The sequence below is a fragment of the Macaca nemestrina genome, chromosome 15 (genome assembly GCF_043159975.1).
Source record: "Macaca nemestrina isolate mMacNem1 chromosome 15, mMacNem.hap1, whole genome shotgun sequence".
Lineage (NCBI taxonomy): Eukaryota > Metazoa > Chordata > Mammalia > Primates > Cercopithecidae > Macaca > Macaca nemestrina.
Window position 1 is genome coordinate 109,659,405 of NC_092139.1, and position 105,114 is coordinate 109,764,518.

Consider the following 105,114-nt stretch of genomic DNA (forward strand, 5'->3'; position numbering starts at 1 on the left):
AGGCAGGGGAATTGCTTGAACCCGGGAGGTAGAGGTTGCAGTGAGCCGAGCTTGCGCCATTGCACTCCAGCCTGGCAAACAGAGCGAGACTCTGTCTCAAAACAAAACAAAACAAACCCTCTGTGAACTCACAGTCACACCCCTCGTCCCACATATGCTGGAAAGGACCCGTCATACCTGAAGAGCCCCTAGATGGCCCCAGAGGTGTCTGTGGTGGGGGACCTAGGTCCTGAAGCAACCTCACCCAGATCCTTTCTCCCTGCCCATCCCCAGGTTTCTGGGAATGGATTCCCTAGGGAGGTGGTTCCTGGAAGCCTCTTCCCAGCCATGCCCCATGGGCCCTGGGGGGCTGCTGTCTCCTCCTGAGACAATAGCCCTGAACACGAGGCAGACACCTTATCTATGGCATAGGGAGAGGGGGAGGATCCACACTTGGGAAGGTGGACCCCACCCCCTACGTCAGCCCCTGGCTTTGAACTCCAGCTCAGTCACTGAGAAGCTGAGGGCTCTGGGAGAAGGAGAAGGCCAGCAGTTTCACCTCTCTGCCTCATCACAAAATGGGGTCTCAACACCAATCCAGCTGGGAGGACTGCAGGAAGTGATGTGTGGGGCCAGCTGGCAGATGGGAGTGCTCAATGCCTGTGCTAGCTGTACACCAGCCAGGGGTGCTGTGGGCTGTACACCAGCCAGGGGTGCTGTGGGGTAAATGAGGCAGAGAATGGGGAGGGGCAGCCATTTGCGAGGGTCCTGAAAGCCAGGCTAGGGCTCCGACCCTGGCATTGCTACTTTCTTGCTGTGTGACCATGAATGAGAAATGAGTTAATATAATCAAAGTGTTAAAAACAGTGTCTGGTGCATAGGAAATGTTACATTGAGCCAGTGTGTCTGAACTCTCAGACTCAGTCTTGGTTCTTCCTTCTATAACATATGACCCCCTTGGGCTCTACTAGTCACTGATTCTGTGTCCCCACGCACTTGCCAGTTACCCCAGTCTCTCCCTGCTTCCCAAATGGCAAACCATCAAACCCTTAGAGTTATCAGCCGTGGTCCTCTGCTCTCTAGGCCCACCAGGCTTGGGGTGCTGCAGCCTGCTGGGTGACTCGCCCTCCCTGCACTCCCCCAATCCTGCCGCCCTGTCATCTGCTGTACCACGTGCACAGTACCAGGGATCCAGAAGAGAAGGCTGGTTGCCAGGGCAACGGAAGATAAAGCCCTTGCTCTGCCAGGCTGCTGATTGGTTGAGACAGGTCCCACCTCCTGCCATCCTGAGAGTGGGGGCTAGGGTGAAGGGTCTCTGATGGGCCGGGAGAGGTACCAGGATGCTGAGCCAGTCCAGGACTGCCCCCTCCTGGCCCACTCAGAGCCCCCGGGTGTGAGAAGCTCCATCTCCCGTGGGTGGCATTGGCCTTGCCCTATCTCTGCCTCCAGCACCCAGGGCAGCTGCAGCTAGCGGTGTCTCTGGGGACAGCAGCTGTGAATGAGTCCACGGGCTGACGCTGAGCTGCTCAGGCTGAGGCGGTGTGCTCAGCGCAGAGCCCCCGGAACTGGCATCTGCAGGGCGTGAGGTGGGTCTTTGGGCACACGGAGGGCACCGAGTGGTGCCAATGGCTTGGGAGGTAGGGAGAGGGGCTCTGCAAACTCACACTGTCTCAGGCAGGACTTTGGCTGAAATGAGGCTGGAAAATTCCATATAGATCATCTGGTAACCCCATCCCCACCCCGTCACTGTGCACAGGGGACCCTGAGGCCCAGAGAGGGTGAAGAAGGGGCCAAGGTCACACAAGAGGCCAGTGTGTGTGTTGCTTTTCCACCTAGGTCAGTTCCCTGAGAAATCAGGAAGAGACCACGGGGTCCTCAGTCAGCCTCAGAATACCTGGGATTTTGTGCACAGGGCTGGAAAGGCTGGGGGGCCTTGATCTCTATTCCATACCTCCCAGCATCGCGGCTGAAATGGCTTCTGTTCTGCCCCAGCTCCCCATTCGCATGTTTAAGCTGGAAGGAAACTGGGGGCCTGGCTGGGCCTGGGCAGGGGGCGTGAGTGACCTTGGACACAGTCAAGTCACACAGGGAGCAGCCTCCCTGCCTGGGGTGCTCCTTCCCTACCTTCGCCAACTCTGGCAGCACCAGGCAATCCTGCATTCTCTCCCGCTCCCCAGAAAGGCAGCTGGGTAAGAGGTGCTGGGTCCTACACGCTCCCCTGCCCTGGCTGCGCTAGTTACTTTGGACAATCAGTGCACTTTTCATTTTGTTCCTCCACCAATAGGGCGCTTTAAGACAATGTCGGTGCCTCAGAACAGCCAGTGAGGACCTTGGGGGTAGGAGAGGGGCTCCAGATGGATGCAGGACCAGGAAGCAGCATCTTTCCCTCCCCTGGGGCCCCAGCTCCCCTCACAGGCCCACCTGGGAGTAGAGAGACAAGAGGAACTGGAGTTTGGAGACGGAGGTCAGAGGAGTGAGGGCTTCCCTCTGACTTACCTGGAGTTCTCTCCATCCATCCCCCTGCTTCCCTCCCCAGAAGCAAGGTGGGCATCAGCTCATTTCATCCTGCTCCAGTGCCTTTCCCTCCCCTGGAGGACGCAAGCGTCAGAGCATCGCTGGGGTTTGGCATCTAGCTCTGCCACTTTCCAGTTGGGTAAGCCAGGGCAAGTTAGTGAGCCTGTCTGGGCCTCAGTTTCTTCATCTGTAAAATGCAGATAGTGACACTTGCCCCATAGGCCTGTTGTGAGGTTTGTGGAAGAACTCAAACAGTGCTCTACCTGCCGGGCAGGCAGAGGTGGGCTCCTCACGTCACCCCTTTCTTATAACTAGGGAAGGTTGGGGGTGGGTTCAGTAGGCCCTGCATCATCCTATCCCTGGAGGAGATGATCTGTGATCTGTGTGTTTTTTTGTTTTTTGTTCTCTGTTTTGAGACGGAGTCTCCCTCTGTCGCCCAGGCTGGAGTGCAGTGGCACAATCTCGGCTCACTGCAAGCTCTGCCTCCTGGGTTCACACCATTCTCCTGCCTCAGCCTCCCAAGTAGCTGGGACTACAGGCCCCCACCACCATGCCTGGCTAATTTTTTGTATTTTTAGTAGAGACGGGGTTTCACTGTGTTAGCCAGGATGGTCTCGATCTTCTGATCTTGTGATCCACCTATCCCGGCCTCCTGAAGTGTTTTTTTTTGTTTTTGTTTTTGTTTTTTTAACAGCCTCGCTCTGTTGCCCATGCTAGATTACAATGGCACCATCTCGGCTCACTGCAACCTCTGCCTCACAGGCTCAAGCAATTCTCCTGCCTCAGCCTCTCGAGTAGCTGGGATCACAGGTGCCTGCCACCACCCCTGGCTAATTTTTGTACTTTTAGAAGAGACGAGGTTTCTCCATGTTGGCTAGGCTGGTCTTGAACTCCTGGCCTTATCCACCTGCCTCAGCCTCCCAAAATGCTGGAATTACAGGCGTGACCCACCACAGCCAGACTGTGATCTGGCTTTTGAAGTATGAGTAGGAATTTGCCAAGTGAACAAGAATGCAAAGAACATTCTAGAGAAAATGAAAGCATATGCAAAGATGAGGACTGCATAATGTGTAGGCGCATGTAGGTGACAGACAGGCAGTTCCATGTGACTGCACATAGTGGGCCATGTGAGGAGGGGGAGGTTGGCAGGGAGCAGATGGGCACCTTTGGGCCATTCTAAAGAGTCTGGGTGGGCCGAACACAGTGGCTCATGCCTGTAATCCCAGCACTTTGGGAGTCCGAGGTGGGCAGATCACTTGAGGTCAGAAGTTTGAGACCAGCCTGGCTAACATGGCAAAACCCCGTCTCTACTAAAAAACACAAGAACTACCTGGGCGTGGTGGCAGGTGCCTGTAATCCCAGCTACTCACAAGGGAGGCTGAGGCAGGAGATCGCTTGAAGGCGGAGTTTGTGGGGAGCCAAGATCATGCCATTGCACTCCAGCCTAGGCAACAGAACGAGACTCTGTCTAAAAAAAAAAAAAAAAAAAAAAAAAAAAAAAAAAAAAAAACTAATAAAAAAAAGAGTCTGGATGTATATAAGGTTTGCAACTCACCTTACACCTGCTTTCACTTTCCTGCCTTCTCCGCCTCTGGTTCAGTGGAAATAACAATAGCTGATATTGACCGAGTGCTGATTCTGTGCCAGGCAGAATGGTGCAAAATGCTTTTTTATTTTAATTATTTCTTTTTTTTGAGACAGAGTTTCACTCTTGTTGCCCAGGCTGGAGTGCAATGACACAATTGTGGCTCACTGTAACCTCTGCCTCCTGGGTTCAAGCAATTCTCCTGCCTCAGCCTGCCGAGTAGTTGGGATTACAAGCACGGGCCACCACACCTGGCTAATTTTGTACTTTTTGTAGAGACGGGGTTTCACCATGTTGGTCAGGCTGGTCTTGAACTTCTGACCTCAGGTGACCTGCCCGCCTTGGCCTCCCAAAGTGCTGGGATTACAGGCATGAGCCATCATGCCCAGCCACAAAATGCTCTTTAGGCATTGTCTTGTTAAAAATTTGAAGTATGCTTAGGACGTGGGTGCTATTTCTATCCACATTGTACAGATAAGGAAACTGAGGCTCAGAGAATAAGAACAAACTTACTGTGTGGCACTTGTTATGTGCCAGGCACTAGTTCTGAATATTTTACATAAATTAACTCATTCAGCAGACATAAAAGCCCTATCACCTGGGTACTTGTTACCATTCCCTTTTTCTTTTCTTTCTCTTTTTCTTTACTTTTTCTTTTCTTTTTTTCTTTTTTTTTTTTTTTTTTTGAGATTGGATCTTGCTCCAGGCTGCCAGGCTGGAGTGCAGTGGCACCATCACAGCTCACTGCAGCCTTGATCTCCCAGACTTAGGTGATCATTCCACCTCAGCCTCCTGGGTAGCTGGGATTACAGGAGTGTGCCACCATGCCCAGCTAATTTTTTGAATTTTTAGTAAAGACGGGGTTTTGCCATGTTGCCCAGGCTGGTCTCAAACTCCTGGTCTCAAGCAATCCACCCTCCTCGGCCTCCCAAAGTGCTGGGATTACAGGCATGAGCCACCACATCCAGCCTCATTTTCATTTTATAGATGTAGAAACCAAAGCTCTGAATATCTTGCCCAAATGTTTTGGTGCTAGGGGCCATGCCCTTATAACTATGAAACTGGGCTTGTGTAGAATCCATTGATATCAACCAGGTCTCCTTCAATGGGTGTTTGTTCACTACACTTTCACCAGGCCACACTTGGCTAGGGCATGCAGGTGGCTGGGAGATCCACTCATCTCAGGGGCAGGTGCTGGCAACTGGCAGCCATGGCAGCTGCAGTCAGGGCTGGGTCTCAGGGCTCAGGGGCGCAGGGAGACCAGAGGAGGCATCGCCCAATCTGTCCTTTACTGAGTGCCCTGCACAGGCCCTATCCAGGGATCAGTGAATCCTCACTAGGACCAGTGTAGAGGTGTTATCCCTTTCCCCTTCCGTAGGGGAGGAAGCTGAGGCCCAGCGAGGTTAGGCAACTTGCCCAAGGGCACACATCCTGGCAAGAGACTCAATCAGAACTGCCTGTGGCTAAGTCGCTGTGTTGCCCAGGCTGGAGTGCAGTGGCGCGATCTCAACTCACTCCACCTCCCAGGTTCAAGCGATTCTCCTGTCTCAAGTAGCTGGGATTACAGGCGCGTGCCATCACACCTGGCTAATTTTCGTATTTTTGGTAGAGATGGGGTTTCACCATATTGGCCAGGCTGGTCTTGAACTCCTGACCTCAGGTGATCTGCCCACCTCGGCCTCCCAATGTGCTGGGATTACAGGCGTGAGCCACCACGCCCAGCGTAAGTCTCCTTAAAGGGTGAATAGGAGCTGGGTGTCCCCATGGCGTGGCGACAGCTTTGTGCTTGCCCAGGAGGCCTGGGCTGCTGAGTCACCACGTGGTCTTGATCAGCCGCTTCTCCGCCCTTGCTCAAATGGACCTCAGTCTTCCCATTTGTAAAGTGATGCTTGGGCCTCCGGCTCTGTGAAGCCTGAAGGTCTCCCTCTGGATGGGCGGGACAAGGGGCACCTCTGCTGGCCTTCACTACCCTGTGTCTCCGCAGCCAAGGCCGCCGCGATGCCGCACTTCCTGGACTGGTTCGTGCCGGTCTACCTGGTCATCTCCGTCCTCATTCTGGTGGGCTTCGGCGCCTGCATCTACTACTTCGAGCCGGGCCTGCAGGAGGCGCACAAGTGGCGCATGCAGCGCCCCCTGGTGGACCGCGACCTCCGCAAGACGCTAATGGTGCGCGACAACCTGGCCTTCGGCGGCCCCGAGGTCTGAGCTGACTTGCGAAGGGGATGGGCGGGCGGCACCGGGCGCCCTCCCCCAGCCTGCCCAGCCCGGAGACCCCCAAAGCAGAGGGAGGCCGGTCTTTTGGCCCTCCGCGCTATCCCTCTGTAGCCTGGGCTCTCCCGACAGAGGCCCCAGGTGCGCTGGCAGTGGAGGTCGGGGAGCTAGGTGCCTGGCTGGCCCAGGGCTTGCTCTCCGTGTCAAGCTGAGTCACCCAGAGCCCACTCTCCCAAGCTCAGGAGCATCCTCCGCTGGGCCCCAGTGCCTTTGTGCTGCGCAGCACTCTGCCCCTCCACTGGAGTCAGGCATGGCTACGGCTGCCTGTCCTGAGCTTCCCGAGCCCTCATTTCTTCGTGAAATCCTGTTTCCCCACTCAGCTCCCCCGCCTCCACTCAGTGGCACCGGCCCTGCAGCTTCAGGCGGCAGGCGTCAAAGGCAACCCAAGGAAAGAACCTAAGAACCTCGTTTGGAGGGATGTCAGCTTGGGCCAGCCCAGCCGCACCCCGCAGGGCTCAGGTTTGGAACTGGTGAGGGTGTGTGGTGGGGGTGTGCAGAAGGGTAAGACCGAGGTAGAGGGTTGGGGAGGGGAGAGAGAGAAAGTCTGGGGGGAGCGGGAAAGCTTGGGGAGATGAGGAGATGTGTACATGTGAGAGAGAGCGTGGGGGCCCCAGGCAGGGCAGGAGGTGGTGGAAACGGGATGAACTCCGTGGGCTGTGTGAGGACTGTCCATAGTGGGTCCCAACCCCCTCTCTCTGCTGGAGTTTCCTAGCCCTTCCCCCCCGCTCCAAGACTGAGGCAGCAGGCAGGAGCCCCTACCTTCCCTCCCTGTCCTGTGCCACACTTCTGGGGCCAAGCCCAGCCCCCTTGAGCCAGGCCCCGCCAGACTCCAAGCCCACCCTAGAACCCTCCTCCTGTGTGGAGACTCTGTTGCCCCACTTTGGACACAGATTGGCAACCTGCCTCACCCCGCCCCCCTTCGCTGGGGATTCCATCTTAATTTATTCTCAATAATAAAGACTTCATGATGATCTCTGCAGGAATGTGTCTTTTCCTGAAAGGAGGATCATGTCTGTCAACTCACTGGGTCCTCATGAAAAATATGACAGCTCCATAGTCCCCATTTTAGGGATGGGAACACTAAATCTCAGGGAAGGTAGGCCAGGGCTTCCCAAGAGCTGCAGTACTGACATTCTGGACTGGATCACTCTTGGTTGTAGGGGGCTGTCCTGCCCATTGTAGGATGTTTAGCAACCTTGGTTTCTACCCAATAGATGCCAGTTGCTTGCCCCCTCTTCTGTTAGGACAATCAAAAATGTTAACGGGGCTGGGCTCGGTGGCTCACGCTTGTAATCCCAGCACTTTGGGAGTCCGAGGCGGGCAGATCACAACGTCAGGAGATCGAGACCATCCTAGTGAACACGGTGAAACCCCGTCTCTACTAAAAAAAATACAAAAAATTAGCTGGGCATGGTGGCGGGCACCTGTAGTCCCAGCTACTTGGGAGGCTGAGGCAGGAGAATGGCGTGAACCCAGGAGGCGGAGCTTACAGTGAGCTGAGATCGTGCCACTGCACTCCAGCCTGGACAACAGAGCCAGACTCTGTCTCAAAAAAAAAAACACAAAAAAACCCAGAAAACTCTTTCCCAGCCATGGTCAGAGGTGGGACTGAAAAGGGCCCAAGCCAATCTAGTTAGGAGTGATCATTGCAAGGTACAGAAACCCGACTCTCCTAGCTTGGCCAAGAAGGCCAGATATCATGAGGACACTGGGGTGTTCAAGTAGTGGGCTTAGGACAACTAGAGCCAGGCATGCAGACCCTCTTAGGATCTTTTCTCTTATTAGTCACCACTGTCACACCCTCAGCATGGAAAACACAGCAGCCAGCTGCTGGCAAGTTCTGTACCTCACAGCTCCAGCCCCTGGAGCTACCAGTCCCTCCCTCTGCCCCCAGCGCAAATATCTCTGGGGTAGGATTCGTTGCCTCATTTTAGGTCAAGTGTCCATGTTAGGCCAGTCACCCAAGGCTGGGGCAGTGTCCTGGGGGTGAAAGTCTGTGGGTTCAGCGTGGGTCATCTCAGAACAAGGCAGATCCCCTGGGATGTAGGGAGAGGAAAAGGCAGGTTTCAGGAGAAATGATGTAAACTTCCCCACCCCACCTCCATCACAACAAACAGACTCTTTTGGAGGTAGATTAGGCTCGACTGGCTGAGCACTGGCTCAGGGAGGGAGGGCCTCCAGGCGTGATCTGGCCTGCAGCCAAGTTTGATTTGTCCCACATAGTGTTTTGAAAAAATGCAAATTAGTTGCCAATATTCACCAGTCAGGAGATTTCACACTAGAATCTCTTTTTCTGACTCCTCCTTAAAAATAAAAATTCTAGCCACAGAGAGTCTGAAGTGTAAATGTGTTCATGGTCACGAGCTTCACAGCCTGGGCAGGGAGGGTGCTGACTGTGACCCTGCGGAGGCCTCAAGGTGGCCAGTCCTTCTCTTAGGAGAGCTGCCTCCGTTCAAGGGCTGTACCAAGATTTTTCACCCTAGGCTGCCATCAAAGGGAGGGTGAGAGATTCATCCAAGCACTCTGCTCTTCAACCTGGATCCTTTCCCAGACTTCTCCCCTGGGCTCATTACATAAATGTTTATTTACACCTGTTCTTCCCCTAAAAGATTCAAGAAGGTTTCAGCTGAAGGAGCCACATAACATAGGAGTAAGGAGGAAATATTTTAACTCTGACTCCTACTGTAATGCTGTTATTATTACTTGTCTCTAAGCCTCCTGGCAGCGAGAGGGAAAGGGGAAACACAAAGAGGTCTTTATGTGTTTATTTATTTTATTTATTTATTTATTTTGAGATGGAGTTTTGTTCTTGTTGTGCAGGCTGGAATGCAATGGTGCAGTCTCAGCTCACTGCAACCTCCGCCTCCTGGGTTTAAGCAATTCTCCTGCCTCAGCCTCCCAAGCAGCTGGGATTACAGGCATGCACCACCATGCCCAGCTAATTTTGTATTTTTAGTAGAGATGGGGTTTCTCCATGTTGGTCAGCCTGGTCTCGAACTCCCGACCTCAGGCTATCCACCTGCCTCAGCCTCCCAAAGTGCTGGGATTACAGGCGTGAGCCAGCATGCCCAGACTTTTTATTTCTTTTTTAGAAATGGGTTCTTGCTATGTTGCCCAGGCTGGTCTTGAACTCCTGGGCTCAAGCAATCCTCCCACCTCTCAAAGTGCTGGGATTATAGGCGTGAGCCACCACACCTGGCCCATCTTTTTATTGTTATGTGATAGAAGGGAGAGATTCACTCTTCATGAAAGACAAATTATTATTATTATTATTATTATTTTTTGAGACAGAGTTTCGCTCTTGTTGCGCAGGCTGGAGTGCAATGCGCGATCTCGGCTCACTGCAACCTCTATCTCCCGGGTTCAAGCGATTCTTCTGCCGGTAGCTGGGATAACAGGCACGTGCCACCATGGTCAGCTAATTTTGCATTTTTAGTAGAGACGGGGTTTCACCATGTTGGTCAGGCTGATCTTGAACTCGTGACCTCAAGTGGTCCACCCGCCTTGGCCTCCCAAACTGCTGGGATTCCAGGAGTGAGCCATGGCACCCAACCTTTTTCTGGTTCTAAATAGGAAAAAGAAATGCTTCAGATGGGATAGTAAAAGCAACACAGTGAAGGGGAGGGAAGGTTTGACCCAGATGGCAGAGTCTACAGAAACAGGCCATTGCCCGTGGAGGCAGAATGTTTCTTCCATCTGCCAGGGGATGTCAGAGGACTGGACTAGGAGCGATTCGAGGTCAAGACTTGATAATAGTAAATCCTATAAAACCATTGATTTAAATTGCACATCCTCGGGCAAGTTTCCTGAGCTCTCAGAAACACAACCACACATTTTTGTGTCAGGTACTGAGAATCACAGATGATTAAAGCCCACATAAATGTCCCCTGCCGGTGTCTGGCATTGTGCTCAGCTCCTGTCAGGTTCTCCATACAGACCTGTTCACTTCTTTTTTTTTTTTTTTTTCCTTTTTTTTTTTTGAGACGGAGTCTCACTCTGTCGCCAGGCTGGAGTGCATTGGCACGATCTCGGCTCACTGCAACCTCCGCCTCCCAGGTTGGAGCAATTTTCCTGCCTCAGCCTCCTGAGTAGCTGGGACTACAGGCGTGTGCCACCACACCCAGCTAATTTTTGCATTTTTAGTAGAAACAAGGTTTCACCATGTTGGCCAGGATGGTCTCAATCTCTTGACCTTGTGATCTGCCCACCTCAGCCTCCTAAAGTGCTGGGATTACAGGCATGAGCCACCATGCCCATCTGAGCCCTGTTCATTTTCATATCACTCCTGCCCTACCTCCCTCACTGGGTGATGGCAGATGTCGAAAGAGATAGTGGGGAAGAAAGCACTGTATAAAAGCCGTGTATCACATAGCTACCCTCTTTTTTTTTTTTTTTCTTTCTTTCTTTTTTTTCGAGAAGGAGTCTCGCTCTATCACTAGGCTGGAGGGCAGTGGCACGGTCTTGGCTCACTGCAACCTCTGCCTCCTGGGTTCAAGCCATTCTTCTGCCTCAGCCTCCCAAGTAGCTGGGATTACAGGCATGTGCCACCATGCCCAGCTAATTTTTGTATTTTTAGTAGAGATGGGGTTTCACCATGTTAGCCAGGCAGGTCTTGAACTTCTGACCTCATGATCCACCCGCCTCAGCCTCCCAAAGTGCTGGGATTACAGGCATGAGCCACTGCGCCTGGCCCATAGCTATCCTCTTGAACTCTACAGAGGCACGTTGCATACCTAGGCCTGGCACCAAGAATGTAATGGAGAAGAGGATATCCCTGCATCAGAAGAGCTCACAAACTGGAGGGTACAGAGGTATAAACAGACAAATTATTATTATTAGTAGTAGTGTTTTCTTTTTTTTGAGATAGAGTCTCACTCTGTTGCCCAGGCTGGAGTACAGTGGCACAATCTCGGCTCACTGCAACCTCGGTCTCCCGGATTCAAGCGATTCTCCTGCCTCAACCTCCTGAATAGCTGGGACTACAGGCAAGTGCCACCATGCCCAGCTAATTTAGTAGTAGTATTTTTTGTGAGGGAGTGTTACTCTGTTGCCTAGGCTGGAGTACAGTGGTGTGATCTCAGCTCACTGCAACCTCCGCCTCCCAGGTTCAAGCAATCCTCCTGCTTCAGCCTGCCAAGTATCTGGGACTACAAGTGCACGTCACCATGCTAGGGTAATTTTTGTATTTTTAGTAGAGACTGGGTTTTGTCATGTTGGTCAGGCTGGTCTCGAACTCCTGACCTCAAGTGATCCGCCCACCTTGGCCTCCCAAAGTTCTGGGATTACAGGTGTGAGCCATTGTGCCCGGCCAACAGACAAATTATAAAACTGTACCTGCCGCAAGAGAAGTATGTGTGCAGAACTAAAAACAGAACTGAAGAAGTGTCTAATTCTTGGGGAAGGGGGTTGTCAAGGAAGGCGTCCCGGAGGATATGACTAGTAATCTGGGTTCTGGAGGTGGAATAAGAGTTTTCCCTGCAAAGGGAAAAGAAGGCTGCAAGTATTAAGCCACGGACTCCGGAGAGAACCTAGTCCTTTCTGAAGACTGTGAGTGGTGTGGCCAAAACACAGAATGCGAGTGAGCCAGTGGCAGGAGAGCAGGGGGATTAAGCATCCAGAAAGTGGCTTTTCAAGGAAGGCTTAGACCCGGACAGAGAACCCGATGACCTTCCCATTACCACCTACTCGAGGAAGCCTTCCCTGGCCCTACCAGCGGCTTTCCACAATGCTAATCTTGTGTCGTGATTTTGTTCACGTCAGTGGAGAGCAGTGACCGCATCTTCTCATCTTGGCTTGCAGCCTGCCTGGCACTGGGCAGGGCCTCCTTGAAAGCTTGCCTGTGGCAAGAATGGGGCTAGTTTCTTTGGAATTCCTGCCAGGGGTTGCCTGTTTGCTTAGAAACCAAGATTTCAGAAGGGTTTGGAGGTTTCCTGGGCGTCACGCTGTGTGCAGGTTTTTAAAATGCTTTGAGAGGTTTTGCAGAGTCCTGGGAGCTTTCCCATCATCTGAGAGCTGTCAGGATGGGGAAGGGCAGGTGTGTCAGGGTTCAACTCAGAACAGGAGGACAGGAGGCGGGAATGTACAGGGTCCCTGAGTAAGAATGGCTGCAATGTTCAGATTCCAGCCCTGGAGGGTGGCACAGGCTCCTCATTGTTCCGCCCCCACAGTTCTCCACACTGGCTGAGTAGGAAGGGCTTGGGAAGGCTGAGAGACCAGCTTTGGGAGAAGAGCAAAGGCTACAGGCTCTCTCAAAAGACTATCACAGTCCCAGTCAACCACCCTTTCAGAGAACCCCTGGTAGGCAGAGCTTTTTTCTCCTTCCCTCATAAGGTACAAAGGGCTCAGTATTTGGAGCCTGGAGACCTGGGTGTCCAGCTACTGATTCACTGTGTGAACCTTGGCAGCTCCATTTCCCTCTATTTCTGCAGCTATAAACAGCTGGAACTGATGAGAAAGTCAGAGCAAATCATGGAAGGATACATAAAAATCATACCTAAAAAAGGAAATCAGAGTGCCAAGGCAACAATTTGAATGGATAACATGGACTGAGCTCATGGACTAGCAATTGCCCGTTGCAGTTTTTTGTTTGTTTGCTTCGAGGCAGAGTTTCACTCTTTCGCCCAGACTGGAGTGAAGTGGTACAATCTCAGCTCATTGCAACCTCTGCCCCTTGGGTTCAAGTGATTCTCCTGCCTCAGCCTCCCGAGTAGCTGGGATTATAGGTGCCCACCATGACGCCCAGCTAATTTTTGTATTTTTAGTTGAGATGGGGTTTTGCCATGTTGGCCAGGCTGGTCTTGAACTCCTCACCTCAGGTGATCTGCCCGCCTCAGCCTCCCAAAGTGCTGGGATTACAGGTGTGAGCCACCGTACCTGGCCCCCATTGCATTTTTTTTTTTTTGGTGAGACAGAATTTCGCTCTTGTCACTCAGCTGGAGTGCAATGGTGTGATCTAGGCTCACTGCAACCTCTGCCTCCCGGGTTCAAGAGATTCTCCTGCCTCAGCCTCCCAAAGTAGCTGGGATTACAGGCGCCCACCACCACGCCCAGCTAATATTTTTGTATTTTTAGTAGAGACAGGGTTTCACCATGTTGGCCAGGCTGATCTTGAACTCCTGACCTCGTGATCTGCCCGCCTCGGCCTCCCAAAGTGTTGGGATTACAGGCATGAGCCACCGTGCCTGGCCCCCATTGCATTCTTATAGCAACCATGCAAGTGGGTCCTCACTGCTGTTCACCAAAGGTTTCTGACTCTCCAGCTGTCAGCATATGGTAGGATTAAATTTCCCTGCCTCCTTGTGATGAGTGGGGCCATATGACTAGTTTTGACCAATTAGTTGTAATTAGAAGTGAGTACAGGCTGAAGCATCTAATGGCTAGTCCACAATTTGTCACTCCCTCCTTTCCTCTGCCACATGACTAACAATGCACTAGAAGGCAGCCTGGGTCCCAGAGGGAAGAGGGCACAGAGCAGAGCCTTAGTGGACCCAAATTACTGTGGACATGAGACATGGATGAGAAATCAATGTATCATCGCGGCCAGGTGTGGTGGCTCAGGCCTATAATCCCAGTACTTTGGGAGGCTGAGGTAGGAGGATCACTTGAGGCCAGGAGTTTTAGACCAGCCTGGGCAACATGGCAAAACCCTGTCTCTATAAAAATTAGAAAAATTAGACTGGGTGCGGCTCATGCCTATAATCCCAGGACTTTGGGAGGCTGAGAAGAGTGGATCACTTGAGGTCAGAAGTTTGAGACCAGCCTAATCAACATGGTGAAACCTTGCCTCCACTAAAAATACAAAATTAGTTGGGTGTGGTGGCCCACACCTGTAATCCCAGCTACTTGGGAGGCTAAGGCAGGAGAATTGCTTGAAACTGGCAGGCAGAGTTTGCAGTGAGCCGAGATCATGCACTCCAGCCTGGGCAACAAGAGCAAAACTCCATCTCAAAAAAAAAAAAAAAAAAAAAAAAGGAAAATTAGCTGGGTGTGGTGGCACATGCCTGTAGTCCCAGCTACATGGGAGATTGAGGTGGGAGGATCACCTAAGCCTGGGTAGGTCGAGGCTACAGTGAGCTGTGATTGCACCACTGCACTCCAGCTTGGGCAACAGAGTGAGACCCTGTCTCAAAAAAAAATAAATAAAAATAAAAAATAAATAAATAAATAAATAAATAAATAAATAAATATGTTATCAGCCACTGGGATTTGGGAATGGTTGTTACTGCAGCATAACTTGACTCGTCCTGACTAATATAATCTTCATTTTACAGATGAGATGGGAGCTCAAGGGGATTGACTTGTTTGGAAATCACATAGTTTAACAAACCCAGGCTTGAAGGACTCCAGAGCCTATGCCACTTGTCTGGGAGGTCACCAAGATGGTTTTGTGATTGAGTGGAGGCCTCTGTTCTCTGAGGCCACTTCCAGGCCTATGGATCTTTTCTTTGATGGGAAAGCATCATATGTATAGATAGGAGTGGGCCATTGTCACTTTGGGCCCCTAGAGGGCAGCTGAACCTTGGCCTGTAATTATTGGGCAGGCAGTGTCCTCTAAGCCTCTAAGCAGGGCAGATGGGCAGGAGGATGTGGAGATGAACAAGACTCAGGCCTTGCTCTCAAAGCCCTAACAGCCTGGCAGGGAGCAAGATGGAGGAATTGTAGCTCTTGAAGTAGAAGAGACCGACCACATGAGGGCATCTGATCCCTATTTTAAAAGGCAACTGAGTCCCAGAAGCACAAGTTAATCTGACAGACGTTGCCTGGTGAATCGTTGGCCAAAGTGGGGAGAGAACCCAGGGCCCCTGATTTCAGCTCTAGGCTGCTTATCTCACAGAGATCATGTAATCCAATGGGGCTGGACCCAGGAAAGTCTCCATTGCTCCAGTCTGTCCCGGCAGAGCTGTGCCCTCTCCTTCCCAGCACCCTCTGTTCTTCCTTAAGTCAGGCTGGTCCTGAGGGCCTCAAAGCAAGGAAGCACCAGATAGCTCCCCTCCCCCATCCACTGGGATCCCAGCAGGTTGCCCTGGTAACCAGAGCCCAGCCAAGTTTGAGAACCTAAAGCTGTAAGGGGAGAGAAAGGATAAGAAGAGGGATGGGGGCCGGGTGTGGTGGCTCACACTTTTAATCTCAGTACTTTGGGAGGCTGAGGTGGGCAGATCACGAGGTCAGGAGATCAAGATCATCCTGGCTAACATGGTGAAACCCTGTCTCTACTAAAAATACAAAAAAATTAGCTGGGCATGGTGGCAGATGCCTGTAATCCCAGCTACTCAGGAGGCTGAGGCAGGAGAATGGTGTGAACCCGGGAGGCAGAGCTTGCAGTGAGCTGAGATGGCGCCACTGTACTCCAGCCTCGGCAACAGAGCGAGACTCCGTCTCAAAAAAAAAAAAAAAGAAAAAAAAAGAAGAGGGATGGGTGCTAGGCCCACACAATCACCATTCAATCATAATTAATTCATTTATTATTTCTTTCTAAAGAAACTTACTGGTCGGATATGGTGGCTCATGCATGTAATCTCGGCACTTTGGGAGGCTGAGGCAGATGGATCACTTGAGGTCAGAAGTTCGAGACCGGCCTGGCCAACATGTTGAAACCCCATCTCTACTAAAAATATGAAAATTAACCAGGTATGGTGGCATATGCCTGTAATCTCAGCTACTTGGGAGACTGAAGTAGGATTATCCTGAGGCTTGAACCTGGGAGGTGGAGGTTGCAGTGAGCCGAGATCCCGCCACTGCAGTCCAGCCTGGGTGACAGATTGAGACTCTTAAGAAAAATAAACTTACCGAAGCCAATTCTTGTCAGGCCGTGGGGCCCAGAGAAGATCCAGGCCCTTCAGAACTGAGCTGTCGGCCGTGCATGGTGGCTTATGACTGTAATCCCAGCACTTTGGGAGGTGGAGGTAGGAGTATTGCTTGAGCTCAGAAGTTTGAGACCAGCCTGAGCAACACAGGGAGACCCCCATCTCTACAAAAAATAAAAAATTAGCTGGGCGTGGTGGTGCATGCCTGTGGTCCCAGCTACTCTGGAGGCAGAAGCGGGAGGATCGCTTGTGCCCAAGAGGCTGCAGTGAGCCATGATTGCGCCACTGTCTTCCAGCCTGGGCGACAGAGTGAAACCCTGTTCAAAAAAACTAACAACAACAACAACAAATGAAACAGAGCTGAGCTAATATGGTAGCCACAAATTAAAGTAAAAAATCCAGTTCCTTGGTCACTATAGCCACATTTTAAGTGATCGGTAGCCATCTGTGGCTAGTGGCTACTGTACTGGACAGCGCAGACATAGAACATTTCCATTATCACCGAAAGTTCTATTGCCCAGTGCAGCTCCAGAAGCTTACTTGCTAAAGAGAGACACACAGGAGAGCAGACCAGACAACGCAGTGTTGTGTGGGCTGCAATGTCCTCCTCGGCAAAAAGCAGGTGATGAGGCGGAGATTAAAGGAGATGCCAGGAGAATGTTTAGCCTAGTTCCTGACTCAGGGTGAGTGCTCAGAGGACATCTGCCATCACTGTAAAGGATAGTACTATAGGATCTGTTTACATACCCATCTTCCTAGCAGACTGTGAGCTCCGCCCAGCCCTGGCATGGTGCCGGGCACAGAGCAAGTGCTCAGGAAATAGTAGCTGTTATCAGCACCATCGTTGTTATCACCATTGCTATGACAGAGGCAGCCAGGGGCTGTGGGAACACAGAAGAGGGCTCCCATCCCGGCCCCAGGGCCAGGGGCTGCTGAGAGTCTCCATTGCCAGAGCCAGACTGGGTGCCTTTGTGGTCCCCTCAGGGGCAGGCCTAGGGGCCTCTTCACACCCTTAGGGTCTGGGTACAGGGTCCAGCTGGAGCAAGCTGGGGCTCAGGAAATAGTTGTTGAAGGAGCTCTAGCCTCTGGGAACTCCAGCCCCCTTGAGGAAAGACCAGGTGAGTGGGCAAGATGGCCTGAGGGTTGCAGAGCTGAACAGGGCATGAAGGGCACAGAGGGAGAGCCTGAGGGAGATTGGCGCTGGGACCATGGGAGTATAGCCATATTTGGAGTATCCCTGTTTTTACTGCATACTCCCCAGGCATCAGAGTCTGTGGGAGACAGAGCAGATTTGGGGAGGGCAGGCTGCAGGGAACCACCCCGCAGGTGGCCGTGAGTGCCAGCCTGGCCATTACCAGCCTCCCATGCCTCTTCAGGATTCCAGAGGCTCAGAGCAGCCATTCACAGCCGCCCACTCCTAGAAAGCCAGCTCCTCCCTGCACCAGAGCCCAGTCCAGCCCAGTCTCCGCGGGATGTAGCTGGTGGGACAGTTAGCAGAGGGCTGGGCCCTGTGCCTGGGGACTGTGGCCCGGAGGCTGAGCAGGAGCCCATGAGGGGACCAGATGGACAAGGCCCCTCAGCTGGCCACCATGGCCAGACTCTGGGTAAAGGGGAGGTGAGGGGCCTGCGTGTGCCTTATCTTCCACTGGATCCTTCTTGTCCTCTGATCAAGGTAGGTGTGTGTGTGGGGGGGTTGGGGGGTGGGGGGGGAAAGGACCAAGCAATCCATGGAAGATGGGAGTGCTGTGAGGTGATGGGGGTCGGGTGACGCCCTCGGACAACCTGTCCTCTGGCCTGCTCTCTGTGTGTGGGTGTGCACACTGAGGGGAGCTGTTTGTGGCTAAGTGCAGGGTAAACGTGTGTGCCCAAGTGTATGTGGTTGTGTAGGAGCAGGCAGGAGATTAGGGCTGCAGCGATAGGCCAGGTGGGAAAGGGTTGGAGGCCAGGGCAGTCTTGGATACAAATATATGACAGAAGAGGGATGTGGGGCTGGGGGCACCATTGTGAGGGGTGATGCCTTCCCCGTCTGGTGTCCTGCCTTCCCCCTCCCTGCTCCAGACCTCAAGGACCTGGCTACATGATCACTCCCCTCCCCATGAACCCTCTGGAACTGACTCCTCCCACCAGCCCTGGCCTTCTCCCCCAGCTGCAGGTCCCAGCCTGCTGTGTTAAAAGCAGCGAAACCAACTTTGTTCCAGAGGGTGAGTTACTTGGAGTCCAGAGTGGCAGGGAGTGGCCATCTACTAAGACCATAGCCAGAGTCCTGAGCTTCATCCTTGACACCCCTTTGTGCCTACTCCCTAGCCCGGGCAGTCCTGCTGCTTCTACCCCTGTGCAATGCAGCCTCCTCCAGCCCCAGCCCTAGCCCTGCCCCTTCCACAGCCCAGGGAGCAGAGAGTTTCAACTATGTCCTCATGGGATCCTTGCTTCAATCCTCTCCCCTCGGATCCCTCCGTCACACTGCCCCTGAGTGCCATTCCTACCTGCAGATCTGAATGGGTCACATTCCCTGGCCTGAGCATTGCTGTAGCCTGGGCTGGACCCCAGCTCACCCGCAGCCTTTGCTCTCCCCTCCCTGCTAGATGCAGCCTAGGAGCCCCATGCTGGATTTTCAGAAAGATGCCACACTTTCTCACCTTTGGGCCTTCTGTAGGAATAGCCCCAGCTCAGGTCTAGCCTCCCGCCTTTTTACCCCTAATGCTTAGCTTGGCGGAGCCCTGCCTACTTCCTTCCCTGGCATCCCTGGACACGGCAGGCTCTCCAAGGGCAGGGACCATGGCTTGTTCACCAGATAAGCTCCTTCTGTGAACACTCACTGCCTCTCCATTTCCCAACCTCACCTTCTGCAGGGCTGGCTTTGTTTCCGACTCCAGCACTAGGCCAGCTCAGGGCTCTTCCTTGGTTCTGGGGCTCCAAGCCAAATTGGTCCTCTCTCATCCTTCTACCTGGACACCTGAGCTCCTATGTTGGCTGCTGTGGGTGGGAACCCACAACCCTTTGGTTCTTTCTGGAACAGAAAGGGAGAGAGATCTCCAGTAAGCACTGCCCTCCTCTGGAGTCCCTGAACATGTATATGACCTCCATAGACCTGTCCACAGAGACGGGGGCCACACTCAGGCTCAGGCAAAGGGAGATATAAGCCCGGCCTGAGTTCCCCCATGCTGGAGGCAGACTGCTCACTAGACATGCCCACCCTACTGTGTGATAGCTGGCCAGGGGTGGGGTGGGTATGAGGTACAGGTCGGTCTGCAGCAGGTAGGAGCCATAGGGGGACTGAAGGAAGTTACATGTGCCCTCCACTAAGGACTGGACAGTCCCCAGAACCAGGCCCCTTCAGACCTGGCATGCTCAGCTGCTGGTCAGGAAGGGGAGGGCTGAGACCTCCAGGCCTGAGTTCCTCACCCCTGCCTGGCCTCTTCTCTCTGTTGATTGCCTCAGGGGAAGACAAACAACCTGGATGGACCACGACTTGGTGCCTTCTCCTCCAGAGATGCAGTCGCACGGAGCTCCAGGCCCGGGAACCTCCTTCTCCCACAGCCATGTGCTGGGGCGCCCTACCCGCCCCTCGAGACTCCCTGGAGGAGGGTCCCCCCTCACCCCCGTCCTCAGGAAGACCATCCATTTGGATACCTTCCCCCAAAGCCATATCCCACAGACCTCCAGTCGGCTGGGCCTTGGAGCCAGGACCCGGAGTGTGCCCCCACAGGAGATGGGCATTGCTCTGGGGGCTTCCTTGAGCCCCCTGCCCACCAGCAGCCTTGTACCCAGGAAGCTCAGCTCTATCTCCTTGACTCTCCGTCAGAACATCCAGGCACGGTCCCTGGATCGCCCACTTTCTCACTGGGAAGAGTTGCCTACCCCAGGAAAGAAGGCTGCTCCCCATGAAGGAGAGAGGGTGTCCTCGCCAGGCTCACCACCTGTGACCCTAGTGCCAGGGGGCAGGGTCCACTCTGAGGGCCCACGGAATTCAGGTCTGACCAAATCCAGCAGGATGCTTGCCACAGAGAAGCCCCTGGTGAGTTCCTACCTGGCCTTACCTTTCCAATCCCGGTTAGCCCAGAGTGCACCAGTCCTTGCAGAGCCAGGCTCAGTAGGCCAGGGGCACCTTGTCTCAGTGACTGACCACACACCTACCAGAGCTTCTCCAGGAAAAGGCAAACCCCGGGCCAGGGGGATCCCCAGACCCCGGGGGCGTCTCTAAAGGGCCAACGCGGCTGTGAATTTGACTGCTATGGATACAAGGACAGACACAGCCAGACATTTAGCCACAATGGCCACCAAGAGACCTAGCTTGGCTATCAATTTAGCCACACCAAATACATCCGGACTGGACACAGGCACAGAGTTCCCCGCTGTGGATATCAAGCTGGGCACAGCCAGAGACTTATCTTTGGTAGGGACAGTCAAGTCAGGCAAAACCACGAACTTGGCTACAGCAGGCACAATCAAGCCGGGCACAGCCATGAATCTGACTACAGTAGGGACAACCAAGCCAGGGATGGTCATGGATTTGATAGCCTCAGACCCAGAGAAGCTGGGCAAAGCCATGGCTACAAGAAGCACAGCCAACCCAGATATGACCACAAAGGGCACAGCCATGGATTCAGCAACATCAGACCCAGTCAAGCTGGACACAATCACAGCTACAGTGGGCACCACCAGGTTGGAAACAGCCATGGCTTTGGCCAGAGTAAACAGAGCCAAGCTGGGCACGGCTATGAATTCTCTTGCTTTGGACACAAGTAGGATGGGTACAGCTCTGGGTTCAGTTGTGCCAGTAACCCCAGACCTAGCCACTGGGAAGATCACACTGGGGAGTGTTAATAACCTAACCATATCAGACGTTGCTACATGCCTGCTAATGCCAATCAGATCCACAGACCCAGCCCTAGACCACACTAATGCTGCCACGGATGGAGCCACAGAGCCTGCCTCCCTGGACCTGGCCACAGAATCCAAAGGTAAATGCAGAAACTTGGTTGGGGATGGACTAGGCTGCCGGCGGAGGTGGAAGTGGGTGAGCTTGGAGATGAATCATGCTTGCATGGGTTGGGAAAGGGAGGAAGGACTCTTAAGGTCAGAGTTGAATGGGTTGGGAGAAAAGGAAATGGGGGTTGTAGGGCCAGACATAGGGACTGTACCCTGAGCTGGGTTATAACCTGCCAGTCTGAGGTCAGGCTGAGGGAAACTATCAGAAAGAAGGTTGTGGCCAGGTGTGGTGGCTCATACCTGTAATCCCAGCACTCTGGGAGGCTGAGATGGGAGGATTGGTTGAGGGCAGGACTTCAAGACCAGCCTGAGCAACATGGTGAGACTATCTCTATAAAAATAAAAAAATAAGGGTTGGGCGCAATGGCTCACACCTGTAATCCCAACACGTTGGAAGGCCAAGGTGGGCGGATCACTTGAGGTCAGGAGTTCAAGACCAGCCTGGCCAACATGGTGATACCTCGTCTGTACTAAAAATGCAAAAATTAGCTAGGTGTGGTGGCACATGCCTATAGTCCCAGCTACTTGGAAGGCTGAGGCACGAGAAGCTCTTGAACCTGGCAGGCAGAGGCTGCAGTGAGCCGAGATCGTACCACTGCACTCCAGCCTAGTGACAGAGTAAGACTCTGTCTCAAAAAATAAAATAAGACAAAATAAAATAAAAAATTAGCAGGGCATGGTGGCATGCATCTGTGGTCCCAGCTAATGGGGAGGCTGAGGTGGGAAGATTGCTTGAGCCCAGGAGGTCGGGGCTGCAGTGAGCCATGATTGTGCCACTGCACTCTCGCCGCCTGGGTGACAGAGCAAGACCTTGTCTCAAAAAAAAAAAAAAAAAAAAAAAAAGAAGAAAAAGGAAAAGAAAGGTTAACAGGGGTAACTTGTGGAGGAGCAATTATGGTGAGTCCTCCTTTTAGCATCTCCTGGGGTTGTTTCTTTGTTCCCTGAAGAGGTGGAATAATCTGGTGATCAATAGGTGTGTCCAGCTTTAAAAGCAGTGGCTCACAGCTGTAATCCCAGCACTTTGGCAGGCTGAGGCAGGTGGATCACGAGGTCAGGAGTTCAAGACTAGCCTGGCCAAGGTGATGAAACCCCATCTCTACTAAAAATATAAAAAATTAGCCAGGTGTGGCCGGGCACGGTGGCTCATGCCTATAATCCCAGCACTTTGGGAGGCTGAGATGGGCAGATCACGAGGTCAGGAGATTGAGACCATCCTGGCTAACACGGTGAAACCCCGTCTCTACTAAAAAATACAAAAATACAAAAAACTAGCCGGGTGAGGTGGCGGGCGCCTGTAGTCCCAGCTACTTGGGAGGCTGAGGCAGAAGTATGGCATAAACCTGGGAGGCGGAGCTTGCAGCGAGCTGAGATCCGGCCACTGCACTCCAGCCTGGGCGACAGAGCGAGACTCCGTCTCAAAAAAAAAAAAAAAAAAAAAAAATTAGCCAAGTGTGGTGGCGGGCGCCTGTAGTCCCAGCTACTTGGGAGCCTGAGGCAGAAGAATGGCGGGAACCCAGGAGGCGGAGTTTCAATGAGCCTAGATGGTGCCACTGCACTCTAGCCTGGGTGACAGAGCGAGACTCCGTCTCAAAAAAAAAAAAAAAATTAGCTAGGTGTGTAGGCTGAGGCAGAGAAATGCTTGAACCCAGGAGGCGGAGGTTGCAGTGAGCCAAGATTGTGCCACTGTACTCCAGCCTGGGCAATGGAATCTCAAAAAAAAAAAAAAAAAAAAAAAAGCAAGCCTCCTACCTCCTATGTGAAAATACTAGCACTTCAGGAAGTTGTGATTTGTCTAATAGGTAGTCTCTGCAGCCTCCTCTGGATGTGAGATAATGACCTCACCTGAAACTTTCCAAATCCATTTACACTCACCTTTGCTGCTTAAAAGGTGCCTTACCTGGATGTCTCTTTCTTGATCCCCCACCCCCAGCCCTTTAATCCTGAAAGGTAAGTTGGAGCCATGTATATATGGAAGTCCTACACAGAACTCTAAATAGGTCAACACAAGGGCTGGACATTCAGTTGGTCTTAGAAAGCCTGTGACATGCCTAAAGTCACACCAAAGCTGGCTGGTGGCAGTAAGCTGACTGGAATCCAGATTGTTGAAATTTCTACTTTGGGCAGCCTCATTCCCAACATTTCAAGGGCTCAGAGTTTCTGGGTCTGGAAAGGTGCCTCGAAGGCATCCAGTCTAACACCTGAATTGAGTCTTTAGATTGTCAGACCCCTTTCCCTCCACCCCGCACACTCAGTCTGGGCACCTCACCTAAATTCTGGTCTTCACTTCTCCCTACCAGACCTCAGTTCTCCCTCCTTCTGCAGCCCAGCCCTGTCTCCTGAAGTGCAGATGTGGGCAGCCAGCAGCTAGCTGGTTTATCTACCAGACATTCCGGATGTCTCCCGGACATGTCCAGAGGTAGCCCTTTTCTTCTTGAACTGACTCCTGCCTCCCTGATCTCACTCTCTCAGCTGTAGGCATCGCCTAACCTTCTATCAGGTACCTAGAAACCTGGGTATCCTCTTCTTCCTCATCTCTCTCTTGCCATCTCTTCCAGACTATTTCCCACTTTGTTGATTTATCTCTTCAGTACTCAACTATCTGGCTGGCTGTCCTCTCCTCTCCATCCTTCTGCCCCTGTGAGGCCACCTCCCACCCACTGGCTTGTTCCCTGTCCACACACAACTGCTGCAACGACTTATATATTGAATGGCAGCACTTTCAGCTTAATATTCGTCAGTGATTCACCATTACCTTCCATTAAAGTCCAGCTTCCAAGGCTGCGTGTGGACTTCTCCAGCCTCTTATTTAGCTCTGCACACCTGTCTGGAATTTTCTCTGCTTCAGCGACACCAAGGACTCTGGGCTGTCCACCAGCACCATGCAGCTCTCACCTCTGGCCCCCCTCACCTCCGCTGTCTTCTCTTTGCAGAATGCCTCTCCCTTTCCATTCTTCCCTTCCACTCCCATTTGCCTTTCCATCTGGCCCTCATCTCCTCCAAGAAGTCTTCCAAGCCCCCTCTCCCCAGGGTGCCCACCTGCCTGCACCCTCAGTCCCCTGTGTGCACCGCAGCCCCTGCATTAGGACATTCCATCTTCCTGTTTCCTCCACTAGACCCAGAACCTTCAAGGGGAGGGATGGTTGTCCTCACCCCTGTGCTCCCAGGGCCTGGCAATATGCTGTCCATTAGTATCCACTGAATGCATGACATTTTTTTCTAATGGGCAAATTGAGGCTCAGGGAAGTTCCTGGCTGGCTTAAGATTATTGGTTCATCATCCCCGAGCAGGGCCTGGAACCCGGGCCCCTGACTCAGGGCTCTACAGGCACCCGCGCAACACCCCAGCCCCCGCGTGACTCACGCGCGCTCACGGCCGCCCGCAGTTGCCACTGGTCCCCTGCTCCCACCGCCCCTCCCTGCCGCAGCCTAGCGGGTAAGGGGCTGCGAGCGGATCCAGGGGGACAGATGGGACTGGGACGCAGGCACCTTTCCGGCCCGGGCACCTGGAGCCCGCGGGTACGGCTCCTGGGCCGCCCGCAGCCTGGACCCGGGGCCCGTTCCCGCGTGCGGGCGCGGGCGCCGCGGGAAGGGGAGGGGCCCTCGGCGGGGCCGACGGGCGCGCGGTCACGTGGTGCGGGTGGCAGCGGCGGCGGCTGGCGGCGGCGGCAACGGTGCGCGCGGACAGGGGCGGCGCGGCGCCGAGCGAGCAGAGGCGAGGTCCCGGGCGGGTGCGGCGGCGCGGGGCGCAGGGGCGGCGCGGCGGGGCCGCGGGCCGGGCGGGTGGGAGGACAGCGCGAAGGGGCGAGGCCCGGCTGCAGGGGCCGCTCGGCCCGGGGGAGCCCGCGCCCCGCTCAGCCTTGCAGCCCCGCGCCCGGAGCATCTCCCTGGAGGAACCGAGACAAAGGAGGATTCATGTCCAAAGGTAGGGCGGCCGGCCGGGCCACCAGCACCCGCCAGGAGGAGGCTGCGGCCCCGACCAGCGCGGCCGGAGGCGCTCCCGGGGGAGGGTTTCCGCGCCGAGGAGCCCACGCGCGGTGACAGATGCGCGGACACACGCACACACGGTGGCACCCACCTCGAGGGAGACAGTCTCGCAGAGGGGCAGACACAGGACGCGGGGAGACGCAGGAACCCACGGACACGCAAGCAGGGACCCCGATGCGCACAGAAAGCCCCACGCTGGAGTACACCAAGACACGCACACGCACACACACCATGCACAGGTGCCAGGGCCATGCCAGCCGGATGAGAGACCTGTGCACTGATACATACGTCCCCTCTCCCCCAGCCCCCACAGGCACACGCTGAGACAGGCACCAGCTGGTGATCTCCAAGGGAACCCGTTGGCCTCCGGAGGACTGGGATGGGGGAAGGGGTGTCCCAGGGCCCTCCACTCCTGCGAATGAGAAAGGACCGAGAGAGCTTTCGGTGATTCCTTTTCCCAGAGCCTAGGGCTGGAGCTGGGGTGGGCTGGAATTGCCTCTGTTGGGGGTGGTGGGGTCTTGAAGGCTGCTAGGGGCTGAGGAAGATCCCCCTTCAGGCTGGAAGGAAGAGGGGGGCCTGCACTAAGCAGGTGCTATTTTGGAAAGGTCCCCTCCCCCAGCTGCCACCTTCCCACAGAGGGGTGGTGTCCCTGGGCCAGACAAAGCCAAAACCATTCATTTGCCCGTAAAAGGAAGTGCCAGGGTCTTTGCTTAGCATGGGAATGGAGGGGCTGTTTCTGTGGGGGACTTGGCTGCGCCCAGTCAGGTGGATGGTGCCTCTCCCTGGAGCACTGATGGGGCAGGTAGCTTCTGGCAGAGGGTGCTGCAGGCAGATCCGCCTTCTCTAGGGGCCCTGGGAGAGCCAGGAGCTGAGGGGGGCCCCAAGGACCGTCTAGCCTGGATGGCAGACTTGAGCTGCACCCTGCTGTGAGCCCGACCTGAGCTCTTCCCCATCCTTGGGGAGCCCCCCTCCAATCCTTGTTGCAGAGGAGGGAGGAGGTCTCAACAATTCTACTCTCTTGACTGTGGCCAAGACAACAGCCATTGCTCACTGGGGGTCAGCTGCTCTGCACGGGGAGAAGCATCTGAGGGAAGAGAAAGGTGATGTCTCTGATACCTGCCTCACTCTGAAGCTCTCATTCACTATCATTCATTCATTCATTTGTTGAGGAGTGCCTGTGGTATGCTAGGTAGACTGGGGCACAGAGATCAATAAGACATGGCCCTGCCCTAAAGAAGGGTGAGAACTAGTATGTATTTGTGCCATATAATTTACATCCTTCGGCCGGGCGCGGTGGCTCACGCCTGTAATCCCAGCACTTTGGGAGGCCGAGGCGGGCGGATCACAAGGTCAGGAGATCGAGACCACGGTGAAACCCCGTCTCTACTAAAAATACAAAAAATTAGCCGGGCGCGGTGGCGGGCGCCTGTAGTCCCAGCTACTCGGGAGGCTGAGGCAGGAGAATGGCGTGAACCCGGGAGGCGGAGCTTGCAGTGAGCCGAGATCGCGCCACTGCACTCCAGCCTGGGCGACAGAGCGAGACTCCGTCTCAAAAAAAAAAAAAAAAAAAAAAAAAAAAAAATTTACATCCTTCATTCTATATAACCTTCATAGCAACCCAGCAAGGTAGGTTCTATCTCCAGTTTTCTGAGCAGAGAGTGAGGCTCACAAGGGTCACCCAGCCAGGATTCAAGCCTGGGTCACCTGCCCATCTGAGGTTGACATGGTGGGAACAGGGGAGCTGTAGGGGCAGAGGATGGAGCTACAGAATCCAGCTCCAGAGCAGCATTGGTTCTGTGCCCCAGAGATCTTTGTTTATTTGTCAGGCACCCTTACCAGCCAGTGGGTCCTTGAGGGCAACAACCTTGTCTGGGGTACATAAGTGTCCTTGGAATTTAGCCTAGGGCTTCGCTGGTGTAGACCCCCATTTGACAGCATATGAAATGGCCTGCATGGGATGGAATGAATGAATGAATGAATGTGATGAGTACCAGAATACCTGCAGCGGGTACAGAAGAGGGCCATTCACATCAGATGGCAAAGCAGAGGCTTTCCTGTGAGTAGCAGTGGGGCTGAATGCTGGAGGAGGAGGAGGAGGAGGAGGAGGAGGGAGCCAGGGGTTGGAGGGGGAACAGGATCTTCCAGCAAAGCTTGTGGCACTGTGACCTGCACATATTTTCTGTACTTGGGGCTGATGGGTGGCTTGTTAGCATGTGACTGGCATGTCATGGGCATGCGGTGGGGAGGCTGACTTGGCAGCAGGCACTCTGTACAGTGCACACAATGGGTGCTCATATGTGCTTGCTGGAGGGAATGAAAGTGAGATCTACCAGGTCCTGGTCCTGCAGCGGGCCTGTGGTAGCCCCTAGACGCTGCTTGGGAATCTGGTAGGACCCTCTCTCCATCAGGGTCTATCTTTTGGGAGTGCTCCTTTAGGATGCTGCAGTTGGCAGGCCAGGGCTGAGCAGGCCATGGTGAGAACAAACACTTTATAGGAATCTTTACACAACCTCTCATAGTAAATACAAGGCATACTTTCCAAGTATGTAAAATGGGGATAAGATCTCATCCCCCCCCAAAACCACGTGGCTCTATCTTATAACACAGGTTGAGACCAAATGGGCTCAGCTGCAGAGGCATAAGGGGCAAAAGAAAGGCCCAGCTTGTGTGAGCAGCTGGGCAGGAAAAATGGGGCATTGGTCCCAGTGCAGGTGTGCTGAGTGGGGCCTGTGAGCCACGTGCAAGAGTGGAGGAGAAGGGCCAGGCTGCTGAGAGTCAGCTGCTGCAGGGCTGAGCCAATCTTGCTGCCATGTGGAGCTGCCTGGCTGGGAACAGCTTCCTGGGAAGCAAGAGAGGGCCATGCCAGGCCCTGGGGAGGTCCTGAGGCTTTGGCAGATTTGGCTGTGCCTGGGAGTGACAGAAGAAAGGACAGTTTCCCATTGGGAGAGAGGGTCTTGCCAGTACTAGTGGAAGGACCAGGTGGAGAGAGATGAGAGTAGACTCCTGGCTGGGTTTAGGGGCAGGAAGGGAACACTCCTGTCCCCTCTCCCTCTCCTCCATCTGCTGCTCCATCAGGCCTCCCTGTAAGGTTGAGACTCTGCAGGGTGTTAGTCATGAAACATAGGATTCTAGAACGGCAGAGCTGGAAGGTGTCCTCAAGAGCACATGGAGTCCAATAACCATGCTTGTGTAACTGGCATCTGGGGACACCTTCCTTTAACCAATGCTTTCACATGTACTGTTTCATTTCCCCTACAGACCTGAAAGGGGCTGGGGCAAAAGGGTCTGGAACCTATTGCTCAATGCCTCTTCTTTTTTTTGAGACAGAGTTCCACTCTTTCGCCCAGGCTAGAGTGCAGTGGCACAATCTCGGCTCACCGCAACTCCGTCTTCCAATTTCAAGCAATTCTCCTGCCTTAGCCTCCCCAGTAGCTAGGATTACAGGCGTCCGCCACCACGCCCAGCTAATTTTTGTATTTTTAATAGAGATGGGGTTTCGCTATGTTGATCAGGCTGGTCTCGAACTCCTGACCTCGTGATCCGCCTGCCTCAGCCTCCCAAAGTGCTGGGATTACAGGCGTGAGCCACTGCACCCGGCCATTGCTCAGTGCTTCTAAGCATTATGTCTCATGTTTTGTTTTGTTTTGTTTTTGAGACGGAGTCTCGCTGTGTCGCCCAGGCTGGAGTGCAGTGGCCGGATCTCAGCTCACTGCAAGCTCTGACTCCCGGGTTCATGCCATTCTCCTCCCTCAGCCTCCCGAGTAGCTGGGACTACAGGCGCCCGCCACCACGCCCAGCTAATTTTTGTATTTTTAATAGAGATGGGGTTTCGCTATGTTGATCAGGCTGGTTTCGAACTTCTGACCTCGTGATCCGCCTGCCTCTGCCTCCCAAAGTGCTGGGATTACAGGCGTGAGCCACCGCGCCTGGCCATTGCTCAGTGCTTCTAAGCATTATGTCTCATTTTTTTTTTTTTTTTTTTTTGAGACGGAGTCTCGGTCTGTCGCCCAGACTGGAGTGCAGTGGCCGGATCTCAGCTCACCGCAAGCTCCGCCTCCCGGGTTTACGCCATTCTCCCGCCTCAGCCTCCCGAGTAGCTGGGACTACAGGCGCCCGCCACCATGCCCGGCTAATATTTTGTATTTTTTAGTAGAGACGGGGTTTCACCGTGTTAGCCAGGATGGTCTTGATCTCCTGACCTCGTGATCCGCCCATCTCGGCCTCCCAAAGTGCTGGGATTACAGGCTTGAGCCACCGCGCCCGGCCGTATTATGTCTCATGAATGCTCACCACAGTCTTAGTGATGATCCTACCATTTTATAGAGGGGGATGCAGGCTCATAGTGGGGAGGTGGTCTTCCCAAGTCCACAAAGCTGAGAAGTAGCAGAGCCAGGCTCTTTCCACTTCACCCCACACCCCAATCGTATGGATGGGGAAATGGAACTGCTCTATTCTAGAACCTGCCCTGGTGGCCAGTGGCCTGATAAGGAAACCCAAAAATTTCTCCTGTGTGTGAACACACCCATGATCCACTAAACCCAGGGAGATGTTTGCCCTTCCTCACTAGGGAGGGGCTGGTTCCTCAGCCTCCTCTTTCATCTGCCATCCACCACTCCAAGAGCACACTGTGTCGTCTTAGGCAAGTGATGCCCTTATCTGGTTCTCATCCCCTCCCCACTGGTCCCACAGATTCAGAACAATGGCTGGGAGGGTGTCTGGGCTCCTCCAGGCACAGACCCCCCTACTCTGCAGTGGTGCTCATGGTACAGAGAGGACATCGAGGCTGGGAGACGAGAGTGATGGCTACTTTTCAGAGAAGGGTAGCCCTGTTTGCTTCTAAAAGATGAAGCAGCCGAGGTCAGTGACAGTTAACAGATGTTAGTGCAAGATCCTAAAACATCTTTGCCCGTTATTCAGGGAGGGAGGCACAACTCAGGTCTGAATAACCCCACACATTTTCTAGACCAGTGGTTCTCAGCCAGGGCAATGGTGCCTCCCAGGGGACATTTGGTACCGTCTAGAGACATTTTGGGTTGTCACAACCTGGGGGGCTACTAAGGTCAGGGGTGCCACTAATCATCCTGTAATGCACGTGACAGCCTCCCACAATAAAGAATTACTCAAATGTCATTAGTGCCAAGATGGAGAAGCCCCTGGGTTAGACGCACAGATGTGGGCTTCAGAGCGTGAGGTACATTTGAAAGTGCCCAGCAACCAGAGAACCTGGCACTGGCCCAGATTTTGCCTCTGACCTGCTCTGTGTTCTTAGTTGAGTTCTTTCTCCTCCAGGCCTCAGTCTCTTTGTCTATGAAATGAGGGACCTGGACTGGATGATATTAAGATCCTTTCCAGGCTCAACTTTGTATGATTCTGTAGCAAGAGAAAAATACCATGGTTTCCATGTGACTTCTGCTGTCCTCCTGATCACCCCTCCAACCTCTCCCACCTTGGCTCTGCAGGGCTCCCAGAGACCAGGACGGACGCAGCCATGTCAGAGCTGGTGCCTGAGCCCAGGCCTAAGCCAGCGGTGCCCATGAAGCCCGTGAGCATCAACTCCAACCTGCTGGGCTACATCGGCATTGACACCATCATCGAGCAGATGCGCAAGAAGACCATGAAGACCGGTTTCGACTTCAACATCATGGTCGTCGGTACGGAAGGCTGTGGGACTGCTGCAGGCCTGGTGGCGGGCAGCACCAAGGATCCCATTTCTTTCCCCTGAATGGCTGTGACCCTGGCTCTTCTAAGATGAGCTGTTTATAGAAGGGAGAATTTCACCATGCTGATCACAAAGGCCTGACCCCTGTCTCCCCTTAAGACTAGCTGACCTAGGGGTAGGAGCTTCGGGTGGATGCCAGGCCGGCCCCATCACCAGCTGGGTGTACACAGGCAGCCCCTTCACCACTCTGAGCCTGCTTTCGGGTTTGTGACATGAGAGAATCAGCAATGTCCTTCCTTAGCTCTAAGATGTGGTGGGAGGATTGGATGAAGGGTGGTCTTATTTCTACTCTTTTGTAGTGCTTTAAAACTTTGAGAGAAGGCCGGGCATGGTGGCTCACACCTGTAATCCCAGCACTTTGGGAGGCTAAGGCGGGCAGACCACCTGAAGTCAGGAGTTCAAGACCAGCCTGACCAACATGGAGAAATCTCATCTGTACTAAAAATACAAAATCAGCCAGGTGTGATGGTGCATGCCCGTAATCCCAGCTACTCGGGAGACTGAAGCAGGAGAATCATTTGAACCCGGGAGGTGGAGGTTGCGGTGAGCCGAGATCGCACCATTGCACTCCAGCCTGGGCAACAGAAGTGAAACTCTGTCTCCAAAAAAACAAAAAAACAAAAACAAAAAAACTTTGAGAGAATTTCCAGGGATTTGGTTACTGAGTAGCATCACTGCATCACAGAATGTAAGAGTAGGAAGGGGCGGCCGGGCGCGGTGGCTCCAGCCTGTAATCCCAGCACTTTGGGAGGCCGAGATGGGCAGATCACGAGGTCAGGAGATCGAGACCATCCTGGCTAACACGGTGAAACCCCGTCTCTACTAAAAAATACAAAAAACTAGCCGGGCGAGGTGGTGGGCGCCTGTAGTCCCAGCTACTCGGGAGGCTGAGGCAGGAGAATGGCGTAAACCCGGGAGGCAGAGCTTGCAGTGAGCTGAGATCTGGTCACTGTACTCCAGCCTGGGTGACAGAGCGAGACTCCGTCTCAAAACAAAATAAAAGAGTAAGAAGGGGCTGGGCGTGGTGGCTCACGCCTATAATCCCAGCACTTTGGGACGCTGAGGTGGGTGGATCACCTGAGGACAGGAGTTTGAGATTAGCCTGACCAACATGGTGAAACCCTGTCTCTATTAAAAATACAAAAAAATTAGCTGGGCATGGTGGTGCATGCTTGTAATCCCAGCTACTCAGGAGGCTGAGGCAGGAGAATCACTTGAAGCCTGGAGGCGGAGGTTGCAGTGAGCCAAGATGGTGCCATTGGACTCCAGCCTGCAGCCTGGGCAACAAGAGTGAAACTCTGTCTCAAAAAAAAAAAAAAAAAGTGGGAAAGGACCTCTGCCCCATCTCAGTGAGATGGCCAGTCAGTGCTGAAAAAGGAATCTGGCCTCATCCTTCTGTACTGTTCCTCCTTCGTCCCCCAATCAGTCATCCAGTTCTGTCCATTTTACCTCACAAATACCTCTTACGTCTGCCCACTTCTCTCCTCTCTCCTGCTGCCACCCTATACTGAGCTAGGTCTCTCACCTGGCTTGCCGTGGCCACCTGACTCTGTGCTGTCAAAGTGCTGACCTGCAGCAAGATAAGCTCAGCTGGGGCTTGGGCCAGAGTATAAATCATCTGGAAAATCTTGCTATAAAAAACCTCCGCTGAGCTAAACAGTGTGCTCAGTGACAAGGTAGATTTCTCTCCTGAGGCAGACTTCTTATCTCAAGAACTGTTAGCAAATGGTTCAGGGACCCTGGCAGCTGGGCCACTATGGGCCACACTCGGAGTGGCACCAACCCTCCTAGCTCTCTGTCTCCTTTCCTCTCCAATCCCCTGTCCACCAGTGACCAAATAATCTTCCCACCTTGCGAAACTTATCAAGTCACCCAACTTACTTAAAACTCTGTAATAACTCTCCTTTAACCTCAGGATAAGTTTAAACTCCTAGACTGCCCTGATGCTACCTCTCCAACTCATCTCTGACCACTTCCCATCTAACATTCTACTCCTCACTCATAAGAGGCAGTGCTCGTCCACGTGCCATGCTCTCTCCTACCCTAGAGCTTTCGTGTCTGCTGTTCCCTCTGGCTAGAACTCATGACTTTTTTGAAATCAACCTTCCGGTTTCAGCTTAGTTGCATTTCTCCAGAAGTCTTCCTTAGTCCCAGAGAGACTGGGTTGGATTCCCTTGGCAATGCTGCTTCAATACCCTGCGGTTATTCTCTTTCATACTGGTTATTGCAACATACTATAATTGTCTGCTTATGTTTTGGTCTCTCTCACACTAAAGAGCTCCTTGAGGGTAAGGATGATGTTTTGTTCACTATAGTACCTCCAAATTTTAGGACAACATTTGGCACCTAAGAATAATGAATGAATGAATGCTCTTAGAAAACATCTCAGAGCAAGCATGGCAAATCCAAGACCTGTGAGCCACTTCTCTCCCCAGTGGTGCGCATGGCAGACTGCTGGTCAGTCATGGCACGTGTTCAGTGCTGAGGCCAGACATAGCCTTTTTAACATAATGATCTAGGTGGCTACTACCAGATAATCAGCAGGAATGAGAAATACACCTTATTTACCATCCCTGGTCTTGTCCAATATCCTCTCTCCTCACCGTCTTATCAGTAAAGAAACCAAGGCATGACTAATCCAAAGGCATTCAGGGAAAACAATGCAGGCGGGTCTGGAACTCTAGGCCCTTGTCCCCCAGCATGGTTCTTTTTCTAATATAATCACAAGAATGCACTAGCCCAGTATTTCTTTTTTTTTTTTTTTTTTTTTTTTGAGACGGAGTCTCGCTCTGTCGCCCAGGCTGGAGTGCAGTGGCAGGATCTCAGCTCACTGCAAGCTCCGCCTCCCGGGTTCACGCCATTCTCCTGCCTCAGCCTCCCGAGTAGCTGGGACTACAGGCGCCCGCCACCTCGCCTGGCTAGTTTTTTGTATTTTTTAGTAGAGACGGGGTTTCACTGGATTAGCCAGGATGGTCTCGATCTTCTGACCTTGTGATCCGCCCGTCTCGGCCTCCCAAAGTGCTGGGATTACAGGCTTGAGCCACCGCGCCCGGCCATAGCCCAGTATTTCTTAGATCTTACTGTCTATAGGACTCTTCTGGAAGCCCAGTTAAAATGGAGATTTGGAATCATAGGTCTGGGGTGGGGCCTGAGACTGCATTTCCTACTAGTGTCTAGACAATGCCAAGGCTGCTTGTCAACTGCAAGTCTTTCTTGTGGGATTCTTGTACATGTTGAAGTTTGAGAAGCACCAGTGGGTTTCTCTCTTTTGAAATAGAGTCTCGCTGTGTTGCCCAGGCTGGAGTACAGTTGCATGATCCCAGCTCACTACAACCTCCACCTCCTGAGTTCAGATGATCCTCAGCCTCCTGAGTAGCTGGGACTACAGGCATGTGCCACCATGCCTGGCTAATTTTTGTATTTTTAGTGGAGACAGGGTTTTGCCATGTTGGCCAGGCTGGTCTCAAATTCCTGGCCTCAAGTGATGTGCCCGCCTCGGCCTTCCAAAGTGCTGGGACTACAGGCATGAGACACTGTGCCTGGCCTGACCAGTGGTGTTTTTTTTTTTTTGAGACGGAGTCTCGCTCTGTCGCCCAGGCTGGAGTGCAGTGGCCGGGTCTCAGCTCACTGCAAGCTCCGCCTCCCGGGTTCACGCCATTCTCCTGCCTCAGCCTCCGGAGTAGCTGGGACTACAGGCGCCCGCCACCTCGCCCGGCTAGTTTTTTTTTTGTATTTTTAGTAGAGACGGGGTTTCACCATGTTAGCCAGGATGGTCTCGATCTCCTGACCTTGTGATCCGCCCGTCTCGGCCTCCCAAAGTGCTGGGATTACAGGCTTGAGCCACCGCGCCCGGCCTTTTTTTTTTTGAGACGGATTCTCTCTCTGTCGCCCAGGCTGGAATGCAGTGGTGTGATCTCAGCTCACTGCAAGCTCCGCCTCCCAGGTTCATGCCATTCTCCTGCCTCAGCCTCCCGAGTAGCTGGTATTATAGGCACACCTGCCACCACACCCGGCTAATTTTTTGTATTTTTTTTTAGAAGAGACAGAGTTTCACCATGTTAGCCTGGATGGACTCGATCTGCCCCTGACCTTGTGATCTACCCACCTCGGCCTCCCAAAGTGCTGGGATTACAGGCATGAACCACTGCACCTGGCCTGACCAGTGGTTTTCAAATGCTCTGTAGCTGTGAAACTTTTTCTTGAAATGAAATCTTTTGCAGATATGCATCTGGAAAACAGGTGAAAGGGAGCCATAGCGAAGGAAGTGGAGGCAGAGGCCCTGCCTGCCCAGCCTCCTCCTCCTCTCACAGTGCCCTCTCTGACATGTATCTTCACAGGACACTAAGGCTTCTGGGAGCACAATCTAAAAACCACTACAGTAGAATGAAGAGTGGATATAGAGACAAGATGTTCTTTGGGTTCGAGTTCCTGGTCTTGCATGTATTAGTTTATGTTGCTCTGCACATATTTTGTTAGAAGAGGATTCATCTCTCTAGGACTATCTCGACTGAGGATAAAGATAGTTCTGCTTCAGGATCCACAGGGCTGATACAAAGATTTGTGTAACAAATGTGAATGTACAATATGCACCGTGAGGCAGTATCAGGATGCAAAGTCCTTCTATTTTTCCTTTTAGTATCATTAAAAAGTGAAAACCTAAGCAAAAAACCGAATCACAACAAAACAGACAACCACGACACTAGACGTATGCAGAGGTTGTCCCTTTTCCCAGTGGTCCTGGGACTCTGGGAAGGAGAGAATATGGAATCCAAGTGATGTTTCCCCAAGGCCCCCTGCAGTAAGCAGGAAACCATTCCCACCTGCCTACCATCCCCCAGTGAGTAGTCAGACAAGGTGTTGGCCTGGATCATGGCTCTAGAATTCTGTAAGCTTATGGGGAAGTATTAGGCTCAGAAGGTGGATGCGGAGTCTCCCTACCTCCTCCTCCTGCTTTGCTGTAGGCCAGAGTGGACTGGGCAAATCAACGCTGGTCAACACGCTCTTCAAATCCCAAGTGAGCCGCAAAGCCTCCAGCTGGAACCGGGAGGAGAAGATCCCCAAGACAGTGGAGATCAAAGCTATCGGGCATGGTGAGGACCAGGCAGGGACCCCTATGGGCTTTGTTCAGTGAGTGCCTCTGCTGGAAAGGGGAAAGAATGGGGCTTATTGAGGAATAAGACCAATAAAAGGCAACCTTAAGACAGAACACACTTGAGTACTGCACTCTGAAGCAAACCCCTTAGACTGCTGGTTCAGGGAAGAGAGAGCAGGGAGCTCAAATGGAAGGAGGGGGGATTTGAGGTGGATGATAAAGTACAGGATTTGGACAGGTAGAAAGAGGTAAGGAGAGGGCAGGTGTGGTGGCTCATGCCTGTAATCCCAGCACTTCGGGAGGCCAAAGTGGGAGGATCGCTTGAGTCATGGAGTTCGAGACCATCTTGGTCAACACAGTGAAACCCTGTCTCTCTTTTTGTTTGTTTGTTTGTTTGTTTTTGGTTTTGTTTTTTGAGATGAAGTCTCGCTCTGTCGCCCAAGCTGGAGTGCAGTGGCGCGATCTCGGCTCACTGCAAGCTCCACCTTCTGGGTTCACGCCATTCTTCTGCCTCAGCCTCCTGAGCAGCTGGGACTACAGACGCCCGCCACCACACCCGGCTAATGTTTTTTATATTTTTAGTAGAGATGGGGTTTCACCATATCAGCCAGGATGGTCTTCATCTCCTGACCTCGTGATCTGCCTGCCTTAGCCTCCCAAAGTGCTGGGATAGAGCCACCGTGAGCGGCCTGAAACCCTGTCTCTTAAAAAAAAATTAGCTGGGTAAAATGGTGCATACGTGTAGTCCTAGCTATTGGGGAGGCTGAAGCAAGAGGCTCACTTGAGCTGGGTAGTTTGAGGCTACAGTGAGCAGTGATCGCACCACTGCACTCTAGCCTGGCTGACCGAGTGAGACCCTGTCTCTTAAAAAAAATAAAAGAAGAAGGAAAAAAGAAATGAGTAGAGAGGGGTTTCCAGGTACAGGGAACAGCATGAGCCATGATTATCGAGATGGAGAAGACCCTAAATTTGACTTTTCCAATAACTGATCCTGAAGAAGAGGCCTGGGTCTCCCTAGCTAGTAGGCTGCCAGGTACCCGGGGTCAGCTGTAGGACTGACCTCTCTGGTACATTTTCTTTTCACCCCCAGTGATAGAGGAAGGTGGTGTTAAAATGAAGCTGACCGTCATCGACACCCCGGGCTTTGGAGACCAAATCAACAATGAAAACTGGTATCTGTCTGCCTCTGAGATCTTTGCCCTAAAGACTCTGCTGGGAAGATACTTACTATGGTGCAGATTCATTTACGTTGAGAACCATCTGCACCCTCCATGCTCCGCAGTTCCTGACAGCCCAGGCAGAGGCCAGGGTCCCTGGGGAGCTCCACCCCTGCTAACTAACCATCCAGGAAAGCCATCGATGCGGGGGCTGAGGGGGAATCCAGCAGCAAGTATTCTAGGCCCACCAGGGAATGAGATGGATGTAAGGAGATTGCTACCAGACCATGCCTAAACTGAGCCCTAGGTCTTCTTCTTCTGATGCATCTATCTACTTTCCCCCCCATCAGCTGGGAGCCCATTGAGAAGTACATCAATGAGCAGTACGAGAAATTCCTGAAGGAGGAGGTGAACATCGCCAGGAAGAAACGCATCCCTGACACTCGTGTCCACTGCTGCCTTTACTTCATCTCCCCCACAGGACACTCGTATGTACCAACCCCGCCCCTATTGCCAGGCCCGGTCTGGTTCACATCATCTGTGTCCATTCTGGATCGGATGATCCATCCGTTGACTCAGCTAGGGAGGGCCAGATGGGCTGGAATATAGTCATGGCCCGTGACCTTGCTATTCCTCAGACTTTCCATGAGGAAGTCTGACTTCCTTGCTAGGAGGTTAAAACTGTCCAACATCAGCCACCAGTATCTGCCCACTGGTGTCCCAGCAGCACAGCACAACTGTATCAGCAAAGAGGACTTGGTGTGTGTGAGCAGAGGGCACTTCATTTATTCACCAAATACCTGCTTTGGAAAATAATTGGAGTTGGGGGGAGCAGCAAGAAGGGTGAAATAGGGCAGGGCTCCCGCATTGGGGCTGGTGTTTGGAGGGTGGGGACCCAGCTGTAGGCATTTGGAAGGTACCAGCCTGGAGTGAGGCATCATGTGTCCAGAGATGAAGGCCAACCCTTATAATGAAGTACTGTCTGATAGGCAGAATAAGACACACACAAGCGTGTTGGGAACTCTGATTGTGAGTGACGGGTGGACCCCATGAAGGAAGTGCTGGGAACAGGCAGAGAATGGAGATCCCAGGGGGCAGGCCAGCAACCTTCCTGCAGAGATTGGGGGAGGGGGTCCCATAATGTTACTAAGCCCAGATGCTGGGCCAGAGTTAAGCTCTTCAGAGAATGGCACAAGCAAGTTAGGCCCCAAATTTTGTAGGAACCAAGCAGTGATGGTAGGGGGAGGAGAGAGATGAAACAAGACTCCTGGGAACTCAACAGAAGGCTGGTTTTATCCCTCCCTAGGCTTCGACCCCCCCAGTCAGAATGAACCATCAGACAACCTGACTTAATGAGTCCCCGAGGTTGCAAAACAGAGCCAAGTTGGGGTCTCAGAGCCTGAGGTAGGATGGGGGCATAGACTGTCAGATTGTGGGAAGGGCAGGGCCCCTAGCTTGGCCCTGCAGAACTAACTCTGGGGGCTAGGAGGAGACCTGTCAAGAAGTAGTCTGATAGGCAGAACAAGGCATACACACTAGGCATGGTGGCTCTCGCCTATAATCCCAGCACTTTGGGAAGCCAAGGCAGGAAGACTGCTTGAGCCCAGGAGTTCGAGACCAGCCTGGGCAACATGGCAAGACATTGTCTCTACACAAAATTTAAAAATTAGCCAGACATGGTGGTGTGCACCTGTGGTCCCAGCTCCTCTGGAGGTGGTAAGATTGCTTGAACCCTGGAGGTCAAGGCTACCATAAGCCAATGACTATACCACTGCACTCCAGCCTGGGCGACAAAGCAAGACCCTGTCTCAAAAAAAAAAAAAAAAAAAAACAAAAAACCCACACACACAGTGTCATTTTTTGTTGTTGTTGTTGTTGTTGTTTGTTTTTTATTTTTAGGACAGACAAAAAAGGAAAAAAGGCACACACCCACAAAGACATATGAGTAGAGACAACAGTCCACAGATGCTCCAAGGAGAAAGAAATCCCTGAGTCAGAAAAGATGTCATGAAGTGGTGGTTTGAGGGGGGGCTTACAGACAGGCAGGATCTGCATGGGGACTGAAGAAGAAAAAGGCAGGTGTTGAGGCTGCTCTGCAGATGGCAGGGCAGTGGGGCTGTGTCGGAGAGGAGAGGTAGCAGCCTCTGGACCTCAGCCAGATGCCCAGCCCAGTCCTCTTCTCCTGCGGTGTCCTGGAGTGGTGGCGGTGGCTGAGTTGGGGAGGGCGAGGTGGCTCTGACGATCCCACCTTTTCTGTGACCCAGCTTGCGACCTCTGGATCTCGAGTTCATGAAACACCTCAGCAAGGTTGTGAACATCATCCCTGTCATCGCTAAGGCTGACACCATGACCCTGGAGGAGAAGTCTGAATTCAAGCAGAGGGTGAGAAGGCCTCCTGTCTTCTTTTCCTGTTCCCATCCCCTCCTTTCTCTCCACTGGCTTCAGGCCATGTCCTAGCCCTCATCATTCTGCCTTTACCCCCACCCTCAACCCTCCCCCAGTTCTCCACCCCAGCCCCTACTTAACCATTCAAAGGGCTGAGGTTGGTGGTATCTGGGGACTATGATGAAGAAAAGATGGCGCAGCTCCAGGCTGCCTTCTTCCCACCTTCCAAACCTGTCTGTGAAGACCACTGAATACATGTATCACTGTGAACATAAGAAATCACTCCTCAAACGTTAGCCTACTTGAAGGACTTGACGACTAGACTGATGATTTAGTCATCTGGCCACTAGTCCTCACTGGCATCTTCTTCTTTTTTTTTTTTTTTTTGGAGTCTCTGTCTGTTGCTCAGGTTGGAGTGCAGTGGCGCAATCTTGGCTCACTGCAAGCTCTGCCTTCCGGGTTCTCGCCATTCTCCTGCCTCAACCTCCTGAGTAGCTGGGACTATAGGTGCCTGCCACCACACCCGGCTAATTTTGTTTTTTTATTTTTAGTGGAGACGGGGTTTCACCGTGTTAGCCAGGATGGTCTTGGTTAGTCTTGATCTCCTGACCTCGTGATCTGCCCGCCTTGGCCTCCCAGAGTGCTGGGATTACAGGCTCACGGCCACTGCGTGAGCCACCGCGCCTGGCCATCACTGGCATGTTCTATAAGCTCAGTCCTGTGCTGGATGTACAGGATTGGGGAGGGGACATGTGAGAGAAATGAAAAGACAATTGCTGCCTTTAAGAAACTTAACAATTGTCTGGGGGCGGTGGCTCACGCCTGTAATCCCAGCATTTTGGGAGGCCAAGGCGGGTGGATCACCTAAGGTCAGGAGTTCGAGACCAGCCTGGCCAACATGGTGAAACCCCATTTCTACTAAAATTTAAAAATTAGCTGGGCGTAGTGGCATATGCCTGTAATCCCAGCTACTCGGGAGGCCTAGGCAGGAGAATCACTGGAACCCGGGAGGTGGAGGCTGCAGTGAGCCGAGATCGCACCACTCTGTGCAGAGCAAGACTGTCACAAACAAACAAACAAACAAGCAGACAGACAAAACTTACAATCAAATAGAACAGTGAAGAGGTCCTGGATGGTTTCCTGGAGAAGGCAAGACTTAAGTCGACCTTGAAAGAGGGCAGTCTCGGAGTAGGGGGAGCCTCACCTTTCTTCCTTCCAATCAGGAATATAACATGCAGGGATCTGAGCACTCCCCAGTGCACTCAGCTGTGCTGCTTGTGTAAATCTCAGTCTCATGGACTCTGAGATGAGCAAGCTGGTTGCGAGGCGCCTGAGACCTGAAGTTGCACCACCTAGCCTCTTCCTCCTCTCAGGCTAGGCTGTAATTGTATAGCTGGGGCTTGCATTTATTCACCATCCTCCTGCTGCTCAGGGTCTCAGAGTTCAGAGATGACTGTGGATTATCCAAGGCTGGGTTCGGCTTTCTGACCTCAGCTCACACACATAGGTGCACACACCCCTCTTTTCCATTATCCTGACACTTGACTACCTTGCTGCTTCTCCTCGCCTCTAGGTTCGCAAGGAGCTTGAAGTAAATGGCATTGAATTCTACCCCCAGAAGGAATTTGATGAGGATTTGGAGGATAAGACGGAGAATGACAAAATCAGGGTGGGTGCCTGGGGCACTGCTGCTCCACAGATGCCCCCTTGGGACCTCTGGGATGTGTATTGTGCACGTCCTCTGTCTTTTCACTTTCTGTACTCCCCCCAACCTTGCCTGACCCATACCAGAAGTGACATGGGGGGAGGAGGAGGACTATGGCCCTGGACTGTGAACCCACAAAAGGGCTCCCTGTACCAAAAAAGCCTTCTATCCCCAGACCACACAAAAGCCTTCTTTCCCCCCACAAGGTCTGGCAAAAACAGTATGTGAGGTGATGGGAGGGGCAGCAGGCAGGAAGAGCATTGGGCTGGGGTCCAGGATGATCTATGCTCTGGTCAGACCCTGCCTCAGTTTCTCCTCTGTGAAATGCAGGGCTTAGATTGAGTGGCTTATAGGCTATTTCCCCCTCTAGAATAACTTAAAAAAAATTAAATTGGCTGGACGTGGTGGCTCATGCCTGTAATCCCAGCACTCTGGGAGGCCTAGGTAGGAGAATCACTTGAGCCCAGGAGTTCAAGACCAACCTGGGCTACACGCCAAAACTTATCTCTACAAAAACTGCAAAAATTAGCCGGGTGTGGTGGCGCATGCCTGTAATCCCAGCTACTCGGGAGGCTAAGGCAGGAGAATTGCTTGAACCTAGGAGGCAGAGGTTTCAGTGAGCTGAAATCGTGCCATTGCACTCCAGCCTGGGCAATAAGAGCAAAATTCTGTCTCAAAAAAGAAAGTACAAAGCTCTCTGCAGCTTAAGGACAGTTGATTCCTGAGGTTAACCAGCCAGGCAGTGGTACAATCAGGACTGGACCCAGGACTCTTGAATCTCAGTCAGGTGCTCTTTTCAAGAGACCAAGCCTTGCCCTTGCCATCAGTGGTATCTCTGAATGAGCATCAGAGGTGTGTGGTTCAAGGCTAGAGGACCATATGCCGTCCTGCTCCTGGATGTCCAGGTTGTTGGAGGATGACGGTGCACATGTGTCTGGTTTGTGTTTCTGCCCCATATAGCAGGAAAGCATGCCTTTTGCTGTGGTGGGAAGTGACAAGGAGTACCAAGTGAATGGCAAAAGGGTCCTCGGCCGAAAAACTCCATGGGGGATCATCGAAGGTAATTCACTGCATCTTCTGAAAGAACTGGTTGCTGATCAGTTATCCAGTCACCATTTATTAAGCATCTATAGATCAAGGCACTGTCTCAGGACATATGAAATGAATGCCAGCCAGATTCTGCTCATAAGGAGCTGTATTACAGTCTCATTGAGAAGATGATGCTTACAGGCAGGAGTAACGAGAGACTGATTTAGCACCTGACTGGGTGGCACTGACTTGGTGCATCAAAGGAGTTCAGAACATGGAGAGATTAGTAAGGCCTGGAAAAACTGGAGAAAGGTTTTCATAGGAAGAGGGATGTGATCTGACAAACTGCCGAAGGGTTGTTCAGGTGTTGCCATTTCCATTTTATTATGAATGGATGTGACCTTGGGCGGGTCTTGATGATTCTGAAAGTGGTCAAAGAATCACTTCAATGATTTCATTCAATATAATAACCCTATGAAGGGAGGAGGGTGGGTGCTCCTGTTCTCAGAATATAAGCCACTAAAGCACTGGAAGCTTAGGTTAAAAGCCTTGTCCAAAGTCACATAACTTGTTAGTGGTGAAACTTGATTTCAGACGCAGATTTTGTTTTTTTTTTTTTTTTGAGAGGGAATCTTGCTCTGTCATTCAGGCTGGATGACAATCCAGCCAGTGAGCTGGCCCAATCTCAGCTCACTGCAACCTCTGCCTTCCGGGTTCAAGTAATTCTTCTGCCTCAGTCTCCCAGGTAGCTGGGACTACAGGTACAGACCCTAATTTTTGTATTTTTTATTGAGCCAAAAAAATTAGCCCAGCTAATTTTTGTATTTTTCATAGAGACGGAGTTTTGTCATGTTGATCAGGCTGGTCTTGAACTCCTGACCTCAGGTGATCCATCTGCCTTGGCCTCCCAAAATGCTGGGATTACAGGTGTGAGCCACCATGTCTGGCAATTTTATTTTTATTTTTAATAGAGGTGGGGTCTCATTATATTACCCAGGCTAATCTCGAACTCCTGGGCTCAAGTAATCCTCCCACCTTGGCCCCCCAAAGTGCTGGGATTACAGGCGTGTGCCATGGCACCCAGCCCCTTGTCTTAATCCTCATTCTGTTCCAACAGTGCTTTGCCAGTGATTTGCAAATACTAGGTATTCAATATATGTTGAATTGGATTTGTCATGTAGTGCATGACCTTTTTAAAATGGCTCAATTATTTTCTCTGTGGTACTTCCAATCGGATTATAAGCTTCTGAAGAATGGGAAGTGTGTCTTAGGCCTTGGCCAGTTTCTCAGACTCAGTATTAGTTTTCTCTTCTATAAAATGGTAAAAATTTTAGTCCCTCTTGGCTACTATTCCACAGCGTCTAGAAGAGTGTTGTGCCCATTGTAGCTGCTTAATAAATATTTGTTCAATGAATCAAATCCAGTACACCCAAGTAAGCAAACCTCTGGAAGGGTTAGAAAAAATAACCTGTCCCATAGCTTTCTCCTAAATGCCTCCGTGACCCGAACAGACGTTCACCTCCTGGGTGTTGCTGTATTGATGAACTGACTACCTGTTTTGCTTTGTTTTGTCTTGTTCATAGTGGAAAACCTCAATCACTGTGAGTTTGCCCTGCTTCGAGACTTTGTCATCAGGTAGGATGTCTCCCCTCCAGCTGTGTCCTGATGGCAAGCTGAATTATTTGGGGTCAGGGTCTACATATTCAGATTCATCTCCTGCATCTCCAGGTCTCTCTGACGGAGCTTTCTGCCCCAGTTCCAGCTCCTGTCACAGACTGGAAGGGGCTGTAGAAGAATCCTTAGCTCCTGGGAGTGGGTCCCAGTCATTGGGTCCAGTCACTCGAAGTGATGTGTGTCACCGCCTCCTCTTCCTGCCCCTAATTGCAGCCCTCTTCTTCTTACCCTGTGTCCTCTAGGACCCACCTCCAGGACCTCAAGGAAGTGACACACAACATCCACTATGAGACTTACAGGGCCAAGCGGCTCAATGACAACGGAGGCCTCCCTCCGGTGAGCGTGGACACAGAGGAAAGCCACAACAGTAACCCATGACGACCACTTCTCTGTGTCATCACACATACCCACTTCACACACACACATCCCAAATACCACCACCAACCACCTTCTTCCTCTCAACTCTGTCCCGCAGGCAGGCCTGTCTGGTATTTGTGGAGCATCTTGTCTACATTGTGTGTGTGTGTGTGTGTGTGTGTGTGTGTGTGTGTGTGTGTGTGTAAGAGAGAGCGAGAGAGCCTGTGTGTGTGCATGCAGGGGTGAGGTATTTTCACTGCCCTCCCTGGAGAGTCCCTTGTAAGTTTGGCTCCTCCATGCCTGTCCATTATCTGTCTCCTTTCCTTGTGTCCCAAAACAAAGCTGTTTTGCCTCACTCAGGAGATCTCGGGGAGGTTTCATTTAAAAGTGTTGGGAGCAGGTGAGCCACAGGCAACTCTTCTCTTGGAACCTGCACACAATCTGGGGCTATAGAGATTCTCCAAGGACAGATGGCAGCGGAACTAGACCTGAGTAGGGGGCAGGGAGTTCAGGACAACCCTCCCTGTAAGTGGGGGGTGGTCTGGAGGTAAGGCAGGGGACTCCTGGGACAAGAAAGGCCATGAGAAGGCAGAGAAGTAGGCCAGAGCTGGGTTCATGCAGAAAGCATCAGTGCCTACAAGTGGAGCTCCACCCTTCAGTCTGTGTCGTGTTCACTGTCCCAAAGCTACCACCTGTCACCAGAGCCTACTGCTGCTCTCCACTCACCTGGCCTCTGCTGCTGGGTCAGTGCCTGTCTCTGCTTCCCACTCTGTCTTCTTTCTCCCTTTCCCTCCTTCCCTCATACACTGCTTTCTCTCCCTCTCTCCTGCCTGTCTCTGACATCTCTCACTTCCTTTTAGATGAATCTACTTTAGGTTCATTCCTATATTTAGCATTTATGCCCAGTCTGCTTCCAGAAATGACTTTAGGCTGCCTTCACATAAAATCACAAAAGTACAGGACAGTACAAACTGAGATTGCCAGAGAAATCTGGGGCAAAGAAAGGAATAGGAAAGAAAGTTTCTGTAGTCAAGCACTGGAACAGGCCCTGAGCTCATAGGCAGCCAGTGCAAAGAGGGAAACACAGTGAGTTATGCAGTTCCCAGTGTCTAGTTAAAGGAAGCGCACATGCTAGTCACGTGAGACAACCTTTTATGGGGACATCAGATACTAGAACTAATTCTAAAGAAGTATCAGAAACAATATACATTATTTGTCTTTCTTAGTGATTTGGCTTCAAAGACAGAATTTTGACCACACCTCCCTTTTCCCTGTCAGACTTCTCTCCCTTCTAAGCAGGCTTCTCTGTTGCTCCATTTGCCTCATACATACTTGACCTCTCTTTTCAATTCCCCATCACTTTTGTGCTGAAGCTAATTACATTTATGTCTGTCTTTCTCTGCTTTTCCCTAATTCCCTCTCCTCCCGACTCCTACAGACATTCCCAATGATACCCACCCTCATACATTTAGGTTTTTCTTGCCTTTCCCTGAAGCCCTATATTTATTAATGCATATATTTTCCCCATTTGTTTTACAAGTAAGTTACTCTTTTCCTTTAATCTGTAAGATTCATGAAATTTGGGGCCGGGGAAACAATTTAGCCTTAGGAACGGGAAAACACCAAGTGAAACTGTTTACAATAACCTCATACAACCTCCTGTCCCATTTCCTGGTTCAGCCTAGGTGTTTCACTGGTCCTCTACGAATCCCAGCACTTATAATCCCAGTCTTTTATCACTCAGGTGCTAGGAAAAAACATAGACTCAAGACCCAAGATTCAGTGGACCAGGAGAAAGGTGGGGGGTGGTCAGGTCACTGGTGACCCCAAACCTATGGTCTCGATCTTTCCTGGAGGCTGCCAACCCAGCCCTCATCCTCCCTTGCTCACAAAGTTACAGGGTAGGCACCTGTCAGGATAGAACAGCAGCAGTGCTACAGCCCAGAGGTTACTACACTTCAACAGAACAGGGATCCTTGGCTGCTATAGAAGCAGTCCTGTTTGGAGACCTTGGACCAGCAGGGGAAGATCTATGGGCATGGGAGGTGGGCGTTGGAGAGGCTGAGTAGGAATGGTGCCTGGCACCCCTGAACCATAATCTCAGCCTCCCTGGAGAAGCTATTTTATATGTCTTCTGCCAGCTGCTGGTCTCCACACCCTCAACCGTTCTCAACCCCCCTGCAGGGAGAAGGCCTCCTGGGCACTGTCCTTCCACCTGTGCCAGCCACCCCCTGCCCCACTGCTGAATGAAGTCCATTTCAAGCGCTGCTTCTCCCTCCATTCCTCTCAGCTGTTATTGCTTCAGGGCCAGGCCCTTTTTAGTGCTGTGCTCGTCCAGCTCACCACCACAGCCCCTCTCAGCCCTCAGTAGGTGGGAGGGGCCAGCTGCCTCTTTAGGACAGTTGCATCTTCCATTTATTCAAACCACTCCTCTCCTCCCAGTGGAGTGGGGTTCTGCCAGCACTGCCCTACCACATCATCTGTGTCAGCCGGTCCCAGCCCATCTGCAAGGCGATAGAACTCATTAAGAGTTTCTTCTGCCCTTGTAAGCCCATCCCAGCTACTTGTAACCATCTCTAAGGGCAATGGCATTGCTCCCTACTCATTCATCTGCATGAGCTACTCTTGGCTTCCTTAAAAAGTCAAGAAAGCAATTTTTCTGCTTACTAGATTCATTGAGATCAATTGTGTGAGCCCCAACGTGGGACAAGGGTGTCTCCTTCATCACTTAAAAGTATTCATGAGGGTGGGTCACTACAGATGTTGGGGAGCAAGGGCTAGGATCACTTTTTAAAAAATCACCACTTGTGGCTGGCCCAGAGTGCGGTTGTACATCCTCCTCACCTCATAACGCAGCTACCAAGGAAGAATGGTTTTCCTAAGAAGACATTGCTGGAGTTGACGTTCTTCTGTCCAAACAAACAAACAAAAACTAAATACACAAACCCCCAGAAACCCACAATACATACATGCTAAGGAAAAACTAACACCCTTCTGTCCACTCAGCAATAAGAAGGATCTCTTCCCACCTACCCTACCTACTTCTACCCCCAACCCCCTTCCCCATTAATGTGAGTAATGAATTAGCCTGGCCACAGGTGGTCACTGTAGGCTAATGGAAAATACCCAAGGGAGGGCAAAGCCCCCCATCAGATGCATGAATGTTTGCGAATGTTGACTGCCACTGCCCCACACACTGTGTCTTTATAGAATTCCCCTTTGCCCACCCCCTCCCTGTCTCCACCTGGACACAACTTGCTCAAAGGCTGGTGACTTGTGGGCCATTCATCTACAACCAAGTCCTGATGGAGCAAGAGGCCCATACCTAGGGGATGCAAGAACGACCCATTTCTAAAATGTTACCAGTCCCAGCCAATCTTATGGTGACATTACAGTTAAATTTCCCAATTGAAAACAAGCAAACAGACACTCAAACTGGTCCTGTAATTGTTGCTAGACTTTATGTGTTGTACAACTAAACATTGCTGTTTGAACAGTAACTGCTTGGCCTGTCTTATTTGTGCTCCTTGACCAAATCAGCCGTTATGTCATCTCACCCATGTGTGGAGGGTGAGACTCTCTTGGTAAGAAATAGCTACAGATATTAGAGATGAAAACACCTTGTGAGGTCAGTTCATGTTCAGTTGGCGTGAGGTCGGGCCTCAGTCATTATTTTCTAGTGTTTTATATCCAAAGTGAGTAATGGATGGGAGGTTGAGGTGGGAGGATGGCTTGAGCATGGGAGGTTGGAGGTGCAGTGAGCTGAGATCATACCACTGTGCTCCAGCCTGGGCAACAGAGCAAGACCCTGTCTCAAAAAAAAAAAAAAAAAAAAACAACCCAAAAAAAAACAACAAAATGAGTGATGGAACTATCGCACCTGACCTTGAAGGATGCTGTGGAAAGCACAGCCTGTCTCCTGTGAAAATGATGCTTATTTCCATTCAGTTAACTTTCTGGCTTTCCCCTCCTTTTTCCTGAATGTGTAAGGACCAAGTCTATGAAAGGAGTGGCCTGGCTGGGCGTGGTGGCTCATGCCTGTAATCCCAGAACTTTGGGAGGCCAAGGCAGGAAGATCACTTGCGCCTAGGAGTTCAAGACCAGCCTGGGCAATACAACGAGACCCTGTCTCAAAAATAAATACATAAAAAATAAATAAAATAAAAGGAGTGGACCCATCTTACCTAGATACCTGCTTATTTTACAGTGAATAAGGATTAAAACTTAAGCACTAGCTTGTATCTTTCTTGAACTTAAACCAACCCTTCCTCTCCTTAAGGTGCACACTCTTTATGGTAGCCAGCAAATAACACAATATTTCCTTATATATTATTTCTCTGAACGTGACAACTGTAGGCAGTTATGTTTGAGGCCTCAACATTCTGTAGGCTGAGTGCAAGGTACAGATGAATGGTGGGAAGTGGTTTGGAGGGGTCAGAGTTGGAGGAAGACGAGGCAGGAGGCTCTTGGAGTGATTGAAGTAAAATGATAAGGGCAGGAAGTAGAGTAGCATCATGACACTGAGATGGAGAGAAATGAAATGTGAGTTACAAAGCAGTTTGATGAACATAAAATGTCACAGCTGAAAGAAACCTGAGAGCTCTTCTATTCAATGCCTTCATACAGATACATGGAAACTGAAGTCCCGAGAACATAATAATCTTTGCCCAAGGTTGCTCTAGTAAGTCTTGTATTTTGAAGTAAATTTTCTGAAATCAAGGTACATTTACAATTGATGGGATGTCAGTTTATTTGGCAACTTTTTTTTTCCTCGGTACATGAAAAATTGTTGCATCTTATACTTAATAGCATCTTAAATTCCATGAAATACAGTAGTCAAGAAGAGGTTTACATCTCTTTGAAGATCTTTTTAATCTCTTTGAAGATCTCTGATACTATTTGTGAAGTTTGTTTTTATTATTTGAAATAGGGTCTTGCTCTGCCGCCCAGGCTGGAGTGTGGTGGTGTGATCACCGCTCACTGCCATCCCCAGCTTCCATCTCCCTGGCTCAAGCGATCCTCCTGCCGCAGCCTCCTGAGTAGCTGGGACTACAGGTGTAAGCCACCACACCTGGCTAATTAAAAAAAAAAAAATTCGGCCGGGCGCGGTGGCTCAAGCCTGTAATCCCAGCACTTTGGGAGACCGAGACGGGCGGATCACGAGGTCAGGAGATCGAGACCATCCTGGCTAACACGGTGAAACCCCGTCTCTACTAAAAAATACAAAAAAGTAGCCGGGTGAGGTGGCGGGCGCCTGTAGTCCCAGCTACTCGGGAGGCTGAGGCAGGAGAATGGCGTAAACCTGGGAGGCGGAGCTTGCAGTGAGCTGAGATCCGGCCACTGCACCCCAGCCTGGGCGGCAGAGCAAGACTCCGTCTCAAAAAAAAAAAAAAAAAAAAAAATCGGTAGAGACAAGGCTCACTATGTTGCCCAGGCTGGTTTTGAACCCCTGAGCTCAAGCGACCCTCCCGCCTGGGCCTCCCAAAGTGCTGGGATTACAGGCGTAAGCCACTGCGCCCGGCCTGTATTTGTGAAGCTTAAAGGAAATAAGAACATGTACAACATTTTAGTCCTCAAAGCAATTCCGGTATAACGTGTCCCACCCCATTCCCACCATCACCCTGGAGGAAGCAGGGCAGGCATGAAAGATAACCCAGAGACAAAGGCGCTTTCGATCCTGGAACTGGCAGGGACTCGATCCTGAAACTGGCAGGGACTCGCTCAAGGGCTTCTGGGCCTCCGCTGGTGGAAGAAAGTTCTGCGGGCCTAGGGAGGCGAGGAGTTGTTCTGGACCCTTTCTCTGAAAGGCAGCGGTTTCCTGGCCGGGCGAGGAGGGCACAGGGAAATCCTGGCTGGGGTTCTCGTGACGGCTGCCTTTAATTTTCATTCCTAACAGGACCAACCCAAGTCCATACCTAAAGGCAGGGGGCTAATGGGGCAGGTGAGGTCGGGTGGCCACTCACCTATCACTCACCCCTTCTTGCTCTGGGGGGCGGAGCCAATTCTCAGGACCCGCCCCTTTATCCCCTTTCTCGGCGGGGGCCTCCACCCTGACCCCGCCCCCCGCCCTGCCTCGCCACGTGACCCGCTCTCGCTCCTCCTCCTCCTTACGTCATAATCTGCGCCCTCCCCCTCAGAGCCACGCCAAACGACTTGGCGCAGGTCCCGTCCCTTTCCATCTACGGGGCGGCAGGAGGAGGCCCGAAGCAAGATGGCGGTGAATCAGAGCCACACCGAGAACCGCCGCGGGGTCCTCATCCCTAACGGTGAAAGGTGCCTTAGGGGAATCACGGCGTGCTGTCGGAGGAGAGGAGATGAAGGGGATAGACATCGCAGCTCGCAAGATCTCAGCGAGTCAGGGACTTTGCCGCCTTTTTTGGGCGCGGCGCTTTTAGCTCCGCCCCCGACCGTTGGGAGCGGGCGCCCGCTCACTAGTGTTGCGGCTTGTGGAGGTGGCGGAGGCTGGAACGTGTGGCCTCGCGCGTTTGAGGGGCGGGGGTGGGAAGGTGCCTCTTCATGGCGCAGGGCCGAGGCGCGTGCCTCCTCAGGGCGGGGAGGGGATGCGAGCCGCGTGTCTCCTTTTAAGAAAGGCAGGAGCTGACTGGTGCTGGTGAGCAGCCGGGGGCCCTCGGTGGCAGCGCGGCTGCCCTTGGGTGCCTGTGACTTTGTTTGATGAGGACAGGTACTGGGCGTATATCTCCCCCTACTCCCAGGAACAAAGTGTCGCCCTTTGGTAAGAGGGATGAGGAGGTGGAGTGTGGATTATTCTGGAAAGATCTCGAACTGTTGTGGGGCTTCTCCTTGGCTCTCGGAACTTTCCAAAGCCCTGTTTCCTCCTTGCTCCAACCAGGGAGATGTCTGCTTTTAAAAACAGAAGATTGAAAAGATTGAGGCCAGGTGCAGTGGCTCATGCCTGTAATCCCAACACTTTGGAAAGCTGAAGTGGCCCAGGAGTTTGAGACAAGCCTGGGCAACACAGTGAGACCCCATCTCTACAAAAAGTAGAAAATTAGCGGGGCATGGTGGTGTGCACCCATAATCCCAGCTGCTTGGGACTCTGTGGTAGGAGGATCGCTTGAACCCAGGAGTTCGGGCTGCAGTGAGCCCAGATTGTACCACTGCACTCTAGCCTGGGTGACAGAGCCAGATCCGGTCTTAAAATAAAAGATGGGACTGAACAGATGCCTGGGCAGAATGAAGCACTCTTGGTCGCGGGAAGCTGTGGGACTTACACCAGTTGCTTTGCTCCTTGTGGTGCCTGCTGCTGGCCCCTGAGCTCTCTGCTGGAGCAGACTCAGCCAGAGGGGTGCCCATCTCCACCTTCAAGGCAGACTTGTTCACTAAGGGCTGACTCCACTGCGCTCCCTTCTTTACCCCACACGCCCCCTTTCCCGTTTCCCACACTCAAACTCAGTCTCCCCCGCTGTGCAGTTCTAAATTACGCTCCTTTCTGGGCTCTGACTTGCCCTCAATTTCCTTTTCTTCCACCTAGCGTTGAAACTCAAGCTGGATGATGTGCTTGGGACCAGCATACCAAGGTCAGTTTGAATGTAGTCAGGAAGATTGAGGTAGACATTACCAAATGTTGATACCCAAATCTTTTCTTCTATCTTTCCTTCCTCCAGAAAGTTTTCTTGACAGATTTATATGGGCCTTAGAGGTTGTATGTCCTCACGTGCTTCCTATGTACCTCTGCTGCTTTGTTACATTTTGTGGTAGATGATTGCTCACCACTCTGACAGTGGTGTCCCCGAGCGCACTTACTGGGAGCCATTTGAGCATTTGTCATTCCAAGGTGTGAAGCCATTTCTTTTCTTTTTTTTTTTTTTTAAAGATATTTTTATTTCTCCAAATTTGTTATTTATTAGGAGTGACTGAAATAAAAAATATAATTGGGTCCCATCATCATCATCATCGAAATGGCTTTAAGAGAAAACTGGTCAGATGAATATTATTGCTTCCCATTTCCAACCAATAAATAGTTGCCACTGATAAATTGACAGCGAGGAGTCTGTCAAGAATGCTCGGCCGGGCGCGGTGGCTCAAGCCTGTAATCCCAGCACTTTGGGAGGCCGAGACGGGCGGATCACGAGGTCAGGAGATCGAGACCATCCTGGCTAACATGGTGAAACCCCGTCTCTACTAAAAATACAAAAAACTAGCCGGGCGAGGTGGCGGGCGCCTGTAGTCCCAGCTACTCGGGAGGCTGAGGCAGGAGAATGGCGTAAACCCGGGGGGCGGAGCTTGCAGTGAGCTGAGATCCAGCCACTGCACTCCAGCCTGGGCGACAGAGCGAGACTCTGTCTCAAAAAAAAAAAAAAAAAAAAAAAGAATGCTCAAGATAGCTGGGCGCGGTGGCTCACGTCTGTAATCCCAGCACTTTGGGAGGCCGAGGCGGGTGGATCACAACGTCAGGAGTTCAGGACCAGCCTGACCAATATGGTGAAACCCCGTCTCTACTAAAAATACAAAAAAAAAAAAAAAAAGCCAGGAATGGTGGCAGGTGCCTGTAGTCACAGCTACTCAGGAGGCTGAGGCAGGAGAGTTGCTTGACCCCAAAAGGTGGAGGTTGCAGTGAGCCGAGATTGTGCCACTGCATTCCACCCTGGGCAATAGAGGGAGACTCCATCTCAAAAAAAAAAAAAAAAAAAAAGAATGCTGAAGATATGTTATATAATACAACATGCCTGTTCACAGAGGGAAAAATCCTAGGAAATAACTTACGTGTACTTCTTGGTTTTATCATACAAGAGAAGCACAAAAGCACCACCCATGCCTCTGAGAACATTGGACCATGCACCCTTGAAGAAAGCTTTTGCCTCCTTCATCATGAGTAATCTTCCTCCAGCAGTCAAGTGTGCCTGTGTACAAGATATCAGTTCCTTTGCATCCTGACTGCATCATCATGCAGCGGCGAACGGTGTTAAATGGATAGGAAGTCAACCCAGCAACGGCAGTGACAGTCTGTGCATCATCCAGCTGATGACGATGTGAGTGTCCTTGGGATCTGGAAGCTTCCCTTTGCAGTGTCATAGATACTGAAGTAGGCAGCAAGCAGCTCGATAGATAATACCCTGCACAGACGTGTTAAAGCCTTGGTACAGTCTCTTAATCTCATCAGATTTGTAGATCTTAACCAGGCGGTCACCGAAGACTTGGAATTCCCTTTCAGCTCTAGCTTTGCCCACATCAGCTGCTAGACGAGTATGGGCAAAATCAAGAGGGTACACAAAACACAAGGACATGGCCCCAGTGGTACCGCCTGATGCTAGATTCCCTGCAAAGTAGCACCAAAACTGGGACCTCTTGTCCATACCACCCAGGAAGAGCCTCTTGTATTTATCTTTGAAGGCGAAGTTAAGAGCCTGGGTGGGGGAAGTATCTGATGACATTGACCAGGTTACTGCACCAAAAGGACAGGACTCCCTGCTCCTTGGGAATATAGACCATGCAGTCTATAATGCCCTTGTATTGCTTATCTGCAGTGATCTGCTTGCTGGCATGCTGCACCTGTAGCAGCAGCTTGACCCACTCGATGGGTGTTACTGCCATCTTGGAGATGGCTGTGGCCCCTCCACCTGCCAGGGAGTCCTTGGCGAAGGACACAGCGGCATCCGTCATATTGAAAAGAGGAGGCAGGCTGCTGTGGGATGGGACTGGTCTGGGAACCGGCTTTGACTCTGGGACTGCCTGTGAAGCCATTTCTAATTTGGTGTTTGGGTGTCTTCTCGCTTCGGCTGTGGGTGTCTCTCTACTTTGCTGCTTGTGTGTTGGAGGAAGGGAAGGAAGCATGTTTTAAAAAACAAAACACAGAAACGCTGATTTTTGTGGTCCTTTGAATTACGGTCATGGGATCCATTTTGTGCTCCTGAATACTTAATAGCATTTATTGAATACTTAAATATTTCAAGTACTGTTCTTAGTTCCAAGAGCTTTATACTATAGTTAAAACCACTCTATCGGCCAGGCATGGTGGCTCACGCCTGTAATCCCGCACTTTGGGAGGCCATGGCCAGTGGATACATGAGACCAGGAGTTCAAGACCAGCCTGGCCGACATGGTGAAACCCCCACCTCTAGTAAAAATATGAAAAATTAGCTGGGCATGGTGGTGCACGTCTGTAATCCTGGTGACTCAGGAGGCTGAGGCACGAGAATTGCTTGAGCCTGGGAGGCAGAGGGGAGGTTATAGTGAGCTGAGATCGTGACACTACACTCCAGCCTGGGTAACAGGGTGAGCTCAAAGTATAATAAAACAAAAAAAACTCAGTCTATCTACAGTGAAGATCAGTACTGTTTCCCTCATTTCATAGGTGGGAAAACAAAAAGAAGTAATTTGCTTAAAGTGCGTGTGGGAGAGCTTGAATTTAGATTTGAACTTAGGTACTGTGCATTAACTCCTCTACTCCAGCTGTCCCTCAAAAAAGAAAAGGATTCTTTCTCTGTTTTCTTCTCACCAAAGAAGGACCTATTAGTACCCTAGATTCCTGGATAGAAACTAAAGAACCAGAGATAGTGGTGCACATCTGTAGTCCCACCTATTCGAGAGGCTGAGGTGGGAGGATTACTTGAGGCCAGGAGTTCAAGACCACACTGAGCAAGATACTGGGACCTCATCTCACAAAATAAAATTTAAAAAAAGAAAGAAAAATGAAACTATAGCCAGGCATGGTGGCACATGCCTGTAATCCCAGCTACTTGGGAGGCTGAGGAAGGGGAATCGCTTGAACCCAAGGAGGCAGAGGTTGCAGTGAGACGAGATCACACCATTGCACTCCAGCCTGGGCAACAAGAGCGAAACTCCATCCAAAAAAAAAAAAAAAAAAAGTACCAGCTTATGAGGTAATTAGATTGGTTCTCTCCAGAGGTAACCTGCCAAGAAGAGATGCTATAGATGTTACTCTTATACTGTAAAACCTTGTGAAATCAGATTACTTTAAAATGATGTATTACAAAGTTATGGAAAAAAGCAGTTGTGACTGTGGAAGCCCAAGGCTTATATCCCAGCTCTGTCTTACACTAAATGTGGGTACAGTGTTTCCACTCTTTGTAAAATGGGAGCTAATATCCTCCAACCTGTGTGCCTGACATGGTGGTTAAAAGGATTAAGCAAAACAATAGTTTGTAATTTATTCTGTCAGAGCAAACTGCTGGTAAATAAAAGGGAGTAAGTTGATTAAAAATACATTTTTTAAAAAAACAAGAAAAATCCTAATAAAACAAGTTTGTACTTTATAATTGTATACAAATAAAAGATGTTATTAAAAAAAGAAACCTAAAAAAAAACGAGTGGGAGAAGATTGATTCTATGAGGAGTCTTCAAAACGATCATGGAAAATATGAGTTACGAAGAAACTATGCATGGATTCCAGATTATTTTTCCACCAAAATTAACTCATACTAACTTGTTATAATATAACTGAACAGGATTTAGTTTGAGGCACTAAGAAAAATAAGACATCAATTTGAAAAAGGGCTATCAGAGCAACATGAATACTGCTAAAATTGAAGGAAGAACAAACATCAAATTTATGGTAAAACTTGGGTGGAAGAATGGTGAAACCATTGATGCTTTAGGAAAAGTTTATGGGGAAATGGCCCAAATAAATCAGCAGTTTACAAATGGATAATGTAGTAAGAAGGGACAAGAGGCCAGGTGCAATGGCTCGCGCCTATAATCCCAGCACTTTGGGAGGCTGAGGCAGGTGGATCACTTAAGGTCAGGAGTTTGAGACCAGCTGACCAACATGGTGAAACCCTGTCTCGACTAAGAATATGTAAAATTAGCCAGGCGTGGTGGCACATGCCTGTAATCCCAGCTACTTGGGAGACTGAGGCAGGAGAATTGTGGGAACCCGGGAGGTGGAGGTTGCAGTGAGCTGAGATCACATGACTGCACTCCAGCCTGGGCAACACAGCAAGACTCCATATCAAAATAAGTAAATAAATAAAATTAAAAAAGAAGGGACAAGGGGTGGGTGCAATGCCTGATGCCTGTAATTCCAGAACTTTGGGAGGCTGAGGTGGGTGGATCACTTGAACCCAGGAGTATTTAAGACCAGCTTGGGCAACATGGTAAAACCCTATCTCTACTAAAAACACAAAAAAATAGTTCAATGTGGTGGCATGTGCCTATAGTCCTAGCTACTTGGGAGGCTGAGGTGGGAGAATCACTTGAACCTGGGAGGTGGAGGTTGCAGTGAGCTGAGATTGTGCGACTGCACTCCAGTCTTGGTTGACAGAGTGAGACCCTGTCTCAAAAAAGAGAAGGGACAAGATTATGTTAAATACAAAGCCTGGGTGGGGCACAGTGGCTCACAGTTGTAATCCCAGCACTTTGGGAAGCCAAAGTGGGTGTATTGCCTGAGGTCAGGAGTTCCAAACCAGCTTGGCCAACATGGGGTAACCCCATCTCTACTGAAAATATAAAAAATTAGCTGGGTGTGGTGGTGGCACCTGTAATCCCAGCTACTCGGGAGGCCGAAGCAGGAGAATCGCTTGAACCTGAGAGGCAGAGGTTGCAGTGAGCCGAGATCACGCATTCCAGCCTGGGCAACAAGAGCAAAACTCCATCTCAAAAAATAAATAGGCTGGGTGTGGTGGCTTATGCCTGTAATCTCAGCATTTTGGGAAGCCAAGGTGGGCAGATCACAAAGTCAGGAGTTCGAGACCAGCCTGACCAACATGATGAAACCTCGTCTCTATGAAAAATAAAAAAATTAGCCAGGCGTGGTGGTATGTGCCTATAATCCCAGCTACTCAGGAGGCTGAGGCAGGATAATCGCTTGAACCCAGGAGGCGGAGGTTGCGGTGAGCCAAGATCGCACCACTGCATTTCAGCCTGGGCAACAGAGTAAGACTCTATCTCAGATAAATAAATAGGCCGGGCATGGTGGCTCACACCTGTAATCCCAGCACTTTGGGAGGTCTAGGCAGGTGGATCACCTGAGGTCAGGAGTTCGAGACCAGACTGGCCAACATGATGAAACCCCGTCTCTACTAAAAATACAAAAATTAGTTGGGCATGGTGGTGGGTGCCTGTAATCCCAGCTACTCAGGAGGCTGAGGCAGGAGAATTGCTTGAACTCAGGAGGCAGAGGTTGCAGTGAGTGGAGATCTCGCCACTGCATTCCAGCCTGGGTGACACTCTTGAGTGAGACTCCGTCTCAAAAGAATAAAATAAATAAATAAATAGATGAAGCCTGTAGTGGCAGACCATCCACATTAATTTGTGAGAAAAAAATTCATCTTGTTCGTGCCCTAAATGAAGAGAATCATTATTAACAGCAGAAACAATAGCCAATACTGTACAGATATCATTTGCTTCAGTTTACAGAATTAAAGTTGAGCAAACTTTCCATTCAATGGGGGCCAAAACTATAGTGCCCAGATCAGCTGCAGGCAAGAGCAGAACTTTCAGTGGAAATTTTAAATATGTGGGATCAAGATCCTGAAGCATTTCTTCAAATAATTGTAACTGGAAATGAAACATGGCTTTACCAGTATGATCCTGAAGATAAAGCACTGTCAAAACAATGGCTACAAAGATGTGGAAGTGGTCCACTCAAAGCAAAAGTGGACAGACAGGTCAAGAGCAAAAGTCACGGCAACAGTTTTTTGAGATGCTCAAGGCATTTTCCTTATTGACATTCTGGAGGGCCAAAGAACGGTAACATCTACTTTGTTTTAAGAAAATTAGCCAAAGCTTTAGCAAAAAAACACCCAGGAAAGCTTTACTAGAGAGTCCTTCTCCACCATAACAATGCTCCTATTCACTGTTCTCATGAAACAAGGGCAATTTTGCAAGGGTTTTGATGGGAAATCATTAGGCATTCACGGATCATTAGGTTCCTTCTGACTTACTTTGTTTCCTAATCTTTTTTTTTTTTTGAGACAGAGTCTTGCATTGTTGCTTGGGCTAGAGTGCCGTGGCATAATCTCAGCTCACTGCAACCTCTGCTTTCCAGGTTCAAGCGATTATCCTGCCTCAGCCTCCCTAGTAGCTGGGATTACAGGTATCTGGCACCGCACCCAGCTAATTCTTTGCATTTTTAGTAGAAACGGGGTTTCACCGTGTTGGCCAGGCTGGTCTCGAACTCCTGACCTTGTGATTCGCCTGCCTCGGCCTCCCAAAGTACTGGGATTACAGGCGTGAGCCACTGCGCCTGGCCGGCTTTGTTTCCTAATCTTAAAAATCTTTATTGGGCACCCATTTTTATTCTGTTAAAAATGTAAAAAAGCTGGGCGCGGTGGCTCACGCCTGTAATCCTAGCACTTTGGGAGGCCGAGGCGGGCGGATCACAAGGTCAGGAGATCGAGACCACGGTGAAACCCCGTCTCTACTAAAAATACAAAAAATTAGCCGGGCGCGGTTGTGGGCGCCTGTAGTCCCAGCTACTCGGGAGGCTGAGGCAGGAGAATGGCATGAACCCGGGAGGCGGAGCTTGCAGTGAGCCGAGATCGCGCCACTGCACTCCAGCCTGGGCGACAGAGCGAGACTCCGTCTCAAAAAAAAAAAAAAAAAAAAAAATGTAAAAAAGACTGCCTTGGCATGATTACATTCCCAGGACACTCAGTTCTTTAGGGGTGGACTAAATGGCTTGTGTCATAGCTTACTAAAGTGTCTTGAACTTGTTGGAACTTATGTTGAGAAATAAGGTTTATGTTTTTTGTTTTTATCTTTTAATTCCATGAACTGTTTGAAGTTCTCATTATATTTTGACTCCTCTTGCCTATTCACAATACACAGTTAAGAAATTCATCCCAGCTCGCTGTGTTTTGTAGAGATTTTTTTCTGACCCTACCTGAGAAGTCATGAACATATGGGCCAGACTCTACTGTAAAATGGAAATCATTGAGTTGTTTTATTTTATGCATTGTTAAAAACGTGTGCTGATAATCTGTCATTATAGAAAAATCAGAAAAACATCTGTTATCCCAAATTTTTACCAGTAATGTTTACATTTTGGTATATGTCCTTCTGTACTTTTCCACATGGAAATAAAGTTTTTTTCTCCAACTGCTTTATAACTTATTTTCCTTATTTACCAGTGTATTGGGAATGTTTTCTAGTGTATCTACATCATTATTTTCAATGGCTGGTATTCCAATGTGCATAAATCTTTACTCAACCCCTAATCTGGAATAGTCTGGGTTTTTGTTTTGTTTTTTGTTTGTTTGTGGTTTTTTGGTCATTACTATAAACATTCCTGCCTTGAACATTTTTGAAAACATAATTTTGCCTACCTGTCAAAATGTTTCTTTGGAATTTATTCCTGAAAGGGGAATTGTGAGATCAGAGGATATAGACTTTTAAAAAGAGATTAAATATATATATTGAAAATATAAAAATCATTGTCCAAAATATTAAAATATACATGATGATACATTAAAATATACTTATTGCAGAGTGGCCTTACAGAATTATATCAATTTACATTCCTCTCAGTGCTCTTGAGTGCCCACTTCACCATACTTTTCCCAACAATTCTGTTCCCATTAAACAATTCCCTCTATCCCTGTCCCCATGACCCCTAGTAACAACCATTCTACTTTCTGTTTCTATGCATTGGACTACTTCAGATACCTCATGTAAGTGTCATCACAGTATTTGTCTTTTTGTGGCTGGTTTATTTAACTTAGCATAACATCCTTAAGGTTCATCCATGTTATAGCATGTGACAGGATTTCCTTATTTTAAGGTTGAATAATATTCCATTGTATGTATGTGCCATATTTTGTTTATCCATTCATGCACTGATGGACATTTAGGTAGCTTCCACCTCCTGGTTATTGTACATAGTGCTGCTATCAACATAAGTATTCGAATATCTATTTAAGACACTGCTGTCAATTCTTTTGGATGTATATGCAGAAGCAGGATTGCTACCTTGTATGGTAGTTCTATTTTTAATTTTTTTGAGGAGCCTCCGGAGTGTTTTCCATAGCAGCTACTCATTTTACAGTTCTAGCAACAGTGCACAAGAGTTCCAGTTTCTCCACGTCCTTACCAACACTCGTTTCTCTTCTCTTCCTTTCTCTTCTCTTCTCTTCCTCCGTCCCTCCCTCTCTCCCTCCCTCCCTCCCTCTCTTCTTCCCCCTGCCCCTCCCCCTCCCCCTCTCATCCCCTCTCTACTCTTTTTTGACAGTCTTACTCTGTCACTCAGGCTGGAGTGTATCAGCAGGATCCTGGCTCACTGCAGCCTCAGCTTCCGGGGTTCAAGTGATTCACATGCCCTCAGCCTCCTGAGTAGCCAGGATTACAGGCATATGCCACCACACCCAGCTTTTTGTATTTTTAGTAAAGATGGAGTTTTGCTGTGTTGGCCAGGCTGGTCTCAAACTCTTAGTGTCAAATGATCCACTCACCTTGGCCTCCCAAAGTTCTGGGATTACAGGCATGAGCCACCATGCCTGGACCTGTTGGTTTTTTAAATATTAACCATCCTAATGGGTACAAAGTGATGTCTTATTGTGGTTTTGATTTGTATTTCTCTGATGATTAGTGATGACAATCTTTTTATATGCTCATTGGCCATTTGTGTATTATTGCTGTTGTTGCCTGGGCTGGAGTGCAATGGTGTGATCTCGGCTCACTGCAACCTCTGCCTCCCAGGTTCAAGTGATTCTCCTGCCTCAGCCTCCTGAGTAGCTGGGATTACAGGTGCCCACCACCACACCTGGCTAATTTTTTTTTTTTTTTTGAGACGGAGTCTCGCTCCGTCGCCCAGGCTGGAGTGCAGTGGCATGATCTTGGCTCACTGCAAGCTCCACCTCCTGGGTTCACATCATTCTCCTGCCTCAGCCTCCCGAGTAGCTGGGACTACAGGTGCCTGGCACCATGCCCAGCTAATTTTTTTCTATTTTTTAGTAGAGACGGGGTTTCACCGTGTTAGCCAGGATGGTCTCTATCTCCTGATCTTACGATCTGCCCGCCTCGGCCTCCCAAAGTGCTGAGATTACAGGCGTGAGCCATTGCACCTGGCCAATTTTTTGTATTTTTAGTAGAGACGGGGTTTCACCATGTTGGCCTGGCTGGTCTCCAACTACTGACCTCAGGTGATCCACCTACCTTGGCCTCCCAAAGTGCTGGGATTACAGGGAGCTCTTTACATACTCTAGATATTAAGGCCTTATCATAAATACAATTTCAAATATTTTCTCCCATTCCATAGGTTGCTTTTTCATTCTGGTGATTGTGTCCTTTGATACACAATTTTAAAGTTTGATATAGTCCCATTTGTTTATTTGTTCTTTTGTTGCCTATGCTTTTGTTTTCTTATCCAAGAAGTCATTGCCAAGTCCAATGTCATGAAGATTTTCACTATGTTTTTTTCTAGGAATTTTGTAATGTTGGGCCTTATGTTTAAGTCTTTAATCCATTTTGGGTTAATTTTTGCATATGACGTAAGTTAAAGGTATGACTTCATTCTTTTGCATGTGGATATCCAGTTTTCTTTTCTTTTTTTTTTTTTTGAGATGGAGTCTCGCTCTGTCGCCCAGGCTGGAGTGCAGTGGCCGGATCTCAGCTCACTGCAAGCTCCGCCTCCCAGGTTCACGCCATTCTCCTGCCTCAGCCTCCCGAGTAGCTGGGACTACAGGCGCCCGCCACCTTGCCCGGCTAGTTTTTTGTATTTTTTAGTAGAGATGGGGTTTCACCGTGTTAGCCAGGATGGTCTCGATCTCCTGACCTCGTCATCCACCAGTCTCGGCCTCCCAAAGTGCTGGGATTACAGGCTTGAGCCACCGCGCCCGGCCTGATATCCAGTTTTCTAAAAGCACATAATTTGTTAAATAGATTGTCCTTTTCCTGTTGAGTCATCTTAGTACCTTTGTTGAAGATTATTTGATCAATCCTCACATATATGTGAGGATTTATTTCTCTCTATTCTAGTCCATTGGTCTATTTATCTTTAATGCCAGTGCCATGCTGTTTTGATTACTGCAGCTTTGTAATATACTTTGAAATCAGGAAGTGTGAGTCCTCTTTGTTCTTCTTTTTAAAAATTGTTTGGCTTTTTGGGTCCCTTGCAATTCTATATGAATTTTATGATGTCACTTTCTGTTTGTGCAAAAATTGTTGTTGAGATTTGGTAGGGATTGTGTTGAATCTCTGAATCACATGGGTAGCCTGGACATCTTAACCATATTAAGTTTTCAAATCCATGAACATGGGATACCTTCCCATTTATTTATGTCTTTAATTTTTTCACCAATATTTTATAGTTTTCAGTGTACAAACCTTTCACCTCCTTGACGAGGTTTATTCCTAAGTATTTTATTCTTTTTCATGCTATTGTAAATGAAATTGTTTCCTTAATCTCCTTTTTGGATTGTTCATTGTTAGTGTATAGAAATGCAACTGTATTTGTGTGTTGATTTTGTATGCTGCTACTTTACTGAATTCACTTCTTTTGACAGCTTTTGGGTGGACTCTTTAGGTTTATTTACATATAAGATCATGCCATCTGTGAAAGGAGTTAATTTTACTTCTTCCTTTCCAATTTGAATACCATTTATTGATTTATTTTATTTTTTGCCTAATTGCTCTGGCTAGGACTTCCAATATTATGTTGAATAGAAGTGGTGAAAGCAGGCATCCTTGCCTTGTTTCTAACCTTAGAGGGGAAGCTTTCAGTCTTTTGCCATTCAGTATGCTGTTAGCTGCAGGCTTTTCATATATGAGTTTTATTATGTTGAGGTAACTTCCTCTACTTTTACTTTGTTGAGTGTTTTTATCATGAAAATATATTGAATCTTTTCATATGCTTTTTCTGCATCGATTGCGATGATCATATGGTTTTTTCCTATTTTGAACCATTCTTGCGTTCTAGGAATAAACCCCATTTGATCATAGTGTATAGTCCTTTTAATATGCTGCTGAATTTGTTTTGCCAGTATTTTGTTGAAGATTTTTTACATCTGTATTCATCAGAGATACTGACCTGTAATTTTATTTTATTGTAGTATCTTTGTCTGGCTTTGGTATCAGAGTAATGTTGGCCTCATAAAGTGAGCCTAGAAGTGTTTCTTCCTCTTTAATTTTGGGGAAGAGTTTCAGAAAGATTAATGTTAATTCTTTAAATGTTTTATATAATAGAATTTGTCGAGAGTTTTTTTTTTTTTTTTTTTCTCTTTTTGAGACAGGTTCTCACTCTGTCACCCCAGCTGGAGTGCAGTGATGTGACATGATCACAGCTCACTGCAGCCTCAACCTCCAAGGCTCAAGTGATCCTCCCACCTCAGCCTCCAGAGTAGCTGGGACTACAGGTGTGTGTCACCACACCCAGCTATTTTTTTTATATATATTTTGTAGAGATGAGGTCTTCCTATGTTGCCCAGGCTGGTCTGAAACTCCTGGCTTCAAGCAGTCCTCCTGTCTCAGTCTCCCAGAGTGCTGGGATTAAAGGCATAAGCCACCACACCTGGCTGAGAGGTTTTTGATTACTGATTCAATTTCCTTAATAGTTAATTGGTCTGTTTATATTTTCTGTTTGTTCATGATTCAGTGTGGTAGGTTGTGTTTTTTCTAGGGATTTATCAATTTCTTCTAGGTTATCCAACTTGTCATACAGTTGTCCTTGGTTTTCTCTTATAATCCTTTGTAACTCCTTGGCATCAGTTTTGTTGTTGTTTTGTTTTGTTTTGTTTTTGTTTTTGTTTTTTGGAGACAGAGTCTTACTCTGTCACCCAGGCTGGAGTGCAGTGGTGAAATCTTGGCTTGCTGCAACCTCTGCCTCCTGGGTTAAAGTGATTCTCCTGCCTCAGCCTCCCTAGTAGCTGGAATTACAGGCACCCACCACCACGCCTGGCTGATTTTTTTTGTATGTTTATAGTAGAGATCGGGTTTCATCATGTTGGCCAGGGTGGTCTCAAACTCCCGGCCTCAAGTAATCCACCTGCCTTGGCCTCCCAAAGTGCTAGGATTACAGGCATGAGCCACCACGCCTGGCTGGCATCAGTTTTAATTTCCTCTTTTTCATTTCTGATTTTAGTTGAGACTTTTCTCTTTTTCTTAATCTAGCTAAGAGTATTTTTTTTTCTATTCTCACTTTCATTTATTTCTGTTCTAATCTTTATTATTTCTTCCTTTTGCTAGCTTTGGGCTTCATTTGTTTTTTTTTTAGTTCCTTGTATAAAGTTAGGTTGTCAATTTGAGATCTTTCTTCTTTATTAAAGTACACATTTACAGCTATAAACATCTTAGCACTGCATTTATGGCATCCCATAAGCTTTGATATGTTGTGTTTTCATTTTCATTTTTCTCTAGGTACTTTCTAATTTCCCCAATTTCTTCTTTGACTCATTGTTTACTTAAGAGCGTATTGTTTAATTTCCACATATTTATGGCAGTTTTCCTTGTGCTGTTGATTTCTAGTTTCTTTCCATTGTAATCAGAAAACATATTATAAAATATAGCATTTCTTATACTTCAAATCTACTAGTGATGAGCTCTCATTTTTTGTTTATTTGGTAATGTCTTAATTTCTCTTTAATTTTTGAAGGATAGTTTTGCCACTTACAGAATTCTTGGTTAAGAGTTTTTTGTTTTTAGGGCTGGGCACAGTGGCTCACACCTGTAATCACAGTACTTTGGGAGGCTGAGGTGGGTGGATCATGAGGTCAGAAGATCAAGACCATCCTGGCTAACATGGTGAAACCCCATCTCTACTAAAAATTCAAAAAATTAGCTGGGCATGGTGGCACACACCTGTAGTCCCAGCTACTCAGGAGGCTGAGGCAGGAGAATCACTTGAACTCAGGAGGTGGAGGTTGCAGTGAGCCAAGAGAGCGCCACTGCACTCCAGTTTGGGTGACAGAGCGTGACTCTGTCTCAAAAAAAAAAAAAGGAATTTTTTGAATATGTCATCCCATTTCCTTTTGGCCTCCATGATTTCAATAAGAAATCAGCTGCTGGCCAGGTGCGGTGGCTCACACCTGTAATCCCAGCACTTTGGGAGCCCGAGGTGAGCAGATCACCTGAGGCCGGGAGTTCGAGACCAGCCTGACCAACATAGAGAAACCCCATCTCTACTAAAAATACAAAATTAGCTGGGCATGGTGGCACATGCCTGTAATCTCAGCTACTCGGGAGGCTGAGGCAGGAGAATCACTTGAACCTGGGAGGCGGAGGTTGTGGTGAGCTGAGATTGTGCCATTGCACTCTAGCCTGGGCAATAAGAGTAAAACTCCATCTCAAAAAAAAAAAAAAACAAGAAATCAGCTGCTAGTCTGAGGATTCCTTGTGCATGATGAGTCACTTATCTTGCTAATTTCGATTCCTTGAATTTGGCTTTCAATAATTTGATTATAATGCATGTCAATGTGGATCTGAGTTTATTCTACTTGATTCTGCTTGGAGTTTGTTGAGCTTGGATGTGTAGATTCATGTATTTCATTAAATTTGGGAAGATTTTGGCCATTATTTATTTATTTTGAGATAGGGTCTCTGTCACCTAGGCTGGAGTGCAGTGGCCCGATCACAGCTCACTACAGCCTCGACATCTCAGGCTCAAGTGATTCTCTTGCCTCGGCCTCCTGAGTAGCTGGGGCTACTGATGCATGCCACCACACCTGACTACATTTTTAATTTTTACTTTTTTATTTTTGGAGACAGAGTCTCACTCTGTTTCCCAGACTGGAGTGCATTGGTGCGATCTCGGTTCACTGCAACCTCTGCCTCCTAGGTTCATGCGATTCTCCTGCCTCAGCCTCCCGAGTAGCTGGGATTATAGGCACGTGCCGCCCATGCCTGGCTTTTTTTTTGTATTTTTAGTAGAGATGGGCTTTCACCATGTTGTTCAGGCTGGTCTCGAATTCCTGGCTTCAGGAGATCCATCTGCCTCTGCCTTTCAAAGTACTGGGATTACAGGCATGAGCCACCGCAGCCCACCAGCAAATTTTAAAATTTTTAGTAGAGGTGAGGTTTCACTATGTTGCCCAAGCTGGTTTCAAACTCCTGAGCTCAAGCAATCCTCCCGCCTCAGCCTCCCAAACTGCTGGGATTATAGGCATGAGTCACTGTTTCCGGCCCAGATATTCTTTTTTCTTATTTTGAGACAGGGTCTCACTCTGTCGCCCAGACTGGAGTGCAATCCCAGACTGGAGTGGTGCAATCATGGCTCACTACAGCCTTGACCTTCCAGGCTGAAGCAATCCTCCCACCTCGGTGTCTTGGGTAGCTGGGACTATAGGTGCACTCCACCATGCTTGGCTAATTTTTTGTATTCTTTGTAGAGACAGGGTTTCACTATGTTGCCCTTGCTGGTGTTGAACACTTGTGCTCACGCATTCTGCCCACTGTGACCTCCCAAAGTGCTAGGATTACAGGCATGAGCCACCGTGCTTGGCCCCAAATATTCTTTATTCCCCTTTCTCTCTCTCCTCTCCTTCTTGAATTCCCATTGTAGGTATATTGGTGTGTTTGATGGTGTCCCACAGGTCTCTTAAACTCCGTTCATTTTTCTTCCTTTTTTCCCATTTGTGTTACTCAGGTAGTAACCGTTATTCCCATTGATCTACTTCAAGTTAAATAATTCTCTCTTCTGCCTGCCAAAATCGGCTATTGAGCCCCAGTGATTAAATTGTTCATTTCAGTTGTAGTCTTCAACTCTAGAATTTCTATTTGGTTCCTTTTAATAATTTCTGCCTCTTTATTGATGTTCTCTACTTCCTGAGACTTTGTTCGTATTCTTTCTTTTAGTTATTTGGACATGGTTTCCTTTAACTCTTTCAGTATATTTACAATAGTTTATTTAAAGTGTTGTCTGATAAATCCAATGTATGGGCTTCCTCAGGGACAGTTTTATTAATTTCTTTTGTTCCTGTGTATTGCTATACTTTCTTGTTCCTTTGCATGCCTAGTGATTTTGGTTGTTGAAAACTGGACATTTTTAATATTTTAATGTAGTAACTCTGGAAAGTAGAATCCCCCTCTTCTTCAGGGTTTATTTTTGTTGCTTGTTGTAGTTGATATTTATTTGTACAGTGACTTTTCTGTATTATTTGTTATTTGTGGCCACTGGAGTCTCAGTTCTGTTACCTCAGTGGCCAGCTAGTGATTTGACAGAAATTTTCTTCTATGTCTGGAACAACAACAAAATCTCCCAGCCCTTACAGATGGACTGTGTGTGTGTTAGAGCATGAACGTGCCTTTCTCACTAAACCAGGCAGTTTACAACTCTGCCTTCACCTTCACTTTTTTTGCATCATTTCCTTTTTTTTTTTTTTTTTTTTGAGACAGAGTCTTGCTCTGTTGCCCAGGCTGCAGTGTAGTAGCATGATCTTGGCTCACTGCAACCTCTGCCTCCTGGGTTCAAGCAGTTCTCTTGCCTCAGCCTCCTGAGTAGCTGGGATTATAGGTGCCCACCACTACGCCCAGCTAATTTTTATATGTTTAATAGAGATGGGATTTCGCCATGTTGGCCAGGCTGGTCTTGAACTCCTGACCTCAGGTGATCTGCCTGCCTCAGCCTCCCAAAGTGCTGGATTACAGGCGTGAGCCACCGCACCGAGGCCTTTTTGCATCACTTCTAATTGTTAATCAGAGGTGAAAGCTTAGTGCCTCTTCTGTGTGTGTGTGTGTGTGTTTCATTTTTTGTTTTTAGTATGAATCTAGCCCTGGACATGTATGTGTATGGCTTTCTTGTTTCTCAGGAATATGTGTGAGCTTTTACCTTTATTCCTCAAAGCATTTCATTGCTCATCCTTTCCTCTAGCTTTTCAATTTGTCTATTTTTTTTTTTTTTTTTTTTTTGCCCCAGCTGTCATCCCTTTTGCTAGGTAGCAGCAACTAATACATTGACTTGGAATTTTTTTCTTTTTTTTTTCTTGAGATGGAGTTTTGCTCTTGTTGCCCAGGCTGGAGTGAAATGGCGAGATCTTGGCTCACCACAACCTCTGCCTCCCAGGTTCAAGCAATTCTCCTGCCTCAGTCTCCCAAGTAGCTGGGATTACAGACACATGCCACCAGGCCCAGTTAATTTTGCTTTTTTTTTTTTTTTTTTTGAGACGGAGTCTCGCTTTGTCGCCCAGGCTGGAGTGCAGTGGCCGGATCTCAGCTCACTGCAAGCTCCGCCTCCCGGGTTTACGCCATTCTCCTGCCTCAGCCTCCCGAGTAGCTGGGACTACAGGCGCCCACCACCTCGCCCGGCTAGTTTTTTGTATTTTTAGTAGAGACGGGGTTTCACGGTGTTAGCCAGGATGGTCTCGATCTCCTGACCTCGTGATCCGCCCGTCTCGGCCTCCCAAAGTGCTGGGATTACAGGCTTGAGCCACCGCGCCCGGCCTAATTTTGCATTTTTAATAGAGATGTGGTTTCTCCATGTTGGTCAGGGCTGGTCTCGAACTCCCAACCTCTGGTGATCCACCCGCCTCAGCCTCCCAAAGTGCTGGGATTACAGGCGTGACCCAGCCAGAAATGTTTTTGACAAATGCCCCCTGGCAGCCTCATCCATCCTGGGAAAATTACAAATTAACTACATGCCCTTTGAGCCAGTCCTTCAAGGAGCCACCAGACAAGTCAAACTACAATTTTTTAAAATAAGTGTGTTCTGCTCCCTCCAGTACTCGGTATCTATCATGGCAATACAGATTGTTGTCTTCAAAGCTGCTGCCAAGCTAGTAGTGGGGGATGATACCAGGGTAGGTTAAAATGTCATAAAGCTTACTTATTGAGATTCAGCTTTTTTTCTTAAATTGTTTAAGCATTCGCCTAGTTGCTATAAGCTTTTGATTAGATTCTAGAGTTCTGAAAAAGTTGATTCTGACAGGTTTTCTTTTGCTTTATTTATTGCTTTTATGGCTAGACTGACATTTAAAGGTTCCCATTCCACTGTTTTTTGCTAATGTCCTATATTTTCATAGTCTTTTAAAAATCCTCCCCTTTTAATCTGCACATTACCACCCTAGTTCCAGTTTTTACCTTGCATCAGAACTATTTTAGGAATTCTTAAACTGATCCCTCTGATACAGTACCTTCTTGATTATGTGACTTTCCTGTTGAGAAATCTGAAGCTCACAGTTTCTCCTTACCTATCAAACGATGTCTTTAAGCTGTAGTTCCGGCATAACTTTCCAACTTTATTTCACTGTTTCTCCTAACCTCACTTCCACACTATGTTTTGATGAAGCCATACCACTAGGCTTCTCCCAAGTATGCAGTTTGCTTTCCATATCTGCTCCTACACCTCCATGAATGTTGTTTGCTTCCCATCTGGATTGTTCTCTACCGTCACCTTTGCCTACTGAACACTATCCGTATCTCTCTCTCTCCCTTTTTTTGAAACAGGATCATATTTTGTTGCCCAGGGTGGAGTGCAGTGGATCACTGCAATCTCTGCCCTATGGCTCAAGCAATCTTCCCACTTCAGCCTCCCGAGTAGCTGAGATTACAGGCATGTACCACCATGACTGGATAATTTTTGTATTTTAGTAGAGATGGGGTTTCACTAAACCCCATCAAGCTGGTCTCAAACTCCCCAAATGATCCGCCAGCCTCGGTCTCCCAAAGCGTTGGGATTATAGGTGTGAGCCACTGTGCCCAGCCAGAATGCTACCCATCTCTTAATCAGCTCAAATTGCAGTCTTTCTATTAGGTCATTCCTAATTACTTCAACTAAAACTAATCTCTTCTTCCACTAAATTGCTATGACATTTTGTTACCAATAAATGTATGACATACATTTATATTATGTCATATATTGTTTGCATTATGATCTATATTCATGTTTTCATTCATTCTTTCAATAACTATTTAGAGCACCCACTGTTTGCTAGGGCTAGAGTAGCAAAGAAGGCAGACATTGTACTTAATGATCATTAAGGTATACATTGGAGAGAGATATATATATATATCTTCATATATATATATAGAGAGAAACCCTGTCTCTACCAAAAAATACAAAAATTAGCCTGGCGTGGTGGCAGGTGACTTAATCCCAGCTACTTGGGAGGCAGAGGCAGGAGAATCATTTCAACCTGGGAGGTGAAGGTTGCAGTGAGCTGAGATTGAGCCATTGCACTCAAACCTGGGGGACAAGAGCGAGACTTCTCTCAAAAAAAAAAAAAAAAATTAGCCAGGCGTGGTGGTGCTTGCCTATGGTCCCAGCTACTCAGGAGGCTGAGTGGGAGGATCACCTGAGCCCAGGAGGCGGAGGGTGGTGAGTGGAGATTATGCCACTGCACTCCAGCCTGGGCAATGGAGTGAGACCCGGTCTCAAAAAAAAAAAGACAGACAGAAAGAAGAAAGAGAGCTGGGTGCAGTGGCTCACACCTGTAATCCCAGCAATCCCAGCACTTTAGGAGGCCGAGGCAAAAAGAAAAGGAAAAGAAAGAAAGAAAAGAAAGAAGTGAGGGAGGGAGGGAGAAAGAGAGAAGAAATAAAAAGAAAGAAAGAAAGGAAAGAAAAAAAGGAAAGAAAGAAAGATAAGAAAGGAAAAAATAGAACCCAGCAGGATTTGATGAGTGACAATAAGATGAGTCCAAGTTTTCCAGGTTAACAGTAAGGAGAGAGCACGACAGGCTGAGGGGACATGTCAGAGGGGGCTGGGGCAGTCTGCTGCCTTACCTTTACCAGCATCAAAGAACCATTTCTATTAGCACAGTGCTTTACACTTACCACACAAGAAGTATAAGAATTAATGAACACACATTGAGAATAGGAGTAGATTTGACAAGAAAAAGAATCCAGTGATGAAGAGGGAGAAGAATAAGAGTAAACTGTCAGAGAATAAGATCATTTGAATTCCTTTTTATTTCAATAAAATAGTAGTATTAGTAATAATAGCAGTAGCAGCAGCTAATGTTTATTGAGTGCTTACTCTGGGGAAAAAAACTGCGTTAAGAACTTTATGTGTGTCATTTTATATACATTCTTTATTGTATGCTGTCTGTTCCTCGTTTTCTACAGTCTCTTGATGCAGTCTCTGAATGTGGAGCTCTCCTTCCCACGGCAATCAGAAGGCTCCAATGTCTTTAGTGGTACAAAGACAGGAACATTGTTTCTCACTTCATACCGGGTAATTTCTACTTCTGCTTTAATTTGCTGATTAACTCTACATTTGTTTTCCTTAAAATGAAGAAAAGTTAAACATTGACTTTTGAAGTGTTTTTAAACATGTGCACTTTGGGATTTTCCACATTGAAGGGTGATGGAAGAAAATATGATGTTTCTCAGTCAGACCAGAATGCACCTTGCTCTTGTAAGTCTCAATCCATGGACGAATTTTGCATTCCTTTTCCAAAGTTTCTGTCCTTGCATAGGTGATTTTCATAACTTCGCACTCCATCAATGATCCCATGCTGTCTTTTATGATGCCATTTGATCTGATAACGAACCTCACCGTTGAACAACCAGTATTTGCTGCAAACTTCATTAAGGGAACTATTCAGGCAGCTCCATATGGTAAGTGTTCCCTCAGAAGTGTGTATTTGTTTTCCCTTAAAATCTTCTAGAAAGTTTAAGATTCAAACTTGCCATGTTGAAATTCAAGGCCGGGTGCGGTGGCTCAAGCCTGTAATCCCAGCACTTTGGGAGGCCGAGGCGGGTGGATCACGAGGTCAGGAGATCGAGACTATTCTGGCTAACATGGTGAAACCCCATCTCTACTAAAAATACAAAAAAAAAAAAAAAAACTAGCAGGCATGGTGGCGGGCGCCTGTAGTCCCAGCTACTTGGGAGGCTGAGGCGGGAGAATGGCGTGAACCCGGGAGGCGGAGCTTGCAGTGAGCCGAGATCCAGCCACTGCACTCCAGTCTGGGAGACACAGCGAGACTCCGTCTCAAAAAAAAAAAAAAAAAAAGAAATTCAAACAAAAGCTGCTCTGCTTTGTCAGGTAGTGTTTCCCTTGGTGTTTGTGGCAGTCTTTCTGTTGTCAGCTATGCCAGTTTCTTAGTGAGTGTGTGCCATTTCTTCCCCCAGGTGGCTGGGAAGGACAAGCTACTTTTAAATTAGTCTTCAGAAATGGAGGTGCCATTGAATTTGCCCAGTTGATGGTGAAAGCTGCCTCTTCTGGTAAGTGATGCGGATAAAGATATTAAGCACTTTGGGTTTTTTGTTTGTTTGGGTTTTTTGTTTTTGTTGTTGCTGTTTTGTTGTTTTTGAGACAGGGATTTTTGTATTTTTTGTAAGTCGGGGTTTCACCATGTTGCCCAGGCTGGTCTCAAACTCCTGAACTCAAATGATCCTTCTGCCTCAGCCTCCCAAGGTGCTGGGGTTACAGGTATGAGCCACCACGCCCAGCCCACTTTGGGGGTTTTAAGGCTTGTGGAATTAAAGCAGGACTTTTACTAAGCCAAGATTTGCTGGCCTCTGTGGCCAGGCAGTTGGTATTTGCATACATATTCAGCAGGCATTTCCTGGGCCTACCTACAATTGTCAAGTACCATGTTACAGGGTAGGAACACAAAGATTATTCGGTCCCTTCCTGTCCTGAAGGACCTTGCAATCTAGTGGGAGCTTACAGCCACACACCCAAGTGACTAATTATACCTGATAGTCTTTTGTCCATTTAAACACTGACCTCAGATATCCACTGAGCGTCTCTTCCTTGGGTCAGGGAGCCCTTAGTTATTCTTCCTTTGGTGTGGCTTTTAATTTTTTTCTTCTCTCCGGACTTGCCTTTGCTTTTCTCAGGTTTAGTCCCCATCTTACATGAGAGGGGGTAGAGGTACTGTCAAGACTTACAGCACTGATCTAATGGATGTACCACAGAACTCTTTCAAACTTTGACTAAATATAATTTTTAAAAATCACATATATATATATATCTCTCTCTCTCTCTCTTTTTTTGAAGACAGAATCTTGCTTTGTCACCCAGGCTGGAGTGCAATGGCGCGATCTTGGCTCACTGCAACCTCTGCCTCCTGGGTTCAAGCGATTCTCCTGCCTCAGCCTCCTGAGTAGCTGGGATTACAGGTGTCTGACACCACGCCCAGCTAATTTTTATATTTTTAGTAGAGGTGGGGTTTCACCATGTTGGCCAGGCTGGTCTTGAACTCCTGACCTCAGGTGATCCACCTGCCTTGGCCTCCCAAAGTGTTGGGATTACAAGTGTGAGCCACTGTGCCCTGCTATTATATATTTTTATTTAGTCTAGTCTCACTTCATGCCCCTCACTCTCTTACCTTTTATATTCCAATCAAACTGGACTTCTTTGTGCTTTATTTTCTCTCATCTCTGAACTTTCATGCTATTTTTTGTGTCTGGAATGCTCTTCCTTTTCTCCCTGCCACCCACCCCCAACTTCAATCTAGTTGAGACAAACATGCTCTAGTAGAGACAGACATATGCAGATCCACTATTGTGTTTCATAGAATATGCTGTAATAAAGGCATGGACAAAGTGTTGGGGACACACAGAAGGATGGAGTAAACTTTCTAGCTTAGAAGACTTAGTGGATTGGGATGCTATAAACTGTGTTCAAGAATATAAGAGACAGGCTGGGTATGGTGGCTCATGCTTGTAATCCCAGCACTTTGGGAGGCCAAGGCTGGCGGATTACCTGAGTTCAGGAGTTTGAGCTCAGCCCAGGCAACATGGTGAAACCCCGTCTCTACTGAAAATACAAAAGTTAACCCGGCGTGGTCGTGCACACCTGTAGTCCCAGCTACTTGGAAGGCTGAGGCAGGAGGAGTGCTTGAACCCAGGGGGGTGGAGGTTGCAGTGAGCTGAGTTCGTGCCACTGCACTCCAGCCTGGGCAACAGAGTAAGACTCTGTCTCAAAAAAAAAAAAGAATATAAGAGACAGTCTAAGTTGAAGAAGAAATGAGTTCAATTTTAGACATAACACTGAAACACTGACTAACATATATTGAAATGTTGGCCGGGCACGGTGGCTCAAGCCTGTAATCCCAGCACTTTGGGAGGCCGAGATGGGTGGATCACGAGGTCAGGAGATCGAGACCATGCTGGCTAACACGGTGAAACCCCGTCCCTACTAAAAAATACAAAAAATTAGCCGGCGAGGTGGCGGGCGCCTGTGGTCCCAGCTACTCGGGAGGCTGAGGTGGGAGAATGGCGTGAACTCAGGAGGCGGAGCTTGCAGTGAGCTGAGATCCGGCCACTGCACTCCAGCCTGGGCGATAGAGCGAGACTCCGTCTCAAAAAAAAAAAAAAAAAAGAAGTGTTTACTGTATACTGGGCAGTGTTCAAAGCCCTTTACGTTTGTCAATTTTTTTAATCCTTGCAAAAACCTTATGCCTTATGATGTAGGTACTATTATTATCCCCAGTTTATAGCTGGGGAAACTGAGTCAGTGGTGGTATATTATTTCCCAAGGCTATATAGTTAGCAAGTGATGTAGCTGGGATTTGAACTCTAAACCTACTTTCTCTTTTTAAGTCTTTTATTGGTAAAAAAAAATCAGATCTATGGAAAAGTTGCAAGAATATTACGATCAACTTCCCTCATCTAGATTTGCCCGTTATCAGCATTTTCCCTTTATTATTCTTTATTGCTCTTTATTATTCTTTTTTTGCTTTTGTTCTTGCTGAACTATTTGGGAGTAAGTCACAAAGATTATTTCCTTCATTCCTAAATATTTAAGTGTGTATCTCCTAAGAATGAGGGCATCATTTTATCTAACCTCAGTGTACTTATCAAATTCAGAAAATTTAACATTGACAGAATACTGTTATTTAATATGTAGTTTATATTCAGCCGGGTGCAGTGGCTCATGCCTGCAATCCCAGCACTTTGGGAGGCCAAGGTGGGTGGACCACTTGAGGTCAGGAGTTTGAGACCAGCCTGGCTAACATGGTGAAACCTGGTCTGTACAAAAATACAAAAATTAGCCAGGCATGGTGGTGTGTGCTTCTAGTTCCAGCTACTTGGGAGACTGTGGCACGAGAATCACTTGAACCCGGGAGGCGGAGGTTGCAGTGAGCCAAGATCATGCCACTGCACTCCAGCCTGGGTGACAAGAGCAAAACTCAGTCTCAAAAAAAATATATATATCTATATATATCTATATATATATAGTTTATATTCAAATTCAGATGATTGTCCTGTTACTGTTCCTCATTCTAATAGCACTTTTTTCCCCCAGTCCAGGATCTAATTCTGAATCACACATTGAATTTAGTTGTCCTATTTCTTTTATGTGCTTTAATCTGGAACTCAGCCTTTCTTTGTCTTTCATGACATTGACTTTTTCTTTTCTTTTTTTTTGAGACAGAGTCTCGCTCTATCGCCCAGGCTGGAGTACAGTGGCACGATCTCGGCTCACTGCAACCTCCCTCTCCCGGGTTTGAGGGATTCTTCTGTCTCAGCTTCCTGAGTAACTGGGACTACAGGCACACGCCAGCACGCCTGGCTGATTTTTGTATTTTTAGTAGAGACGGGGTTTCATCATGTTGGCCAGGATGGTCTTGATCTTCTGACCTCGTAATCTGCCCGCCTTGGCCTCCCAAAGTGCTGGGATTACAGGCGTGAGCCACTGTGCCCGACCAACATTGACATTTTTAAAAGAATATAGACTTATTGTTTTGTGGAATATCCCTTAATTTGAGTTTGTCTGTTTCTTCATGATTATATTCAGGTCATACATTTTGGCAGAAATACTACATAGTGATGTTGTGTCCTTTTGAGCCTATACTCTTGACCCCTACACCATATTAAGTGTGAGTTACATTAGGAGGCCACTTGACATGCAGCTTGGAGCTCCAAAGATGAGCTGTGTCTAGAGACTGATTTGGAAATCTTCAGCACACAGGTTGTCTCTGGCGCCATGTGAGTGATGGGCTTCCTCAGTGATTTGAGGATAGAGTTCCAATGGTTCTTAACATTTAAGGGAAGGGAAGGGAATTAGCGATCTGCAAAGATTGAGAAGGGGCTGACTGTGATAAATGAGGAGAATCAAGTGAGTTTAATATACCAAAAGTCAATGGAGGAGAAAGTTATGAGACACGAGATGGTCATCCATATCAGCTGCTCTAGAGATGTTTGGTAAAATGAGAACTGAAAAGTGTGCATTGCATGTGGTAATTAGAGTTTGTTGATGGTAGCAAGAGAGATTTCAGTGAAATGCTGGAGAAGAGAGGTAGTGGAAGAGCCATATTCTGGGAAGTTAAGAAGTAAGAAAAATTTTTAGTTACCTTTGATGATACAGTGCAAAGATAAGGAGGCCAAGAAGTTCACAAGCTGTACCTAACCCACAGCTGTTTGGTAGTCCAGAGTGCAGACAGCATCTGGAAACCTGAAACTGGATTGCAGGTTATCCTGGCAGACAGACGAGTACAGCTGTGGGAAATCCAGAGACAGTGGGAAATCCAGAGACAGGGGACACTTGGAAGTCTAGTACTTCTTTGCTACAGACATCTGGGCAACTCAGGACAATTGCATACTGAGTGTTGAATTCACTCTTACTTTTGGCCTCATAGTACTGAAGAGGGCTTCTTTTTTAGGATTATGGGCTAAGGGGGTCAGGCAACTTTTGAGGTTCTCTGTACTCTCATTAAGATCTACTTCTTGGCTCGCAAAGCTAGCCAAGAAGGTTCAGCATCTCAGCAGTTGCATAGCCACTTGAAAAGGGTTTAGGCAACTTACGTGAACTTGCCCAATGTCTGGAACTGCTCTGGGTCTTTTTTTTTTTTTGGAGATAAGAGTCTCGCTCTGTCACCCAGGCTGGAGTGCAGTGGGCGATCTTGGCTCACTGCAACCTCTGCCTCCTGGGTTGAAGCCATTCTCCTGCCTCAGCCTCCTGAGTAGCTGGGACTACAGGCGCACACCACCACGCCCAGCTAATTTTTGTAGTTTTAGTAGAGACGGGGTTTCGCTATATTGGTCAGGCTGGTCTTGAACTCCTGACTTCGTGATCCACCCACCTCGGCCTCCCAAAGTGCTGGGATTACAGGCATGAGCCAGCATGCCCGGCCTGAGTCTTCTGATTATATCATGGCTTAGATGTGGGGAACTTCCTCCCCACCCCCACCTGCCCCCACAAGAGCCAGGGCTTGTAAGATAAATGTCCTTGAGGCCCTTAGAGTTAACTATTAATCATCTTTATGATCTGATTCTTTGACTAGGAAAGATTCCCTTTCCCTCGCAGAGTTGATATGTCAGGGCTCTTGATTTATGTTTTTTTTTTTTTTTTTTTTTTTTTTTTTTTGAGACGGAGTCTCGCTCTGTCGCCCAGGCTGGAGTGCAGTGGCGCGATCTCGGCTCACTGCAAGCTCCGCCTCCTGGGTTCACGCCATTCTCCTGCCTCAGCCTCCCGAGTAGCTGGGACTACAGGCGCCCACAACCGCGCCCGGCTAATTTTTTGTATTTTTAGTAGAGACGGGGTTTCACCGTGGTCTCGATCTCCTGACCTTGTGATCTGCCCGCCTCGGCCTCCCAAAGTGCTGGGATTACAGGCGTGAGCCACCGCGCCCGGCCTATGTTTTTAACACATGTATGTTGAGTACCTATTGTGAACCAAATTCCCAATTGTGAGACAGCTGGGAACACAGCAGTGAATAAGACACACGTAGTCTTTATAAACTTATAGTCTAGTTAGAGTCATATAAAAAGCAAACTTGTAAGTGAATAAAATACTTACTGTTGGAATTACGATAAAGGACACAGAGGGTCCTCAAGGAGGGTGATAAGGGAAGAAGGGCAACTTTAGATTTATAGTGAATTAGAATAATTCTAGCCGCTGAAACAGATAAACTCCAAATTATCAATGCTTAAGACAGTAGATATTACTGCTTATATAAAGACCAATCAGCAGGGGCAAAAGGAGGCTCTGTTCCACATAGTTATTCAGGGATGATCCAGGGTAATAGGGTCCTTGCTATCTTTTTTTTTTTTTCTTTTGAGACAGAGTTTCACTCTTATTGCCTAGGCTGAAGTGCAATGGTGTGATCTCGGCTCACTGCAACCTCCACAGGTTCAAGCGATTCTACTGCCTCAGCCTCCCAAGTAGCTGGGATTACAGGCATCTGCCACCACACCCAGCTATTTTTTGTATTTTTAGCAGAGACAGGGTTTCACCATGTTGGTCAGGCTGGTCTCGAACTCCTGACCTCAGGCGATACACCCACCTCAGCCTCCTAGAGGCCTCCTGAATCACAGGTGTGAGCCAGCACGCCTGGCCGGTCCTTGCGATTTTTTTTTTTTTTTTTTTTTTTTTTGAGATGGAGTCTCGCTCTGTCGCCCAGGCTGGAGTGCAGTGGCCGGATCTCAGCTTGCTGCAAGTTCCAGCTCCCGAGTTTACGCCATTCTGCCTCAGCCTCCCGAGTAGCTGGGACTACAGGTGCCCGCCACCTCGCCCGGCTAGTTTTTTGTATTTTTTTTTTTTTTTTTTTAGTAGAGACGGGGTTTCACTGTGTTAGCCAGGATGGTCTCGATCTCCTGACCTCGTGATCCGCCCTTCTTGGACTCCCAAAGTGCTGGGATTACAGGCTTGAGCCACCGCGCCCGGCCGGTCCTTGCAATCTTTAACCCATGGCTCCCATGGCCTCTTTGTACGGCCAACAAAGAAGGGAATAAAGATCTCCCCTGGGAAATTTTTATGGGCCAGGTCTGGAAACTGTACGTTACGTCTGGTTACATGCCATAGGCAGAACTCAGTGTGGTAGGCTGCTAATGGATCCACAGATATATCCCCATCCCAATCCTCAGAACCTGTGAATGTTACCTTGTTTGTAAAAAGGGTGTTTGTAGATGTAATTAATTTAAGGATCTTGAGATGACAAGATTTCTGTAGATTATTTAGGTGGCCCCTAAATGCCATCACAAGTGTTCTTATGAGAGAGATGCAGAGGGGAGACAAAAGTGTTCTGTACCACACTGCCTTACATTGGTCTTGAATGGATATATCTTACCAACTTGGTAGAATCCTTAGAAGTTTTTTCTGAGTATCTATTATGATTAGGTGCTATGCTAGGCCTGGAATAAGCACAGGCAAATGAGACACAATCTCTGCTCTTAAGAAGCATGCCATTCAGGACAAGGGTCATAGTTCTTTTTTTTTTTTTTTTTTGAGACAAGGTCTTACTCTGTCGCCCAGGCTGGAGGCTCCAGTGCAGTGGCACAAATAAGGCTCACTGCAGCCTCAAACTTCCAGGCTCAAGCAATCCTCCTGCCTCAGCTTCGTGAGTAGCTGGGATGACAGGTATGTACCACCACGCCTGGCTAATTTTTAAATAAATTTTTGTAGAGATAGGGTCTTGCCATGTTTCCCAGGCTGGTCTTGAACTCCTGGGGTCAAGCAATCCGCCCATCTTGGCCTCCTGAAGTGTTGGGATTACAGGTGTGAGTCCCTGCACTCAGCCCATGTTTCTTTTTTATCTTGTATCTCAAGAACATTGTTGGAAACACATGTAAGGTGGTGATTAAATACTCTGTTATTGTTCAGTTGATATCTGCTATACTTCTGACTTAATTAAAAGAGTTCCTATTTTGCCAAATTTGTCTTTCCAGCTGCCCGAGGATTTCCACTTAGAACCTTAAATGACTGGTTCAGCTCTATGAGAATTTATGTAATTACTGGGGAAGGGAATATATGCACTCCACAGATGCCTTGTTCAGGTAAGGTATGCCAGAGAGGTTCTTCCTGGAAGGTGGAAAATTATGCCGGAGGCTCAAAGATCTGTCTATTGCAGGCTTGCCTCCAGCTCTCCTGCAGGAGCAGCAGCAGAGGTTTAGGGGCTTGGAAAATGGTTACGTCTGTGACTTTGTTTTCAGATTGAAACCCAGTGGCAAAGTCAGCAAGTGACTGGGCTTTGGTTTCAGGCTTACTTTTAATGATATGTACAAACCTGGAGCATACTTAGGCAACGCCTGTTAGTTGGAAGGGTCACTTCCTGTTTATAGCCTGAGCAGAAAATATATGCTCTTGCCCACTTCCTTGTTTCCATTTCACATAGCACAGTCATCATACCTGTGCCACACCCTTCAACCTCACTGAGGACTCAAGCCCTGGGCCCTTTAACAATTGTGCTGTTAAAGTCCACTGCGACTGAATGGGGTTTCTGGGAAGTAACTCTCAAACATGGTCCACTGCCTACTGGTGGGCCACCAAGGGTCTCCTAATGCTGCCAACCCCCCAAAAATATGGGACTTTTCTTGAGTTCTCCTTGGAACTTGATATGCATGTCCATGGGCCTTTAGTTTTGTATGTAACTTAAAGGCTACTTATTTATAACCTTAATAGTTACCTTGGTTTTTAAAGGTTATTACAATCTAATATTCAGAATCTAAAGTAAGTGTTGCTAGGGTTTAACATTTTTTCAATTGAGGTGAAATTCACATAACATATAATTAACATGTTAATGTGTACAATTCAGTGGTATTTAGTGTAAAATTTAGCAGTATTTGATGTATTCACAATATTATACATCCATCAGCTCTCTCTAGTTTCAAAAGGTGGTGTTTTTTTGTTTTTTTGGGTTTTTTTTTGAGAGGGTCTCACTTTGTCACCCAGGCTGTAGTGCAGTGGTACTATCATGTCCCCTTGCAGCCTCGACCTCCTGGGCTCAAGCGATCCTCTTACCTCAGTGCCCCCCAGCCAGAGTAGGCTAGGACCACAGGCACAATCCACCATGCTCAGCTAATTTTTTATGTGTTTTTGTAGAGATGGGAATCTCCCTGTGTTGCCTAGGCTGGTCTGGAACTCCTGGGCTCAAGCCATCCACTCACTTTGGCCTCCTGAGGTGCTGGGATTACAGGCATGAGCCATCCCTGCCAGCCTTTTAAAAAAATTTTGTTTGTAGAGACAAGGTCTCACTGTGTTGCTCAGGCTGGTCTCACACTCCTGGGCTCAAGCAAGTCTACTGCCTTGGCTTCCCAAAGTGCTGGGATCACAGGTGTAGGCCACAGCACCTGGTCCAGTTTCAGAACGTTTTATCACCCCATACCCACTAAGAAGTTACTCCCCCATTGTCTCCTCCCTGATCTCCTGGTATCCTCTAATCTGCTTTCTGTCTTTATTGATTCACCTATTCTGAATATATCACATAAAAGAAATCATACAATATATGATCTTTTGTGTTTGACTTATCTCACTCTGGATAACGTTTTTGAGGTTCCTCCAAGTTGTAGCATGTAGCAATACTTCATTTCTTTTCGTGGCTGAATAATACTCCATTGTACATATATGCCACAATTTGTGTATTAATTCGTCCATTAATGGACATTTGTCTTGTTTCTACCTTTTGGTTATTATGAATAATAGCTGCTATAAGCATTTGTATATAAGTTTCTATGTAAACATATGTTTTCATTTCTCCTGGATATACATCTTGGAGTGGAATTTCTGGGTCATATGTTAATTCTCTAACTTTTTGAGGAACCACCAACTATTTTCCAGTGCTGCACTATTTTACATTCCTATGTAAATGTAAGTGTTCCTATTTCTACACATCCTCAGCAACACTTACCTTCCTTTTTCAAAAAAAAAAAAAAAAAAAAAAAAATATATATATATATATATATATATATATAAAAGCCGTCCTAGTGGGTATGAAGTGGTATCTCATTGTGGTTTTAATTTGCACTTCCTTAATGACTAATTATGTTGAACATCTTTTTATGTGCTTTTTGGCTTTTTGTATACCTTCATTGGAGAACTGTCTGTTCAAGTCTTTTGCATATATATATTTTTTAATTTAAATCAGATTGCTTGTCTTTTTGTTGTTGAGTTGTAAGCATTCTTTATATAGTCTGGATATGAAATCCTTGTCAGATATATTATTTGCAAATATTTTTAGGTTTTCTTTCACATTCTTGATAATGCCTTTTTTTTTTTTTTTTTTTTTTTGAGACAGAGTCTTCCTCTGTCACCCAGGTTGGAGTGCAGTGGCACCATCTTGGCTCACTGCAACCTCTGCCTCCCTGGTTTAAGTGATTCCTGTGCCTCAGCCTCCTGAATAGCTGGGACTGCAGGTGTGCGCCACCATGCACAGCTAATCTTTGTATTTTTAGTAGAGATGGAGTTTCACCATGTTGTTCAGGCTCATCTAGAACTCCTGAGCTCAAATGACCTGCCTGCCTCGGCCAGTGGGTTACAGGTGTGAACCACTGTGCCCAGGCAAAAATGGCTTTTAATGCACAAAGGTTTTTAATTTTTATCAAATTTCTCTTTTTTTCTCTTGTTGCTCATGCTTTTGATGTAAAATTTAAGAATTCATTGCCAAATCCAATGTCATGAAGATTTAATCCCTGTTTTCTTCTAAGGATTTTATAGTTTTAGCTCTTATATCAAGTTTGTCCAACCCATGGCCCAGGATGGCTTTGAATGCAGCCCAACACAAATTCATAAACTTTCTTAAAACGTTACGAGATTTTTTAAAATAGCTCATCAGCTATCGTTAGTACTAGTATATTTTATATGTGGCCCAAGACAATTCTTCCATCAATGTGGCCCAGAGAAGCCAAAAGATTGGCCACCTCTGTCTTATATTAAGGCCATTAATTCATTACAAGTTAGTTTTTGTCTGTAGAGTGAAGTTAGGGAGGAACCTCATTCTTTTACATGCAGATATCCAGTTGTCCCAGAATCATTTTTTGAAGAGACTTATTTTTTTCTCATTGAATGGTCTTGGCATTCTGTCAAAAATCAGCTGTTCATAGATGCTTGGGTTTATTTCTGGACTCTTAATTTATTCCATCGGTCTCTAAGTCTGTCCTCGTGCCAGTAACACACTGTCTTGATTACAATAGTTTTGTAATAAATTTTGGATTAAAGCAAAATAACTTTACAGCTGTCCATTCACTTTATCCAGTTAAATCACTTTGGGGAATGTAACCCAAGGTAGTAAGTAAAACTCGTGTTTATTGTAAGGTTAATTGGAAAGTCAGAAACAACAAAAAGTATCATCTATCCATATGATGAAATATTATCCAGCTTTGAATTTATGAAGTAAATTAACAGTATAAAGACATTTCTTATAATATTAAGTAAAAGAGCCAGATTTAAAAAATCATGTGACTGGCCTGTAATCCCAGCACTTTGGGAGGCCGAGGTGGGCGGATCACGAGGTCAGGAGATCAAGACCATCCTGGCTAACATGGTGAAACCCCATCTCTACTAAAAATACAAAAAAAAATTAGCTGGGCATGGTGGCGGGCGTCTGTAGTTCTAGCTACTTGGGAGGCTGAGACAGGAGAAATGGCGTGAACCTGGGAGGCGAAGCTTGCAGTGAGCCAAGATCGCGCCACTGCACTCCAGCTTGGGTGACAGAGCGAGACTCTGTCTCTAAAAAAATAAAATAAAATAAAAATAATATGGCTGATATGATCATGATTATATAAAGAATATTCACAGAGATTCTACAAAGAAATACACCAAAATATTAAGTGTTTGGTGGTAGAATTATAGATGACTTTTTTCCACTCCTCTTTTCTCTATTTTCCAAACGGATAGTCCTCATTAAGCATGTATTACTTTTTTTCATCATCAAACTTTATTAAGTAAAACACATGTCTGTGCACAAGTATAAGTAATGCACCAATCTATTCATAGGGTTGTTTTCATGTTGATTTGAATCCCTGCACAACAGGAAGTGATATGCCTTCAATTGGTGATAGCTGGATGAAATCGCTTTAGCATTATTCTGCCTGACTTCTCTTCTTGCGTCAGTTTGCTTCAGCATTATTTTTTAAGTTCTTCCTTCTCACATATTCCTTGACTTCAAGGTAACTGAATTTTTTTCCTTCTCATTATAATTCCCAGTTATTGCCTATGGAGCCCCACCTGCAGGATATGGAGCCCCACCTGCAGGATATGGAGCCCCACCTCCCGGATATGGAGCCCCACCTGCAGGGTATGGAGCCCCACCTCCCGGATACGGGGCCCCACCTGCAGGATATGGAGCCCAACCTGCAGGAAATGAAGGCCCGCCTGTGGGATACAGAGCCTCACCTGCGGGATATGGAGCTCCACCTCTTGGCTATGAAGCCCCACCTGCAGGAAATGAAGGCCTGCCTGCGGGATACAGAGCCTCACCTGCTGGATCTGGAGCCAGGCCTCATGAATCTGCAGCAGCCCAGGCTCCTGAAAACGAGGCTTCTCTTCCCTCTGCCTCCTCTTCTTAGGTCCATTCTTAACCTTCTAAGATGTAAACCTTGAAGACTCATCAAGCAAAGAGGTACCCTAAAATTGAAGTCAGGATAAGGAGGAGGACTCAGGTATGTGATCACAGGCTTCTCGCAGGTAGTTGTTCCACTCTTTGGAAGGGCAATCTTATGGGGGAAGATGAAGCTTTACTTCTGCGCCTAGATTTTAGAAGCAGAATCAACTCTTGAGTAGCTGGCTAAAGGAAGAGTACTGTTGTAGGGCGAATTCCCCAGTAATTTGGTTGACATTGGGTTGCATTTTCTTTTTTTTTTTTTTTTTTTGTGACGGAGTCTCGCTCTGTCACCCAGGCTGGAGTGCAGTGGCCGGATCTCAGCTCACTGCAAACTCTGCCTCCTAGGTTTACACCATTCTCCTGCCTCAGCCTCCTGAGTAGCTGGGACTACAGACGCCCGCCACCTCGCCCGGCTAGTTTTTTGTATTTTTTAGTAGAGACCGGTTTTCAACAGGTTAGCCAGGATGGTCTCGCTCTCCTGACCTCGTGATCCACCTGTCTCGGCCTCCCAAAGTGCTGGGATTACAGGCTTGAGCCACCATGCCTGGCCTGGGTTGCATTTTTAAGCATAACTTTTTCCACACTCGCATTCAAGGTTCCTGTCTTCCCATTCTCATTCAAGAAACATTTATTATGTTCTGTTTGCTAGGCACTAAGATGCGTGCTAAAAACAACGCGGTGAAACCCCGTGCAGTGAGCTGAAATCCGGCCACTGCACTCCAGCCTGGGCGACAGAGCCAGACTCTGTCTCAAAAAAAAAAAAAAAAAAAACCAAACAAAAACATCATGTTGAACACTTAGTTGTTTGAAAAAGCTAAATTTTCAATAGTATTATAAATTGTGGTACATCCATAAAATGGAGTATTATACATCTGTTGAAAACTATGTCTAGAGGTAGAGAAAGCCTTTTGAGGAGGCCAAAAACAAATAAAATCATAAATTTGACTATATCAAAATTTAAAACTTCTCTATGATAAAAGTTAAAAGATAGGCAACAGAATAGGAGAAAGTGATTTCCAACATATATATTAACTTATAGTCAGAATATGTGAATAACTATAAATCAGTTCTCCCCAAAATGACAGAAATATGAATTGCCAAACAAACAAGACAATAGCATGGCCAAAAAATGTTTGAAAAGATGTTCAGCTTGACTAGTGTTAGGGAAATGCAACTTGAGAAAACATTTTTATCTCCAAAGATTTACAGATATTAAAACTCTTGATCTGGCACTTTCACATCTTAAAATCTACCTCTGAGAAATACTTGCACGTGTGCACAAAAGTGCATGTGGGAAGATTTCATTATATTCATTGTTTCTAATAGCACAAAATTAGAAATAACCTGTATGTCCATTAATAGGAAATATATGAATAGATTATGGTATGCCCATACTACGTATGCAGAAATTTCTAAGACTTGGGCCGGGCGCGGTGGCTCAAGCCTGTAATCCCAGCACTTTGGGAGGCCGAGACGGGCGGATCACGAGGTCAGGAGATCGAGACCATCCTGGCTAACACCGTGAAACCCCGTCTCTACTAAAAATACAAAAAACTAGCCGGGCGCGGTGGCGGGCGCCTGTAGTCCCAGCTACTCGGGAGGCTGAGGCAGGAGAATGGCGTAAACCCGGGAGGCGGAGCTTGCAGTGAGCTGAGATCCGGCCACTGCACTCCAGCCCGGGCTACAGAGCAAGACTCCGTCTCAAAAAAAAAAAAAATAAAAGAAATTTCTAAGACTTGATAAGGAGAAAAGCAAGTTGTAGGGAGCATATACTATAGTGATTTTCAGCCTCATCAGACTGAATGCCCCATTTTATAACAAATATTTACATTTTATAATAAACGTTTATATTTGTATGATTATAACAAATATTTTGTAATGTCTCCACTTCAATGAAGTTTGTAGATAATTGCATATGATTCCACACCATTTCAACCAAAATTAATATGCCATAAATGTGATAGAGGAAATAAAAGGAGTTTGTAGTAAAATTTTAAGTGTTTTAATACATAAATGCTCAGATTCTACCACACTAGAAGACATACTGAAGTAATCAAGGGTTCACTCCCATATACATAGTCGCCATAGGTATAAAGTCTAGAAATGCTAACTGATATGAAAATGTTGCTTTGGTGACTTGAATACCATTGCTATTGGCAATATTGTTCTCCAAAATGGTGAACAACCTTTGAAAATTTTCCAAATAAAACAAAGTTTAGTCTTCCCTTGATTTACACAGTGGTGGAATTCCTGAAAATTTCTGTATATATTAAAGTAATATAAAATAGAGTTAGGCTCTAGGCTCAAATGATTATAAACGTGCTTCACCTACATCACTGGCTGGAGAGCCATTTGAAAGTCAGGAGACATAGGACAATTAAGGTACTGCCCTGTACCTTTCAGGATGTCTCTGATCTTCGACTCCTCACCCATTAAATGCCAATAATGGCCTCTGACTGTGATAACCAAAAATGCTCCCACTTATTTCCTAATTGCTCCCTGAGGGGCAGTACCATCCCTGCTGAGGACCACTATTCTAGACTGTTTCAAGGTTTTTAGCCCCTTCAGAACTCACCATTCTCCCACACTGGCAAGGAAGGCAAAGTTCCTAATTTCATTGGCCTTTCCTTATCTTATTGTAGGCTCATCAAGCCACTTAAAAGGGAGGCCTTAAAAATATATTAGCAGCCAGGTGTGGTGGCACATGCCTGTAATCCCAGCACTTTGGGAGGATAAGATGGGAGAATCACTTGAGGCCAGTTCAAGACCAGCTTGGGCAGTATGGCAAGACCCTGTCTCTAGCAGGGAGGGGAAAAAAAAAAAAAAAACAAAAAAAGCCAGGTGTTGTGCGCAGTTGACCCAGAAGACGTTTAAATCAATATATTTTCTATGCTTTTTTTTTTTTTTGAGACAGTCTTGCTCTGTCACCCAGGCTGGAGTGCAGTGGCACAATCTTGGCTCGCTGCAACTTCCACCTCCCAGGTTCAGGCAATTCTCGTGCCTCAGCCTCCTGAGTAGCTGGGATTACAGGCAGGTAACACCATGCCCCGCTAATTTTTTTTATTTTTAGTAGAGATGGGGTCTGGCCATGTTGGCCAGGCTTGTGTTGAACTCCTGGCCTCAAATGATCTGCCCATCTCAGTCTCCTGAAGTGCTGGGATTACAGGCATGAGCCACTGCGCCTGTATGCATATTTCTTATATGTAGTTGAAATCATGCTATATAGTGTTTCACCAGATATTTTACATTTTCATAGGTTTTTAAGAAATGCTTGTAAATATTGTTAGTGACCACATAATATTCTGTGACACAATCACACCATAATGTATTTTCTCAATCCCTCTTTTAAGGTATTTGTTTCCAGGTTTTTGTTATTACAACTTCGTGATTAACTTCTTTGTATATGGAGCTTTGTAAAAGTTTTAAATGCTTTCCTTAACACAGCTTAGAGTCATTGATTGATCTGCGTTGTGAAAATTAGGAAACCAGATGCACCCATGTTTTCAAGGACAGCCTTTCTTAAGGAAGTCAGGTAGATATTAATGGGTTTTATGTGAAATGGAGTAACTGGGTTAAATATAATTGAAAAAGACAAGAAAACTGGTATCTTTACAATTTCTTAGAGCCTTGACTATACTAATGGACATAATCTCCAAGAAGGGGAGATTTTCAAAATTTACAGTTTTTTCAAAATTATTTGATTTTAGAATATTCAGTAAACATTTTGTTCAGTGGAACAAACTTTGAGAAACATTTTCTGGAATTATGGGATATTATAATTAGAACGGACTTCAGGTATCAGAAGTATGCTAGACCTTAAAGCTCTTTCCAAAAATGAAGACAAGTCAAAAGATGATTCTTCCTTCCATTCTAAAAAAAAAAGAGCTTTATGTCCAATTTACAGAAAGCAGGGTGGGACATCTTGAAGATATAATATATAGAAAGTAGCTGCTGCTTCTCTCAGAAATTACTGGGATAGAGTTACGGGTCTAGGAAGCTGGAATGTCAAAACACAAGGACAGCCACTTTGCCCAGGCAACTGGCATGAAGGGAAGAAGTGAAAGTGTGATTGTAAACCTCTCTAAAGTTTCCAAACAGGGAATCCAGGCAATATTGGATCTCAGACATGGGTCATAGGATCTGGTGCTTTTATCCCTAAAATTTTTAGAGGAAAATAACGAGATATTTTTAAGAGTTTCTTCTTTTCTTACTTCCAAACTACAGTATGTGGGCAACAGTGACAAGGAGAGGAAGAGAGGAGAAACTCAACCAACTCGAGCAGGGATAAGGTTTCCCTTGTTCAGCTTTTCAGTGTCTGCTGGAATGTGACGGTAAGTTGGGAACAGGGTAAATGGGTGAGGCCTTTTTTATATCAGAAAGTTTTCTGAGTAACTGATATCTGGCAAATATTTGGGGATTAGAATTCTAAAAGAATACAAACTAGACTTCTCTTCTGCTCTTAATTTTAGTTATACTTGTACTAGGTAGATTTGAGGTGAGGTCCAGTTACCTGAAAAGCGTAGCAGGTGCGAGTTTCTTAAAGGTGTTCTCCTGTGCAAAGGGTACCTGTTTACCTGGTCCACCAAACTGCCCCAATACAACCAAAGGCTGTGACTGTAAGGATAGAAGCAAATGGAGCCACAGGTTGGAGCCACAGGTTGGAGCCACGTGGTGCTGTGTGGCACACCCACTGTTAGTTAGCTCCCACTGTCTGATGCAGTTGTTTCCCCAAAGACTCAGTCAAATTTGTTCTATAAGAAGAGCTTTGTGTCCCGTATATTCAAAGGACCCTGGTTTTTGCTTTGCTTAGGACAAATCTAGTCAGAATTCAGCTGAGCCTTTTGCATGCTCAAAGCACTCATGTGGTGAGTTCCTCAGCTCCTCACTGACATTTTGAATACTTTCTTTCTGACTCACTCACTGTGCTGGTGGATTCCGCTCTTCCTGTCTCTTCCCCAGCTGCAATACAGAAACTAGACTCTGTTGTCTACTCTTTCATTTCCTATTAGAAATATAAAGGGATAAAAATAAGACCTTTTAGTCCTGGACTATCTGGTATTGGCCCCTAAAATGAACCTCCAAATACTCCTTTTCATGGGTAAGTGGATGCTCCCCAGCCTGCTGGAGCAGAACCTTCCTGGCTCAGCTACCCTGAGATATCAGGAGGAAATCTAGCTGGTGTGATTTTTCTCTTTTTGGTTTTTTTTTTTTTTTTTTTTTGAGATAGTCTGGCTCTGTCCCCCAGGCTGGAGTGCAGTGGCATGATCTTGGCTCACTGCAACCTTTGGCCCGCAGGTTCAAGTGATTCTCCTACTTCAGCCTCCTGAATAGCTGGGATGACAGGTGCCTGCCACCATGCTAGGCTAATTTTTGTGTTTTTAGTGAAGACAGGGTTTCACTATGTTGGCCGGGCTGGTCTCGAACTCCTGACCTCAAGTGATCCACCCGCCTCGGCCTCCCAAAGTGCTGGGATTGCAGGCATCGGCCTGTGCCTGGCCGATTTTTCTTTTTCTTTTCTTTTTTTTTTTTTTTTGAGACGGAGTCTCACTCTGTCACCCAGGCTGGAGTGCAGTGGTGCTATCTCGGCTCACTGCAAGCTCCGCCTCCCAGGTTCCCGCCATTCTCCTGGCTCAGCCTCCCGAGTAGCTGGGACTACAGGCGCCCGCAACCGTGCCCGGCTAATTTTTTGTATTTTTTTTAGTAGAGACGGGGTTTCACCGTGGTCTCGATCTCCTGACCTTGTGATCCGCCCGCCTCGGCCTCCCAAAGTGCTGGGATTATAGGCGTGAGCCACCGCGCCCAGCTGCCTGGCCAGTTTTTCAATCCATAGATTAATATGTTCAAGAAATATTGCATGTCTTTGTTTTCTGTAAATTTATTTCTGTTACCAAGATCCCCACCACCATCTGCCTTGTTGGTGGGCTTCTCACAAATCCTAAGATTATGCAAAGGTATCCAGATTTCATTTGGCACCAAGATGCTGAGAAGGTTCTTTTGGTCATCAGGCTGCTTCTGAAACAGCCACTATCCAGTCCTGGCAGTTCCATCAAGTCTAAAAGCTTGTTTCCTTGGGACCCCAGAATGGTGGGGCTTAGAACCAGGGTGTCAGAGATCCAACTCTGTGTACCATATTGCTCCTTAGAGCTGGGGAGTAGGACCCCAAAGCCCTCCTTATCCTTGCAAATCTCACAATTCCTTCCTTAAACTTCCAGATTCTGCCCTCTCAGCTGTGCTGTTGGTCTGCATCACCTCCATCTCTTAAGCATCTACCCTAATCCAAATCTCAGGATTTGGGTTTACACAAAAGGTAATAGAAAGCCTTTGCCTTCATGTTAACTTGGCTTTCCTTGCCCAGCACTTGGTTGCTTGCTTGAAAATCATGTATGTATATGTATAAAATGTAGAAGCCCAATTCAAATTAATAATGTAAAAAATTTTTCTGTTATACAGATTACCTCACTGTCAGGTAGGAAATGAAACATATGGTATTCTTCCTGGCCTTTGCCTTGAGAGTCTTCTGGAGCCTGAAGAGGGTGGGGCAGACAACCATGGACTGCTAGAGAATAAACTTTTTTTGAAGCTTCCAAAATGGATTAGAAAGAAGGGGTTCTGTCAAAGGGAAAGGGTCTATACAGATGTGATCAGCAGTTTGATTAGTTTAGATGTGTGATTTAGTAGCCAACGTAAGAAACTTGTGTACTTTTTAGTAATTGGAGTTTATTATAAATAATAAAACAGGGTATTAATTGAGTTATTAATGTTATGGTATCTTTGGGGTGTCACTTTTCTGGCCAGAAACCTCTGTGGCCAAGTGGCACCTCTGCCCAAGTTTTGCTTGGGCCCACTGGGTTCATTCCACCCACCTGGCCTGGAAGGCTGCACTTGGCTCATGCAACTGGCCTGGATCCCATGCCTGCCAAGGGAGATTGCGTGGAGTGACAAGGGGCGTGTGGGGAAGTGTGGGGTCTGGCTGTTGTTCAGTCAGACGTGCCAGCTGCTGCAGGGGGTGGTCAGCTTCAGTTACCAGCATGGGTGCCAGTTCTCTGCCAGGCTGCAGCTGGACCAGTCACACTCCAAGCAGCTTCCACAGCTGGCACCAGCGAAAAGGTGGCGCCCAGAAACTTGGAGATGCCAGGAACCGTAGGGCCCCAAAGAGGGAGTCACAGCCCTGGCTCAGAGAGCTCCCAGATCTGGGCTTCCCAACGGGTCGCAGCTCTTCTTTTCTTCTCTTTGTCCACAACATGGTGAGCAAGGGGCATGTCTCAGCCCTGTTTGTGTTGCAGGTCTTTTAGCCTCATTTGGTGGGTCCAGAGTTATTGAATGAGGTACACAGACAAGTAGAGGGTGAGCAATGAGAATGAGGTACACAGACAAGTGTGGTGAGCAAGACAAAGAGCAGCTATTGAGCGACAGTAGCTCAGAGGAGGCCTTGGAGTGGGTAGCTCCTATCTGCAGGCAGGTCTTCCTGTCATCTCTGCAGCTCTCAGCAGAGAGGAGGCCCTGGAGTGGGTAGGTCTTCACTGCAGCTAGTTGTCCTGATGTCTGCTGCTCTCAGCAGAGAGGAGGTCCTGGAGTGGGTAGCTCCTCCCTGCAGCTGGTTGTCCCAACATCTGCTTAGCTCTGGCTGAGCCCAGGGCTTTTATGGGCCTCAGAGGGGAAGAAATGCATATCGATTGGTCCATACGTGGCCATGGGCAGGCCCAGAAAAGGCACCACAAGTTCTCACTCCAGTCCGTGGGACTGGCATCCTGACCCTCAGCTTTCAAGCCCTCCCTGGCCTGCAGGTGGGACCTCACCAGGGACCCATCCCCTTCTACTCAGGAATCTGTCTGCCTCCTGCCATTCATGGTACCCAGGCTATAGGTGCCAAGCCAAGCTGCTCTCAGCTCCCCTTGGTTTCCTTCTATGCTCATTGGTGCCCAAAATCTGGAGGGGGCTGAGGAGGTAGGGGGCTGGTGAGTCAGCACTGCCCAACTTTGCTCTGTGATCAGAGAAGGCAGGAAGAAGCTAGGCAGTAGGAACAGGCATTTCCATGCCTGCAAAGGCAAGGGAGGCCTTCCTGGGCCCCCAACAATGCAGGGATGCCAGGGTCTGCAGCCATGGCTTGGGCGGCTGCAGCAGCATCCAGGGAGCTCCTGCCTCAACTTGGAAGGGGCGGGTCTCCTGCTTATCCCTGGCTTTTGCCTTCTCCATGGAGCATGCAGCCCTGGCCATGCCTAGTTGTTGCAGCCAGCGTGATGGCAGCAGCTGCTCCAGATGGCCTGCTGCTGCCATCATTAATATGTAGCTATTAAGCACAGTTGGTGAATCACTTTTTTGTCTTTTAAATTGTTTTGTGATAATTTAATTTTTATGACATATAAAAATTATATATATTTAAGGTTTACAACTGAATTTTTGTGAAACATTGTGAAATGACCATCACATTCCAACTAATTAACATATCTATTACCTGTATATAGTTACCATTTTTATACCTTTTGACCAACATCCTCCATTTCCCCCTCTTCCCAGCCCCTGGCATCCACAATCCTACTTTCTGTTTTTATAGTTTGACTATTTTAGATTTGACATAAAAGGGAGATCATGCAGTATTTCTCTTTCTGTGTCTTGCCTATTTTGACTTCCTCCAGCTTCATCCATTTTGTTACAAATGGCAGGATTTTCTTTTTTAAAGGCTGAATAATATTCCATTTTGTATGTGTGTATACTCATATTTTCGTTATCTGTTCATCCATTGAAGGACATTTAGGTTGTTTCCATGTCTTGACTATTGTGCAAAATGCTACAGAGAACATGGGAATACAGATATCCCTTTACTATCCTGTAGGATTGTTTGATCATATGTTCTATTTATTTATTTATTTTTTTTTTGAGACCGAGTCTCGCTTTGTTGACCAGGCTGGAGTGCGGTGGCGTGATCTCAGTTCACTGCAAACTCCGCCTCCTGGGTTCACGCCATTCTCCTGCCTCAGCCTCCAGAGTAGCTGGGACCACAGGTGCCCGCCACCACACCCAGGTAATTTTTTTTTTAGTAGAGATGGGGTTTCACCATGTTAGCCAGGATGGTCTAGATCTCTTGACCTCGTCATCCGCCCGCCTCGGCCTCCCAAAGTGCTGGGATTACAGGCATGAGCCACCATGTCCGGCCATATATTCTAGTTATAATTTTTTGGGAACTGTCCTACTTTTTCCATGATGGCTGTTTGAATTTATATTCCTAACAGCAGTGTACAAGGGTTCTCTTTTCTCCACATCCTTGACAACATTTGTTATATTTTATCTTTCTGATAATAGCCTGAAAGGTGTGAAGTGATATCTCATTATGGTTTTGATCTGCATTTACCTGATGACTACAAATGTTGAACACATTTTAATATGCTTATTGGCCATCTGAATTTCCTTTTTTGAGAAATATCTATTTTGGTTCTTTGCCCATTTTTAAATCCAGTTATTTGTATTTTTAGCATTGAGTTGTATGAGTTCCTTATATATTTTGGATATTAATCCCTTATCAGATATATAGTTTCCAAACATTATTTTCCCATTCTGTAGGTTACCTTTTCATTTTTTGGATTATTTCTTCTGCTCTGCAGAAGCTTTTTAGTTTGATGTAATCCCACTTGTCTATTTTTTCTTTCATTGTCTGTGCTTTTGGTGTCATATTGAGAAAATTATTGTAAGACCAATGTCAAGAAGGTTTTCCCAATGTTTTCTTCCAGGAATTTTGCAGTTTCAAGTTTTACATTTAAGACTTTCATCTATTTTGAGTTGATTGTTGTGTGGTGTGAGATAGGGGTCAGATTTCTTTTTTGTGTGTGTGCGTGTAGATATCCAGGTTTTCCAGTACTGTTTATTGAACAGATTATCCTTTCCCGATTGTGTGTTCTTAGCACCTTTGTCAAAGTAAGTTGTTCATTAATATGTGAGTTTCTTTCTGGGTTCTCTGTTCTGTTCCATTTTGTCTGTGTCTGTTTTTATGCCAGCACCATACTATTTTGGTGATAGCTTTGTAAGATAGATAATTCGAAGTCAGGAAGTGTGATGTCTCCAGCTTTTTGTTCTTGTTCAAAATTTCTTTGGCTATTCAGGGTTTTTTGTAGTTCCATATGAATTTAGGATTTTTGTAAAAAGTGCAATTGGGGCCGGGCGTGGTGGCTCAAGCCTGTAATCCCAGCACTTTGGGAGGCCGAGACGAGCGGATCACGAGGTCAGGAGATCGAGACCATCCTGGCTAACACAGTGAAACCCCGTCTCTACTAAAAATACAAAAACTTAGCCGGGCGAGGTGGCAGGCGCCTGTAGTCCCAGCTACTCGGGAGGCTGAGGCCGGAGAATGGCATGAACCCGGGAGGCGGAGCTTGCAGTGAGCTGAGATCCGGCCACTGCACTCCAGCCTGGGTGACAGAGCGAGACTCCGTCTCAAAAAAAAAAAAAAAAAGTGCAATTGGGATTTTGATAGCGATTGCATTGAATCTGTAGATTGCTTTAGGTAGTATGGACACTTTGACAATATTAATTCTTCCAGTCTGTGAACATGAGATATCTTTCCACTTACTTGTGTTTTTATTCCATTTATTTGTGTCATTTATTTTGCTGAGTCCCATAAATTCCTAAGTATTTTAAAATTTTTGTTGCTAAAGTAAATGAGATTGCATTCTTAATTTCCCTTTCTGATAGTTCATTTTTGGTGTATAGAGATGCTATAGAGTTTTATGTTGATTCTGTGTCCTGAAACTTTACTGAATTCATTTATTAGTTCTACCAGTTTTGGGGGGAGGTGGGTGAGGCGGGGAGAGAGACAGTGTGTGTGTGTGTGTGTGTGTGAGAGTGCGTGTGTAGTCTTTTGAGTTTTCTATGTATGTGATCATGGCAGGCAAAAATAATCTTACTTTTTTCTTTCTGACTTGGAAGCCTCTCTCTTTCTTGCCTGATTGCCCTGGCTATGACTTCCAGTACTATGTTGATTAACAGTGATTAGAGTGAGCATCCTTTCCTTGTTCTGGGTCTTAGAGGAAAAGCTTTCAGTCTTTGACCATTGAGCATGATGTTAGTTGTGGGCCTGTCATAATTTACCTTTATTGCATTGAAGTAAGTTTCTTCCATACTTGTTTTGTTGAGTCTTTATCATGAAAGGATGTTGACTTTTGTCAAATGCTTTTTCTAGGTCTGTTGATGTGATCATCTGTTTTTTGTGTTTCATTCCTCTTATTGTGATTTATCACATTGGCTGATTTTCATATGTTAACTGACCTTGTATCCTGTGGATAAATCCCACTGTATCATGTTGTATAATCATTTTAATGTGCTGTTGAATTTGGTTTGCTAGTGTTTTATTAAGGATTTTTGCATTTATGTTCATCAGGGATATTGCCTGGTAATTTTCTTATGTTATCTTTAGCTTTGGAATCAGGGTGATGCTGACTTTACAAAATGAGTTTGGGAGTGCATTCTCTTTTTTAATTTTTGGAAGAGTTTAAGAAGGGCTAGTGTTCTTTGAATGTTTGGTAGAATTATCCTATGAAGCCATCCAGTCCTGGGCATTTCTTTGTTGAATTTTTTTTTTTTTTTTTTTTTTCAAGATAGGGTCTCACTCTGTTGCCTAGGCTGCAGTGCAGTGGTGTGATCATTGCTCACTGCAGCCTCAATCTCCTGGGCTCAGGTGATCCTCCTGTCTCAGCCTCCCACGTAGCTGAGACTACAGGTGCATACCACCATTCCTGGCTAATTTTTTTTTTTTTTTTTTTTTTTTTTTTGAGACAGTGTCTCACCCTGTTGCCCAGGCTGGAGTGCAGTGGCACCGTGTTGGCTCACTGCAACCTACATCTCCTGGGTTCAAGCAATTCTCCTGCCTCAACCTCTCAAGTAGCTGGGATTACAGGTGTCCACCACCATGCTTGAATAATTTTTGCATTTTTTTAAATAGAGACAGGGTTTCACCATGTTGGACAGGCTGGTCTCGAACTCCTCACCTCAGGTGATCCACCTGCCTTGGCCTCCCAAAGTGCTGGGATTACAGGCTTTTTTTTTTTTTTCCCCTCCCAGTATTGATGAGGTCTTCCTGTGTTGCCTACACTGGTCTCAAACTCCAGAGCCCAAGCAATCCTCCTGGCTCAGCCTTCCAAAGTACTGTGATTATAGGTGTGAACCACCACACTCAGCCTGGAATGTTTTTGATTACTGATTCAACTCCCTGTTTGTTATTGGTCTGCTCAGTCTTTCTGTTTCTTCTTGATTCAGTCTTGGTAGTTTGTGTGTTGCTAAGGATTTATCCATTTCTTCTAGGTTATTCCGTTTATTGGCATATAGGTTGTCATAATAGTCCTTTATGATCCTTTTTATTTCTGTGTCATTCATTGTAATGTCTCTTTTATTTATGATTTTATTTATGATTTTATTTATTTGAATCTTCTTTTTTAATATAGCTAAAGGCTTGTTGATTTTGTTGATCTTTTTAAAAAGCCAACTCTTACGTTTTTTCTGTTCTCTATTTTGTTTATTTCTGCTCTAATTTTTCTTATTTCTGTCCTTCTGCTACGTTTGGGTTGAGTTTGTTCCTCTTTTCTAGTTTCTTGATTTGTACGGTTAGGTGTGTTTTTTGTTTTGTTTTCTTTTGTTTCTTTCTTTTTTTTTTTTTTTGAGACGAAGTCTTGTTTTGTTACCCATAGCTGGAGTGCAGTGGCTCAGCCTCAGCTCACTGCAACCTCCGCCTCCTGGGTTCAAGCGATTCTCCTGCCTCAGCCTCCAGAGTAGCTGGGACTACAGGCAGGTGCCACCATGCCTGGCTAATTTTTTGTGGTTTTAATAGAAATGGGGTTTTACTATGTTGAACAGGCTGGTTTCGAACTCGACTTCAAGTGATCCACCCACCTTGGCCTCCCACCATGCCTGGCCAAAGTTAGGTTCTTTAATTGAGATCTATCTTCTCTCTCTCTCTCTTTTTTTTTTTTTTTTTTTTTTTTTTTTTTGAGACGGAGTCTTGCTCTGTTGCCTAGGCTGGAGTGCAATGGTGGGATCTCAGCACCTCCGCCTCCTGGGTTCAAGCAATTCTTCTGCCTCAGCCTCCCAAGTAGCTGGGATTATAGGTGCCTGCCACCATGCCCGGCTAATTTTTTGTATTTTAGTAGAGACGAGGTTTTACCATGTTTGCCAGGCTAGTCTTGAACTCCTGACCTCAAGTGATCTGCCTGCCTAGGCCTCCCAAAGTGCTGGGATTACAGGCGTGTGAGCCACCTCACCTGATCGATATCGTCCTTCTTTTTAAATATAGGTGTTTAATGCTATACATTTCCCTTATGGAACTGCTTTTACTGATTCCTGTAAATTTTTAAAAGTTGGAATTTGATTTTTGTCTCAACATATTTTAAAATTCTTTAGATTTCCTCTTGGCTGGGCGCGGTGGCTCAAGCCTGTAATCCCAGCACTTTGGGAGGCCGAGATGGGCGGATCACGAGGTCAGGAGATCGAGACCATCCTGGCTAACACGTTGAAACCCTGTCTCTACTCAAAAAAATACAAAAAACTAGCCGGGCGATGTGGCGGGTGCCTGTAGTACCAGCTACTCGGGAGGCTGAGGCAGGAGAATGGCGTAAACCCGGGAGACGGAGCTTGCAGTGAGCTGAGATCCGGCCACTGCACTCCAGCCTGGGCGACAGAGCCAGACTCGGTCTCAAAAAAAAATAAAATAAAATAAAATAAATAAAAATAAAAAAATAAAAATAAAAATAAAAAAATAAAATTCTTTTGATTTCCTCTTTTATCCAGTTGTTCAAGAGTGTATTGTTTTTTATGAATTTGTGAATTTTTCTATTTTCTTTTTGTTACTGATTTCTAGTTCATTCCACTGTGGCCTAAGAAGATACCAGGTATTATTTCAGTCTTCTTAAATTTGTTAAGACTTGTTTTGTGACTTAACATGTGACCTATCCTGGAATATGTTCCATGTATACTTGAGATGAAATTGTATTCTGCTGCTGTTGGCTAGAAAGTTCTGTATGTTAGGTCCATTTGGTGTATAGTGTTATTCAAGTCAGTTGTTTTTTATTGGTTGTCTACCTGAATGTGCTATCCAATATTAAAAGTGGAGTATTGAATTCTCCTACTATTGTATTGTTGTTGTTGTTTTTGTTTTTTTGTTTTTTTTTTTTTTTTGAGGCGGAGTCTTCACTCTGTCGCCCAGGCTGGAGTGCAGTGGCACCATCTCCGCTCACTGCAAGCTCCGCCTCCCGGGTTTACGCCATTCTCCTGCCTCAGCTTCCCGAGTAGCTGGGACTACAGACGCCCGCCACCTCGCCCGGCTAGTTTTTTGTATTTTTTAGTAGAGACGGGGTTTCACGGTGTTCGCCAGGATGGTCTCGATCTCCTGACCTCGTGATCCGCCCGTCTCAGCCTCCCAAAGTGCTGGGATTACAGGCTTGAGCCACCGCGCCCGGCCTATTATATTGTTTTGAACCTCTTTCTTCATATCTGTCCACATTTGATTTATATATTTAAGTGCTCTGATGTTCAGTACATACATGTTTATAATTGTTACAGCTTCCTGTTGAATTGAAACTTTTATCATTATATGACTTTCTTTGTCCCTAGTAACAGTTTTGGACTTAAAAGTCTGTTTTGGCTGGGCACAGTGGCACACGCCTGTAATCCCAGCACTTTGGGAGGGGAGGCTGACGCAGGCAGATTATGAGGTCAAGAGATCGAGACAATCCTGGCCAACGTGGTGAAACCCCATCTCTACTAAAAATATATAAATTTGGCCGGGCGCGGTGGCTCAAGCCTGTAATCCCAGCACTTTGGGAGGCCGAGACGGGTGGATCACGAGGTCAGGAGATCAAGACCATCCTGGCTAACCCGGTGAAACCCCGTCTCTACTAGAAAATACAAAAAACTAGCCGGGCAAGGTGGCGAGCACCTGTAGTCCCAGCTACTCGGGAGGCTGAGGCAGGAGAATGGTGTAAACCTGGGAGGCAGAGCTTGCAGTGAGCTGAGATCCGGCCACTGCACTCCAGCCTGGGCGACAGAGCAAGACTCCGTCTCATAAATAAATAAATAAATAAGCTGGGCGTGGTGGCACACGCCTGTAGTCCCAACTACTCGGGGGGCTGAGGCAGGAGAATCGCTTGAACCCGGAGGCGAGGTTACAGTGAGCCGAGGTCATGCTGCTACACTTCAGCCTGGCAACAGAGCGAGATTCTGTCTTTAAAAAAAAAAAAGAAAAAAGTCTGTTTTGTCTGATACAAGTATAGCCACCTTTGCGCTCTTTTGGTTACCATTTGCATGGAGTATCTTTTTCTATCCCTTCACCTTTAGTCTGAGTGTCCTTATAGCTAAAGTAAGCCTTTTGTAGACAGCATATTACTGGATCTTTTTTTTTTTTTTTTTTTTTTTTGTGAGACGGAGTCTCTCTGTGTAGCCCACGCTGGAGTGCAGTGGCCGGATCTCAGCTCACCGCAAGCTCCGCCCCCCGGGTTAGGCCATTCTCCTGCCTCAGCCTCCGGAGTAGCTGGGACTACAGGCGCCCGCCACCTCGCCCGGCTAGTTTTTTGTATTTTTTAGTAGAGACGGGGTTTCTCTGTGTTAGCCAGGATGGTCTCGATCTCCTGACCTCGTGATCCGCCCGTCTCAGCCTCCCAAAGTGCTGGGATTACAGGCTTGAGCCACCGCGCCCGGCCCCTTTTTTTTTTTTTAATCCATTAAGCTACTCTATGCCTTTTGATTGGGGGGAGTTTATCCATTTCCATTTAAAGTATTTATTGGTAGGTGAGGACTTAATATTGCCATTCTGTTAATTGTTTTCAGTCTGTTTTGTAGCTCTTTTGTTTTCTTCCTTCTTTTGTTATTTGATGATTTTTTTGGTTTGCTTTCATTCTTCTTTTGTCTATATCTTTTGTGTATACACTACAGGGTTTTTCTTTGTGGTTCCTGTGACTCTTGCATATATGTTTATTTTATTTTATTTCATTTTATTATTTTATTTTATTGATTTTCACTCTGTCACCTAGGCTGGAGTGCAGTGGCATGATCTCCACTCACTGCAACCTCCGCCTCCTGGGTTCAAGTGATTCTCGTGCCTCAGCCTCCCCAGTAGCTGGGACTACAGGTGCGTGCTACCACACCTGGCTAATTTTTGTATTTTTAGTAGAGATGAGGTTTTGCCATGTTGGCCATGCTGGTCTCAAACTCCTGATCTCAAGTGATCCACCCACCTTGGCCTTTCAAAGTGCTGGGATTAAAACCATGAGCCACCGTACCTGGCTACATTTTCTTTCAGTTACAACCATCTATTTTAATTTAACAATAACTTAAATTCAATTGCATACAAAAACTTCACACTCATACTCCCCTCCACTATGTATTCTTCAAGTCAGAGTTTACTTCTTTTTATATTGTGAATCTATTACCAAATTTTTCTGGTTATAGTTATTCTTGATATTTTTGTTTTTCAACTTTTGTATTAGTGTTATGGGTAAATTGGGTACCACCATTACAGTGTTGGATTATTTTGTATTTGACTGTATATTTACCTTTGCCTGTGAGATTTATGCTTTCACATTGCTGATTAGCATGTTTTAAATTCCATTTGAAGAACTCCCTTAAGCATTTCTTGTAAGACAGGTCTAATGGTGACAAACTCAGTATTTGTTTATGTGGGAAAAACTATGTCTTTTATTTTTAAAGGATAGCTTTGCAGGGTATAGTATTCTTGGTTGCCATTTTATGTCAATATTTTGAAAATATCCCATTCTTTTCTGGCCTGCAAAATTTTTGTGGAGAAATCTGATAGTCTCATAGGGATTCCCTTGAATGACAAGTTGCTTTTTTCTTGCATCTTTCAAATTTTGACTTTGACAGTTTCATTGTGATGTGCCTTGTTGTAGACTTGTATTCAACCTATTTGGGGTCCTATGGGCTTTTTCAGTCTGGATGTCTATTTCTCTCCAAAGATTTGGAAATCTTTTTAGTTATTTCTTCAAATACACTTTCTACTCCATTCTCTCTCTCTTCTTCATCTCATAACCCCATAATGTGTATATTAGTTCACTTGATAGTGTCTCATAAATCCTGTAAGCTTTCTTCATGCATTTTAGTTCTTTTTTCCCTTTTCTCCTCCAATTGGATAATTTCAAATAACCTGTTTTTGAGTCTGCAGATTCTTTCTTCTACTTGAGTTATCTTCTGAAGTTCTGTATTGCATTTGGTAGTTCAGTCATTGTATTTTTCAGCTCCAGAATGTTTCTTTTTAATTTTCCTCTATCTTTGCTGAACTTCTCATTTCGTTCTTATATTCTTTTCCTGATTTCATTAAATTGTTTATGTGTGTTCTCTTGTAGTTTGTGGAATTTCTCTAAAACAATTATTGTGAATTTTTTATCAGGCAGTTCATGGATATCCATCTCTTTGGATTATTTACTAGAAGCTTATTTTCTTCCTTTGGTGTTGTCATGTTTCCCTGATTCCTTGTGATCCTCCTAGCCTTGCATAGGTGTTTGCGCATTTAGAGAAATAATCATTGGCTGGGTATGGTGGCTCATGCCTGTAACCCCAGCACTTTGGGAGGCCCAGGTGGGCAGATCACTTGAGCCCAGGAGTTCAAGATGACCAGCTTGGGCAACACGGTGAAACCCTGTCTCTACCAAAAAAGATACAAAGATTAGCCAGGCATGGTGGGACTACACACCTGTAGTCCCAGCTACTCAGCAGGCTAAGGTGGGACAATCCCTTGAGCCCAGGAGGCAGAGGTAGCAGTGAGCCAAGAAAAAAACAAAAAAAGGAGAAGAAGCAATCCATCTCTTCTAGGTTTTATAGAGTAGCTTTGGTAAGGAAAGACTTTCAGTTCTCAGGAGTGGGTGAGCAGCATGCTGCAGTGTGCCATGGCATTGGTTCTAGTGGTCCTCCACAAAGTGTGGGGGCATGTGGCAGCTCCAGGTTCATGGAGCAGTACAGTGTTTTATTGGTTCATGGAGCTGGGTCAGTGATGTCAGCAACTGTGTGGTCCTTGGTGACAAGAGGTGTGGGGGCCTACAGTGGCTGCAAGGGCTGTTGAGGTTCTCTGCAATGCTTCCAGGTGCAGCAGTAAGGGACTGGAACAAGCCGTGGTGGGGACTAGGGCTGGTGGTGTGTATATGCTCAGTTGTGGGAGCCAGCTGCTGGCACATGTGTGATGGCAATGGCCAGATTTGGGCATATATTGTGGTGAAGGCCAGGACCAACAGCAGGGGCTGGAGTTGACTCTAGGCACACACACAGTGGCAGGTGTGTGTGTGTGTGTAGCTATGGGGTTGGTGGTGTGCATCCATGTGAATTTAAGGGCCAGTTGTGAGCATGTGCATGGAGGGAAGGGCCAGCAACCATTCTGGATCAGCTGCATGCATGTGCACAACTGAGGAAAAGCAAATTGCTTTTAAAGTCCAAATGTTCTTTCAACAATCTTTGACACCCTAGCCAAAACTACTGGAACTAGATTATTATTATTATTATTATTATTTTTGAGATGGAGTCTTGCTCTGTCACCCAGGCTAGAGTGCAGTGGCACGATCTAAGCTCACTGCAACCTTCACCTCCTGGGTTCAAGTGATTCTCCTGCCTCAGTCTCCCAAATAGCTGGGATTATAGGGAACTGCCATCATGCCTGGCTAATTTTTTGTATTTTTGTATAGACAGGGTTTCACCATATTGGCCGCTGGTCTTGAACTACTGGCCTCAAGTGATCCACCCACCTTGGCCTCCCAAAGTTCTGGGATTACAGGCGTGAGCCACCTCTCCTGCCCTGAAGCTAGAGTTTGAAGTTGTTAACCAAAGAAAAGATTTCCTTCTCTGTTGCCTCAGAGAGGCAATAGTTATCTTTTCAGTTTGGAGAAGAGTTACCTGAACGTGCCTTGCTCTCCTGTTTCACCAAGTCTGTGCCTAGAATGCTTTCTATCCATCCCTGTCCCTATCCCACCAGGCGTGTGCCACCATGTCCAGCTAAATTTTTTTAAATCTTTTTTTATCTCTACAGACAAGGTCTCGTTATGTTGACTAGGCTGGTCTTGAACTCTTGGCCTCAAGCAATCCTCCCACTTCAGCCACCCAAAATGCTGAGATTATAAGCATGTGCCACCACAACCAGCTGGCCTTAGCTTTCAATACAGCCCCATTGGGGATTAAGTTTCAACATGAGTTTCAGAGGGGACAAACATTCAAGCCATAGCAGGAATTAATAGAGAAAATCAAGAAAACCAAATTTTGTTATTTGAAAAGATCAATAAAAATTTTGGTTTTGGCTAGGTATAGTGGCTCATGCCTGTAATCCCAGCATTTTGGGAAGCCAAGGCAGGAGGATTGCTTAAGCCCAGGAATTTGAGACTAGCCTGGGCAACAAGGGGAGACCCTGTCTCTACAAATAATAAAAAACTTTCACTGGGCATGGTGGTGTGTGCCTGTAGTCCCAGCTACTGGGGAGGCTAAGGCAGGAAGATTGCTGGAACCCAGGAAGTCAGGGCTGCAGTGAGCCATGTTCGTGCCACTGCATTCCAGCCTGGGTGACAGAGACTGTGTCTCAGAAAATAAATTTTTTTTTTTTTTTTTTTTTTTGAGACGGAGTCTCACGCTGTTGCCCAGGCTGGAGTGCAGTGGCGCGATCTCAGCTCACTGCAAGCTCCGCCTCCCGGGTTCCCGCCATTCTCCTGCCTCAGCCTCCTGAGTAGCTGGGACTACAGGCGCCCGCCACCGCGCCCGGCTAATTTTTTGTATTTTTTTAGTAGAGACAGGGTTTCACTGTGGTCTCGATCTCCTGACCTTGTGATCCGCCTGCCTCGGCCTCCCAAAGTGCTGGGATTACAGGCGTGAGCCACCGCGCCCGGCCAGAAAATAAATTTTTTCCCAAAGTGCTGGGATTACAGGCCATTCTGGCCGGGCGCGGTGGCTCACGCCTGTAATCCCAGCACTTTGGGAGGCCGAGATGGGTGGATCGTGAGGTCAGGAGATTGAGACCATCTTGGCTAACATGGTGAAACCCCATCTCTACTAAAAATACAAAAAAAATTAGCCGGGCATGGTGACAGGTGCCTGCAGTCCCAGCTACTCGGGAGGCTGAGGCAGGAGAATGGCGTGAACCCGGGAGATGGAGCTTGCAGTGAGCCGAGATCACGCCACTGCACTCCAGCCTGGGTGACAGAGCGAGACTCTGTCTCAAAAAAAAAAAAAACACACAAAAATTATTTTGTAGAGATGGATGTCATTCTGTCACCCAGGCTGGAGTGCAGTGGCTTGATCATAGCTCACTGTAACTAGGAACTCCTGGGTTCAAGTTGATCCTCCTGCCTCAGCCTCCTGAATAGCTGGGACTACAGGCACATGCCACACCTGGCTAATTTTTTTTTCTTTATTTCTTTTTAATTTTTTGAAGAGAGATAGGCATCTTACTATGTTGCCCAGTCTGGTCTTGAACTCCTGGCGTTTAATCAGTCCTCTTGTCTCAGCGTCCCAAAGCACTGGGATTAGAAGCATGAGCCACTATGCCCAGTCTAAAATCAATAAGAGATAAAAACCTCAGCCGGGCACCATGGCTCACACCTGTAATCCCAGCACTTTGGGAGGCCGAGGCGGGCGGATCATGAGGTCAGGAGATCAAGACCATCTGGCCAACATGGTGAAACCCCGTCTCTACTAAAAAAAGTACAAAAAATTAACCGGGCGTGGTAGTGGGCGCCTGTAGTCCCAGCTACTCGGGAGGCTGAGGTAGGAGAATGGCGTGAACCTGGTAGGCGGAGCTTGCTGTGAGCCCAGATCATGCCACTGCACTCCAGCCTGGGTGACAGAGTAAGACTCTGTCTCAAA

General features: G+C 47.5%; 3 protein-coding genes and 1 long non-coding RNA gene across 7 annotated transcripts; 3 read left to right on the forward strand and 1 right to left on the reverse strand.

Moving 5' to 3' along the window:
- The first annotated feature begins 1,237 nt into the window (after positions 1–1,237).
- Positions 1,238–7,328, forward strand: LOC139358743 (small integral membrane protein 45). Its single transcript, XM_071080674.1, has 2 exons — positions 1,238–1,565; positions 6,063–7,328. The coding sequence occupies exon 2, from the start codon at positions 6,077–6,079 to the stop codon at positions 6,281–6,283; it is 207 nt and encodes a 68-aa protein (XP_070936775.1). The 5' UTR covers positions 1,238–1,565; positions 6,063–6,076; the 3' UTR covers positions 6,284–7,328.
- Positions 7,329–9,117: 1,789 nt separating this feature from the next.
- On the reverse strand, positions 9,118–20,279 carry LOC105464358 (uncharacterized). 2 transcript variants are annotated; one of them, XR_976792.2, is made up of 3 exons: positions 20,190–20,279; positions 18,993–19,159; positions 9,118–9,914 (listed from the first exon to the last, which is right to left on the reverse strand). It is a non-coding gene; the product is annotated as an uncharacterized lncRNA (long non-coding RNA). The 2 variants fall into 2 exon arrangements; XR_011614186.1 differs by lacking the exon at positions 20,190–20,279 and adding an exon at positions 19,555–19,621.
- Positions 19,610–47,742, forward strand: SEPTIN3 (septin 3). Its single transcript, XM_011712183.3, is given in 11 exon segments — positions 19,610–21,113; positions 30,584–30,775; positions 35,805–35,933; positions 37,026–37,107; positions 37,443–37,580; positions 39,357–39,474; positions 41,051–41,146; positions 42,143–42,242; positions 43,795–43,846; positions 44,128–44,221; positions 46,427–47,742. Coding segments are annotated over 11 exon segments (2,571 nt in total). The 3' UTR covers positions 46,493–47,742.
- A 2,620-nt stretch (positions 47,743–50,362) lies between these two features.
- On the forward strand, positions 50,363–91,047 carry LOC105464357 (WBP2 N-terminal like). Of its 3 annotated transcripts, XM_071080668.1 has the most exons (12): positions 50,363–50,515; positions 51,735–51,780; positions 52,994–53,232; positions 71,150–71,258; positions 71,503–71,644; positions 72,161–72,253; positions 79,649–79,756; positions 83,901–84,355; positions 87,742–87,829; positions 88,522–88,628; positions 90,510–90,604; positions 90,748–91,047. In XM_071080668.1, the coding sequence occupies exons 3-8, from the start codon at positions 53,225–53,227 to the stop codon at positions 84,260–84,262; spliced, it is 822 nt and encodes a 273-aa protein (XP_070936769.1). In that variant the 5' UTR covers positions 50,363–50,515; positions 51,735–51,780; positions 52,994–53,224; the 3' UTR covers positions 84,263–84,355; positions 87,742–87,829; positions 88,522–88,628; positions 90,510–90,604; positions 90,748–91,047. The 3 variants fall into 3 exon arrangements, with proteins under 3 accessions (XP_070936769.1, XP_070936770.1, XP_011710481.2); XM_071080669.1 differs by lacking the exon at positions 52,994–53,232 and having other exon boundaries at positions 50,364–50,515; XM_011712179.2 differs by lacking the exons at positions 51,735–51,780; positions 52,994–53,232 and having other exon boundaries at positions 50,367–50,515.
- Positions 91,048–105,114: the final 14,067 nt, after the last annotated feature.

What these genes read in the sequence shown, in the direction of transcription:
- LOC105464357 (XM_011712179.2), top strand. Translation starts at nt 50,454, where the DNA reads ATGGCGGTGAATCAGAGCCACACCGAGAACCGCCGCGGGGTCCTCATC. An exon ending in CTCATCCCTAACGGTGAAAG is followed by an intron (nt 50,516 to 71,149) that starts GTGCCTTAGGGG and finishes CGTTTTCTACAG; the next exon opens with TCTCTTGATGCAGTCTCTGA. An exon ending in TCCACAGATGCCTTGTTCAG is followed by an intron (nt 79,757 to 83,900) that starts GTAAGGTATGCC and finishes TATAATTCCCAG; the next exon opens with TTATTGCCTATGGAGCCCCA.
- LOC139358743 (XM_071080674.1), top strand. Translation starts at nt 6,077, where the DNA reads ATGCCGCACTTCCTGGACTGGTTCGTGCCGGTCTACCTGGTCATCTCC.